We start from the raw sequence: 144,179 nt of genomic DNA on the forward strand, positions 1-144,179 counted from the left end.
TCCTATATCTTACACTGGGGTTGGGAGAGGACAGCAGCAAGGAGAGAAGACCTGAACTGAGGAGCATATGCAGGGACCCAGAAGTGGGAAAGAACTGAGTTTGAATCAAAGCCCTAGGATAGGGAGGCCTCCAAGCTTGGCTTCATCACTGGAGGCTTCTGGTCCTAGCTTGGAACAGGTGGTTGTCACCACAACAAGGGGCTGTTCCCCCTCATTAAACCAGGATGTAGGATAAAGTGGACTAAGCTAAAATAACGGTTTAATCCTAGCATTTAGTATTAAAATTCTACATACATTCTTAAGTATCTCTGTCTTTGTCTCTCTGATCAATATATTCTGTCCTTTAATTAATTCTCCTTTTCTTTTGTTGTTAAGGGAGAAAATTATACATAAATAGAAGCCACTAAAATATTTATGAAATTGATAACCACATGCAGGTAAAAAATTTCAATCTTTGTGAATTATATTATATTATATTAGCAGTATTGAATTATATTATATTAGCAGTATTGAATTATATTATATTATATTAGCAGTATTGAAACAGCTAGGTGAACCATACAAAACATGTGGATGGATTCAAATTTAGCACAATATACAGTCACATATAAATGGCTATTTGATATCATAAAGAGAAATACATTCCAGATATCAATTATTAGAGCTTTGAAAATCTTTCTTACGATATTATTACCTTTTATCCTCTGTGTTCTTATTAGCTTACCATGTACAGTGCAAATAAGATTACAAGCCCCCGTTTTTGAAGCCCATAGAAATAAATAAGTAGTTTTTGTTTACATGCAATCCCTCAAAAATATAACATTTTATATGCAATTCCTCAAAAAATAAAATGTAATCAAAAGTTAAATGATAAAATTTGAGATAGATTTATGACCGTAGCCAAAGGGAATAACTTCAGATGATAATTATTTTAATATGTGTTAACACTTTTCAAAGAAAAGACATTGATGTGCAGTACTCTTCGTACGAAATGTTTAGACTTCATTGTTTTCTCCAGTGACCCTACCACCTACCCACTTTGGAATCTTCGGGGTACCATCTAGCTTAGCAGTTAATATGCTATTGTGTGTTTTGTTTTTTTTACAGAATTAAAGTGTCATCTGGTAACAAACTTTCAATATGAGATTTGTTCATTTTTATATACTTAACCTACCACTCCTTGGATGGTCATGGAAGAAGTGGTCCTTTGCTGACAGACGGCTATGATGAAAACGTAAGACATATTATTTCACTATACCTGCAAATTCTGTTCTTATATTCAAATGAAATCACAGATTTGTTTAGTAATATTTCTTAATTTCAAAATCAAATCTACTATTCCTGCTCATAAGTATCTATTTTAGTTATTAAATGCACCTGACTTATTTATTCATTGAACAAATATTTCTGTAATGCCTCTAGTATCCCAGGGACTATTCTAAGACTTAGGGATAGAGCAGTAAAGAAAATATAGAAAGGTTCGTCTCAAGAAACTTGCATTCAAGTAAGGGGAGAAAGAAAGTAAGCAAATAAACAAGCATATACTAATGCCAAAGATGGTGATAAGTGCTATAGGTAAAAATAAAGCGGGTAAAGAGAGATGGTAGACAAAAGAATGGCACCCAAAGATGTCCACAATCCAATATTTGAAATTTGTGAATATATTACCTTACATAGTAAAAGGGACTTTGCAGATATGTTTAAGTTAAAGATCTTGAAATGAAATGTTTATCCTGTATGATTCTGGCAGGCTCAATATAATTTCACGAACCTTTAAAAGCAGAGAACATTTCTCATCTCAAAAAGCGATGTGAAAATAGAAGGGTATCAGTGAGACGGTGGTATGAGAGGACGGAGGAGCCAAGGAATGTGGTCAGTCTCTGGAAGCTAGAAAACACAGGAGAACAGAGTCTATCCTAGAGAGAAAGGAACACAAAGCTTGTTGACATCTTGATTTTAGTCTAGTGAGACTCGTGTGGGAATGCTAACCTACAGAACTGTAAGATAATAAATTTATGTCATTTAAGTCAAATTTGACGTACTTAGTTCTAGGAGAAATAGAAACCTAATACAGGAGATCGAGAGAGATTGGTAAGTATATGCCTTTTCGCACAACACTGTTAGAAAAGGAGTCTTTGATGATGTGATGCTTGAGCAGAAGTGAATGAAGCGAAACCAGCCATCTGCCTACATGTGGGAAGAACTCACTAGGCAGAGGGAACAGCAAATGCAAATGCCCAGAGGCAGAAACTTGCTCAGTTATTTGAAGAATAGCATAGAGACCATCAGGACTGAAAAGCAGTAAATTGAAAGTAAATAATTCTGTAATGAGATGAGTGCTGGCATCAAGGAGTCAGCCTTGTGGGGCTGGTTACATCCAGGCATTTTATTCTAACTGAGATAGGGAGCTTTTGCAGGTTTGGGGCAGAGGAAAAGCATCATCTGATTTAGATTTTAAAATGGGTCATTTTGATCACACCATGGAGAACAGACTGAAGGAAGGGGAAGAGTAGGACTGGTCAAGCTGAGAGACCAAAAAAGAGACTTCGATGATGTTCAAGTAGAAGATGATGATATCATGGAGGAACAGTTATATTTTGTATATACTATAAAGATAAATATGATAGGACTTGATGATGAATTACATATTAGTGTTAGGAAAAATAAGAGAGGGATGACTCTGGCTGCCAAATAGAATCGCCATCCTGAGATGAGAACTGAGGGAAAAGTAGATTTGGAACCAACCAAAGTATTGGTTTGGTTGTCTGTTTTGTGATTTTTAAACATTTCTTCTCCACACCTCACATATGTTGTAGTTACCTGTCTTTTTCTCTGCCTTCAATATCACACATGACTATTATTGCTCAGTTATTTGCTCAGTTTTCATTAATTTAAAATTTTCAGAATAAATAATACTTTAGAAGAGACCATTAATATTTTCATGCTGGATGCACCACTTCTGTGTTGCTCACCTGAAAATTCATAGCTTCAGCGTTTTTTGCTTACCTATCTTCCTAACCATCCTGAAAATTATACATTTTTCATTTGAGTATTTTCTAGATAAAACCTAATTTGAAAATCGAAATAAAAATGATATTTTGAAGGTATATGCAAATTCATTGAGATGAAATTTCACAATTACAAAGTTCTACTCTTTGATTTTCTTAGCCATTGCCATTGGTTCCCAGGTGCTAGGATGTGGGAATGAGCACTTTTGTTCTATTAGGTGATAGGTTTCAAAAATTAAAAATAACTACTATCATTTTCATGAATTCAAAAATGTCAGCATCATATATTACAAAAACATTGTACTAGGAATGGTAGGCATAGATTTGTATACTTAATATTAAACAGTGAATTAAGAAGAATAAAGTTGAAAGTAATTTGTATTTAATTAAAACATCTACAAGAATTGCCAATTGTTGAAAAGTAGATCTCAATAATAAACTCTCTCCAGACCCATATGAAGTACCTAAACATGTAGATATGAAATTAAAAATTGTACACAAAATAAGATTTACTTCAATGTAACTGAAGTGTGCATATCTCTCACTATATTTTAGCAAAGTAGTATTTTTAAACATTTACTGATCAACATAAACACCCATTAAATCATCAGTTGAGAAAATAATTTTAATGACAGGTAATGAAATTATTTTGATTATATATTTTGTAGATTATCATCAAGTATCTGAAGTATTACCAAGAGTTTAGATATTCTTAAAGAAAATATATATATATATATTCTTCCCTACCTGGGCATGTGAGCCTTCTTCAGGCTTATATGTGTTCCTGTATTCACTGAACTTTGATGATGTCATGTAAGCATACACATGTGGGTAAATTCTTATAAGTATATAGTGTGAAGAGCAACACATAGATGGAAAAAAAGAATATTCTATTAAATAACAAATAGTTTATAATAAATATTAGTACCGGCTGAGTCATGACCTAGGTACTGAATTAATAACATAATAATAAAATATGTTCACTAATTTTTGTCTAAATATAAAAATATAATTTATACCAAAAATAATACCTCTTTCTGTTTCAGGATAAAACATAGATATTCTACAAAATTCAGAATTTTAAAAATAGTAGAATTAAGTTACTATTCTGCTAATTTATTGAAATAATCTAAAAATATACCAACCCAGAATAGCTTTCATTAATCTGATTGTTTTTTAAAAATTAATGTGAGATGTGATCAACAGCCATGCAAGGCAGACCACAATGTCATCCACCTTAAGATAATTGTTAGTCAACAGAATTTTTTTTTCCTTTTCCTGCAAATAAAATTTAGTGATGTCAAAATTAAAATGTCCAGGTTTGCTTTCCAAATGTTTAATTAATGATTGTTCTGTATAGGCCTTTTTTTTTCACCAAATTAAATCACAAAGTTACTAATTTTAATTTATTCCATACATTTGTTATAAGGTCTTTTAATTATAAGTCAAATCACCAGTTTTTATCTTAGTATTTGTCTATCACTTTAACTCAACAAAATTTTTCTGATGTCTTTTGAGAATGGACTAATTGTGCTATTTAAATATTCTCTGATTTCCTGCATGATGACTTTTTCTTTTAACTTTTATTCTTTGACTACATTATATGACCTCTTTTGTAACATATTAATTGTTAACTAACTCACTAATTCATAAAACCGTAGGTCGAATGGCAAACTTGGGAGTGAGCCTCTCCAAAATCATTGTTTGAGAGTTGAGTAAGAGGTGTCAGAAAAATATTAATTCTTGCATGAGACTAAAATGCTGATTTTTAGCAAAGTCAAGACCTGTCAAACGACTGGATACTTAAGCACTTATTTATTCTTGTGCATGCTACCACAGAATTAGAAGCACACTAAATCACATGGCCTTTGGGTCTAAGGCACTTGCCAGCTTGGAGTTGCATGTTTGAAGCAGAGGATTAAATCTTCAAGAGCACGTGTGTGTGACAATAATGCACTCTTATGTAGAGTCCTTTGAGCGATACTCCTCATCAACCCCCTTTGTAGACTTTGCAGTTTTATCTCTATCGTTTTTTTACATAAAAGACTGGTGATCTATTTGCACACTTAACGTTTACCTCATTCCCAAAATCTGAGAAAATAAATATTCATGTTTTCAAGCTCACTTTCCAAGGTTAGGGTACCAAACTATGGCTGATGGATGGAATTAATAGGACAGTAGAAATCAAACCAATGACCTCGGCGTTTGTGTTTTGATTTAATGTGACCTCACCAATTGGAAAACCAGTTTTTATGTACTCTGTAGAATTATTGTGGCTCTGTAGGCTGTAACTTACCTGACAAAGGTTAAGGCACATGGGTCAATGTAGATTAGAAAGAAGCTTTCATCATGATAATTTTTCCCTGAAATAGAGTTTTGAAATATTATTTTTGGTGCAGGGTATGTTTCAATTCCCTAAAGAAGTTTTTATATTTTTATCTACAAAAAGTACAGTATGGCACAGAATAATAAGTCCATAAAGAAACAAAAAAAGTACAGAGTTTTATCTTAAGGTAATATATCTTTTTTTTCCAAAAAAAGCAAACTCACAAACAACAAAAACAAAGTGTTTAAGAGGCCAGTGGCCTCTATTTTTCATGTATAAACTGGAAAGTGGCCAAGGGTGTTTGATTCTAGTTTCTTTACTTGCACTGCTTTCCTAAGAAACCTCATCTAAATCTAGATTCTGAAAGTTTCTAATGTGTTGGAGTGAATGAAGGTAGGAACTATAATTAAGACCTGTGGGAGGGGCTTCCCTGGTGGCGCAGTGGTTGGGAGTCCGCCTGCTGGTGCAGGGGACGCGGGTTCGTGCCCCGGTCCGGGAGGATCCCACCTGCCGCGGAGTGGCTGGGCCCGTGAGCCATGGCCACTGGGCCTGCGCGTCCGGAGCCTGTGCTCCGCAACGGGAGAGGCCACAACAGTGAGGGCCCGCGTGCCGCAAAAAAAAAAAAAAAAAAAAAAAAAAAAAAAAAAAGACCTGTGGGAGATTATTAGTTCAAGCTTGGGAATGTTTGTTTTTGTTTGTTTGTTTGTTTTCCCTATGTTTCAGTTTTTAAAACCCACACAAAGTTAGGAATTAAAGAGAGTTACATGAAATTATTATTCAGTACCATATTCTTATAGCAGACCCATATTCAAGCATAGAGTTATTTCTAGGTGTTTGTGTACTCAATATTATTGTCATAATAAAAGTCCTACTCATTTTCTGAAGGGTTAATACCAATAAAATTTTTAAATATTTGTTCTGAGTAAAGTTTTAACAAAGGCAATTTGGAAAACGCTCCATATGCATGCACTCAGGAAAAATTTCTTCTAAGATAACTCTTCCAAATATTGTTTCATTTATAGAACTTTACATGGAAAAATTCCACTATAAATTGATCACCATCTGACAACATTTTATATTTTTTCTCTTATTTAAATTTTCATTACTGGTCAATTATAAATGTAAAACTGCCAAACAACCACTTACTCACTCAATAACACTTTTAAGGGACTGAAGAGATTATATAAAATAACACAATATGTAGAAAATGTAATGCTATATAAAGCTATGTTTTGCTGCTTTAAAATATACCAGCTTTTATATGTGGGGCTGTATCAACGAAAGAACACAACAACTACTTGAAATTTTTAAAAAAGCAGTCAACTTTTTTTTTTCAAAATGTTAAATAACATTTTTAACAGCTTTTGAAAAAACTCCACAGGATTTTAGTCCTGAGTTACACAAATTTTGATTTAATGTAGACACTGATTGGGTCTGTCTGGTGGACTAAGCATGGTTTCATTTAGAAAGGCCTATTTTGATTGAAGCATTTATATGTGTCTTTGGTGCTTAATTGATAATGTCTGAGCTGAGATATGTTTGTTTGGGAGATACGATATCAATCTCAGTATATCTGGAAAGCTAACTACGTTATGCAGAATCCTGTATGTTATTTTTCCATGTCTCTTTTTTCTGTCATCTTGGGATCAATGATAGCAATACAATGGTGGTGATTAGAGTTTATCTTATCGATGCGAAAACAGGTGAAATGTTTCACCATACTACCTTACATTAGAGGATGTGTGCAGTAGTTCTTAGCTTTAGGGCTCTGTCACTCAGTGGGTGTTTGACATTGTGCAAGTGGCTTAAACTTCCTCTACCTCTGTTTCCTCATCTATAAAATGAAGGGAAAAAAATGTCCCTATCTCAATCTGTATTATTTCTGCAATTTTAATGCTTTAAAAATACAACAGCTGCTATGGAAAATAGTATGGAGGTTCCTCATAAAATTAAAAGAGTACCATATGAGCCAACAATCCCACTTCCGGGTATATATTCAAAAGAATTGAAATCAGGATATCAAAAAGATATCAGCATCCCCACATTCCATCACTATGCGCCATAGCTAAGAAGTAGAAACAACCTAAATGTCCATCAACAGATGAATGGATACCAATAAAAATGGTATAAAGGTACAATGGAATATTATTATGACTTTAAAAAGAAAAAAATTCTGCAAAATGTGCCACCATAGATGAACCTGGAGGACGCTATGCTAAGTGAAATAAGCCTGTCACAGAAAGATAAGTACTTATCTGAGGTATCTAGAATAGCCAAATACATAGAAGTACATGTAGAATGGTGGTTGCCAGAGGCAAGAGGAGGGAGAAATGGGGGGTTTCTATTCAACAGGAATAAAGTTCCAGTTTTGCAAAATGAATAAGCTCTAGAGATCTGCCGTACTACATTGTACCTATAGTCAACAATAGTGTATTACACACTTAAAAATTTGTTGAGTGTAGATCTTATGTTAAGTGTTCTTACCACAGTAAAATACAACTTAAAAAATTACAACAGCCTGACAACATATTTGAATCATTAAAAGTTTTATGGGAATGAGCCCGGCAATCTTCCTCATCAGTGCAAAACAGTGCTGCTTTCAGAATATGCTTGCTAATCTCAATCAGTCTTCCTGAAAATCAACTGCTTCAGTGGAATACAGCAAAACCTTTCTAATATTTTGGCTTACTTTAAAATATCTTCAAGTTCATTTCAAAAATCTCTGAAAATAAAACCTAGTATATTATTCGTACACACATAATTTTATTTCTGATTTCAAAAATGATGACATGAATATTAGCTATCAGTAAATCAAATGTAACTTTAATCAATGAAAATGAGTTACCATTAGTATGTTAAAAGGATTTTAGATTTGCTTCATTTTATGAAGGATAGGTAGACCTATCTGAAATCATTATTTCATTTAAATAAAATTAAAGATTTAATTAAAAGAATATAACCATAACAGTTTGCTTCTTAGAATTCTTGGAGGAAAAACCCTTAAATATCCATGATTAAATTATTTAGATTTAAGAATACTGTATTCATATATATTTCCTTGAAAAATAATTTTATATATTTACTATATATTCAATTTATGTTTACGTATCAATATTGCCAAATTTAATATTTTTAATGGTTAGTAATGCACTTCCTTCCAGGGAGGGAGCGAATTTTGTTGGATGATTATCATTGTAAACTAGTTCAGAGAGGCTTCTAATATGGTGGTTCAACTGGGAACTAGGTCTGAAGAAGCTGAGCATGAGCTAAATTGTATAGAAAAAAAATAGGCAATGGGCTTCCCTGGTGGTGCAGTGGTTGAGAGTCCGCCTGCCGATGCAGGGGACACGGGTTCATGCCCCGGTCTGGTAAGATCCCACATGCCGCGGAGCGGCTAGGCCCGTGAGCCATGGCCGCTGAGCCTGCGCGTCCGGAGCCTGTGCTCCGCAACGGGAGAGGCCACAACAGTGAGAGGCCCGAGTACGGCAAAAAAAAAAAAAAATAGGTAAGAACTCCCATTTAAATCTCTTTGGAGGAAGACTCCCTAGGCAGAGCTGGTATGAAGTGGATGTCTAATGAGATTTTAGATAGGAAATGCTCTCTTGTGTAGTAACACTCCATTCCCAGATACCCAGCAACACATTCACTCAAATCAACATTTTTCAATAATGACATGTACAATGGGTTTCATTTAGGAAAATGCTAAAGATGTACACTCCAGTGTTGGCTTAAAGAAGAAATAGGGGTTTTTCGAGAGAGGATAGCCATACCTGGCTCTCAGTGTGTGTGTGCACATGTGTGTGTATGTGTGCTTTCCTCATGCAGTTCAAAATCAGAGTGTATTTCTAAGATACAAAATAATTTACCAACAATTCTATGCTTTTAAATATATGTATTAAAACTAAACTAAACCTATAGTTCACAGAAATGTTTCTTAAACTACTATTTTCTCTCTCTTCCATGAACTACCCTCATACTCCGTAGCTATTCCTATATGACCTCAATTACCCTCTTAATCCACCCTATCCAAAAATGTCTTTCTTATTCTTCAGTTGAATGTATTGTTAATGCATTTTCTCTTTCTTTTTCCTTCTTCATTATGTAAACTGTATATATATTTTCACTTTAACTAGGGACATACCAGGTTAAAAAAAATTAGCCATGTATCTGTCTATCCTGGTGGTTAGGAGTTTTAGGCACCCATAAACACATAGAAAGGATCAAATAACATTATTTTCTTTTCTATCACTTTAGCAGCCTAAAGTCTCCCAGAGCCTAATGAAAAAGGAAAGCAAGAGATTCTTCAATCCCACACATCATGGCCATTTCAACATTCAGCTTCCTGTCTGTTCATGCTTAGCAACCTGCACTTTTGGAGCTCCTGTCCATGAAAGGACCACTTACTCTTAGGAAGCATAATTAAATGGTTAAAGACATGGATCCAGCAGCCAAAATTCCAGAGTCCAAATATTTGCTTTGTATCAACCAGCTATAAAATGCTAAGAAAGTTATTTATCTTTTCGGCAACTCATTTTTCCCATCCATAAAATGGGAGAATATAATAGTCCCTACTTCATAGCCTTGTTTTAAAAATTATGAGTCAGGGGCTTCCCTGGTGGCGCAGTGGTTGAGAGTCCGCCTGCTGATGCAGGGGACATGGGTTCGTGTCCCGGTCCGGGAGGATCCCACATGCCGCGGAACGGCTGGGCCCATGAGCCATGGCCTCTGAGCCTGTGCGTCCGGAGCCTGTGCTCCGCAACGGGAGAGGCCACAACAGTGAGAGGCCCACGTACCGTAAAAATTAAGAGTTAAATTATACTCAGAATTAGGTAATTAGTGGAAATAAAAAGGAAGTATGTAAATCCATTTTCACCACACACAAAATGTGAAAGAAAATTGCCTGTATATAGAACCAAAGATTAAAACTCAGCTTATGTGTTTTCAAATGCAACATCAGTAATCTATTGTCCAAAGAATAACGACAAAAGAAAAACAGTCCTTTACATTGTTTCGCACTTATACCATAGTATAATGTAGCACTCTTCAAATAAACTAACTGATAAAAATCGTATTTATCGCCATCATCATCACTGTCATCGTTATCTTCCTTAGAAAAATCCACTAAGCTCTTTCTGAGCTTAGAGAAAAGAAAAATGCGAACAAAGAAAAAAGAAGACAAGAAAAATATTCAGTCAATTTTTTATGTTCAGTAACAAAATATATCTTTTTTCTTTAAAATGAAAATAGAGGGAAAGTTTCTATATTTAATGATTTCAAATTAAAATGTGTTCTAACGTTATCAATTTTCCCCTACATGTTTTTTAATAGTTATGAATGCATTGATCGAAACCTAGTATATCTCCCTGAAGTTTTCATTTAGTTATATTCTGAATGCTTGCAAATCTCTGTGTTTGATTAGAATTTCACAGAATTACAGATGCACTAATCCAAAAAATATAATTTCATTATACCATTTCAGTAAGCACAAACATGATTATGAAAAATCTGTTTTATCTTTCCATAATTGTCAAGATATGGCCTACACATTTTTCCAGATTTGTTTTCACCTAAAAAAGATCAATAAGAAGGCTGCAATTAACAGAGAGCTATGGTAAAATATAGGAGGATATTATGACAACATAACTAAATCAATTGAATGTTTGAAACTTCTCATCTAAATCATAAGCTAAATGTAATATGGCATTTGTGCAAATTATTTCACTTTTCAGTTGCTGGGTAAGCCAGAGTCTAGGGATAAAGTGTATCATATATAAGCTTATTTATCATGGCACCATTTCATTTTCTCTGACTTTAATTATTATAGTTAGAGATTTTACAATTTAAACAATTTGCATAATAATTGTTGTTTTGGAAAAAAAAAAGAAGACTGCTTTTCTCTTCCCCACTTCCAGGCAAAATTTTCCTAAGGGAAAATTTCTAAATTTTCTAGTGCTCAAACTGCTTACTAAAAGGCAAACATTTCCATATATATGAGGTAAAGTAAAAAACTGATAAAGGCTGGTATAATTTCAGATCAAATTTAAAGTTTTAGAAATTCTGTTTCTCACCATCCTACTCATTTCACATTGAAATTTTTCAGCCACAGAGATATATCTAGTTTGGTTTCCTGTGCAGGTCTTAAAATAGCTATGCAATCTTTATTGTTGATATCAGGGGTATATCATTTAGGAATATTATTCAAAAAGTGGGAATCTTTGTTTTTCGAAAGTGTTGTAATAAATAGAAGCACACAAATCTTTTTAGCTTTTGGCACTCACAACACACTGAGAATAGAATTATCACTCAATCAGCAAAGATTATTGAAAGAAAAGTATGTTTGCAACATTAATACATGATCCTAGAAAAATAATAACATAGATAGACCAACTTACAATCTGCAGAACACTCTCAAGTATGTTTTTCAGAAGGGGAAACTGAGACCAGAAAAGTTAGAAAATGTGTCAAAGTTACAAAGCCAAGCGTTAAGCCAGAACTGCAACTTATATCTGTTTGAGAATAAATCTTAAACTCTTTTAATTCCTTTATGAACCGTTTAAAAAAATAGCCTTTAACTTTGTACTTATCATGAAGAGGTATGCTCTCAAGTTGAGGTAGCATGAGTAATATATGACTCAAAGAGTGAGAAAGCTAAGCCAGTATGAAAAGTAGTGCTAAATCATGTTTTAAATATCAGGAGTGTTAACAGTTGTTGAATTATTCTTTATTTAGCAGATAGAAATTGAATTAGATCATAAAGGAACAACCAATTTGAATAGTTTAAAACGCATGATTAGGCAAGGACCAACTGTACTTATTTTGAATAGAGGTAATTGAATGGCATATAATAATTTCAGTACTTCCTCCAAGTACAGTTGTATGACATTCCATTTCTACTAAAGAGGTGTGTGTGTATGTATGCATATGTATATATGAATACATATGCAAGTTTATGTGTGTGTATAGTTTGTGTACAAAATTCAACAAAATTAAATGAATTTCCAAATTTAGGGATAAACCACAATTCAAGAGTTATGATTATTTCTATTATTATCATAATCATCTAAATATTTGTTAGCATTTTAAATAAAATGTCAATAGGAGGTTGCTATCAGTAATAACAACACAGCTCAGTATCACCTGCTATCAGACAAGTCTTCTCACAGAGAGAAATTATAACCTCTGGACAAAATATATTAAATGAGTAAACAGATAAAATTTAACTATTTGAAGGAAGGAAATAGAAAATCACTAAAAGGAAAGCACTGGAAGAGAAAGAAAATTAGACAGATATTTGAGTAAATGCAACCCTTTGGGAAAAAAAGGGAAATGTACAAAGTGAAATTCTTAAAATGCTTTAAATTTGAGTGAAATTCTCAGTCCCTGGGACACAAATTGACTAGAAATCAAGCAGAAAGTTGCAGTCTTAGTAATTTAAGATGTTAGAAGATAGAGTTCTCAGCTGCCAGATTGACTGGAAATTGAGAAAGGAAATCCTGTAAAGAAAGAAGCCACCCAAAAAGGAGCAATTCCACAATTTCCATACAAGTCTCTTTAAATCCTTAAATGAATCCTGACTTACACATGTAAAAGACAGACTTCAAGAAGCCCATCAGAAGGTAAGCACTGGGGGACTTCCCTGGTGGTCCAGTGGTTAAGAATCCTCCTTCCAATGCAGGGGACGTGGGTTCGATCCCTGGTCAGGGAACTAAGATCCCACATGCTACAGGGCAACTAAGCCCGCGTGCTCTAGAGCCTGCGTGCCACAACTAGAGAGCCCGTGTGCCACAACTACTGAGCATGCATGCTCTGGAGCCTGTGCACTACAACTAGAGAGCCCATGTACCAAAACTACTGAGCCTGCACGCCGTAACTAGAGAGAAGCCTGCGTTCTGCAATGAAAGATCCCGCATGCCACAACAAAGATCCTGCATGCCTCAACTAAGACCCAATGCAGCCAAATAAATAAATAAAGATTAAGAAAAGAAAAAAAGAAGGTAATCACTGGAAGGCTAAAACTCTAAGCTGTAGGAGAGACAAAATATGGAGTGTGAGCCCCAAAACATTAGAAGGGACATGGTTAGCATTTCAGATTTATTATTTAAGACTCAGAGTTCCCACACCTTTAAAGTAAGACTATACTGCAGGACTAAAGGAGCAGTCCTAAAAAAAAAGCTTAATACTGAACTTCCATAAATTCAAGGTGACAGTCAGTAATATAATTTCATACTAGAAGCAAAACAAAACAAAACGTATGTTCAGAGAAGATAATAGAATTCAGAGTCTCTACACCTTATCATACATACTATCCAGGTTATAGTGAAAAGTAACTATACATGAAATAACAGGAAATGTGATCAAAGATCAATAGAAAAAGCAGTCAATAAAATAGAATTGAGATAACGTGGGTTAGTTATAATGAACAGACAAGAACTTTAAATCATATAGTAGGTAGAATCCTAAAATGGCCCACCAAGATTTTCTGTTCTAATTCCTGAGAGTGTATATATGGTATGACATGATAAGATATCACAGCAATGATTATATCATGTAACATGGCAAAAGAGATTAAACAGATAAAGTTAAGGTTACTACTTGTAATTAATATTATGTGTCAACTTAGAGGGGGTGTTTGGATGAGATTAACATTTCAATCAGTGAATTTTGAGTAAAGCAGATTATCCTCCATAATATGGGTGGGCCTTGTCCAATCAGTTGAAAGCCTGACTAGAATGAAAAGACAGACCTCCAGGACAAAGGAGAATTATCTAGCAGACTGTCTTTGGACTTTATCCATACCACTGACTCTTCTTGGTTCCTAGGCTTCTGGCATTCATACTGATATAGCATCATCGACTCTACTGCAGGCCCACACTGCAGAATTGGACTTGCTAACCCCCGTAATCATGTGAGACAGTTTCTTATAATGAATATCTTCATGTTTGTGTGTTTACATCTATATATCCTATTGCTTGGACCTATTCTAAGCAAATTCACCCTTTAAAAGCAAGCAGTTGTCTCCTTGCTTGATTTGGAGCACAAGAAGGATCTGTCACATTATTGCTGGCTTTTAAGATGGAGAGGCCATATGTAAGGACTAGACCAGCTTCCAGAATGTGAGAAGGGCCTCTAAAAGCTGAAAGTAGCCCTAGGCCAGGAGCTAGAAAAAAATGGGTACTTCTGTCCTACAACCACAAATAAATTTATTCTGCCAAAAATGGGAATGAACTTGGAAGTGAATTATTTCCTAAAGTCCTTGGGTAAGAGCCCAGCTCAGCAGACACCTTGATTTCAACCTTGTAAGACCCTATGCATTTAGTAGAAACTAATAGAGTACACCCAGGTTGATGACCTACAAAACTGTGAGATAATGAATAGGTGTTGGTTGAAGCAGCTAAATTTGTAGTAATTTGTTATGGAGCAATAGAAAAATAATACAAGGTAGGTATTATAAATTCTTAAGTCATAGACTTAAATGAAAATGTAGTAATAATAAACAAACAGACCATTTCATAAAAGAAGTAGAAATTATACCAAAGAATCAAATGAAAATTATAGAAATGAAAACTCTAATAACTAAAAGTTTAAAAAAATGCATGGACTCAACAGTAGATTGGAGATGGCAAAAGTAAGGAATATGAACTTGAATGAAGATCCACTATGAAATAAAAAGAGAAACTCAAAACAAAAAGTAAAAAATAGAAAGGAACAGAACCTCAATGAGTTGTGAGAACTATCAACTGGACTAACATAAATCTAATTGGAGTAATAGCATAAGTAGAGTAAAAGAATGGGAAAGAAAAAAATTATTTGAAAAAATAATTACTGAAAGTCCTGCAAATTTTATGAAAACATTATATTAGAAATCTAAGAAGCTCAGTTAAACTCATATAGGATGAAGAAAGGACCATATAAACAAGCTACAGAAAACAAAAGCTAGAAAAATTTTGAAACTGATTTTTTAGAAAAAGCACATAATATATGAGAAGCAATGATAGGAAAGACAGTAGACTTTTAAAATCAGGAATAAACTAGTACATAATAGAACAAAACAAAAAAGTAACTCAAGATCCAATAAAGACATTCTTCAAAAATGAACACAATATAAAGACAATTTAGGAAAAACAAAGGTTGAGGAAATGCCTGCACTACAAAAAAATGCTAAAGAAAAATTTTCAGAATAAAAGGGAAATTGCACAAGATAGAAACTTGGATTTATAGAATTAAAATGAAGAACACCCAGAAAAGTAAATATATGGGTAAATATAAAAGACACAACTTTTTTTTTTTAGCATCTTTATTGGAGTATAATTGCTTTAAAATGGTGTGTGACTTTCTTCTTTGTAACAAAGTGAATCAGGACTTGAGGACACGGGAAGGGGAAGGGGAAGCTGGGAAGAAGTGAGAGAGTGGCATGGACATATATACACTACCAAATGTAAAAAAGACACTACTTTTGTTTCTTTTAAATTACTTTAAAAAATAAATGACTGTTAATGAAAACATTAAAACATTTTAAAGATTCTCTAATGACACTGCAGTATTGACCTAACATTTGTAAACTTCATCAATGAAGCAGAAGACAGTCTAGAAAGAGCCCACATTTATATAGACGATTGATTTTCAACAAAAGTGCAAGAAGTTCAGTATAAAAGAATGTCTTTTCAACAAATGATGCTTCATCAACTGTTGAAAAAATGATGATCCTAAATCCTTGCCTAATTTCACACAGAGCAATTAGTTTGACATAGGTAGCAAACTGCAATGTAAATGTTAAAACTATAAAACATCTGAAAGAAAATGTAGGAAAGAATTTTCATGACCTTTGGATAGACAAAAATTTCTTAGACTAAAAAGAAAAAGTGTATAAATTTGGTTTTATAAAAATTAAAGTATTCATATTTTGGATTTCAGTTCCAATATGTAAAGAGTTTGAAAGCCATCATATCTGTGTTTATATCAAGAATTAAATTAACAAACTGAAAATAAATAACTTTTCTTGGACCCATCAGAGAACTAAGGTTGTAGTACAAACCATCCACTCTGAAATGTGGAAAAGGAGGCAAATTGAGAGATTCACAGCTGAGATCTGCTTACTTGGAGAACAGTCACTGTAGCCATAATCTTGAAGGCCATTTAAAGGTAATTTTGATGAATTTTTGGAGTTTAAATGTGGACTACCTTGAGAGTGAGAAACACCTGGGGCTATGGTCTCAGGGGGTTTCCACAAGTTTGTGAACACTAGGTTCTCAAAGATTCCCTCATAACTCTGACAGTGGGGAAAGACTAGTCATTGTGAACTATGCCTAGAGCATTCTCCATTACAAAAAAATTCTCCAGGGTAAAAATGTTTTATCAGAGCCTTATTCCATTGAGAGAAGAGCTTGTCTTTCCTCCAAGTCCATCTCGCATAGACTTCCTGTCTCAGATAAGGGAAGAAAAATGCTATACCACCTAAAAAACCACTTGTTAAAGTCATTACCCAGACACAGAAGCCCACTAAAATGCTAAGATTTAATCATAAGATTTTAGAATGCTTCCCTTTCCCCACACTTGACCACCATACAACAGGGCTCCAGAATAATAATAGCGTATTGCTGCTGAAAGAGGGGCAAAAAGCAGACTGCCTATGAGGAGGAATATTGAGGGAAGCCCAATGTTAAGATAGCAACAAAAACACTAGAGGTGTTGGAATCTTCTGGCACCTACAGCTCTAGCAAACATTAAAAACAGTAACTCCTAACCAGAATACACAAATCCTCGTATTCAAGGCCTATTACCTCAGTTCCTAGAACCCATTAAACATGTATGGCTTTCAATGAATATTAGAAAACCTGCCAAAAGGCAAGAAAACATAAAATCTGAAGACACAGAACAAGTATCAGAACCAGACTTGGATATGACACAAATGTTGAAATTATCAGACAGGAAATTTAAAGTAACTATGAATAATATGTTAAAGGCTCTAATGGAAAAAATATAAAATCATGTAATAGATGGGTAATACAAGCAGAGAGATGGAAACTGAGAGAGAATCAGAAGGACATTCTAGAAACTACAAGCACTGTAACAGGTTGAAGAATGCTTTGGAGGTTCTCATTAGTGAACTGACTTAGCTAACGAAAGAATCAGTGAGTTTGAAGACAGTTCAATAGAAACTTTCTAAACTGCAATGAAAGATAAAAAATGACAAAAAAGAAGAAAAAGAACAGAAGAGAACATCAAAGATATGTGGTCTAATCTTACATGGTGGAACATGTAATTGAAATACTAGAAAGAGAAACAAGACATTGGAGCAGAAAAAATATTTGAGTTAATGATGGCCAAGAACTTTCTAAGATTAAAGCAGACACCAAATTACAGTTTTAGGAAACTCAGGAAACATCAAGCAAAGTAAATTCAAACCAAATAATGAACCTAGGTAAGTATATTCAAACTGCAGAAAACTAATGACATAGAGAAAACCTTAAATCCCAGGGGAAAAAAAAACCTTACCTGAAAAGGAACATTACAATGACCTCTTATCAAAAACTAAGCAACTATGCAAGCAAGAATAGAATGAATTAATATATTTAAACTGGGCTTCCCTGGTGGCGCAGTGGTTGAGAATCTGCCTGCTAATGCAGGGGACACGGGTTCGAGCCCTGGTCTGGGAGAATCCCACGTGCCGCAGAGCAACTAGGCCCGTGAGCCACAACTACTGAGCCTGTGCATTTGGAGCCTGTGCTCCGAAACGAGAGAGGCCACGACAGTGAGAGGCCTGCACACCGCGATGAAGAGTGGCTCCCGCTTGCCACAACTAGAGAAAGCCCTCGCACAGAAAGGAAGACCCACACAGCAAAAATAAATTGATTAATTAATAGACTCCTACCACCAACATCTTCTTTAAAATATATATATATATATATATATATATATATTTAAACTGTTGGATGACAAAACAAAAACAATAAACTGCCAACCAAGATTTCTGCCAAAATTTTTTTCTGTTCAAATGTGAAGGAGAGGGCTTCCCTGGTGGCGCAGTGGTTGAGAGTCCACCTGCCGATGCAGGGGACGCGGGTTCGTGCCCCGGTCCAGGAGGATCCCACATGCCGCGGAGCGGCTGGGCCCGTGAGCCATGGCCGCTGGGCCTGCGCTTCTGGAGGCTGTGCTCTGCAATGGGAGAGGCCACAACAGTGAGAGGCCCGTGTACAGCAAAAAAAAAAAAAAAAAAAGTGAAGGAGAAATAGACTTTCTCAGATAAACAAAAACTCAGAGATTTCATGGAGAGCAGACTTGCCATGAAAGAAGTGTTTTAAAAATTTCTTTAAGGGGGAGAGAAAACAAAGTAAGTCAGAAACTCAAATTTTCACAAAGAAAGGTAGAATGTCAGGGAAGGGATAAATGAAGATAAAATCTTTTATTCTTAATCTAAAAGATATTTGTTTAAGAGAATAATATATATTAACAATGTATTGGGTGATTACAGCATATATAAGTGAAATGAATGGCAGTAATGTCATAAGGGATTGGAGGAAGGAATTAAGAATTCCTGTTTTACTCTGTTATAAGGTACTTGTAATTTATATGAAGTGGAATAGTGCCAGTTGAAGGTATACTTATATTAGTTAAAAATGTATATTGGAAACTTTAGTGCAACTACTAAAATTAAATGGAACAATATAAAAAGCTCAATTAAATCCAGATAAGGCAGGAAATAAAGGGAAAAATGAACAAGATTAATGAATAGAAAGCAGTTACAACATGGTAGATATTAGTCCGACTATGTCAATAATTATTTTACATGTGAATTTTCTGAATACACCAAATAAAAGACAAATTATCAAAATGCATAAAAATAATAAGACCCAATGATTTGTTGTTTGTCTGTAACTCATAAATAAGTTAAAGTAATGGGATAAAGATATACCATGTTAACTCTAATAAGAAAGCTGGAATAGAAGAATAGCTATATTAATTTCAGACAAAGCAGACCTCAGAAGAAAATTATCAAAAAAACAATAAAAAAACACAAGACATTATATTATGATAAAAGGATCATTCTCCAATATGGCATAACAGTCTTTTTGCGGTACGCGGGCCTCTCACTGTTGTGGCCTCTCCCGTTGCCGAGCACAGGCTCCGGACGCGCAGGCTCAGCGGCCATGGCTCACGGGCCCAGCCACTCCGCGGCATGTGGGATCTTCCCAGACCGGGGCACAAACCCGTGTTCCCTTCATCGACAGGCAGACTCTCAACTACTGCGCCACCAGGGAAGCCCAGGCATAACAGTCTTAAACATCTGTGCAACTAAAAGTAGGACACCAATAGCATGAGGCAAAAACTGATAGAACTGAGGGAGACATAAAGAAATCTACTATTATAATCGGAGACTTCAACAGTCTTCTGCCAGTAATTGATATATAAAGTAGGCAGAACATCAATAAAGATATTGTTGACTTAACAGCACCATCAATCAACTAGATGTAATTGACACTTATAGAATATTTCATCCACCAACATTAGAATACACATTCTTCTAACAAACTGTACATCCATACAATGGACTGTTATTAACGATAAGTATAAGCTATCAAACCACAAAAAGCTTGCCTATTGGTAAGTAAAAGAAGTCAGTCTGAAAAGACTGCATTGGAGCCTGTATTATTCCAATTCTATGACATTCTGGAAAAGGCAATAATATCGAGATAGTAAAAAGAACAACAGTTTCTAGGAGTTTGGAGTGGACGTGAGGTTGAATTACTGAAGCACAGAGGACTTTTTAGAGAAATGAAACTATTCTGTGTGATACTGTAATGGTGGGTACATGACAGGGTACATTTTTCAAAATCACAGAACTTTACAGCACAAAGAGTAAAATGTTTATATATGCAAATTTTTTATATATGCAAATACAATATTTTTTAGAAGGTCTGAGTATATGAGAATGGAAACCAGGATGTGACCAAACAATCTACTTGTATTACAAATATATGAAACAACCTCACTGAAGGGAGTCAGGGAAGAAAACTACTAAGAAGTAATTCTGGAAATGAGTGAATTCTGTAACACTAAAGGCAAAACCAACTGTGCATTAGCATTTCCCTCTAGCTGATAAAGTTGTTTCACATGGGAGTAATGGTTAATAATTCTGATACCCCCTATACAGTATACTGTAATTGAACAAATAAGTATACTATTGCAGATTGTGGGAGCCAGGTTTCCTACTGATGAAGTGGGAAGTTAGAGTTAAACGAGGGTAGGAGGATACAATAATCTATGAACTCATGTTTAGCTTAATATAGATACAGAAGATTACATATAGCAATAAATATGGATGTGAATCTATACAGGTTAGTATAGACATATAAATGTCCTTGTTTTGTCAGCTGTGATGGCTTAGAAACAGTGACACCAGTAGTAACAAGCATGTCGTACACCCAGAGCTTGGTTTCTAATACCATTCTCCATTAAAAAGAACCAGGGTTCCTTGGAGAAATGGCTGATTCTAGGACATAGACAGAAAATATATAAGATAACCCTGAGACATTCTGTAGTGCCAGAAAGTAAGGCAGTGCTCAAAAAATGCATACATAAACATACAGAAAGATGTTCAGCATCGTATGTCATTTGGGAATTACAAATTAAAGCAACAGTGAAATACTACTACATACTTCTTAGAATAACTAAAATCCAAAACACTTATAAAACCAAATGCTAGAAAGGATATAGAGCAACAGGAACTCTTATTCATTGCTGGTCAGAATGAAAAATGTTACAGCCACTTTAGAAGCAGTTTGCTGTTTCTCATAAAGCTAAATATATAGGCTTAACATATGATACGGGCGTCATTCTTTCAGGTATTTATCCAAATGAATTGAAAATGTATGTCCACACAAAAACCTGCATTAAAAAACTTACAACAGGTTTCTTCATAACTGCCAAAATTTAGAAGCAACCAAGATGTTCTTCAATGAGTGAATGAATAAACAAACAGTTGTACACCCATACAATGGAATGCTATTCAGTGATAAAAAGAAAAGAGCTATCAAGTCAGAAAAGACACGAAGGAATCTTAAATGCATATTGGTAAGTGAGAGAAGAACATCTAGAAAGGCTACATACTGTATGATTCCAACTATATGATACTTTAGAAAGGGAAAAACTGTAGAGACAGGGGAACAGTCTGCCAGGGGTTCAGGTCAGAGAAGGCGACAAATAAATAGTTGGAGCACAGTGGATATTTAGGGTAGTAAAACTATGAAATTGTAATGATGAATACATGACATTATGCATTTGTCAAAACACATGGAATATACAACACAAAAAATGAACTCTATTGTAAACTAGATTAAATTTAGTTAATAATGTATCGATACTCTCATCAGTTATAACAATATACCTCAATAATGTAAAATATTAATAATAGAGGAGACTAGGTAAGGGAGGAAAAGAGAAATACAAGAACTCTTTATGCTTTCTGCACAATTTTTCTGTAACCCTAAAACTGATCTAAAAATAAACTCTATTAATTTTAAATAAATAAATAATAGGCCATAAACACACACACACACACACAAATAACGGAGCATGTCAAAGGGAGACAGAAGTCAACTGAAAGAGTTTCCGATAGCCAATGTCAACATTTTGAGCAACTAAATACATAAAGTATTGTTGTATTACAATCAAAAGTATTAAATATATGCCATGAGTCCATACTAATAAAAACAAATTATTGAATCAATAAATAATAAGGGAGAAGACACAAATCCCCAGTGCCAAAGAATGCCAAATAATTGATGTAGATACTCTACCCTCAGGGTGTTGCATAACTTTTCACCCCTTAAGTTTGGGCCGTGTATAGTGAGAGTGTTCCAAAAAATACAGTAAGGACCGAATAGGGGGAAGTGGTTAACTTGACAGGTGGGAAACCTGACGAATATTACCTCAGCCAGGTCATCAAGGTCACCATCAACAATAACAAGTCAGGTTGATACTATGTATCTTATGATGTGATAAAAATGGCACTTTATCTTCATGGTCTTCCTCTCACATATTCATAACTTCAGTCTATTTATGAGAAAAATACTAGAGAAATCCCACTTGAGGAACATTCTACAAAATCCTTGACCAGTGCGTCTCAAAATAGTCATGGACATCAAAAACACTTGAGAAACTATTACAACCAAGAGGAGCTTAAGGAGACATAGCTGCTACATGTACTGCATGGTATTTTGGAACAGAAAAAAAGATATTAGGAAAAAAAACTAAGGAAATAATAGTGTATTGATATTGTTTCCAATGGAAACAATATTTATCAGCATCGTATGTCATTTGGGAATTACAAATTAAAGCAACAGTGAAATGTTGCTTTATGGACCATACAAATATAAGACCATACAAATATAAGATGTTATTAACAGGGGAAACTGGATGTGGAATGTACGGGAATTCTTGTACTATCTTTGCAGTTTTTCTGTATATCTAAAGTTATTCTCAAATAAAAAGCTTATTTTAAAAAGTATTCACTGCTTTTCAAAACTCCTTTAAGTAAATGAATAAGCACACCAAAAATATATATGCCAGATTTTTATAGTCAGGATATATAAAGACTTCCTATAAACTAATAATAATAATAGAAAACAATAAAGTTGCCCAAAAAACATAAAGGAAATTATATGAAAGGCCAGAAGATTATATGAAAGACCAATAAGCAACTGAAAAAGTACTCAACATCATTAGTCATCAGAGAAATGCATATTAAACTATCTCACACCCAATAAAAAGGGTAAAATTTAAAATACTGTATGCGCCAAATTTTTATGAGGCTTGGAGCAACTAAATCTCACAAACATTGCTGATGAGAATGTAAAATGTTGCAACAACTTTGGAAATGTTCAGCAATATCTTATAAAGTTAAAAGTACACCTACCTCATAATGCAGCAAAAACCCTTCAAGGTATTTAACCAAGTGAAATAAACACCTAGGTCCACCAAAATGACTTATTCATGTGTATTTATAGCAGATTTATTAATAATGGACAAAAACTGACAGCTCAAAATTCCTTCAACATGGTAATGAATGAATAATTGGGGTATATTCATGACACAATGGAATAATCCTCTGCAATGAAAGGAATGGACCTTTGGAACATGTAAAGCGTGGCTGAATCTCAAAACATCATGGTGAACAAAAATTGGGAACAAAATAATACATACTCTACTATTCAACTTATATGAAGTTCAGGAACAAGCAGTTTATTGTATGTAAAATTTATCTTAATATACCATTTGTCATATTGGATGAAGAGCTACTAGACTATGTGTTGTTTATAGATAACTATGGTTAATATTGAGAAACAATTTATTTTTGCCACACTTTATTTGATTATTTTATAAGTTGATAACAGATTCCTTTTTTGTTTGAAGTTTGTAAGACATGGCATGCTCACTTACTTTTATAAACCATGAATTCACAAGGGATGGCGTTTAAAATACCTATATATGTATACATTTTGGGTTTTGAATTATAACCCTCTATTTATGCAATAGCAGTACCTGAAATGTGCCATGTTTTTCCTAAAAAAAATTCTTGCAATTCACACTGAGAAACTGAAGGCACAAGAAAATAATGGGTGAGATGTTCTAAGTTCCCTATTCACAAGAATAGTGCTTGTTGCATTCTGGGGAAAGAAATGTCAAAGTATATACAATAGAAAAAATGTACTATAGAAATAAGGGCAGCAAAAGGACAGAAGGTCTAGAATGACAACCACAATTTGTAGGTTGCAGTACAATCTACACATTAGTAAGAGCTTACCTGGGTGATATGGTTATGTCCCTCAGGCAAAGAGATCCTATGGAGGGCAGATGGCATGCTATTTCCCTGGTGTCAGAATCTAGGAATGTCTGTTTTAATGAGTTTATTTTAAATAAACATTTCTCCTTCTATTGAAGTATTATACTATATACTGCAGAAAGCAGAAGGGATGATGATGCAGCATAAAAATTTAAAACAGCAATAAGAAGCCAGGGCAGCAGGTGCGCTTGGCTGAAGGATGCAAAAGACACAGTGTGGCACAGACAGCAGGATATTAGAAGAAATACACAGGCATTTTATAGGGAGAAAAAGTTGGTAACAAATAGGTTGGAAAAGAGAACACATCAATATGATCTTGGATTGGGGTCTGAGAACAGAAGTAATACAGAAGTAATATTTATGTATTTTATGTAGGGTAGAAAATCAAGTGTAACAAAAGCAAAGCAAAAGATAAAAGAGTTGGAGATAGAATCTCATTATAATTATGCAATTACAGAAATAATTGTAACTACTGGTATACTAATGCAGAGGTGGGCCAACTATGACCCACAGGCCAAATCTGGCTAGTGACCTATTTAGTATGGCTTAGGAAATAGGAATGTTTGTTACATTTTTAAATGACTGTAAAAAAGCAAACAGAGAGACAAACAAGCAAAATCCAAAGAAGAATATACAGCAGAAAACGTGGCTGCAAAACCTAAAATATTTATTTCCTAGCCCTTTACTGAGAAAATTGTTCTCCCTATGGACTAGTCAATTATTCAATATTTAATTAATCCAGTCATTGCTTTGACTTATTTTCTTGGACTCATTAATAAATATTTTTAGTGCCTACCATGGGCCAGACCGATAGTATGTCATATGCTGGGGGAAACATGAGGAAGGAGACAGTCTAGAATACTGTCCTCCTGCAGGTAAAAGGACCAAAAGTTAACAAATATTTAGAATATAAGTAATTACAATAATGACAAATTCTGGATAAATACATTTTTTAGCAGGGAGCATGTGTCACAGGATTTTGCCTAAGCTAGAAAACCATCCATGGCTTCCATGAGAAAGTAATCACTAAATTGCTGGCTGATGGATAAATATCCTTCATCCTAGTAAGGATGAAGAGAATAGAAGAAGGAAGAACATTCCAGATAGAGTAGCATGTGTAAAAGTGTTTTGGAGTGAATGAGCTTTGACGCATTTAGGAAAAAAATAAGGTCACTCTATTTGGAACACAGATCATGAGGAAATAGAAAGAGTTGAGGTGGGATGTGACCAAAGAAAGCAGGAATGAGATTTTGCAGTGTCTTGTGACTATGAGTGGTTGACAGTGCTTGTTTGTTTATTTTTTTGTCTACCCAGCTTGTGGGTGGGGCTAATCTTACCCTGACTTTCTGTCTCCAGCCCAGAGATCAGCAGGAGACCCAGGCTTAGCAGTCCAGGGGTTGGTTCAGGGATGTGCACATAAAAAATATTGAGATCATCTTATTTCTCTTTGGACATTTATCAGCGTGATGTATTGGGAATATAATTTCTCTTTCTCTGAAAACTCAAGCTATAATATCATGAAAGTCTGGAGATGTTACTGGCATCTTGAATCCATATGCAGATGTCTGCCTGAGAATAAAGTCAATGAAAAGAAAAATATCACTGAGAGGGAAAAAAATAATTGACTCAGATCCCTGAGGACATAATAGGAGCATCTATTCAACCATGTCTGAGAAATATATCATTGGGTTTTTGTCATCTTTGTGAAACAATAATTTAGTTGCTTATTAAATCTTTTGAGTTGGATTTTTGTTACTGACAGCTGGAAGAATCCTTAAACATTCTGGATTTTATAAACCCATAGTTGTGGTAATTTTACCCCATGTTTCCTAAAGTGTTCTTTTTTTTTTTTTTTTTTTTTGCGTTACACGGGCCTCTCACTGCTGTGGCCTCTCCCATTGCGGAGCACAGGCTCCGGACGCCCAGACTCAGTGGCCATGGCTCACGGGCCCAGCCGCTCTACGGCATGTGGGATCTTCCCAGACCGGGGCACGAACCCGTGTCCCCTGCATCGGCAGGCGGACTCCCAACCACTGCGCCACCAGGGAAGCCCTAAAGTGTTCTTTTTAATTTTCTCATTTTGAGGCAATTGGGAAGAAATGAAACAAAGTGGAAATCTGTGCAAGAGAATTTTCTTCAGAATGCTGTTCAAACAACAATTTCTCCCTCTTCCTAATGGAAGAGGGAGAAAAGTACTTAGGTGTACTTTTTCACTCAACATACATTTATTAAACAACCATTATGTACCTGACATTTTTCTAGGTGCTAAGGATATAAAAGCAAGTAAATTAAAAAAAAAAAAATCCCCTGCCCTCAGACTCCTTGTTTTAGAGAACTTAAGCTTAGTTATTGATAAGAGCTTAATTTAAAATACAAAATAAATCAGGAATAACACAATATAGTTCTGTATATATTGAATATTAAAACACTATAATTTACTAACTTTGCCACTATAATTCAATTCCAATTTCTATGATTGGGATTTAGAAGGAAATGAGCCAATTCATGTGAACTCTGGCTTCTGATATAACAACCTTTACAAGATACAAACACTGAGGTGATTATTCTGCTCTGATTTTTCCAAACTTGAGCTCCTACAATTTATATAATATTGCAAGACTTGAATGAATTGCTCTAATTCTCTTTGGACAAAAACTAAATGGGGACTTACATGGCTGAATCAGTAGTTGCAGAGGAGCCAGTGCCAATGTATCATTAGTTACCTCCTCCCTCAGGAACAATTCCTCCCCCAGCTGAATAATGGAGATATGGGTAGTTGGTGTCACTTCTTTCTTCATTCAGAGAATTGTTCATAGTGGGTCTATGCTGGCGCACTAGTGCTCTGATTCAGGGCACTTGAACCCCTGCGAAGGTTCTGGAGATGAAAGATATTTTGACACTGATGAAAGTAATTGAAGACGATACCAATAAATGAGATAGTCCATGCTCATGGAATGGAAGAGTTAATATTGTTAAAATGTCCTACTAGCCAAAGCAATCTACAGATTTTCATTGCAATCCCCATCAAAATACCATTGACAGCTTTGACAGAACTGGAACAAATAATCCTAAAATTTATATGGAATCACAAAGACCCCAAATAGCCAAAGCAGTTTTTTTTGTTGTTTGCTTTTTTTTTTTTTTTTTTTTATGGTACGTGGGCCTCCCACTATTGCGGCCTCTCCCGCTGCGGAGCACAGGCTCCGGACGCATGGGCCCTGCGGCCATGGCTCACGGGCCCAGCTGCTCTGCGGCATGTGGGATCTTCCTGGACTGGGGCACGAACCCGTGTCCCCTGCATCGGCAGGCGGACTCTCAGCCACTGCACCACCAGGGAAGCCCGCCAAAGCAGTTTTAAGAAAGAACAAAGTTGGAGGCATCATGTTCCTTGATTTCAAACTATACTACAAAGCTAGAGTAATCAAAACTGTACTGACTCAAAAACAGACACAGACCAATGGAACAGAATAGAAATTCCAGAAATAAACCTATACTTATATGGTCATTTAATTTATGACAAAGGAGTCATCAATAAATAGTGGGGAAAAGACAGCCTCTTTAATGAATGGTGTTGGAAAAACTTGACAGCTACATGCAAAAGAATGAAACTGAACCACTTTCTTACACTATATACAAAAATAAACTCGAAAGAGGCTAAAAACTTAAATGTAAGATCTGAAACCATAAAACTCCTAGAAGAAAACATAGGTAGTATGTGCTTTGACATAGGTCTTGGAAATACTTTTTTTGTATCTATCTCTTCAGGCAAGGGCAACAAAAGCAAAAATAAACAAATGGGACTACATCAAACTAAACACTTTTGCATAGTGAAAATCAACAAAATCAACAAAACAAAAAGGCAACCTACTGAAAGGGAGAAGGTATTTGCATATTATGTATCTGATAAGGTGTTATTATCCAGAATATATAAAGAACTCACATAATTCAATATAAAAGAATCCAATTGAAAAATGGCAGAAGACCTGAACAGACATTTTCCAAAAGAAAATATACAGATGGCACATGAAAAGATGCTCAATATCATTAATCATCAGGAAGATTTAAATCAAAACCATAATTAGATATAACCTCACACCTGTCAGAATGGCTATTATCAAAAAGACAACAAAAACAAGTGTTGGCCAGAATATAGAGAAAAGGGAACTGTTATGCACTGTTGTTGATGGGAATGTAAATTGGTGGAGCCACTATGGAAAACAGCATGGAGTTTCCTCAAAAAATTACAAAATAGAACTACCGTACAATCCAGCAATTTCACTTCTGGGTATTTATCCAAAGAAAATGAAAATACTAATTTAAGAAGATATATGTGCCCCATGTTCATTATAGCATTATTTATAATAGCTAAAATATGGAAGTAACCTAAGTATCCATTGACAGATAAATTGGATAAAGAAGATGTGAGATAGATATATATATAGATATATATATATATCTATATATATATATATATATATACCACATGGTTGCAACAGCATGGTTGGATCTAGAGGGTATTATGTTAAGTGAAATAAGCTAGACAGAGAAAGACAAATACCATATAATTTCCTTATATGTGGAAACTAAACAAACAAATAAACAAAACAAAAGAGAAAAAGTTCATAGATACAAAGAACAAACTAGTGCTGGCCTGAGGGATTGGGGGTGGGAAGTTGTGCAAAATAATTAAAATGGATTAATAGGTACAAACTTCCAGACATAAAATAAAAAAATCATGGGGATGTAACATACAGATAGAAATATAATCAATAATATTTCAATAACTTAGTATGGTGAAAGAGGTTACCAGACTTATTGTGATCAATTCATAATGTACATAAATATTGAATCACTATATTGTACACCTAAAACTAATATAATATTGTATGTCAACTATACTTCAATTTTTTAAAAAGGTGATTTTGAACTAGGTGAATATGAGATCTGAATTGAGTTAGGAACACTGAAATGGCCACACTAGTACAATTTCCTTTGAATTTGTTTGACCCTGCCCCTTTATTCTCTACCCCGCAAACCATTCTCAATAGGTTATAAGCCCCTAGAAGAAAGAGACTGAAATTTGTCCACCAGATGATGCCTAGTGTTTGGAAACAAACTTAACACCTTGTAGGTAACAGATGCATTTTTAAATTAAATGAATGAATGAATCAATGAATGAATGAGACCACCAAATGAGTAAGATTTGAAGGATATATCCAGATATATAGTTGAATGTTTAATAACATCGTAATGTCTAATAAACATTCAACTATATATCTGTATACTTTGTTCTAGAAATAGTGTGTGTATAATTGTACCATTTTAGTTGGCAAATAATTGAAACCAGTAATCTTTTGTGGGAGTAGAATATGAATCCATGAATACAGTATGATCTGGCCTGGGATGGGAGGAGGAGATAGGAGTAGTACAAAGCCTTATATCCAGAAACACCTCCCACTACAAATACCTGAATCAATATCTCTGCCATTAATATAATCATAGTGTGTTAACACAGCAAAGGCAGAGGCCTGATGAGGTTCCCCTTAAAATGCACATCTATCATCTGTAGGAAAAGAGAGTAACAAAGACCAGTGTTTTCCACTAATGTATCAATGGTCCCTGACATACTATCACAAATTCATCTATTATGAAAACTCATCACCAGCTTAAAATGAATGGAGTTTGGGTGGGAAAATATGGAAGGAGACAGAACAACAACAAAAAAATGAGTAAACATAATCCAAGTTCAAGAAGTGTGAGAAAATACAAAAAGTTCAGCAAAACGCCTAGTATGGGACCTAAGTAGCACAAAAGTGTTCACTAAGCATTTGTCACTCAACTGATACTCAAAAGTGCTAAAGTATAGCTAGTGGGAAGCCGCCGCATGGCACAGGGATATTGGCTCGGTGCTTTGTGACCGCCTGGAGGGGTGGGAGAGGGAGGGTGGGAGGGAGGGAGACGCAAGAAGGAAGAGATATGGGAACATATGTATATGTATAACTGATTCATTTTGTTATAAAGCAGAAACTAACACACCATTGTAAAGCAATTATACCCCAATAAAGATGTCAAAAAGAAAAAAAAATACTGTGATAGCGATGCAATTATTCTTGGGGTTTTCCTTTGTTGTTGGGAAAAATAGGCTTTAACTGAAATGATGTAAAGATAATAAACAGTACATTGCATGTGCAAAAAAAAAAAAGTGCTAAAGTTAATAATGTATTTAACCCCCCAATTAAGTATACTTTGAGTATATCTGCTGGGATATTCCTAGATAGCCAATGGAGCTTGTATGTTTCCATGTAGAGCACTAACAATAGCAAGAGTCTCAGTAGAGACTTGTCCCAGATCTTCCTCTGCTGAGCCAGTAAATGATCCAAAGCAGCTATGAAGAATACATGCACTGAAGGAATGCATTGACCAGGAGAGTCAGCTCTGTCATGGAAACCTGTGTGTCATGCTCAGAGGGGGCCAGGCATCGATCAGGAGCTACTGCCAATGGTTTAATGATCTTTTCATGTATTTCACATGAGCTGGAGTGGGGTTTTGCTCAGGGATGGAGTATAAATGGAGAGTGTAGGTCCCAGGAGATGATAATGGTCCTGCTTCAGGGTAAGCTGAGGCATGCATGCCCACTAGTTTAAAAGAATTCTATTTTGTTTCATGGCTTTGCAAAGCATTATAAATAATACACTCAGCAGATGTCGAATATTATATACAAAATTTAAAAGGAGATTTGGGTATATGAGACTCTGTATAAGAACAAGTAACTCTTTGTAAAGAACAAGTAACTCATGCTCTTGGTGTGTCTATCAAAACACCACTTTAAAAAAAAAAAAAAACACCACTTGACTGGCACAACACTGATTGTCAAATGTCTTTTCTTTGGCATTTATACTCTGTCCCCAACCAGGAATCATCCCTGTAACCTATTTACTCTTTTCTCAGCTCTCACTCTGCCACCTTCTGCTCCTTATTCTCTGTCTCTTTTCATTTGTGGATTTGATCAGTTTACAGGGACAAACAGAATCAGTGTTCTCCACAGGTTAACGAACAAGACTAAAAGCTTATGGATTTAAAACAGCAGAGCTATTATGTAAATACTTACATATATGAAAAATATCCCTCTGTGAGAGGGAATAAGTTAAAAGCGTACAGCCTAAGTGTAAGGTGACCCTCGTATACTGCAAATAATATATCAAGGGAAATGCCACTTTTTTACATTCTATTTCACTGCTTGTGAGCACAGGTCAATTAAAGACAGGGACCAGTAAAAATTTTGTGTTGATAATCTAGGCTAAATGCTATGCTTGTGTATAGATTCTTTGTTGTATTAGCTCAACTGAACTTTATGCTTCCCCCTGACACCCCGTTGGTTTCCAGCATATGTGTGTGTATGTGACCTTTTACTATTTACCACTTAAATATCTGTTCCCTTGACTTTTGCCAGCTATATACGAAGTGATGTTCCCAGGTATATTTTTGGTCCTGTCAGCAGGTTAAGTATCAGAAAGAACATAGCTCTGGATTTCTCAAGAAATTCTCCTCTTTTTCCCTTTGAGTTAACCAGCTGACACAAATATAATTGATTACAAGTCTAATGTATGCTCTTACAATTATTTATATTTAAAATTTTTTCTTCAATTTAATTTCAGTATCCAAACCATGTATCTTCAAAGGGGATAGATCCTTGCAAAGAAAAGGGAGACATAAGATGCACATTAAATATTTGAGACAAATTGCTTTAAGACAGTGGCTTGGTAATTTCTTTGTTGTGTTTTCTGCTTATTTCTCACTTTGCCCAAAATAAAATAATCTGAACTAGCTGTAAAATGAGATAAATGGTGACATTAATGGGATTTGGGGGCCCTCATCAGGATGGAAAGGAAAGTCAGAAGTTCTTAAAGCCTTAAGTATGTCTCCTGTAAAACTAATTTCCTTTGGAAGCTATTTTAACTCCTTCTGCCACATGAGTATTATTTATTCTTGAGTTTGTTACTGCTCTCTTTATATATCCCTCCAGTGGTCCTAAATAGTGATAGAAGCCTTGAAATTTGTCTAAGTTGTTAAAGTATAAAAAAGAGTAATTTAGCTACATGAAGTATGTGGCCTTGAAAAAATTACAACAAGCATTTCTCTTCTTTCATGTTTAACTTTTTTTTTTTTCCAAAGACATTTTCCTGTTCCTTGAACAGGATAAATTTCAACTGGCAAAGCCACTAATACTCTCACCCTCTATCTAATGATAACTGTATTCAGATGCAATGGTCTTTGACAAATTGTATTCTGATGTTGAATGTATCCAGAACTTCTTTGTTCTGAATACAGGAAGATGAAATCATATCTAAGAATATTGTATACTGTGGTATTTTTATAGAAAACTATGTTTTTCTCTGTTTATTTTGGGCAGCATATTAACATTACCCATAGAATGACTTTGAAAACAATAATCCTAGAAATTCAGTAAGCTATGATTTGGGCTATTGTTGTAAAGTTCTCTGATATCAAGACCCATAGAGAATGATCATTTTGTTTGGCAAATAACCATTTAATTCCAAAGGGAATTAAAACTTGTCTCTAAAAATCAGATTTGTAATCCAGATAAGAAAAAGACAATGAAAAGAAATCCTTGGAGTATGTTCAAGTATGTTCATCTCACATATTTAAATTTTCCAGCTGAGCTATCATTGATTTCCTGAAATAAATTTTTACGTACAGGGGTAAAAAGGGTTAAGTTTTTTAAACCATGAAAAGATGAAATTATAATTTTAAAAAATTACTTTTTAAATAGAACAAACTGCAAATTTTATTTCTGGAAGGAAAATTACCTCATCTCTAGTTTAACCTATTTCATCTATAGACAATGGTATAATCACTGTTTTTAATTATGCTAGTACTGGGTATATATAAACACATATCTTTGTTTATTTTATATGTATATAATATGTATTTTGAAATAATATAAATAAAGATATTGAATATTTCCACTGCTATATAGTGTATTTAAAGATGTATTCATTAATATTAAAAAAAATAGGTGTTTTCATGAGTGTTGAGTGAATTATACTCTTCTCATTAAATATTATCATATAGTAAACTAGTGACATTATGCAGATAGTTGTTTTATATATTTTCTCAGCAAGAAATTAGCACTAATTGAAGCAAAAATCTTATCTGTTGATTATATTTTTTAAAAAATTGTAGATGAGAAGATCCAAGAATAAACTTAAAGTCATTTATATTTGATGTAGTGCTTTCATATATATTTCTTCCTAAAGTGGATAAGTGATAATTATTTAGAGATTTTTGAGCCCACTGAAATATTTGCACCCAGTTATATCAGGAGAACTCAAATAAAATATATTTTTGCCAAAAACTTGTGCACTCCTCTTTATCCAGGATTAACTAAATTTGAATTTTTCCCCAACTTTTATCATTTAAGCTTAGGCTAATTGAATGAGTTATTAATCTTCCTAGTTGAATAGCAGGTATGTAGTGCTTTAACCCTTTTGTACTACAAATATAATCCAATAGGGTTTTTCACAATACCTGACAGGCACAAATCACTCTGCTTTGTTCTCTGAGCATCCAGTTTCTATAAATATGCTCTTCAAGTTCAGAGTCATGTACTAATCAGATCACAAGTAATCCAATATTTTAGCCATCTTTTATATTTTTTCAAAGATTTGTGGAAATTTAATAAATATTTCAATTTTACCAATAAAGAATTTAAATGTCATTTTACCAAAATCACTAGAATTAAGACAAATATCATTACATCAAAAGACAAAAAAGATTTTGACATTGCAATTAAGTGTTACTATGTTTTGTTACTATGTTACAAATATATTTCTAAACTCTTATAAACAATGAGTGTAACAGCTAAAATGTTTCAGAAGAATTGTGAGACTTATCTTCTCTAGTGTAAAACCATAGAAGACACAGAATCATAATAGTGTAGCACTGTTGAAAATAGTTATGAGGAATCTGTGGAATAAAACAGAGTGATATAATTTAAAAATCATCATACATAAATGAGAGGGACAACTGTTTAAAAGTGGCTCTTGTTACATTGACTCTTTTTGTAATGAGTAATGGAATATTGCCTGCCATATCAGTAAACAAAGGATGTCACAGTCATCAGTGACTGCAGCTACAGCCAATGGTGAGCTTATGAGCGCTGAGGGGACTCAGGAAGGAAAAGGGTACCTGCCATATAGCAGCCATCAGACTACAGCCACTCCCCACAGCGAGCCTGAGGAAACTCAGGATGAGAAAACACAGGATACTGGCCCCAGATAGCTGAGGTACATTTCAAAGGAATGATTTCAGTTAGCCCAGACTCTTGCATCTTCCCATACATAGAGAAGAGCTAAATTCCTTAACTTGAGATATCTGGTTTTCTTTAGTTCACAATAATCTCTTGACTTCAGACTACCTGCCCTTTGTTGCAAAACTTCTATATATTCTGGCTCCCCGCCCCCCGCCGTCACCCCCTCGGAGCAGTTTTCTCAGGGTTACTTGAGATGCTGCCTCCCAGGCTTGAAGTCCTAAAAATTCCCGCTGAATAAAACATAACTCTCAACTTTTAAGTTGTGAATAGTTTTTTAGTCGACAGTAATATAATTTCTGTATTAAGCCTTCCCCAGTGTCTTAGCTCAGGCTGCTATAACAAATATCATGGACTGGATGGCTTGACCAGCAAACATTTATTTCTCACAATTATAGAGGCTGGAGTCCCAAGATCAAGGTGCCAGTCAATGTGGTTTCTAGTAAGAAACCTCTTCCCAGTTTGCAGACAGACACCTTCTTGTTGTATTCTCACATGCTGGAGAGAGAAATCATTTTTCTGCTGTTTTCTTATAAGAACACTAATCCCATCATGAAGGCTCCAACCTCATGAATGAATTACTTCCCAAAGGCCCCACCTCTAAATGGGGATTTAGGATTCAACATATAAATTTTAGGAGGTCACAAATAGTCCAAAGCACCCAACATCAAGTTAATAAATAAAGTTTATAAATGAACACTAAAGAGTTAAATGTAGCCAATGAAATGATAAAATATAATGTTCTGACCTCCATTAAAAATAAGTAAACTCTTCTAAACAGAACTTCAACAAAGTCCCACTTGCCTGCAAAAAAGAGAAGCAAGACCAAGGGATAATTGTTGAATCTGACAATCTACAAAGGAAATACAACAACAGCATTACATATAAAACTAGGAAAAAATTTGCAAGAAAATATGAAAGGCAAAGTGTTAAAATTCATAGCATATGAACATTTTAAATTACCATCACCTAGGGAAAATGTACAGTTAGTCAATTCCAAGAATAAGAATCAAAGATATTCAACAAAACTTTAACTAAAGTAAGACATTAAAAAACTACCCTTTTTATAATTACGGCCTTTGGAAAGAATTTATTTTATATTTTAAAAATAAGATATAGCTTTAAGTTGGTGAAAGGTGAACATGGCAGTATTAAAAATAATGTAGTGGGGCTTCCCTGGTGGCGCAGTGGTTGAGAGTCTGCCTGCCGATGCAGGGGACACGGGTTCGTGCCCCGGTCTGGGAAGATCCCACATGCCGCTGAGCGGCTGGGCCCGTGAGCCATGGCCGCTGAGCCTGCGCGTCCGGAGCCTGTGCTCCGCAATGGGAGAGGCCACTACAGTGAGAGGCCCGTGTACTGCTAGAAAAAAAAAAAAAAAAAAATGTAGTAACCCATATTAATTGAGCATGCATTATGTGTAGGACATTTTTCTAGGACTTTAGTTATAATGTATTACCAATTAATCCTCCCAACATCTTAGAAATAGGCATCATCATTAACATTAAATAGAGGCACAGAGAGCTTCAAAACTTGTTTAGTTTTCATAATCTGTGGAGTGGAAGAACAAATATTCAATTTTAAGCTGTCTGGCTCCAGAGGACAAGTTCTCAACCACAAAGTTGTGCTTGTAAGTTTCAACAATATTTACCAGTTATCAGCACTACATTTTGCAAGACATTATGGTAATCACTTATACACAGCATGTCAAGAAATCTCTAGAGTTTATATTCTTCTTGGACTAGACAAGGAACTGAAGCTCAAATAGCTGACATAAATTTCCAAAGTTGACAGAGGTGCTAAACAACGCAACTGGGTGTGAAATCCGAAACTCTTGCAGTTTCATGCCCTTTCCATTTTGGTATATGGTCTTTCAATTTTTCTCTAAAGAAGAAGTAGACTATAAATAATTTTTAAAAATCAGTAATTTAGACCATGTTACTTCATTTGTAGGAAACTCTACTAGGGCAATAATAAGAAATGGAAATAGCATTTTATATTCATAAATGTATGGCAACCATGATTGCAAAAAGATAGAAGCAATTCAAATATCTAACTGTAGAGAATTACTAAGTCAAAACACTAGCTAATATGTAGCTATTGAAAATCAGGTGTTCAAAGAATATTTAAGGACATATACATGTGTTTTCTCTCTACATGTATGCACCAAGAAACAGTAATGGAGGAAAGTTCATAAAAACTATTAGCAGTGATTTACAAAATATTCTATCATGTAATTTAATTTTTTCTTTGTACTCTTTTTTTTTTAACTTTCCTGCTTCCTGTTATTTATTTTGGTTATGTGACCTAGGAAAGGAGAGGAATGGCAAACATAATAGCAGTATGCCAAAAATAAAAGGAAAATAATTAAAGAAGTTAAAACTAAAAAGAAAAGGTGTATCTCTTCTCATATAATGAACATCTCAAGACAATTGGGCAATCCACTGAGTCTTTAAATTAGAGCAGATCTGGATGATTCTGACAGTGTTCAGACTTTGTTTTCATCCTGTGAGATACTGAGATTCACTAGGGAAACCTAGCATTCCAAATGTGTTAGAAAATACATAATGTGTCAACACATTGTGACATGGGAGTAATACTAGTAAAAGCTGTTTGGGTCTATTAATAACAGAAAGCCAGTTCATTCCAATAGCAGGAAAAATATGAGCACATTCCAGGTTTTAGTCTGTCTTTTTCTCATTTTTTTTTGTGCTTATTTGCATCTGTAGCATTATTTTATAAATTAGAAGGAATGGTATATATTTTTTAAGACATCTATGATTTTTATGGAAATTTCTCCCTCATTTGAAGGGGGTTATTTCCAAATTATAGCCAGAATTATTTTATCTATAGTTTTTTTTTCCCATTTATATTACCTCATTTTCTCTCTCTATTGCATCATCTCTAACACTACCATTCAAACAATAAATGAGAGAAGACTATTTTGCAAAATTCATGAATTGGCCTAATATTGGTTCATGAAATTTATTTGTTGACGGATTCACTATTTCTGACTCTACCTTTTCCCAAGTAATAGACAAAGGAGGAAACAAGAGCAATAGGTGGGTGAATCTGACCTTACCAATATGTGTCCAAAGGAGGCAATATCTACAGATGTAAGTAGATACATCTACATTCAGTAGGTTTCTTTTTGGTTAACAGGTGAAATAATTGACCTGCCTCTTCCAACTTTACCTCCACTACCTATGGGGACAAATTGCACAGAAAATACGCTTAATGTTTATTAGCTGTATTATATTAGTTATTATTAGTCACTTTTATTGCTATTTCTTAAGTTTAAATTTGCTTAGAAGCATCGAGTATATCTCTTTTTCTCACTACTGATTGAATTCTGAAGGTTCTAATCTTGGCCAATACATTGATTTGCTTCCATTTTGTCAGTAAACATTTTGGAGAGATGACAGGGGAACCTGTCTGGATGTACGCTGATTATTGCAGTTTCTACAGAACTGTGTGTAACTAACATGATGTATGACAAGGTGACCCAGTGATAGTGATGGTAGTGATAACAAGTGGACTAGAGATCCCAGCACAGTTGTAACCTCAATTTAGTAAAGCAAAAGAAAGCTCTGCAGAATTTTTTTTCCCTTGGGTATCTTGTTTTTCACTTAGTTTGCTCTTTCATTATTATTATAAATTGAGATTAACTTATTTCCTCAATCTCATCGTTAATATGCTAAGACATGTCAAATATGTCTAATTACAATGAACAATTTGAATGCATTCTATTTTAATCTTATTGATTATATTGATCTGTTCTAATCCTCAAACAACACAGCCAAAAATGCGCCATCCATTTCAGCAAATGAAACTTCTAGGTGAAGGTTAATTACAAGGCTTCTAAATGAAACAACTGAAGAGAGACAATGATCAATTGAAAATAGACCCTAATAGAGTATGAGCATTTTTCCTTACAACATAAGGGTTGGAATTATAAGCCACAGATGCTGGTTCCCAGTTCCCTATGCCAGCTGGGGGTACATTTGATCCCACTCTTTCCCACTGGATCTGAAAACTGCTTAATTATCCTTGTATTCTAATGACTGTGTTTGAAGCAGGGCATCGAGATCTAAATCCTTTCTCTGATGCAAGGAAGGGTTCGGTTTATCTGGCTAAAGAGAAGATTATTTTTTTTTCTTATGCAGATACATATTAGATTTTGATATAGTAAAAAAAAAGCATATTTACATTCTTCCAATTTAAAAAAATGCAGTAAATCTGCTGTGTGTGTGTATGTATGCTTGTGTAGGGGATGTTGGGGAGGGAGAAGCAAACTGGCACTTTTTCAGGGACAGTCTAGCTATTTGCTATTCCGCAGTTGCTTCAGGAGTCTGTGGTGGCAGCTGGTATTGCTTCTCTGATGGCCATGCTTCCAGGAAACAGCAGAGAGCTAAGACTTAACCTAAAACAATAAACTCAATCCTATTAACAAATTACTACTCCTCCCCCTTTTATACTGATCCCTTTCCAGAAAACATCTGTCTTCTTGGTCTCCCTTTTGGATGCATAAAGTCACTTCTAAAGTTCACAGCTTCCTGAATATTTTTCTGTTCTCTATTTAAAACTGTGTTTTTCCCACCATTATCTGACAACCTTTCAGCAGCAGAAGTTAGTGCTGAATAATACTGCCTACTATTTAGTTTTACTGTCTCTGGCAAGAATACTCTGCTCACATACTAAGCAATGAAGAAGATGCATGACTAATGAGGAGCAAACGTTATTGGGGGAAATGCTATGAAATAAGATAAAACCTTCAGAGAAATTTAACTTTACTAATCTCATCCACCTCCTAGAGCCCTTTTTCTAATTTCTTATTTTGTGCTAGGATAGTATTTTATTTTATTTTAGCTCCAGGGTATTACTAGTTTTTCTCTTCTGTATGTTTTTTTTTTTCCCCTCAAGAACCCCACCTTGCACTTATATTGCACATTTATCCATTTACAGTTAACTAAATACATTTCAAGACTCATTGATCTCCACCACTGCTTCCCCTCTCCTTTTATTTTCCCTGTTGAAATCCATGTTCTTAATTCAGATATATTTTGAATATATTTCTTTGAGGATTTTCTTCAGATAGAAAAAAGGTGCATTCTTTTAATTTTTGTTATCGTTCTAGATGCCTTTCTTTTGTCTGACACGTTTGGTATTTTGGTTGGGGACACGATAGTTGGATCACAGTCTGAACTTCTCCATAGGCTGTAGATGTTTTTCCTTTGTCTTCCACCTTCTGTTGCACATGAGAATTCCATTTATTTCTTTAATTTTTGCTCATGTGTAATCAGTTGTTATTGCCTGGAAGACTTTTCTTTTTTTTTTTTCTTTTTTTAGTTTGTAAACGATAGGATTTTTACCAAGCTATTGCCTCTCTTTTCTCTGTTCATTCTCCAGTAACAGCTTGATACATAGCAGGTACATGAGAAACATTCAGAGCACATAAACAAATAATTGCTGAGTGCTTGCTAATGCTAGCTACTCTGCTAGTTAACAAAATAGGTAACCTCACCCCTGGCTCATTGAGTTTGGACTCTGATAAGGAAAAGTGAAGTTAATCATTTAGTTATGGTAGGAAATACCTAGTTGGAGCTGTTTAGGGATTCAGTTAAGTTTTCTCTGTAGAAGTAAATAAATGATTGTTTTAATGGACTGCGTAAAGTCATCTGGGCTTTTCCAAAAAACCTACAGTATTCTTTTCTCTGTTTACTTAAATCGTCATAACCACCAAATAAGAAAGAGGGTGCTATTCTCCTATTTTGCATCCTTGTTTCCTTCATCATTTGGGCATCTAGCTGGTTAGTTATTGCTAATACACACAGAAAGTGATTTTGCTGAACCTAAGCCAGCATTCGTGTCGATCTCCAGTCTAGGAAAGATCTTAGGGTTCATCCAGCTCATGTGAGGAGCTAGAGAGTTATTAGATTTAGGGGTGGGCAGGAGTCAGAAATACCTGTAGACAGAAGAAAGAACATATGTGTAAGACTAGAAACAAAAAAGAGAATGAAAAGCAGGTAAGATATCAGGAAGTACATACAGTCATATTAAAAGTATGAACTTGAATGCAAGGAGGAGGGGCTGGAATGGATTCATGATGTGAACTGACCTGAAAAATCACTCTAGGAGGTTCTGTGGACAAAAGCAATGCTGGACTGATCTGTTGTTACCTGATAAACACACATGGAAAACATACAACCCTTATTTTTATGAAATGCTTTCCACTTAATCCAAAACAATAGCAATAAGGACAGCTGTCTAAAAAATAGTCTAATAGTCATAATGGAGCCACTCACTTTTTGGAATGAAGGGAAATGTTCTCATATATTTTTGTACTTGATTCATATCTTGGCTGTCATAAAACGTATTAGCCTTTGTTTAAGGTTTAGCTGCTTTTTCACATTTGCAAGAATCTCTTTGGAAAACAGTTGGGTGTGGGAGGTTTCCTGAGACTTGCAGGGTATCTGCTGACGTTCTAACTGATATTTCCTTAAAACATAAAATAAACCATGAGAACATTGGCCTGACCAAAATGGACAAATGTTCCTAACAAAATAGAAAAGCAGCTCTTTTTATTGATACACTTTAGCATAGTTGGCTAGGAAGAGGAGTATAATCAAATCTTATTTGAGTATTTGTGAAACTTGAAAAGCTAATATTTTCAGGTTATTTAGAAATTATCACTTAGAGTAGTAATTTAAATGTTCGTATTCAAATCTTTTAAATGTCAATTAATATTAAGATGTGTAATTCTAAAATATACAGCTGTTCCACAGAAAGCTTTTGGGGTTCTCTTTTCTTCATTGAGAAGATCACAGTCAAAATCTAGTGCAACACATCTGATTCTCTTCAAGCAATATACTCGTAAAGGCCAGAAAGTATATTCAACTTGTATATGGTTTGTGAGGATATGTGTGTATGTGTTTGTATGTGTGCAGGCATATGTCCTGCTGGATTACGTTGAAACCTTCTTCAATAAAAAATTCTACAACACAGAAATTTGGTATGCTCTTTTTCTTTTAACATGGATGCTTGAAAATAAAGGACAGCTGCTACTTTAATAATTGATTAGTTGACTGGCATATCTCCTAGTTCTAGTATCATCTAGCATTTTTTTTTTCAGTTTTACTGGAATCCTGTTTCACTATTTTCTTTAATTTTAAAATAATATAGGCACTTTTTTTTTTTTCCAGAAAAAAAGGCAACTATCCTAGAATGGCTTAAAAGTAATTTCAAAGTTCTTTCTCTTCAAATATACAACACTCCCCAGAGGCAAAAACATTCAACAGTTTATTATTAATTCTTATAGATATATTTCAATTACTCTTGAATTATTAATTTTAGGCATTACTGGCTATTTGACTCTTTCATCCAATATGTGATTAAATAGAATATTATTTCTAGTTCTTCTCTCCTCAAAATATGATTCTATTTTTTTTTAAATTTTGTGCTTATCAAGATAATTTCTTTTGACTTGAAATTATGTAAGATGAGGACATTTGTTGCTCAGACTTCTATTCACCTCTCCTTTTCCCCTTAAACCTCCAAACCTGCATCAGCGACATCTTCAGTTTTATTGTTTATTTAAACCTGTTTGCACTTCTAATCAGAGTTACGCATTCTCCCTCCCAGAGAACACTATCCTCAAAATCTGTGGGGAGTGACTCTTACCTGTATTAAATTGTTTTCATCTACATTATTCCATCTCCCCAATTCAATTCTTTTTCTGTCACAGCCACCCATACTAATATAAATAATGCAAGTTTTTCCAAAACTTATCTGAATGTTTCCCCTTTAATGTTCTTCATTTAGTTTTTATATCAGAGTAATGTTGTCCTCCTAAAATTAATTTGGATTTCTTCCTCCTCCATTTTCTCAAAAGATTTGCATAGGACTTGTAGTATTTCTTCTTTAAATGTTTGCTCAAATTCATAAGCAAAGCCATCTGTAGAAAACTACACATTTCTTCCTGTAGGAAGAAAGTGTTTTATTATGTTTAATTTTTTAATAAATACAGGACTATTCAGATTTACTGTTTCATCTGGAGTCAATTTTGATAATTTGTGTGGTCAAGGAATGCAACCATTTATTCTGTTTCTAATTTATTGTCATTAACATTTTCATAATATTCCCATGTTATTTTTTGTATCTCCAGGATTCCTAAAGATGTTTCCTTTTTCACTCCTGCTATTACTAATTTATATTTTTCTCTTTTTTCCCATGATGAATGTATCTACAGATTTATAAATTTTATTAATACAAAAAATAAACTTATTGTTTCATTGATTTTCTCTTGCTTCCTTTTTGTCTTATCTTTATTATTTCCTTTCTCCTACTTATTTGAATTTAATTTGATTTTTTATTTTGTATTTTTTCTTCTGTATGTCAGTAGGGAAAACAATTCTCTGAGCTTTCACTCATCTGAAATATAATTAATTTAAACAAAGTTTTTGTGATACAGAATTCTAGATTGACACTTTTTCCACTTTAAAGATGTTATCCGATTGTCTTCTAACCTGTTTCTGATTAAAATGAAGCTATCATTAAAATTGCTGTTCCCCTATATTTAGTAAGCCTTATTCACTGTTTGCCTTTTCTTTTTTTAAAGTTGACTTCCAACATGTTAATTATTATATACCTATCATTTTTTAAAAAAAAATGATCCTTAGCAATTAGTCAAGCTTTTAGATATGTAGGTTTATGTTTTTTTCCAAAAATGTGTGAATTTTTCAGCTAATATTTAAAAAAAAAATTTTCTGCACAATTTTATTTCTGGGATTCCACTTCTGTTACAAAGCTTAATATTGTCCAGAATGAAACAGTGTTCATTGCTTTCAAAAAATTTTATTTCTTGATTATGCTTCAGATTTGATAATTTCTATCAATCTAAATTTATTTTTTCTTCTGTAGTCTCCAATTTGCTATTATGCTCATTCAGTAAATGTTTCATATTCTACATTGTCATCTTCAATTTTGAAATTTTCAGTTGGTTCACTCATATTGATTCAGTTGCTCTGCTGAGATTGCCTTTCTCTTCAATCATTATGTCAGTCATTTTCTTCATATAACTGAACATGTTCACAACAGTTTTTTAAAGTCCTTGTCTGCTAATTCCAGTATCACACAGTTTGTTTTTTGAATTGATTATAATTTTTCTTACTTCTTCACATGAAAAATTATTTTTTCAACTTTATGCCGGACATTTATTATGACATGTTGGAAGTTATCTGAATAATGTGGTATCTCTATAAAAGGTTTTAAGTTTTGTTCTGGCAATGAGTTGAATAACTGGTAAATTATTTTATTCTTCCACACTTGATTTTATTATTTGTTTGAAAATCCTATTTCTGATTTGACCTTATTGTTAGGATCTGACCTTTATCTAGCACATGGACTTTATTTCTAAGGCATGGATTACTGTGGTGCAAACTAATTTATCCTCAGCCAGGATTCCAACTTCTCCTAGCACTGTATGACCTTTAGTATCTTTATTCAGCTTGCAGCTCCAGTAGCAGTGCCTCTCTGTTAGCCTCATAAGGGTTTGGCACATAAAACCACAGATCAGCCTTAGGCAAAGCTTCATAGATATCTCCATGTAGACAGCTGGTGCTCACCTCTGTGTATCTTTCTCCTCTCTTTCCTCTTCAGCGTTCTGCCCTGAAAGTTTCTACCATTTCAATCTCTGCCTCTTCATGTCAGCAAGAGCACTGTGCTCGGCTTTACCTCTTTCTCCCTGTGCCCAATACTAGAAAGCACTCCCAAGTAGAAAAATGGAGGACAGATGGACTTCAACTTGAATGTTTCTCTTCTCTCAAGGATAGCACTCCTTTTGTCCAATATCTAAAAATAGTGTCCTTTCATTTTTAGCAAGGCTGGTACCAGTTATCCCATCACCACTGGAAGTTGAATTTGAACTCTCATTAGATAATTTGGTTAATACCAAAGTTTTAGCATTTGATTTTTTTCTAATAATGGAAGCTACAATCATAAATATAACTGATCCTTCAGATTAAATCTTTGTTTTCTGTTTTTAAATTTTCACTCTTCAAATCTGACAATGCTATAAGCTATCCAAAGACATTTCCTGGGTCTTTTTTTATTGCTAGATTTCTCTAATTTAAACTATAATAGATGTGTCATATTTTATATAGAGTAGAAATTAATTAAACATATTGTTAAATTACTTGCTGCATTTTAATATTCCTTATATCTATCTACTTCTCTCCATCTGTAGTAACACCATCATACTTCACACCACATTTAGGTATGACTTTTTCTTGATTGCCATTTTATTTTCACTACAGTTGACTTTTTAACCACGCTAGTTCGTCAATAATGTATTCTTCACATTATAGTCATAGTGATTCTTTAAAATGTGTATATAATTATGCCATGTCCCCATTAGAAAACATTCAGTAATTACTGTTTCTAATATAACATTCTATGACCTAGCATAACATTATAAATGATTATGAAATAATACCTCTTTAAAATCTCTCTTTTTTTTTTTTGCGGTATGCGGGCCTCTCACTGTTGTGGCCTCTCCCGTTGCGGAGCACAGGCTCCGGACGTGCAGGCTCAGCGGCCATGGCTCACGGGTCTAGCCACTCCGTGGCATGTGGGATCTTCCCGGACCGGGGCACGAACCTGTGTCCCCTGCATCGGCAGGCAGACTCTCAACCACTGCGCCACCAGGGAAGCCCAAAAATCTCTTTTTTTTAATATATCCAATTTCCTCTCTTATCATTTCTCTATTTCCTATCCAATTCACATTGTATGGAATAGGCATACTTGAATATTGGCAGTGATCCTTAAAGCTCTGTTCTTTCTTATTAAACTTATTTATCCTGTATTACTTTAACATAATATTATTTCACTGTTTTAAATGCCTGTTTACTCACATTTCTTTACTCATTGTATTCTAACCCATTTGAGGACAAGGGAAGAACAATACTTAGTATGGTTATTAGTCAGTAAAATTTTATCAGTGAATAAAATCTATTGCATCATCAAATAATGTTATTTAAAGCTTGTTGAACTCATTCAGAAGGTAAATGGGATGAATTAAAGGTGCATATTTTAAGATACTTATAATTTTCAAATTATTAATAAATAGCACCCAAGCACATTTAAAAAATATAAGTGATAGAATGGGAAGTCATTAACTTTTAAGCACTGAATGAAATTGTTTAGTACAATAATTAAAAATAAAATTAACGTTAACATCTTGGTGAACTGCATTGCAAGAAGTAATTGTCTGCTTTCATAGTGTAATATCTTCTATATTTTTTTACTGAATCTTATTTTTTAGTTATAGAAAGCATGAATACTGATGGTTAATTACACAGAACTAAAAGAAATATTGGTGAATTACTGATCCTTACTTGTGGATAAACACTGCATTTTAATAAGAGAAAATGAGAACAATAAAATTTCAGTCAGTTAGATATAGATAACTACAAGTACTAAAGAATTTTTGTTGAATGAATCAGATAATAAACCAGTGCATAAAGGTACTTATAAGATTTCTTCTCCAACATGAATCCTGACAAATGGATTTGAAGTACAGTTAATTTGGAGTGCTGTTTTCAGAAGGGACCCAGAAAAATATTGTTCAACTTGAGATCCAGGCAGTATAGATTCTGATGAAAGCAATAAAGTGACCTTCAATCAACACTATCTTTGTTTTCCTGTCTGATATTGTCAAAAATGTTGTGAGCAATAAGGGCAGAATGATCACACGAACAGATAAGAAATAGTAAGTTCTTAAAATAAACAACCATATGCTCCAGTTTTTGAGAAAGGAAGTAGAGTTTCCAGACAAAAATGGAGAAAATCTTTAGGGAAGTAGGCCAGGACAGAAAGAGATAAATAAAGAAAGAGGTATGGAATTACGAAAGCAAGTTTTTTAAGAAGTTTGATTAAAATAGTGGCATAATGAAAAAAGAAAAATTATGCATTATTATACAACATAATAGAATTTTTTTATCATCTCATACTCTGTGCAGAACAGTACTGTCTTAGCCAGCTCTGGATGCCGTAACAAAATGCCATACACTGTGTGGCTTAAACAACAGAAATTTATTTCCTCATCGTACTGAAGGCTGGAATTCCAAGATCAAGGTGTCGGTATGATCAGGTTCTGGTGAGATCTCTCTTCTTGGCTTGCAGATGGTAGACTTTTTATTGAGTGTTCCCGTGGCAGAAGAAAGATAGGAAGCAAGCTCTCTGGTATCTCTTGTTATAAAGGCTCTAAAATGCAATGAATTGTTTATCCCTCTGGAGTCCAAACATTACTGAGGTCAGGGTTCTGAGAGAAATAAAAGGAGCAGGTAGTGGTGGAATGGAATTCTTAATTTTGAATTTGTGGAGGATTATCAGTTATTGGTAAGAAAGGTCCAGCTGTGACCATGCATAATGTGGATGGAAGATAGTTATGTGATAATTCATTGGAGTAGAGAATATCAACTCCAGGATATTAGAAAGATCATCCATGGGAATATTAAAATCATCATGGTTCAGGACAGAAATATTGGAAAGAATGTCAGCAAACTAAGGGTCAAAATCTTCAAGAAATAAGAGCAAATGTAGATGACTCCAACATGATCAGGTAGTAAATGGAATAATCTGATAGCATTAGCTTCGAATATTGCTTTCATATTATGCTTAATCAGTGCTATATTCTATGTTGGGCATTATCAAACAGCAAGTGTCCAGAGAAATGTACTGAATAAATAAAGTACCTAGAGCCATATTCTTTCACTTATTTCATATATCCTCAGGGAGAAGAACTAGTTATAATGGATATAAGTTATAAGGTAAATGTCAGCTCTAAAAATTCAACATTTTAAACAATGGTTTAGTTTAAAAAGAATTAGCCACAAGTCACCGAATGTTCAAACAAAGTCTGTAGGACCATCTGTCAAGGATTCTGTAGAGATTACTTATTTTCATGGGAAGTCTTTTTTACCACTTCAGTATTTTACCCTTGTAATAGAAATAGTAGGAAAATACCACACATTCATCAAATAACACACACAGTCTCTCTCCCTCCCTCCCCATCTCCTACCCTCCCTTCTTTCTTTCTTTTCATCAAGTTCCCGGTAGTGTTCTAGCTGCAGTGGATAAAGAGTTAAAAATATGTTGTCATTCTAGGTACTATAATTTGCGTGTAGGACCAGGAAATCACAAAATGGGTATGCATATCTTCAAAGAGAGTTCTGTATATGGTGCGTGAAAGTACAGTCAAGGATGACTTTACAGAAGAGAAAATTCTAGAGCTGGCTCTATAGAATGAGGAAGATTTTGATGGTTTGAGAAAAGGAAAAGCAAATTATAGAAACCAGAAAAAGGATTTGCATAGATGTAGAGGCACGAAAGAGTAGATACTAGGAAAAAGCCATGTTAACTTTGATGGGGGATATTTGGGGTAGAGGAGGAGAGTCATGAGGATGAGTGGAAGGAGATGAGGCAGGGGCTTAGGCAGAAGCTTGATCATGAAGATCCTTACAGTTATATTCTGTAACCAGCAAGTTTATGCTTTGTTGGTTGGTTGATTGCTTATTTTTCTTAAAAATGTAAATGTCTTTAGTGGGACAGTGGGGTCCACCAAGCTCTTGTCCCAGTAATCCTCCTAAATTTCATCTGTACCGACTCTTTCTTATCCTTTTTGTTTGTTTGTTTTGCGGTACGCGGGCCTCTCACCGCTGCGGTCTCTCCTGTTGCGGAGCACAGGCTCCAGAAGCGCAGGCTCAGTGGCCATGGCTCACGGGCCCAGCCGCTCCGTGGCATGTGGGATCTTCCCGGACCGGGGCACGAACCCGTGTCCCCTGCATCGGCAGGCGGACTCTCAACCACTGCGCCACCAGGGAAGACCTCTTATCCTTTTTAATGAAGGTAAAATCCTTGTGCTCCACCCCGCCCCCCCCCCCCCCCCCAATCAGGTTCTTCTAAAACTATATGTTCTCTTTTCCCTCAGAGTCTGGTTAATGCTATTCCCTCTATTTGGGACAATCATTTCACTCAATATTCTCCATGATATACTGCCTTTTTTCTTTTCACCCTCAATTGGAAAATTCATATGCAAGTTTCAAATTACGGTTGATTACAAAGCCTTTGCCTGACTGAAGCATTGCTGGGTCCTCAATTTATGGACCTCTATAGGAACTTTGCTTCCATTTTTATGGCACACATTCATTCCACATGTCATTGTGAGCTAAACTTCAGTCTTCCATCTTTGACTATAAACTCCAGGAGCTCTGTATTCTCTTTATTGTTGGAACTCAGCCTAATGAATGGATGTATGAATGGGTGGGTGGCTGAATGGAAATACAAAACAGTGCTGTGAGCGTATGGATTCTTTTCTGCAGGTGTTTCAAGAACAGTGGATCAAACAGGGAAGTGACTCCATCCAATGCGTGTTTTAGAAAATTGTCTTTAGTGAGCCTGGGAAGGAAATTTGGACGGAGACAGGATTAGAGGGCAACTATCAGCATATGAGTTAAGAAGATATTTTAATAGTTTAGGAAAGGAGATTGTCAAGAAATAGAGAGCATGAAGTGAAATAAATAGATTACAGAGATATTTGATGGTGTACAATAACTAATTGGATGTATAGAATGAGAGAAGAGTGATGGTGGTGGTGATGATGAGGATGACACAATCCTGGCTGATTAACTAAGCAGATGATGGTTTATTTCATCGGAACAAGTATTGAAATAAGAATAGTTGTTCAAGGCAATAGGTCCAGTTTTCAATAGGCTTAAGCTATTCATGTAGACAGAAAATTGACTTTACAATAGATCTCTCTACATAAGTTTAGACAGGAAATCTAAATTATAGAATCAGTATATAAGAGATAATTTTTAAGTACTGAAATGAATAAGGTTTTAGCAGGTAGAAGTATAAAATAAGAAGGGAATTGGGTAGGACATTACTTCGGGGAGCCTCAACCTAAAAGGATTGAAAAAAAAAAAGCTGAGATAACAAATTTATAGGACAACAAGGAGAAAATAAAATCTCCTGGAGCAACTGATCAAAAATATCAAATGTGGCAGGGAAGTCAAATAAAATAGAGACTGAAAAGTGCCCATTAGATTTCATCTCACACAGGTTATTTCTGCCTATTTTCAGAGAGGTTTCAGTCAAATGGTAGGGCCAGCAACCAGACCACAAAGGCTGAGGAGTGATTGTGAGGAAAAAAGTTAATAAGAGGATTGGTTCCTCCATAAAGAAATGTATCTGTGTTAGGAAAGAGAAGGAAAACACCACAAGGCATTCACGCTGGTGAAAGGGTGTTTTTTAAAATGATATTAGCCTCAATTGCAGTGATATTCCAGAGCAAAAACAATTGTCTTGCATAATGGAACAATATCCACCAAATTCTATTACATACACAAAGCAAAGTGCTCATTCTAAAAATATTAATGCTTGCCCCGCTAAAATGTATATAGCATCCATATTTTTGTTTCAGTATGAATGTACCCGTATTTGTTATCTAATATTTTAACCTGAACCTTAAGGTGATAAAATCAGTTTGATAGGCACTAAAAAGTATTTTGTGACATTGAATGGATGTTGAAATCTAAAACATCTCTGATACTCTTTCATCAACAACTAGTTTGGGGTGCTGAATAGATAATGCGTGTCTATGGGAGTTTACTTTTAAATGTCTACATACCATTAGGAGACAGGATTTCTGTCTTGGTTCCTCAGTAGACAATTTATCATTGACAGTCACTTCCGTTAAGACAGCAGTCTAATTTTTAAACACTCCTTTCCTCACCTTCAACTAGTTACAATGTCACTTTGTGTATTGTCATAAATATTTCATGTTGGAAATTTGTCAGGAAGAGAAAAAAAAGCAATATGCACCTGGTTATTCCCCAAGGTCTATTCTCTAATACCTAAAGTCTCTTACAATAAAGAAATTAAGTAAATTATAGTACACTAACTTGGCAACATATTATTGTCTTTAAGATTATCGTGAAAAATTTTGTGACATATAAACATGATATAAAATTCCATTAAAAAGAAGACTATACAATGATTTGGTCATTACTATTTCAGCCATAAAATATGCATATCCCTATTGACAATATTTAAAAGATAATATGCAAATATAAAAATAATTGAGACATTTTTGATTTACAGGGTATTTTATTTTCTTCAGAATTCACTTTGTTTTTCAATAAAAGACTTTGTCTTAAGCTCTGTTGCTGCTATTCTCCCAATTTATCCAACTGCATGTAAGAAAGCTAGGCAAAAATTGTCAGCAATTAATCTATAACACCAGTAATCAAGAGGTTTCTTAGTTTTTTTCTAAATGATATTAAGGTAACACCTTAATATTATTTTCTCCACAGTATATTCATCAAAGAGTCACCTTTCTCTACATGTAAATGGGCCATACAAATCTCTTTTTCCCTAGGATTCCACAAGTGATCTCAATGATTCTTTATCTATGACAGAAAATCCAAAGACATTTTGGTTTTCTTGAAGATTGCATTCTGCTCTTGGGTTAAAGAATTGTTGGGCACAAAGTTTCAACTTCACAGATGGTTATTAGACTTGAGTTGCCCTGAGACAGAATCCTTATGTTGTTCTGTGTTATTCTATATTTGGAACTAATTGTATTTTCATTCAACAAAGGATTCAAACACATGCAATTAAAAACAAAGTGCTATTCTTCCTTTGATCTAAATAGAACAAAAGTCATGAATTTTTTTGTTGTTGCTAGCTTTTAGAAATTTATTATTTAATTAATAGGCCTATAACTGGGCATCAAGCTAACATATATGAAAGTGAATTGAGAGAGAAACATGCAGCCCATGTCCTGGGTGAAGTCATGGAGGCGGGCATGCATCAACGTCAGGTCCAGAGTGCCTTCAGACTGGTCCAGGCTGGTGGCCAGCAGGTGCAGGACTACAGGGCTCATGGTAGAATAGGGTCAGCAGGATGCCACTCACACTTCAGTTGGTTGCCCAGTAAGAGTTTCACCCCTTGTATATAATGGGACTTTTCTCACATGTTCACTTCTTTTAGCCTTTTGATTGCCGTCCTCAATATCCTCCCAAAGGAATTCTGGAATAAACACATTGTGAAAAACTGGGCCTTTTTTTATTCCAGGATTCCCAAAGTCAACCCAGCAGCATATTAGGACTAGATGTGATTTCAAGTAAATCCTTTGAAGGATAGATAACATTGCCTCAGCCTTGCAGGGAAGCTGTGAAGACAGTGGAGGTTGCAGCATAGGAAACAAGAGAGCAGTGGTATTTACAGATACTGGTCAAAAGCCACTATGGGGTCTGTAAATTCCAAGATACTTCTGGGATATGCATATTCTCTGTGCATGTAGATAAACCAGGTTTTGGCAGACTGGGGGCAGCTGGCTGACAGAGATGCAAGTGCTGGCTGCTGGGAGAGCAAAAGGGCTGTGATAGTATCTGTTATGCCACAGTTTATATAACTGTAAGTATATACGCTTTTTTTTCAGTTGTCTTTTCAATAAATATATTTCCTTATTTAAAAAAATGGGCCGTGGTGACTTTGCTTGAAGAGCTATATACCGTGGTGACATTAATATGGCCTTCTTACGCTTACTACCTTTTTTACTACCTTTCTCTGTAGTCCTTCTTGATCTCACATTCATAATATTGAGAAACATATCTCAGGAGGCCTGATGATGGTTTTTTTTTGTTTGTTTTTGGGGTTTTTTTTGCAGTACACGGGCCCCTCACTGTTGTGGCCTCTTTCGTTGCAGAGCACAGGCTCCGGACGTGCAGGCTCAGCGGCCATGGTGCACGGGCCCAGCCGCTCCGCGGCATGTGGGATCTTCCCAGACCGGGGCACGAACCCGTGTCCCCTGCATCGACAGGCAGACTCTCAACCACTGCGCCACCAGGGAAGCCCTGATGATGTTTTTTGATTTACTAGAAGATATCTTCCAATAACCCCGGGCACAAATACTGAACTAACATCTGGATGGATGGATGAGTTAACCTTTTTTTGACTAAAAGATCCAAAAGATAGGGCAGGATCAATGAGATAGGCTGATCATATCTAAAAGAGGCCCAGTGGTTTTATCAACATCATTTCCTTTCTTGGCAAATCTCACTAAGCTCTGATACAAATTATGTAAGGTTTAATACAATATCAAATTTAAGATTCTCCTCTAGAATATTAATTTATATGAAGTCACTGAATCATACAGTTTTGAAGTTAGAAGAAACTATGATGTTACTTAACTCAGTCCTCTCATTTTAAAATTGAAGAAGCCATAGTTGAAGAGATAAAATATCTTCCCAGGAAAGTGTAGATTTAAAAATAAGAAGGATGTTACTTTTGACTCTCTGCTCAATTATTTCCCTGACCCTTCTTCTCTACATGCTATTCAATTTTAATAGTGTTCCCCTCTGTCTTTCTGCAATGTGAATATGTTTTTATATAGTAGACACTTATGGCTATATCAAAAAGAAAGTTCAAATCATGTTTCAAGTAGATGTGCATTATGTTGTAGCTTATACATCTTTCTATAGTATATTTAAAAAATTCCTTCTTATTCCATAATTAGCTCATATGGTAGTATAAGATTGACCGTTTGATTTTCTAAGTGGATATAAAATTTTAAACATATACAGCGGTTCTAAGGAAAAGTACCTTTTTTTTTCCCCTTCAAAATTGTTCTTCATAGTGATATGTGATCAGGAAGGCAAAAAAATCTCAATTTTCTAAACAGCATACATGCACAAGAGGTCACAGTTAAGAACTACCTTGGGAGTTCTAATTCTGAATTTCCTGAATTTTGTGGGTTTAAATCATAATTTTAATGTTCCATTAATGCAATGTGCTTTTTTCTTACACTGAATTGTTCTATGTCTTTTATTCTGCACTAATGGACATTGTGTTGATTTCTGTGAATATCAAAGCGAGTTCAATATTCTGGTAAAACTCTTTTTAGTTCATGTTTAATTTTTTAAATCCTTTTGGTTGAGTTTGACTAAGACAATTTAAAAGCTGTTCTATCAATAACTATTTTTTTATTTTATAGAAAAAGACAGAGCAGTATGGTTTTGTATATTTAAAATTAAAATGTGCCTTCTGAAAACTTTGAAAAATGTATGATTTATTTTATTGCTTTAGTAGGTTTAAAATACCATTAAATCATTAGACCAGTATCTTTGTCATTCAAATTTAAAACCATCAGACTGTCCATCATAAAAAAAAAACAACAAATAACAAAAACTTCAATTGAACATGAATATGAATTACACTTATACTCACAGTGCAGCTCTTTAATTCTGAGATACTCTGTGAATTTCTTATAGAAGTGATCATGCTTTAGTATAGTTTTGTATAATCAATCAGAGTTCTGAGTTAGTTGCTCAATAAATATTTATTGAACTATAGTTCTCAAGTTCCTAAACTTATTATATTTATCTCTATTCCCTATCCAAAAATATGCCTCTTTATTTTAAATCAGAGGTGGTACACACCAATTCCAGTTAGCTCAATGATAGTTCTAGTACTGGGCATTATTCTGCAGCAAATTAAAAGGGAAGAAAGATGTAACTTGGTAATTATCTATAAACTTATTACATGAAGACAGACTCTAAACTTCGTGAAAGCAAGGACTGTGTTTTGTTTACCACTCTGAGCCAGTAGCTAAAATGTAACGCTATTTGAAATTGGCTCCCTAGATCTCAAAATGGTGTGTTTACTACATATGACAAATCTAAGGTATTTCCTATACATATTTTACTTATAATTTTTTCTTAGAATGCAAATACTCGACATATAAAGTATATGGTTTTTGATGCATTAGAATTAATAGCAACAGACAGAATCATCAAAATAATTAATGTTGTATGAAAAATATGGAGAATATCTAAAGAGGTAAGCTACTTTCAAAGGGCTACATACTTCCAATGGGACAAACACAGATGACTCTTAATGTGCCACAGTATTTAATTCTCATGTTCACAAGGTTATTCTTTGTTTTTTCAGATGTGAAACAATATTTTGATAGGTTAAATATCTTGGCAAAGGATAAAGTGGGGAATCCAGGATATGGTAACATAAAAAACTAAATGCACAGCAAAAAAAAATACAGTTTTTGGCATTATCAAAGTTGAACATCTGTATATTCCTTGACTGACAGTTTTATTCCGAAGTGTACATTCAACAGAAATGTGTACTAATATTCACCAAAATTTATGCGCAAAAATGTCCATAGCCTTACTCATGATATCCAAAACTAAACTGCAAAATCTGCATATATGTATGTGTGTGTGTGTGTATATATATATATATATATATATAAACTGGGTAGGTTCATACATGGAATTATTATACAGTAATGCTAATGAACAAACTACACTTACATGCAATAAAAGAGAGAGATCTCAGAAACACAATGATGCACTGAAGAACGCAGATATAATTTTTTGCTATATGATTCCATTTATATAAATTTCAGAAACAAAGAAAATGAGTTTGTGATTTTGAAGTTAGGCAATGACTGGAAGGCAAACTTTTCAGGATAATTTTGACTGGTAATTTTGTTTCTTGCTCTGAGTTTTGGTTATACAATGTGATCAGTTTGTAAAATTCATTGAACTGTACATTTATGATTTGTGAATTTTCTTATAAAAATCTACACTAAAATTTCAGTTAACCAAAAAAATGCTAAAATGAAAGTGAAATATATTCTGGGGTTATGTAGATTTAGGTCCAAATATATCTCTAGTTTTACTTTAAGTTGCTTTCCGATTTCAAGTGGGGAAATGAGGGTGGACCACCTACATTATAAAATTGCTTTAAAGATTAAGACCAATGATTATACTACTCATGGCATAAAATAAATATTTAGGTAATAACTATTAGGTATTTGTTTTTATGCAAAAGTTCAAATGCATAGTGAGCACAGAGCTGGAAATCATATTTACATCTGATTCTAAAGGCCACAGTTTTTCCTTCGGTCATATTATCTCTCCTACTATGACTTTTCTCTTAAGGAAGAATTACATGTTACAGAAATTAAGGAAAATCATTATAGCCTGGTATTTTTAAAAGCATGAATAGAAAAATATTCAACTATTATCAATCACTTTCAGCCTAAACTTTTTTTTTTCCGAGTCTAGGATGAAAAAGAAACATATTTCAAATTTAATTTGTTTGAACTCTCAGTGGCCTCAAAATGACTAGTCATGCCAGTACCAGACATTCTCGACAGTGATTTTGATTTACCAGTTAGTATTTTCTTTCATTAGAGTTCAGGATCTGATGACTTGCAACTTAACTAAAAAAAAAAAGAAAAAGAAAAACAATTAAAGAGAGAAAAATTGAAAACGGTCTACATAGATCCCTTTATAATCTGTCACTGCACTCCCAGGTAACGCTGAGTTCTCTTGCATAGCAGCTTGTATATTTCTCTGTCTTCTGACAAAACAGAAAGATACTGACAATTTTTTTAGGGTACACTTTCTCATCTGTGCAAAATGTCATGATTTCTTGTCTGACTCACCAGGTCTCTTGCAGGTGGTCTTTGAATGACTCCAATTTCTCCTCTACCAACTGATTTGTTGAAATTCAAAATAAGTGAGGTTCATTGAAGCTAGAATACAGAATATCTGCCTGTCATTTTAAGAAAGTGTAAATAAACTTCCTTGGCATATCTTGGATGTAAGTTAAAACATACAAATTTAACTGCATAGCAATGAGGGGAAGACAGGTCAGGAGACAAATATGGAACCTAGTTCTAGAGCTGCCCACTAGTTCCCAGAAGGTTCTGAAAGGATTAATACAGATGTAGACACTGACCAATTAAAATGGTTTTGCGGGGATGAAGATTTCTCACACATAATTCATTGCAATGCCTACCAGAGAAACCAGGGTAGTGATGGTGGGGTGTCAGGATTATAACCACTGTGTGCATTTACTACCCTGGGCCATAAATGGTTGTCCACTGATGAAGGTGAGTATTTGACATTTAGGACATTTATCCATGAGGAAAAGGGACCTATTCTCTTACAGCTGTTCATCCATGAAGGTGAGCATGTGACATTTAGGACATATATCCATTTAAAAAGAGAAACCTAGTTCCTCACATTGATTCCACCTAGAATTCGTCATATAGTAAAGCCTTGGGATTGTGGATAAGACAGAATTAATGAATAAGAATAAAGTCCAACCAGGGTTGAGTGAAAAATTAACAACTGCAGGGAAAATAGATGCCTAGAAGAGGTTTTTGTGACACTGGAACCATGTCTGATAAGCAGCAATGGAACACTGTAGAAATAAAATTTCATCTCTTTGTAGCCTAGTGCTGATAGTAAGACTATTCTAAGCAACAACAAATGAGGCCAGGCTCTTACAATACTTAGCATGCTTGTAAACGTTTTCTTTTCTGGGAATATAGGGAGGGCTGCTTCTCATGAAAGTTCAGATATTTGGAATTCAGGGCAACAGAATCAGGAATATGAAGTTCACTCGACACTTTCCTAAAATATTTTTTAAAACATAATTGTATTCATTTTTGGAATAGATATTTTTCCCCAGAAAAGTCAAGCATATAGAATAAGAGAATAAATTAATGGTTGCCTGGAGTTGAGTGTGGAAATAGGGAATGATTGAAAATGAACACAAGGCAGCTTTTGGAGTGAGGGAATTTTCTAAACCTGGTCTGTGATGATGGTTGCACAACTCTGTAAATTTACTTAAATTATTAAATTGTACAATTAAATGGACTTTAATGGCATGTAGATGGTACCTCAATAAACCTGTTTAAAACAATCTTTTAATTTAGACTTCTTTGGTTAATAAACTTCACTCCTCACTGTCTTTTCTTTATAATACACCATTTTCTTTACTTTTTCATTTTGTGTGATCCCTTATACTTAATAAAGACCCTCAAGAAAAAAAAAATCCCAAACTAGACTTAAGATTCCTTGACATCACTAAAATTATCATTTTTTTCCCTTTTTTCATGGAAAGCGGAATAGAAAGACAGATTAAATCAGTGTCTGTTTGTCTTAAGCAAGACACAAAAGGTTTCTCTGGGCTTTTACCATAATATAAGCCTGTATTCTATAATGAAAGTGAGACTATGCAGTGCCTGCCAATATCCTTTTATAATCCTTTTTTATGTTAAAATCATACTAGCCTGTTTTTTCACAGTTCCATAAGAGAATAGGAAAAAAGCCACCCCTTTTTGCCTTTTGTGTATGAGAGAATTGATATGGAATGACTAACCTTGAAGGAAAATAGAAAAAGTGTCAGAACAACACTCACTCTCACTTGAAAGCCTTCCTTGGAAATAAGTTTCACAATATGCTTTCCCAAAATCCACTGTAGCCCACAGACGTAACTTTAACTTCTGCTCTACTTTTTCAAGTAAGCAAGGCCAATTCTTTGGGTCAAGACTATTTGATGATTAGACAATCCCACTTTCAGGCAGAGGGCTTAAGGCAGAGAAGATGACATTTGCATATACCATGCCCCTGAACTTGACAATATAGGAAAAACCTATGGTAAAACACATGACACATCTTTATCTCTAAGATTTCTGCTTTTTCTTGTTACCAAGAGCAATAGAATTTAAATTATGGCCTGGATTTTGTGTGGGATGAAGTTCTAAATTTGGAAAAATTCAAGGGCAATTTGAAATATTCAAGAAACATTTTTCAAGAAGAGCTACATGAGTGAAACCTTGACAGAACAATTGCATAATTGCAAAAGCTTTTGGAGACACTTTCAAGATGGTGGAGGAGTAAGACGCAGAGATCACCTTCCTCCCCACAAACACATCAGAAATACATCTATATGTGGAACAACTCCTACAGAACACCTACTGAAGGCTGGCAGAAGACCTCAGACTTCCCAAAAGGCAAGAAACTCCTCATGTACCTGGGTAGAGCAAAAGAAAAAAGAAAAAACAGAAACAGAAGAATAGGGATGGGACCTACACCTGTGGGAGGGAGCTGAGAAGGAGGAAAGGTTTCCACACACCAGAAGCCCCTTCGTGGGCGGAGACTGCGGGTGGCAGAGGGGGAAAGCTTCAGAGCCACGGAGGAGAGCACAGCAACAGGGGTGCTGAAGGCACAGTGGAGAGATTCCTGAACAGAGGATCGGTGCTGACCAGCACTCACCAGCCCGAGAGGCTTGTCTGCTCACCCGCCAGGGCGGGCGGGGTCTGGGAGCTGAGGCTTGGGCTTCGGAGGTCAGATCCCAGGGAGAGGACTGGGCTTGGCTACGTGAAAACAGCCTGAAGGGGGCTAGTGCACCATAGCTAGCCGGGAGGGAGTCCAGGAAAAGTCTGGAATTGCCTAAGAGGCAAGAGACCATTGTTTCGGGGTGTACAAGGAGAGGGGATTCAGAGCACCACCTAAATGAGCTCCAGAGATAGGTGCGAGCCGCAGCTATCAGCAAGGACCCCAGAGACAGGCATGAAATGCTAAGGCTGCTGCTGCAGCCACCAAGAAGCCTGTGTGCAAACACAGGTCACTATCCACACCTCCCCTCCTGGGAGCCTCTGTAGCCCACCACTGCCAGGGTCCCATGATCCAGGGACAACTTCCCCAGGAGAACACATAGCGTGCCTCAGTCTGCTGCAATGTCATGGTGGCCTCTGCTGCCACAGGCTCACCGCACATTGAGTACCCCTCCCTCCTCACCGCCTGAGTGAGCCAGAGCCCCCTAATCAGCTGCTCCTTTAACCCCATCCTGTATGGGTGAAGAACAGACATCCTCAGGTGGCCTACACACAAAGGTGGGGCCAAATCCAAAGCTGAACTCCAGGAGCTGTGCAAACAAAGAAGAGAAAGGGAAATCTCTCCCAGCAGCCTCAGGAGCAGTGGATTACATCTCCACAATCAAACTGATGTAGTCTGCATCTGTGGAATACCTGAATAGACAATGAAGCATCCAAAAATTGACAGAGTGGACTTTGGGAGCAACTATAGACTTGGGGTTTGCTTTCTGCATCTAATTTGTCTCTGGTTTTATGCTTATCTTAGTTTAGTATTTAGAGATAATCATCATTGGTAGATTTATTGATTTGGTTGCTCTCTTCCTCCTTTTTCTTTTTATATAGATATATACATTTTTTTCTTTTTACGTCTTTATGAGTGTGTATGCATGTGTACGTTTCTTTCTGTGCTTTTGTCTGTATAGCTTGGCTTTTACCATTTGTCCTAGGGTTCTGTCTGTCCTTTTTTTTTTTTTTTTAAAAAGTATAGATTTTAGCTCTTGTTATCATTGGTGGATTTGTTTTTTGGTTTGGTTGCTCACTTCTTTCTTTCTTTCTTTTTTAGTACTTTTTAACTTTTTTTATTTTTAATAATTTTTTAACTTTTTATTTTAATAACTTTTATTTTATTTTTTCTTTCCTTCTTTCATTTTTTTCTACCTTTTCTTCTGAGCAGTGTGGCTGACAGACTCTTGGGACTTTGGCCGGGTGTCAGCCCTGGGCCTCTGAGGTGAGAAAGCTGAGTTCAGGACATTGGTCCACCAGAGACCTCTGGGCTCCATGTTATATCAAACAGTGAAAGCTCTCCCAGAAATCTCCATCTCAACGCTAAGACCCAGATCCACTCAACAATGAGCAAGCTACAGTGCTGGACACCTTACGCCAAAAAACTAGCAAGGAACACAACCCAATCCATTAGCAAAGAGGCTGCCTAAAATCATAATAAGGTCACAGACACCCCAAAAACACCACCAGGCATGGTCCTGCCCAGAAAGACAAGATCCAGCTTCATCCACCAGAACAGAGGCACTAGTTCCCTCCACAAGGAAGCCTACACAACCCACTGAACCAACCTTAGCCACTGGGGGCAGACACCAGAAACAACAGGAACTACAAACCTGCAGCCTGCGAAAAGGAGACCCCAAACACAGTAAGTTAAGCAAAATGAGAAGACAGAGGACTACACATTAGATGAAGGAGCAAGGTAAAAACCCACCAGACCAAACAAATGAAGAGGAAATAGGCAGTCTACCTGGAAAAGAATTCAGAGAAATGATAGTTAAGATGATCCAAAATCTTGGAAATAAAATGGAGAAAATACAAGAAACATTTAACAAAGACCTAGAAGAACTAAAGAGCAAACAAACAATGATGAACAACACAATAAATGAAATTAAAAATTATCTAGAAGGAATCAATAGCAGAATAACTGAGGCAGAAGAACGGATAAGTGACCTGGAAGATAAAATAGTGGAAGTTGCTACTGCAGAGCAGAATAAAGAAAAAAAGAATGAAAAGAATTGAGGACAGTCTTAGAGACCTCTGGGACAATATTAAATGCACCAACATTCGAATTATAGGGGTTCCAGAAGAAGAAGAGAAAAAGAAAGGGACTGAGAAAATATTTGAAGAGATTGTAGTTGAAAACTTCCCTAATATGGGAAAGGAAATAGTCAATCAAGTCCAGGAAATGCAGAGAATCCCATACAGGATAAACCCAAGGAGAAACACGCCAAGACACATATTAATCAAACTAACAAAAATTAAATACAAAGAAAAAATATTAAAAGCAGCAAGGGAAAAACAACAAATAATATACAAAGGACTCCCCATAAGGTTAACAGCTGATCTTTCAGCAGAAACGCTGCAAGCCAGAAGGGGGTGGCAGGAAATATTTAAAGTGATGAAGGGGAAAAACCTAGAAGCAAGATTACTCTATCCAGCAAGGATCTCATTCAGATTCAATGCAGAAATTCAGATTCGATGGAGAAATTCAGATTCGATGGAGAAATTAAAACGATTACAGACAAGCAAAAGTTAAGAGAATTCAGCACCACTAAACCAGCTTTACAACAAATGCTAAAGGAACTTCTCTAGGCAGGAAATACAAGAGAAGGAAAAGATCTATAAAAACAAACCAAAAACAATTAAGAAAATGGTAATAGGAGCATACATATCGATAATTACCTTAATGTAAATGGATTACATACTCCAACCAAAAGACATAGACTGGCTGAATGGATACAACAAGACCCATATATATGCTGTCTACAAGAGACCCAGTTCAGACCTAGAGACACCTATGGACTGAAAGTGAGGGGATGGAAAAAGATATTCCAGGCAAATGGAAATCAAAAGAAAACTGGAGTAGCAATTCTCATATCAGACAAAACAGACTTTAAAATAAAGACTATTACAGTAGACAAAGAAGGACACTACATAATGATCAAGGGATCAATCCAAGAAGAAGCTGTAACAATTGTAAATATTTATGCACCCAATATTGGAGCACCTCAATACATAAGGCAAATGTTAACAGCCATAAAAGGGGAAATCAACAGCAAAACAATCATAGTAGGGGACTTCAACACCCCACTTTCACCAATGGACAGATCACCAAAATGAAAATAAGTAAGGAAACACAAGCTTTAAATGACATATTAAACAAGATGGACTTAATTGATATTTATAGGACATTCCATCAAAAAACAACAGAATACACTTTCTTCTCAAGTGCTCATGGAACATTCTCCAGGATAGATCATATCTTGGGTCACAAAGCAAGCCTTGGTAAATTTAAGAAAATTGAAATCGTAACAAGTATCTTTTCCGACCACAATGCTATGAGACTAGATATCAATTACAGGAAAAAATCTGTAAAAAATACAAACATATGGAGGCTAAACAATACAGTACTAAATAACCAAGAGATCACTGAAGAATTCAAAGAGGTAATCAAAAAATACCTAGAAACAAATGACAATGAAAACACAAAAACCCAAAACCTATGGGATCAGCAAAAGCACTTCTAAGAGGGAAGTTTACAGCAATAAAATCCTACCTCAAGAAACAAGAAAAATGTCAAATAACCAACCTAACCTTACACCTAAAGCAATTAGACAGGGAAGAACAAACAACCCCCAAAGTTTGCAGAAGGAAAGAAATCATAAAGATCAGATCAAAAATAAATGAAAAAGAAATGAAGGAAACAATAGCAAAGATCAAAAACACTAAAAGCTGGTTCTTGGAGAAGGTAAACAGAGTTGATAAATAATTAGCCAAACTCATCAAAAAACTAAAAAAGGGGAGAAGACTCAAATCAATAGAATCAGAAATGAAAGAGAAGTAACAAGTGACACTGCAGAAATACAAAGGATCATGAGAGATTACTACAAGCAACACTATGCCAATAAAATGGACAACCTGGAAGAAATGGACAAATTCTTAGAAAAGCACAACTTCTGAGACTGAACCAGGAAGAAACAGAAAATATAAACAGACTAATCACAAGCACTAAAATTGAGACTGTGATTAAAAATATTCCAACAAACAAAAGTCCACGACCAGATGGCTTCACAGGAGAATTCTATCAGACATTTAGAGAAGAGCTAACACCTATCCTTCTCAAACTCTTCCAAAATATAGCAGAGGTAGGAACACTCCCAAATTCATTCTACGAGTCCACCATCACCCTGATACCAAAACCAGACAAATATGTCACAAAGAAAGAAAACTACAGGCCTGTACCACTTATGAATATAGATGCTAAAATCATCAACAGAATACTAGCAAACAGAATCCAACAGCACATTAAATGGATCATACACCATGATCAAGTGGGGTTTATCCCAGGAATGCAAGCATTCTTCAATATACAGGAATCAATCAATGTGATAAACCATATTAACAAATTGAAGGAGAAAAACCATATGATCATCTCAATAGATGTAGAAAAAGCTTTGAAAATAATTCAACACCCATTTATGATAAAAATCCTGCTGAAAGTAGGCATACAGGGAACTTTCCTCAACATAATAAAGGCCATATATGACAAACCCACAGCCAACATTGTTCTCAATGGTGAAAAACTGAAACCATTTCCTCTAAGATCAGGAACAAGACAAGGTTATCCACTCTCACTATTATTATTTAAATAGTTTTGGAAGTTTTAGCCACAGCAATCAGAGAAGAAAAAGAAATAAAAGGAATCCAAATCAGAAAAGAAGAAGTAAAGCTGTCACTGTTTGCAAATGACATGATACTATACATAGAGAATCCTAAAGATGCTACCAGAAAACTACTAGAGCTAATCAATGAATTTGGTAAAGTAGCAAGATACAAAATTAATGAAGAGAAATCTCTTGCATTCCTATACACGAATGATGAAAAATCTGAAAGAGAAGTTAAGGAAATACTCCCATTTACCATTGCAACAAAAAGAATAAAATATCTAGGAATAAACCTACCTAAGGAGACAAAAGACCTGTATGCAGAAAGCTATAGACACTGATGAAAGAAATGAAAGATGATACAAACAGATGGAGAGATATACCATGTTCTTAGACTGGAAGAATCAACATTGTGAAGATGACTATACTACCCAAAGCAATCAACAGATTCAATCCCAATCAAACTACCAATGGAATTTTTCACAGAACTAGAACAAAAACTTTTACAATTTGTATGGAAACACAAAAGACCCCAAATAGCCAAAGCAATCTTGAGAAAGAAATACGGAGCTAGAGGAATCAGGCTCCCCGTTTTCAGACTATACTACAAAGCTACAGTATTCAAGACAGAATAGGGGTTTCCCTGGTGGCGCAGTGGTTGAGAGTCCGCCTGTTGATGCAGGGGACACGGGTTTGTGACCTGGTCCGGGAGGATCCCACATGCCATGGAGCGGCTGGGCCTGTGGGCCATGGTCGCTGAGCCTGCTCATCAGGAGCCTGTGCTCTACAATGGGAGAGGCTGCAGCGGTGAGAGGCCCGCGTACCGCAAAAGGAAAAAAAAAGACAAAATGGTACTGGCACAAAAACAGAAATATAGATCAATGGAACAGGATAGAAAGCCCAGAGATAAACCCATGCACGTATGGTCACCTTATTTTTGATAAAGGAGGCAAGAATATATAATGGAGAAAAGACAGCCTCTTCAATAAGTGCTGTTGGGAAAACTGGACAGCCACATGTAAAAGAATGAAATTAGAACACTTCCTAACACCATACCCAAAAATAAACTCAAAATGGATTAAAGACCTAAATGTAAGGCCAGACACTATAAAACTCTTAGAGGAAAACATACGGAGAACTCTCTATGACATAAATCACAGCAAGATCCTTTTTGACCCACCTCCTAGAGAAATGGAAATAAAAACAAAAATAAACAAATGGGACCTAATGAAACTTCAAAGCTTTTGCACAGCAAAGGAAACCATAAATAGGATGAAAAGACAACCCTCAGAATGGGAGAATATATTTGCAAATGAAGCAGCACATGCAGCTCAATATCTGAATAACAAACAACCCAATCCAAAAATGGGCAGAAGACCTAAATAGACATTTCTCCAAAGAAGATATACAAATTGCCAACAAACACATGAAAGGATGCTCAACCTCACTACTCATTAGAGAAATGCAAATCAAAACTACAGTGAGGTACCACCTCACACCAGTCAGAGTGGCCATCATCAAAAACTCTATAAACAATAAATGCTGGAGAGGGTGTGGAGAAATGAAACCCTCTTGCACTGTTTGTGAGAATGTAAATTGATGCAGCCACTATGGAGAACAGTATGGAGGTTCCTTAAAAAACTAAAAGTAGAACTACCATATGACCCAGCAATCCCACTACTGGGCATATACCCTGAGAAAACCATAATTCAAAAAGAGTCATGGGCTTCCCTGGTGGTGCAGTGGTTGGGAGTCCACCTGCCGATGCAGGGGACGCGGGTTCGTGCCCGGGTTCGGGAAGATCCCACATGCCGCGGAACGGCTGGGCCCGTGAGCCGTGGCTGCTGAGCCTGCGTGTCCGGAGCCTGTGCTCCACAGCGGGAGAGGCCATGGCAGTGAGAGGCCCGCATACCGGAAAAAAAAAAAAAAGTCATGTACCACAATGTTCATTGCAGCTCTATTTACAATAGCCAGGACATGGAAGCAACCTAAGTGTCCACTAACAGATGAATGGATAAAGAAGATGTGGCACATATATACAATGGAATATTACTCATCCATAAAAAGAAACAATATTGAGTTATTTGTAGTGAGGTGGATGGACCTAGAGTCTGTCATACAGAGTGAAGTAAGTCAGAAAGAGAAAAACAAATACTGTATGCTAACACATATACATGGAATCTAAAAAAAACAAAAAAAAAACCCTGTTTCTGAAGAACCTAGGGCCAGGACAGGAATAAAGACGCAGGCGTAGAGAATGGACTTGAGGACACAAGGAGGGGGAAGGGTAAGCTGGGACGAACTGAGAGAGTGGCATGGACTTACATATACTACCAAATGCAAAATAGATAGCTAGTGGGAAGCAGCTGCATAGCACAGGGAGATCAGCTGGGGGCTTTGTGACCACCTAGAGGGGTGGGATAGGGAGGGTGGGAAGGAGATGCAAGGCGGAGGAGATATGAGGATATATGTATATGTATAGCTGATTCTCTTTGTTATAAAGCAGAAACTAACACACCATTGTAAAGCAATTATACTCTAATAAAGATGTTTAAAAAAAAGAAAAGAAAAGAAAAAAGCTTTCATTTAACCTTCATATAGGAAAGCAACCTGAACAGGTATACAATTCTTCAAATATCATTTTTTATTCTATATGCCCAGTACATGTGAGAAAGCACAAGTTTGAAACCCCAAATTTTTATTTCTTTTCAGGTTTCCTAAGAGGTTTTTAAAATTCTATTATTGTCGCAATAATTTGTAGTTATTTTAAAGCTATGACCCTCTTTAATTTATTTTCTAGAAATTTTCATGTACTCGGTTTTTCACAGGAAAATATTTCTTCATGAAAACTTTAATTTTAGGATCTGTTTTTCTTTTTCATTTTATTTCTTTTTAAATTAGTATCAATTATCTGAACGCTAGCTCTCTATTCTCTGTCCTCCATCATGTTATCCTTTTATTTAATCTTGTATATCCCTTTGGCCTTCTCATCTGTAATCTGAGAAGGTTTCTCCCTTTTTTCCCAGATCCGATTCCATTTTCTACAAAATAAATCCTGCGTTTACTTCCTGCAGTGTAGGTTTATTTTTAGTTTTGTGGTAAACATTTCTCATATCACTAATTTTCTTTAATCTCATGCTATTGTATATATATAAATATATATATAAATATATTAATCTCTTGGCTCCTCATGGTCTTCTGCCTCTTCAAGGGGACCATGTTTTTTTTTATTGTAGTAAAAAAAAAAAACCTATAAAATTCACCACCTTGGGATTTCCCTGGTGGTGCAGTGGTTAAGAATCTGCCTGTCAATGCAGGCATCACGGATTTGATCCTTGGTCCGGGAAGATCCCACATGCCACGGAGCAGCTAAGCCCGTGCACCACAACTACTGAGCCTGTGCTCTAGAGCCCGTGAGCCACAATTACTGAAGCCCGTGTGCTGCAGCTACTGAAGCCCGTGTGCCTAGAGCCTGTGCTCTGCAACAAGAGAAGCCACTGAAATGAAAAGCCCGTGCACCGCAACGAAGAGTAGCCCCCGCTCACCACAACTAGAGAAAGCCTGCACAGCAACGAAGACCCCACGCAGTCAAAAAAGAAAAAAAATTCACCATCTTTACCATTTCAAATGTACAATTCAGTAATGTTAAATATATTCACACTGTTATGAAACAGATCTCCAGAAATTTTTCATCTTGCAAATCTAAAAGCCTAAACCCATTAAACAACTACTGCTTTCCCCCTCCCCCCAGGCCCTGGTAACTACCATTCTGCCTTTTATTTCTATGAATTTGACTCCTTTATTTACCTCATATAAGTGGAATGAGACAGTATTTGTCTTTTTGTAACTGGCTTATTTCACTTAGCCTAATGTCTTCCAGGTTCCTCCATGGTGTAGGATGTAACAGGACTTCTCCTTTTTTTTCCCCCTCAGCTTTATTGAGGTATAACTGACAAAACTGTAAGATATTTGAAGTGTGCAGTGTGATAATTTGATATATATAAACATTGTGAAATAATTCTTTGCATTGAATAATTAAAGACATCCTATCACCTTTCATTTACTTTTTTTTTTTTTGGTAAGAACATTAAAGTTTTACTCAGGACATTTCAATTATACGATATGCTGTCTGTCATCAACTATAGTCACCATGTTATGCATTCGATCCTCATACCTTATCCATCTTATAACTGGAAGTTTGTATCCTTTTATCAATCTCTCCCTGGCTTTTTTTCACTTAGTATAATGCCCTCCAGGGTCATCCATATTGTTGCAAACGACAGGATTTTTTTTTTTTTTAGGCTGAGTAAAATGGCTATAGTGAATAGTGCTACTATACACATGGGAGGGCAGATATCTCTTAGAGATTCTGATTTCAATTATTTTGGATATACCCAGAAGTGGGATTGCTGGATCATACAGTATTTCTATTTTTAATGTCTTGAGGAACCTCCATGCTGTTTTCTATTACAGTTGCACCATTCTACAATTCCGCCAACAGTGCACAGGGATTCCCTTGTTTTACATCCTTACCAACACTTGTTAATTTTTTTTTGGTAGAAGCCATCCTAATGGGTGTGAGGCAATATCTCATTGTAGTTTTGATTTGTGTTTCCCTGATGATTAGTGATGTTGTGCATCTTTACATATGCTTATTGGCCATCTGTATATCATTTTTGGAGAAATGACTCCTCAAGTCCTTAGCCCATTTTCTTAATTGGGTTATTCGATTTTTTTGTTCTTAACTTGTAGTAGTTCTTTATGTATCCTGGGTATTAACTCTTTGTTATGTCCATGATTTGTAAATATTTTCTCCAATTCCATAGGTTGTCTTTTCACTTTATTAATTTTGTTCTTTGATGCACAAAAGTTTTTAATTTTAATGTAATCTTACCCATTTTGCTTTTGTTTCCTATGCTTTTGGAATCATATCCAAGAGATCATTGCCAAATCCAATGTCATGAAGATTTTTCCCTGTGTTTATTTCTAGGAGTTTTATACTTTTAGGTCTTATATTTAGGTCTTTAATCTATTTTGAGTTAATTTTTGTATATGGTGTACTCAGTGTTATTCTTTTGCATATGGTTATCCAGTTTTCCTAACACCATTTGTTGAAAGAGACTGACCCTTCCCCATTGAGTGGTTTTGGTACCCCTCTTGAAGATATTTTGACCATGTATGCAAATGTTTATTTCTGAGGTCTCTATTACATTTACTGCTACCTGTACCCTTTAATTCACAGGATGAATTTATGATTGAATTGGACACCTGAGAGAGAAGACTGTATTGAGGAAGAAGCAAAAATACTCTGTACCTGGTAGAGATGACCTGCATCAGCAGGGAGTTTCTCTTCTATTACAAGGTCTGTGCTTTGGTCTAATTCTTGGCAATCTTAAAGTCACAGCCAAAGTATATTTTTTCTTAATTCTTTTTCATCAGCCTTATCATTATAAAGTGATACTTTAAATAAAGTGATCATTTAAAATGTACATATTCCTCTAACTGCCTGGCATATTAATTTTGCATACATATTTATGTGAGTTATAACCTAGTTTTGTAGTCCTATAGGCATTTTAACCAAGAAAATGTTAAAGCAGTGATTGTTTAAAACATCTTGTTAGAATACTTTAAAATGACGAATACATGGTTACTTTATAGATTATTTTATAATCTGATGCACAATGAATCAACAACTCATTATCAGGAAACCAATCCTATATTTCTTTAGATGTCTTAAGTTTTTTCCTAGCTAACTATAAATATTAGGCCCTATTCAGTTATATTCCTAAGAAGATTAAAATTTGTATGACTCAGCCCAGTCCAGATCTAGATCTAGATTGGAATACACATCCCATTTTTAGGAAAATGTCATGGTTTGTATCTCCATATGGCAAACATCTTTCCGGCTTCATCATCTTTCTGATCCTGCCTACATTCACTCTGGTATAACTCATTTTCTCTTTAAAATTTTTTGCTACAAGTTGCTCTTCAATGCCTTCACATTCCTCTTATCTAATCATTCCTGAAACAAGTTCATCATGATCCTCCACTCTTCTTATGAAAATGAGTCTCTAGGCCTTGGGGCCTGTTCAACTGCTTGTTGAACTACACTTACATGATTTTCCCCTGTAACATGATTGAATTTCTAATGACCTTGTGCATAGCCCACCTCTTCCTCGGTGTTATCACAACCCTGACCACCCAGAAAGAATTTATCAATGCAATAGGTTTAGTGTTGTCTTCTATGGCTACATACATGGAATCCGGTCTTTTTATTCTCATGCTATATAATCACATTAATATTGATTTTGAAAAAGAATTTCAGGTTGTCTTTTATAAAAATTGTCTGATTTTTAAGGTATGTAAAGACAGAAAGGTTAGATCCCAAAAAAAGTAATTACATTTCTCCAAATTTTCTCAGTTCCTTTATATTCTTCACCTAAAACCACATATTAATAGTTAAGGAACTAACAAAGGAAGAAATATAACTTTTTATTATAATTTTTGCCTGTATTGTTTTTTATGAAGAAATGCTTCTAAACTCAATAAAAGAAAATTTCTTCACAAATATTTTGTTTATTATGCTAAAAAGTTTCACAACCATTTTGATGGTTCTACACAATTTAATGCCATGTATTAGGTGATAGGAATAGAAAACTAATGTACTATGACTTCAGTGGGCTTCTAATTTTGTGAAAACAGAAGATAAGTTCATAAAAATATGAGTAAAATTTATGCCAAAAGATGAGTAGTGAAACAGGCAATAATAAAAGCTAATTATCGGGATTACTTTTGCTTTGAAATAAAACATGGCCATTTATAGCACTGACTATAATTAAACAATTTCAGATAAAAATGTTATTCCTGTATCCATTAATCAACAATATTGCATTATGATTTAAAATTAAGTATTATTGCAGTCTCTATAGATTACTGCAATTCATTAACTTAAAGTGAAGTCTCCTCGTGAAGCATCAAGGTTAAACGAAAGTGTCCAAAAATATGCCTCTATTTTCATAATTTACTGTTGATTATAATTTAAGATTTATCTGAATTGTATTTAGGCCCAAATTAATATTTATAATTCAATGATAGGTCATGGTATGAAGAAATACAGTAAGATTATAAGGTTAGTGAATTTAAATACATATTTTGATTTAGTAGTTTAGGGAATGGCTTTGGAAAATGCATTCTAGTAAGCATCTTAGGGAATTCTGATGTGGGTGGTCAAAATCCTCACTTTTCAAAATTCTGACCTAGCAACTCATGGAAATAAAATTATAACAAAAGGTGTAGACTTTAGACGATTTGCCCGAATATCATTTAGCATTTCCAATAACTGCTAAGCTTCTTTAATCCAGGTGTTTTCATAGCATATAGATACAACATGTCCAAAATGGAGTCATCCATCTCCCAAGCATTCTATTTGTCCCTATTTCTTATGTCATTCGTAACACATTTATACTCACTGTACTCTTTCTTTTTCTCCAGGCTTATAGCCAATGCTCCGTTTCAACTCTCCTGAAACTCATTCCATTTCCCTGGACTACTGGATTAAATTTCCAATGACTTCTTAACCCCCTGTTCTAATTCACATAGCAAAATGGTGTCAGACTAATTTTCCTTAAGCCACCCCAATCATGATACATTTTGAATAAAATCTTTTAAAGAGTCTTCATTATATACCAAATGAAATATACCTTAATTTTTTATGTGAAACCTAGAATTATCTGTCCCCAAGCTGACTTTTCGGTTTTATCTATTCATATTTCTTGTTACATGATCTGTTTTATTTTGCTTCAAACTAGAAACCAATTGAACTGTTCACTATACACTACTTGAGTTACTCCACTTTCCCATTTTATGTTTATGAAAGCCCCAAGGTCAGAACAGTTCCTGATTTACCCAACTGAAAGCAGGTCTTCTAAAACCACATAATAACATTTGTTCTTTTCCCATTAATCTTATATTTAACATTATGTTAAATAATGACTTACATATAAGTCTAGTTTTCTTTTTTAGAGCATTTTTCTAAGAGTGTGGCATCTATTTCAACTTTATACACCCTCAGAACCTATTTAAAGCTCTCTAAAGGATAGCCACTAAAATTTTCAACAAATTTTTCTGGGTTCCCTATTTCAGCTTTTACTTCTTTTGAACCAGTGCCCACAAGCTAATACGTATTATTTCACATCAATAGAGTGTATAGAAATGCAGTCATTGCATTTAATGTTTAATAAACACTTGCATAGAACTTACTTTTGCCTGACATTCTTTGAATTATTAAAGATATTGCATATATTCCATGGGAAATTCTTAATGTTATTTTATACATAAGGTGACTATGTAAATCACAATATATTTTATTCAAAGCAATATTGAATATATCAGTACAATATAGAAAACTGAGCTTTATGTAAATTAGAAATATTCTTCCATCATATCAACTACAAAATAAAGTATGGGAATTTAAATCAACTGTAAAAACTAACATTTACTTTACAATGAAAATAGGTATAATATAGGTAATTTAAAGAGATATTTTCAGGTTATGAACTCTTGAGGTTTCCGTGAGATCTTTATACAGATATATTAGCTTTCTATACCTGGTCATGAAGAATTATATAACAGTCTATGTACTGCTAATTGATTTAAAATTATCATCTAATGTGGCTTTTCCTTTAGAAAGTCCCCTAAGTGTAAAAATAATTATGTGATGGGAATGATTATAATGATTATAATTTCTTGAACATCTATGGAATTTAATTTGCATGTAGATTCTCATTTTGAACTAAAACTAGGCTTTCTTTACCTATGGAGGATCATCAGTGTGAATTAGTCCTGTATTTATACTAGAACATTTTCATTCATACTTTTGATGCATACACAGAATTGGCAAAAAAAAAAAAAAAAAAATTAAAGAAAAGAAAGTTTATAATTGCAAATTTCAAACCAAATATCCCCCAAATCAGGTGGTAGAGAACATAATTAATTAAAATTTGGATGGGGGGTGGGTGGGTGACAAGGGAATGTGAAAAATATTAAAATAACTTTTCCTCTGTAATTATTTTGTTTTATGAAATTGGTTTTAAAATATTTTTTTTCATTTAATGTCACTTTGACTCAGGTTTTAACAGTTTTAATAAGCTATTAGAAAATTTTGTGTAGATGTCATGTAGGTAATTAATTGTATGTGTTAGCTGTTTTTTAATAGGGTTCATCGTCATGTAGATAGTGTATAAAGACATGGGACTGGAAGTTATTCTGAAGGTGAGGACAACAGAGAAGAGCTGAGGCACTTTGTTCATTCTTGGGGCACTCCAACCTTTAGGGGTAAAGCAGTCAATCATTTCCTCCTCCATGACTTTACTTGCCTCAGGCAGATAAGACTTGGTACATTAATCATATTTTTAATGAAAACATTTTATGGATGTCCTTACAGCTATCTTACTTAATGGAGAAAGGTAAAAAAAAGAAAGAAAGAAAGAAAGAAAAGAAGTCAGAGAAATAGGAAATATCAAGTAGAATATGTGGTTAAAAGAATTAAAAAGAGAAGTCCAGCCCTCCATGCCAGCTCTAGGCACATGAGGCTACTACCTCCTAGGTACCTGCAATAATAAACAGAATAATACATGCATTGATTACTATATTCCAGGCACTGTTTTGAACAGTTTATTCACGTTCATATCCTTTAATCTTCACAAAAATGCCTTGAGGTGGGAACTACTATTAGTTTTACATTATAGATGAGGAAATTGCAATGCAGGGAGGTTGAGTAGTTGCTAAACACCACAGAGCTCTGTAAGTAGTGGGAGTCAGAAGTCAACCCAGGTAGTGAGAGACCAACTCAGGAAGGGTAGAAGCAACTCAGATAGTCTAGCTCCAGCATCAGCATCCAGCATTTTTTAATTCTCTTTTAGCTATGGGTTGAATCATGCCCCCTAAAAAGATATGTTGAAATCCTAACTCTCAATACCTCAGAATGTAATCTTTTTTGGAAAAAAGGTCATTGCAGATATAATTAGTAAAGTTAAGATGGGGTCATAATGAGTACAGTGGGCCCTTAATCCAACATGACTGGTGTTCTTTTAAGAAGAGGAAAGAGAGACAAAGGAGAACGCTATGTGAAGACACAAGACACACAGGGAGAAGACATCCATTTGACAACAGTGGATGAAGAAATTGGAGTGATGTGTCTATAAGCCAAGGAAAACCACCAGAAGCTAGGACAGAACCATGGAACAGCCTCTCTCACAAAGTCCTCCAGGAGCAACCAACCTTGTTAGCATCTTGATTTTTGACTTCTACCCTCTATAACTGTGAGAGAACACATTTCTGTTCATTTAAGTCACCCATATTGAGTTAACTTGTTAAGTCAATCTTGTTACTTGTACTTGTTACATCAGCCCTAGAAAAACTAGCACACTTTACAGACATTCTCTTTCTCAGAATTTTATTTTGACATTCAGTCCTTATTTTGCATTTTATTGTAACCCTTGCTTTCATTCAATATAAATAGCTAACTGTCTACTATACGCAAGAAAAACTGTTGGAAAATTGTGAGAAATGGCATAAGGTTGGAAAAGATGGAATATTTATTGGAAATAGTAATAGTTCACAAGGATGTAAGTAAAGAAGACACACATGTTCTGGTTTCTGAAGTAGGCTGCTATTGAGTGATAGAATAGGAAATTTAGACTTTGTTTTGCTTCAGAGTGTCATCGCAAGTGTCTGGCCTGAGGCATAATGGGACAAGAAGTGTGTTTTAAGAAGATCAACATAACAGCAAAAATTAGATCTTATGGAGTAGGAACAACTGGAGGCAGCATGAATAGTTCGGAGACTGCAAGTCCAGGAGGTAGTAGTGTAGGTAAGACACGTGAAGACAACTAGTATTTGAGAATAACCTTTGAAAAGGATTCTGGGGAAGGAGAACACAGAGGATATAAAAATTGCATTATGTAGAAACAGGGAAGACAAAGATAATTTCATGTTTCCATCCTGGGTGAGTGAGACTCTAGCCGTGGCATTACAAAGACAGTTTGTGGCAGAGATGTATTTTGTTTTATTCTGTACTTAACGTTGATCTTTTAAAGTTTGCATTACTGGTGACACAGCTTAAATTATAATATCTTAAAGGTAGCTAGACATGCATAACCTAATGTGGAAGAGAAACAGAAATAATAGCAGCTACCATCATTTGGCTGACTGTGTAGTCTGGGCCAATACTTCTGTGAACTGCAACCAATATTACACGCACTTAACAGATAAGGAAAAATGAGGCAGAGGAAGGTAAAAATAATTTACCAGTTGTGCACTATTAGTAAGTGAAGAGCCAAGACTGGAACTCAGGTTATCATACTTTGGACTTTGGAGTCATCCTCATTTTAAAAATGATAGCTAAATTAGATAATTAGATGAGATTCATGGAAACTTAGAGAGAGTCAGAAGGGTCAGAATCATAGTGTTCAAGATATATGAAGTAACACACTCCAAAGGGAGTATTTTCAAGCTACTTAGAAGAGAGTGAAATCTTCCCTGCCTAGCCTTGGGTGTTTTTCTTTTTAAACCAGAGATTATTTTAGTTGAAATGACCATCAAATGACTCTAGTATCCATTTTACATCCATTAGATTATATATATATATATATCTTGAACTATTATTTATATTTAAAAATTTAAGAATTTTAAATAGAAAAGACATAAAGGTCTTACGCTACAAGGTTAGTCAGAAATGTACACATAAGACTCAAGTCATTTAAAAGTATATTATTCTTTTCCAGGATAGATGAGAAAAAAGTTTCAGTAAAATGTAAATAAAATAATAGTAGCAGTGTGCCAGAAATGGAGATAGTGTTCCACGCATGTTATAGTTCCCTGGAGATTTTGACTGAATGGATTACCTTTTCTACTCCTCCCCTTAACCAGCTTTGACATGAGTGTGGTAGACTGTTAAGTTTCTATATTTAGCCTACAGCTGAGTGAATTTCACTGAAGTGTGAAGTAATTTCAAATATGTTTTGTACAAAAAATTTGCTTAATTTTAAAGCACTTTGACATCACAGTGAATAAAAATTGCTCAAAACAGCAATCAGTGTAGTTAAATACACTGATCATGTGTGCTTTTTAAAATATGGAATTATGCTATTATTTGGGGCCCATATGGGAAGCAACATTTGTTTAATTATAGTCAAAGCTAAATAATTTGTATAAAAAAGAAATATTTGGCATAGTAATACACAGTATTTAAACTAAGTCTCGTCACCATAACCTTAATAGATTCAATAGAAAAACAACGGTATAACGGTTAACTAAATGCTTTTTGAGCTTTCAGCTTTTGTAGAAAGCAGTGGCGGTCTTCAGTTCACTGCGAGTAAATTGACCTGATTTCTCTGCAAGGCTTAGTCTATCACAGGTATTTTTAGCTAAGCCAGTTTCTGTGAGAAATATATCATCATAATCTACTTTAGAATATTATTTGGTAAGGATTATAGCAGAAATAGAAATTATTTATAAAAGAAGGAAAATATTACTGCTGCGATTCTATGGCAATGATGGCTATTTCACTTTCTTTTCAGCTATCTGCAAACCCAAAGGTAATAACCAAGCACTAATGTTAAGACATGTCCATTAGAAAAAGGAAATTATACCTTGAGCAGTAAGTAGTTAATGAACAATGGAAATAATAACCTACTTCATTTGTGACTTGACTCTTCAATAACTAGCAATATACTGGAGAACATTATAGTGGAATCTCACTAAAAATGTTTGTATTGATAACTTTTTCAGCTTTACTGAGGTAAAATTGATACGTAGGAATTGTATATATTCAAGGTGCACAACTTTGTTCATGTATTGCTCTCCTGACCTCAGTGAGCATCTTTATGACAGTTAATATTAATTCTCCAGCTAGTAAATCACATACCTGCATATCATCATGGTCAGTTTCTGAAGATTATCTTATTCTTTTATTTGGAGCATGTTTACTTGTTTCATTATTTTCCCTGACTCTCTCTCTGTGTTGGTTTCTGCACGTTAGATAAAACAGCCACTTCTCTCAGTCTCCACAACCTGCCATTGGAGAGGAGATGACCCCCACCAATCAGATTGGCCAGAGATTCTGGGTGCATCTGAAACATTTGTGCTCATCTAAACCACTGTCTTTGTTCTTACCAGTTCCCAGGAGACTAGAGTATGCCAAGTCTTTTCAGTCCCTGAGACATGTGAGATAGCAGCCCATTCCCCAACAGAAGCCAGAAAACTTGGGGTGCTAGATATATGGTCCAATTCCTTCTCTCCTAAGGGAGAAGCAGTTTATCACCTGCTCGCTCTTCACTGAACTGGGAAGAAGAGCTGTGGCATATGCTTGCACGCCCATTCAGACTACCTGATCTTCCGAACTGTTGCCGTACTCTCTGTCACACTTAGGGGCCTAGTGAATGCTGAGCCCCATCAGCTCTCAGGGACAGGTGTAGTAGAAGCCAATCTTTGGGTAGCAGCCAGAAAAGCTGAGGGTCTCTACGTATAGTCCAAATCCCTGTAGGGAGAAGCTAGAGCCCTGGTTTTATTGCTGGAGTAAACCAGGGAGAGGAGCCCTGGGATGTACCCACATACCTGTTTAACTACCAAAGGACTTGTGATTGTCTGTCCATCATCTCCCAGTGATGGATAAGTTAGAAGCCAGTCCCTTGGGCAGCAGCCAGAGAAACCAGAGCGCTAGATGTGCAGTCTGACTCCTTCTAGGAAGAAGCTGGGAGCTGGGCTTTATTGTGACAGTGAGTGGGGAGAGGGGTCACAGGAAAAACCCACATGGCTGTTCAAAACCACTGCTTTGTTCTCTTTAGACCCCAGGAGACTAGTGAATGTCAGGCCTCATCAGCTCCCAGAGACAGTAGAGTTAGAAGCCAGAAACCTCAGGCAAAAGCTGGAGAAGTCAGAGTGCTGGATGTGTAGTCTAACTCCTTCCAAGGAGAAACTGTAGTCTTAGTTTTATTGCTGGAGTGAGCTGGGGGAAGAAGCCACAGAGAGTACCCACAAGTTCCTTCAAACTAGGGAACTAGTTCCAGGGAACTAGTGACCAATTGCTTCATCAGCTCCAGAAGATAGGTGAGTTAGATGCTGGACTCTTGGACAGCCACTGGAGAGTTGGGATTTTTGATGTGCAGTCTAATTCCTTTCAGGAAGCACTTGGGAACTGGGTTTATTGCCTCCTTGCTCTGCACTGACCAGAGCGAGGAACTGCGGATGCACCCAATAAAAACCACCCTTTTCTCTCTGCAGTCCCAAGGGACTAGTGAATACTGGGCCGCTAGCTTCCAGAGTCAGGAAAGATAGGAGTCAGTCCCTTGGGTAGCAGTCAAAAAAGTTGGGGCAAAAAAGTTTCTCAAGGTTTGAGGGAAAAGGAGGCTACTTGGAATGTAGGCCACTTGAAGAGTTAGAAGAAGGGATACTGGCTACGCTTTCCTCACCCTGGGAATCCCCATGATCCAAAGCAGGCATTGAGGAGGATGGTTCCGGGGCAAGAGGGTGGACCTGTTATTGCAGCAAACTTGTGGATTAACCAGGTAAGTTTTCAAGATAACTGACAGGTTTTTCTACGGTGACTATATAATTTATAATCTAAATTATCCCACTTTTGAGAGCAAAGAGAGCTAAATCTTCACACCAGAACAACAGACGTAAACCAGGATTGACCTGGAAAAATTGGGATGTAATGTCACCCAGTTATGACCTAGCTATTAGAGAGCTCTGTTGTAAACATTTATTTTCTAAAACGTTCTAAGCCATTAAAGGGGAATAAGAAATAATGCACATTTTAAATCCCTGCTTGTGTCATGTCTACTATATCCCTTTGGCCAAAGGAAGTCATATGGCCAAACCCAAAATCAAGAGGCAGGGAAATATACTCTGCTCACAATGAAGCCATGGCAAGAGTGAGGATGCAGGAAGGGATGAAGTGTTGTGGCCAATAGTTCAATCTACTAAATCTTCTGTCACCTGGAATTCTAGATGCTTTAGCCACCAAACTTAAATACAATGGTAGTTAAAGCTGAAAGAGACCTTAGACCTGGTTCCTCATTTTGAAGATTCCAAATCTGAAGCTCAGAGAGTAGAAATGACTTGCCCAAGATCGTATAGAAGCTGTGACTGTGTCCAGACTTAAATCCAGAGTGTGACTCCTAGGCCAGTGTTCTTTCCATTCTAGTTTTTGGCAGGATCTATGTTTATCAGTATGAACAAGAGGGCATAGATCAAGGAAAGTGGAGTAAAGTCTGATTGTTTGTGTATGAATATTCCTGACCCAGTCTTCTTCTGGAGTCACATCCTCAGCTCATTTTTTACTTGAATTCATGTAAAATCCTTAAAAGGATAGAAACTGAATTTTAGCAGTAGGAAAGCTAGAATCTTCTTCAGGCTCATTCTAGCTAATTGTTCCATATTCTAAATTTCTTCTTGAATTTTGAAAACAGATTTAGGAATATATTTAGCATTTTTCTTAGTAAGGGGAATAAGAAATCCGTATTCACTATTATTCAAAGATAGACTAATTCTAGAAAATTGAAGTTATTCGTCTGGTGTAGCTTAGTGCATATGGTACATTTTTAAAAACTTACACCATATCTCTATGCTGTCCTTCTTAAAAACAAAAAACAAAAAGTGTAAGATCATCACTCCTTCATATACTGGAAAAATGAATTATCTTCATACCCCCCAAAAAAGTTAGGGTCCTATACGTGTGGTCCAAAACCTCTTTTCCTTGGGGAAAAGCGGAGAGTTTGGTGTTGCCTCCTGATTGCATGGCATTGTGCCTGGAGAGGAGTTTATGGCAAGATTATGTGCCAACTTTTCCTACCCATTTTGTTGTGGGTAATTTCTCAACTACTCAGCATTCAGGAGTCTCTCACATGGTTTCTGAATTTCTTACAGATGAAATTGATCCATGTGTTTACTCAGTGCGTCCATACTGATAAATTTAATTTTAAAAATCTGGCAGCCATATAATTGTATTTTTATTGCACAGAAATATTTAAATTAGCATTCCTCCTTTCAGTCCAATGTTAAATATATGACTGGAGTATGTACTCAATAAATATGTGTTCACTGAATGAATGGATGAGCATGAAATATTACTTAAGCATGCTTTCCATTTATAGTAACTCTGCTTTGACCTTTATTTTTCTTAAAAATAAAACAAAATTACTGAAAGAGGAAAAGAAAACAAATAATTGTATGATCTCTAAGATTCTCACAACATCTTCTGCTATAGGTCTAAACTCTTAGACTCAATATAACTCTCTTGATATGCATAAATATGTTTGAATTTCACATAGAAATTCTACTCTTGTGCTTCTGTTCTAGTATAATTTTAAAATGTAGATATGTGCTATGACTGATGACATATGAGATACTTCCTTCTAGTGCATAAATCATTTCTAAAAGAGAAGTCATCAAGTTTCTAACGCACTGTGCTCAATATTTCCTTTTCAACTGGAGATCAACAAATTCTCAGTAATGTGTAAATGAAGCAGACAGTTCTTCGGCTTGCCAGTAGAGACTTCAAACTCTGCAATTATATATGAAAGAAAGTCACTGGATAGTCTAACTAAAATATGGTTTAAAATTAGAAATGGAATTTTCTTTTCCAAACTTTTTTTTTTATTAAAAGAGAAAATGGAGGCAAGTAGAGAGCCATGGTTTTTTTGTTTTGTTTTGTTTTGTTTTTTCTTTGCGGTACGCGGGTCTCTCACTGTCGTGGCATTTCCTGTTGCGGAGCACAGGCGCCGGACGCGCAGGCTCAGTGGCCATGGCACTCTGCGGCATGCGGGATCTTCCCAGACCGGGGCACGAACCCGTGTCCCCTGCATCGGCAGGCGGACTCTCAACCACTGCCCCACCAGGGAAGCCTGAGACCTGTGTTTTTATCCTCGAGGTCCCATCTGCAGCCAGAGTAGATTATTAATAGAATTCCATGAACTTAATAATATTTTAAAATGTTCACAGCTACTATTTATCTGTGATCGCTCTAGCTTCATATTACATTTGTGATAAAATAATGTACTTCAGTAAATTGAAATTGATTATTTGCAACATTAATTCTCTTTGCATTTGCTTTGATGAAATATATATTAGCAATGCAAACTCTTGACTGTGCCTGTCTTGTATAAAGCTACTAGTACAAATAATTCTAACCTGGTACAAATAATCCTAATTCTAACCTTTTGGAGACTTACTACTTTGAAAATTATGTGATAGATAATTGTAGAGAAAACAATTGGTTCTAAAAATGGACTAGTATTTCTATAAATACAGTTATTGTTTGTATCTCCATTTCAATAATCAAATAAATTCTAATCGTAATTGCATTGTACATAGACCCTCAGGTTGTATTGTTTTCCTGAACTTTCCTTTTCCCCCAAGGTCTTCATTTTGTTTGCTACAAGTGAAGCATGTTATATATTTTTTAAATCTGCAATCAGAAAACTTGAGTTGGCAGGAATCTTTTGGATCATTTAGTCCAAATAATAAAATTTCATAGGTGAGTGGGAAAAAAACACAAGTAGAAAAAGAGGAAATTTTTCTAAAATTATTTAAGTAGTTAGAATAGAACTCAGGTGTTCTGCTTTCTTAACAAAAACACACCTCTTTTATTTTCATTATGTTGTTTGATGAGCAGATATTAAAAAGTACATCTTCTATTCTACTGTGGTAGGTAGGATATACTTATTGATAATATCAAGCAAGTAATTTTGCAGTGTAGGAATAATAAACCATCTTTAAAATCTCATTTAACTCATTTTCATAAACAAAAATAATTCTAAGAAATTTTAACTGGGCAGAACAACTAAGCAACCAATACAACTATATAATACTTGAAATATAGTACATACCAATGCATGGATTATATTTTTTGAGCTCTACGGATAAGTAAAGATAAAAACATTAAAATGTTATACATGAAAATGGAATTCTCATTTAAAAAGTTCCTTAGAGGGGGCTTCCCTGGTCGCGCAGTGGTTGAGAGTCTGCCTGCCGATGCAGGGGACACGGGTTCGTGCCCCAGTCCGGGAAGATCCCACAAGCCGCGGAGCGTGAACCATGGCTGCTGAGCCTGCGTGTCTGGAGCCTGTGCTCTGCAACGGGAGAGGCCACAGCAGTGAGAGGCCCACGTACAGCAAAAAAAAAAAAAATGTTCCTTAGGGGTGTGTGTGTGTGTGTGTGTGTTTGAGAGAGAGACAGACAGACAGACAGACAGAGACAGAGACAGAGAGGGAGAGAGGTTTATTTTAATAGGAAATGGCTCACACAATCATGGAGGATGAGATAACCCAAGACCTGCAGTTGGCAAGCTGGAAGCCTAGGATGGTCAGTGTGTAGTTCTAATCCAAGTCTGAAGGCCTGAGAACCAGGAGAGCCAATGGTGTAAATTCTAGTCCAAAAGCCTTCAGTCTGGATATCTAAGAACAGATGTTTCATACTGAATCCAAAGGCCAGAAAAGACCATCATCCCAGCTCAAGCAATAAAGCAGGAGTTCCCTCTTAGCCATTTGCTCTATTCAGGTCTACAACTAATTGCATGAGACCCACATACATTAGGGAGAGCAATTTGCTTTACTGAGTCTACTGATTCAAATGTTAATTTCATCCGCTAACACCCTCACAGACACGCCCAGAATAATGTTTGACCAAATGAATGGGCACCCTGTGGTATAGTCAAGTTGACACATAAAATTAAGCATTACACCAGGAAAATAATAAGGGTGGTTTGAACTCGGTTATTGTCATTGCACTGTAATTGGTGAAAGTGGGCAAATGACATTGAAGTCATGCAAGTGGATGGGAACACTTACAGAGAATACAGAGTGAGGGAAAAGTGAACCCTTGATAGAAACCTAAGGACTTTCAATATTAAAGTGTAAGAAAGAGGAGGAGAGGCCACAGGGAAGACTGACCTGGAGAAAGACAAACAGATAAAAGGAAAACAAGGAAGGCACCAATTGTAGAAGCTACTCAAGACAGAATCTTTAAAGGATAAAATGGTTAATGGTGTCAAATGTTTGTTTGGGTTAGGCAAAAAAAGGACTGAAATATATTCCGCAGGTTTAACTGCAAGAGTCATTGGAGACCTTATCAAGAAGAGTTTTTGTAGAGTGGTGGAACCAAAATCCAGATTGGAGTATGTTGAGCTGTAAATGGGATTTGATTAAAAAACAATAGAGAGCAAGAGAAAGGTGTTCATGGACCTTAGCAGTGATGTAAAGTTGAGACAACACATTTCAGTGTGAAAGAGCCATGGGGCAAAGGGGACAGTTAAAAGAGATGCAACTTTTAAGGAAGGAAATGCTGATTTTGACTGTACTCTGAATTTTTCAAAAGTAATCAGTTATCAGTTATCTGCATTTAAAATGAAGGTGCTACAGTTGAAATAAAATAAATATATAAACGTTTCTAGAAGAGTTAGTCTGCATAAATTGCCCCCACAATTTCATCTATTGGGCGCTTTTCATTTCTGGGTTTCAAACCCAGAATGTACAGAAATTGTTCCTTAATTAGGAAAAATGTTGATATAATTGTGCCAAATCTCACCCTGTGTCATAGCATTGCTGGTTTTCTGTAATACAACTACAGGACCTTCATTCACTTTCTATAGCTCAGAAAACTCCTTCAGGTAATTTGCCCAAGATGCTCCCTCTTCCAGAAATAGTTTCCAGAACTCTGCTCCATTTTATCCTATCTTTTTTATCTAATTAATGCCTAGAGGTCTCAGATCAATCACCATTTACTTAGAGATAGTTTTCATGACCTCCCTTACTAAAACAGCTTTCTCTAATAAACACTGTTACCTCAATAAATGCCTCTTCTTTTGGAAATTTCCTGAGTTTTATTTTTATATTTATTTGGTGGGTCTTCAATTAATATATATCCAGCCACTAGAATATAATCTTTATTAAAATAGGGCCAACTGTATTTTTTCCTTAATTGTGTTCACAGTTCCTATGAGTCCCTCATAAGCATGAGATACTCAATAAGTATGCGTAGAATGATTGAATATACAAAACCAAGATAAGTGCATTTGGCTAAAACTTGGAAATATGTGTGAATAAGCAAACTAACATAATCGGTAACAGTCTTGACATGTAGCAACTATCAATATTGCATTTAAAAGATGAAAATAATTTTTCTAAAATGGGACACAAAACTTTTTTATATTTTATTTATTATTATATCAAATATAATATCAAATTTATATTTGATACTTATTTGGGTGATAACAACTTATACAAGTTTTCCTTCCTATGACCTTTTCTAAAGCATTTTAGAGCCATTAAAATTCTTTTGTGAGGAAAGTTGAATGAAAGACTCCCAGCTATAAAATGACATATAACCTGTAATACTTAATAATTCGTTTCAAGTAGTTTGAATCAACCTAATATATGGGGTGTATACTTATCTCTGAATTTATCAAGTTGCATGCATTACATATGTGCAGCTTTTTATTTGTCAACTGTACCTCAATAAAGTGGTTTAAAAATTGTGATAACCATTGGTTATAACCATGGTTTTATATATATGACCATATACATGATAATAAAAAATATGATTTAAGGATACCCTGTTAACATTTTTTGACTTCTAAAACCCTGTTAACAACTAATAATTTATTAAGTGCCTACTAAGTTCAAAGCAGGCAGTGCCCCTTGTGTTTACATGCATGAAATAATTTTATCCTCACAGCAACCCTGTTATTTGATGATGATAATGATGATGATGATGATAATGATAATAATAAACTACCATAGTTTACAGATGAGGAAACCAGAAAAAGACTATATGCCATGCTTATGTAGGCTAGGTTTTACCATAAGGCAGGACATGGTCATTTGGAACTTCTGGAAGTCTGTGAAATGGAGAAAAATTGCTTAAGTGAGTACTACTGTCTCTGCCACAAGTAGGAAGAGTCAGAAATTGAGCCCAGCTCTCTGGTTCTGAGTCTCAGTAGCTGAGCTCTCATACTCATTCCAAAAATAATTTTACCATGTATAGTGTGTGTGTGTGCGTGCAAGAGGGAGAGAAAAAAAGAAAGAGAGAGAGGGAGAGAGAGCACGCTGTAGTTATTGCCAATATTATATTTACTCTTCTTGAGCACACACTGAGGGTCCAGTTCTTTCCAATGAAATGTGAGAGGTGGTATGTGCTGCTTCTGGGCTAAAGCTTACAACAAACGTGTATGCTCCTTCATGCTTTCTTTCCCCTTCAGAGCACAGGATGCATCCCACAATGAAGCAGTAGTACAAGAGAGATCTACAGAACAGAAGCAGCTATGTTCCTGGTTCTTGAGGCATCACACAAAGCACAGGAGACGAGGGACAGCCAAGTTGGACTCTTTTTTGAAAACCTCTTATGAGTACTTATTTATATTTGAAACATTTCAAATTTGGATCTATTAGTCTCATTAATTTGCATACCATAAGTATTTTGCTGAACCATTTAAAATTGTTGATATTTGACTATTTTTAACATACAAAAGTAAAAATTCACAAAGTTTAACCTAATAATATCACTGTCAAACTTTTTAATTAAATAAATCTATTATTTTCTAATTAAAAGGTGGTACAATTTAATTTCTGCATTTTTAAATGCTATCTACTAATATCATAATTATATTGACTATGTAAAATGTTTCTTTCTTTTATTAAATTCAATTCCAGGAGTACATTTTCCCATTCTTCCCAGGCTTTCTGTATGTCTAAATCAATAACTATTTCTTACTTTTTCATTAGATTTTAGTTCAGAACAGCAGTTTCTCTCAGTACTTCCCTTACATATGAATTTAAACCAAGAAAGTACTAAGCCATACCTCCCTCCACACTTATTGTCTAGTCAGTAGAGTATTAATGCTCCATGTTTGTTTCATTTTTCCGCAAAATTCTTTCCATCATCCATATATCTATTCTTACGTTTATGATTTATTTTTCCAAATAGGTGGATACTTTTTTGGTATATGCAAATATATGGTTTCCTTCTTATTAGATATGATTTTTTGAATAAAATTTATTTTAATACTCTGTGAAGTTATTATTTCCACACTATACAATTTTGGTATTATCCATGTGATATTTACATCCTGTGCTAAACTTTCATGTTAATTTTGTTTATTACTCATAATCTGTCACTATTTATATCCAAAAACACATTTTGTTGCAAGACCTGTAATATTTTCCTTGTGGATTATTAAAGAATGTTTTACTTTAATTTTATCAATCATCTTTTGGTTCCAAATTTGTTGTCTTCATTTATATCATTTTAAAATTCTTCTGGGGTATGTTCTTTTTCCCCATCATGTTCATGTTAAAGTTCTCTTGATTAGAATGAAGGTTGCCATGCCAAAAGAGTGAGCTAACTTTATGCCACAGAACTTCTAGTTGTAGGCACAATTTCATAAAAACTGTTATTTGGCATATTAAATACAGCAAGCTGTTCATTTTCCTTACTTCCTTTATTTTTTTTCAAATCAGACCTTTAACTGGAAGGAAAGAAAAAAACTCAACTTAAGACTTCTGGTCCTTCAGTCTCATTTCTATATTAAATAAAATAATTTTCTTTCCAAGGCAAAAATACAATCTCTTAGATAAAATTTTATTTGGTTACTCTTTAAAAAAATACTTAATTTTTTCTCAAAAAAATCTTTGTTCAAGGGAACATTGACTATGGCCTCTTCTTTTAATTTTCTGTAATTATTCCTCATAGAAGTATGGTACAGGCATCAAGCAATACAAAGTATCTTTAATTTAATTTATTATGTGATATTTTTCCTTGCTTATTAAGCTTTCATTAAATAAATAAAATGAAAATTCTCAGAAGCTTGTTTCATAAACCCAGATGGCCAGGGAGAGGATCTTACCAAAGGGAGGCATCTAGACGTTCTTCTACAGATTGCACACGTAATCATGATTACCCTTTAATCAACCATATCAGCGGGAGAACATTCTCAAAATGGCTACACAAGTCTAGCTCCTGAAGTATATTTTCTGAAATGAACTTGCCAAACTAAGCCATTTTCCCCTCAATGAAACCAGTTTTCATGTCCATCCATACCATCTGTTCCTCATGAAAATGGAAAATTAGCTTTGTATTGACTGGCATCAGTTAGTTCCATTGTCATCAACTGGTTCATTAAAAAATACTGGGGTTTCTTTTACCAGAAAAGAACACTTCTATTTTTATTTTTAATTCAAAATAATTATAATCACTATATTTGTGCTTCACCATGTTACTTCTCTTTTCAATATTTTATGAGATCAACTTGTTCAATTTTATGGTCTTATTTAATATTGCTATACTGGTGACATTACAAACCTTAATTCCTGCTTTCTGGTAACTATGGACTCAACTTTCATCAAGCCACATTCAGTGAAAGCCCAACACATTCTTTTTATGTTAGAATTAGTTTACTGCCTAGGTATAGAGCATTACATTGAAAACAATTTAAGTTTGAAAATGGTTTCTAATTTTTTTCATAAAGTTAACTTAGGGAAAGCTACCCCCAAAATATAACAGATTGTAACAAAATGTCTAACATTTGTGAATGAATTAAATTATTTTTTCAGCTGCATCTAATCACTTAGAACTGAGTTTTAATTACCAGTCATGAGGCTCCTGACAAGATGGCAGAGTAGACATGAGCCCACCTCTTCTTATAGATACACCAAAATCACAACTAACTGATGAACAACCATCAACAAAAAACACTAGAACCTACCAAAAAAAAAGATACCCTACATCCAAAGACAAAGAAGAAGCCACAATGAGACAGTAGGAGGGGAACAATCGCGATAAAATCAAATCCCATACCCACTGGGCAGGTGGCCCATAAACTGGAAAATAATTATACCACAAAAGTTCTCCCACAGGAATGAAAGTTCTGAGTCCCACGTCAGGCTCCCCAGCCTGGGGGTGTCTGGCAATGGGAGGAGGCACCCCCAGAGAATCTGGCTTTGAAGGCCAGCAGGGTTTGATTGCAGGAATTCCACAAGACTGGGGGAAACAAAAACTCCACTCTTAGAGGGTGTATGTAGGATCTCTTGTGCACCAGGACCCGGAGAAAAAAGTGGTGACCTCATAAGAGACTGGGCCAGACTTACCTGCTAGTATTGGAGGGTCTCTTGCAGAGGCGGGTGGTGGCTGTGGTTCACTTAGGGGACAAAGACAATGGTGGCAGTAGTTCTATTGAGTACTCATTGGTGTTAAGCCATCTTGGAGACGCCGTTTTCTCACCAAGACCTGGCCCCACCAAACAGCCTGTAGGCTCCAGTGCTGTAATCCCTCAGGCCAAACAACGAAGAGGGTGGAAACTCAGTCCCACCATCAGCAGACAGGCTACTTAAAGTATTCCTGAGCACACAACTGCCTGATAAACACGTTTCCTGACATGGCCCTGCCCACTAGAGGGACAAGACCCGGCTCCACCCACCAGTGGGCAGTTGCCAGTGTCTCCCACCAGGAAGCTTGCACAAGCCTCTTAGACAGCCTCATCCACCAGGGGACAGACAGGAGAAGCAAGAAGAACTACAGCCATGCAGCCTGCAGAAGGGAAACCACAATCACCGAAATTCAGACAAAAGTGAGATGGCAGAGGAATATGTTCCAGATGAAGGAACAAGATAAAACCCCAGAAGAACAACTAAGTGAAGTGGAGATAGGTAAGCTACATGAAAAAGAATTCAGAATAATCATAATAAAGGCAATCCAAGATCTTGGGAAAAGAATGGACGCACAGATCGAGAAGATACAAGAAATGTTTAACCAAGACCTAGAAGAACTAAAGAACAAACAAAGAGATGAACAATACAGTAACTGAAATGAAAAATACTCTAGAACGAAACAATAATAACCAGTCATACTAGAATGGGGAAATTGGTGACTCAAATAAAATATAAAATGCATAATTCTGTGAAAATATAAGTAAAGCATTGAGTATACAAAGGGATTATTAGCAGTTTAGTAGGAATTCCCACTATTTTTAATGACCTTTCAATAATGCATTTAAAATTATTTATTTTAGAAGAAATATATCTACACTATTCTTACTAATTATCAATAAATATTTGTTAAATATTTGGGGAATTTAAAAGAAAATTCTAAATGGCATGAGGACAACAATGAAACATATATAATCTATATTGAAATGGTCAGGTCCTAAAAGGTGAAAGAATTGTCGCTTATGGAAAAAGGGGAATTTATGCCAAGTTTATGCATAATTGCTGAAACTTGGAAGCACCCAAGATGTCCTTCAGTAGGTGAATGGATAAATAAACTGTGATACAGCTAGACAATGGAATTTTGTTCAGCAATAAAAAGAAATGAGCTATCAAGCTATAAAAAGACATGCAGGAAGCTTAAATTTATACTACTAAGTGAAAGAAGCCAATCTGAAATGCTACATACTGTATAATTCCACCTATGTGACATTCTGGAAAAGGCAAGACTATGGATGCAGTAAAACAGATCAGTGGTTGCCAGGGGCTGGGGCTAGGGAGAAGGAAGAGATAAATAGGCAGAGCACAGAGGATTTTTAGGGTAGTGAATGCTCTATATAATAATAATGGATATAAGTCATCGTACATTTGTTCAAACTTGTAGAATGTACGACACCATGAGTGAACCACCATAATGTAAACATGGACTCTGGGTGATCATGATGTGTCAAGCAGGTGCATCAATTTTAACAAATGTACCACTCTGGTGAGTGATGTTGATAATGGGGAAGTTTGTAGATGTATAAAGGTAGGGGGTATATGGGAAATCTCTGTACTTTCTTCTCAATTTTGTTGGAAACCTAAAGGTGCTCTTAAAAATTAATTTTCAAACAAAACAAAACCAAAAAGTAAAGGGAGGGATGGGAGTTCACACTAGATCCATTTCTTAAGATGGAATTCATACTGACAGGTGATGTTTAGTCAGCAAAGTCAAGAACACAGGTGCCTAGGTAAGCAATCTCCATACATGTCCATCAACATTGTCATCAACATCAATAGCTCTGAGAATAAATAGCACATCTCAGAAATGCGCAGAGCTTGACAGCAAGAGACGGAGGCTAGCTCCTAGAATATACAGGCATACAGCCTCTCAAGTGCACGGGAAGACATACACAGTAGGTGTGGGAAGGTCACAGGTGAGGGGCAGGTGGAATACTGCTCAGGAGCCTGTGTTTTCAGAACAAAAGCACCAAGATTGCGATGAGGAGTGGAAAGGAAAATTTATAGCATTTTATTTGCCACTTGGAGAACAGAGCAAGAGATAAGAATGTCATGATTGTAAGTCATTCCACCTGTAATGATTGATTACTAGGTGCATGCCAGTTCTCTTAGGGTGATTTTTCTTTTTTCCTACTTAGCCTATCACAAATGTTTGAAGTCCCCTGATTTTTGTGATTTTATTTTTTAATCACAAAAGTAGTATCTACTCAATTTAGGACATTTAATTTGGACACTTAATTCAGAGAAGTTTAAATGAGCTTCATTATTTTCAAGCAATGACTATTCCAGAAAAAAAAAAAAATCAGAGGAAAAAACACGTCTCTTTAAAGATAATTTTATTTATACCCTTTTTTTTTTGTTCTCTGCAAATGCCTTACCAACAGGGCATTACCACTCTATCCCTAAAGATATTTATATTTTTGTATTTTGTTTATATTTTTATATCTTTCTATTTATCTGGTTTGACATCTATTCAACTAAGCATGTGGCTGGGAGAACACTCCTATATTTTCTCAACTGGGCTTTTTTTTTTTTTTTGCTGTACGCGGGCTGCAGCACCTCTCCCGTTGCGGAGCACAGGCTCCGGACGCGCAAGCTCAGCGGCCATGGCTCACGGGCCCAACCGCTCCGCGGCATGTGGGATCTTCCCAGACCGGGGCACGAACCCGTGTCCCCTGCATCGGCAAGCGGACTCTCAACCACTGCGCCACCAGGGAAGCCCCTGGGCTTTCTTTTTTTGAGATAACCTACTTTATAGACTATTGAAGTACTAGGAAAATATTTTCAAATGTCAATGTATTAAACATGTTTTTCATTGAGCACCTTTTTCATGCTGCAAACTAATTTGATTATCAGAAGAAATGTGTTATTAACAGATATGACTGTATTTCTCTGATGACTTGATGGTTTTGGATAATACTCCAACATCATTAAATACATGAAGAGTAAAATAGTAACTATTCTGACATCGTTAAAAAGTGAAAAGTAAAATTTTGTCATTATGGAAATGAAACCTTGTGCTCAAGAAAAAATTGAAGTTGGTTCATATCTACTAATTTCTCAGCAGAGGTGACAACGTCTTGGCTTCCTTGAATTCTCAAGGTTGCTGGTGCGTCTAAGATTACATTCCAATCCAAGTCAAAAGTTTACTCTCATAGACATCTATCATAATACAGCATGCCAGACTGAAGTTAATCTCTATAATTTGTAATCATGTGTATTAGTTTGCTATTGTTGTTCTAATAAATCACCACAAATTTAGTGGCTTAATACAACACAAATTTCTTCTCTTATAGTTGTGGGAGTCAGAAAAAGCCCTGCTGGCAAGGCTTTGTTTCTTCTGGAAAATTCAAGGGAGATCCCTTTCCTTAGATTTTCCAGCTACCAGAGGCCACCTGCATTTCTTGGCTTGTGGCCCCTTTCTCCATCTTCAAAGTGCATCATTGCAACCTATGCTTCTACCATCACAACTCTTTTTAATCTCTGAACTTGACTGCCTCCATTTTATAAGAACCCTCTGGTTATATTAGACTCATCCAGATAATACAGAATAACTTCCCCACTTCAAGGTCCTTAACTTAATTACATCTAGAAAGATCTTCTTGCCATGTAAAATCACATATTCACAAGTTCCACTGATTAGGATGAGGCATCTTTGAGGGACTTTATTCATTTTACCACAATGTGGAGTATGCAGATTTTACCACCAGATTTTTTTTTTTTTTGCTGCATATAACTACTTGACCAACAGGGAATTCCCTATCACCAAATACTTTTAAAGCACAAATTAAACGTGTAAAGTGGAATAAGGTTGGAACTGAAAAATCCACAACCCACACCTAAAATTACTTAAAAGTCTTTACAATTTTAGCATTTTAGATTACTTTTTGCCTTTAACACTGGTTAAAAATATTTATAGCACTAATCACAATCATTGACACAATCTATATTACAAGGTTATTAAACTGTACTTTTTCCTGAGAAAAAATAATCCTTGTGGAGAAAATAAATCTCTGAAAAATAATAATATGTAATAAATGTATCTACATTAAAATTGTTCACTAAATGCAAAAAAATTGAAAACAATTTGTTTCATTTCAATTTAACATAAATACTAATAATCTTTCAATTATAAACAAAATGAGAAACACAAAAAGCTTAAACTCTGCCCCAAATCATGTAAAAAATATGTCAATGGAATGTCATATATAGACATAAAAAGAGACTCAAAGGATATTTAAATATTAGAATCAATAAAACATATTTACTATAGGAATTAGAAGTAGAGGGAAACACTACTGGGCATATACCCTGAGAAAACCATAATTCAAAAAGAGGCATGTACCACAATATTCATTGCAGCTCTATTTACAATAGCCAGGACATGGAAGCAACCTAAGTGTCCATCAACAGATGAATGGATAAAGAAGATGTGGCACATATAAACCATGGAATATTACTCAGCCATAAAAAGAAATGAAATTGAGTTATTTGTAGTGAGGTGGATGGACCTAGAGTCTGTCATACAGAGTGAAGTAAGTCAGAAAGAGAAAAACAAATACCATATGCTAACACATATATATGGAATCTAAAAAACAAACCAAAAAAATGGTCATGAAGAACCTAGGGGCAAAACGGGAATAAAGATTCAGACTACTAGCAAATGGACTTGAGGATATGGGGAGGGGGAAGGGTAAGTGGGGACAAAGTGAGAAAGTAGCATGGACATATATACACTACCAAATGTAAAATAGATAACTAGTGGGAAGCAGCCGCATAGCACAGGGAGAACAGCTCGGTGTTCTGTGACCACCTAGAGGGGTGGGATAGGGAGGGTGGGAGGGAGACGCAAGAGGGAGGAGATATGGGGATATATGTATATGTATAACTGATTCACTTTGTTATAAAGCAGAAACTAACACACAATTGTAAAGCAATTATACTCCAATAAAGATGTTAAAAAAAAAAAGAAAACATAAGAAGTAGGGGGAAAGAAGAATAAATAAATATTTCTAGCTAGTGCTTTTACCTAGGATGAAGGGTTTAAGGGTTTAAGATAGAAAGCAGTTGGACAGGCAAAAATGTCTGTTTTCTATTTTGATGTTGAATTACCATGGAGTATGAGGCTGATATGGTCAAGGGGTGATCATGAATGATTCCCACTCAGCATTCCAGCTTACCTCCTTGTACCCATCTACCTCTATTCAGAAGGTGCATGAGCTGAACAACTTTTCTAAAATCCTTTGTTTCCACCATTTTGACACAAATTAGTTTCCTCCAATTACATGTAGTTATACAACACTTGGAATGCAGAAAAGAGTTTGATTGGCTTTTCCTTCTATCAGGTACAGTTGTGAGGGCATTGGGTTTTTCTACAGCAATCTATTCCCTAGCTTCCCTGGGTCAACAGGTTGGGGTGCAGGTCTGGGTGATATTATGATACGTGGATCATAGCTACAGTGTGTATTCATTAACTTAACAATTCCTGGTGTTGATTCTAGGGTCCTAGCCTTGAGCTTGCACTTCCAGTTGTTCCAAACACTTTTAAAGCATCTGATCATTGCATTCAATCCTTTTGTGTCTGAAATAGCTAGAATGTATTCTGTTCCTGTAACTGGTCCATAACCGATTACATTTGGTTGGAAGTTAGTCTAGAAATCTTGATGTTAAAGCAAAGGATAGAACTGAGGTACACATTTGGAAATCATTAGAATTTAGGTCTTGATGGACATATATGATAGACATGAAACTGAAGTCATCTGGGAACTGTTACATGCATAGAAACATTGGGGAATATCAACGCCATAAGAAGGTGTTGGAAGAGAAGCCAGTCAGAGAAGTTGGAAGAGAAAGAGAAAGTATATAAGTTCTTAAAGGAGATTTCAAATCTGTGTTAACATTTCCCTTTCCACTGCTTGACTAAATTTCCTCTTCATTGTCCCTGTGTGTTTTCCAAATCCTCATTATCTCTTGATGTTGTCACCCTATTTTTAGCTTCATTTGCCTATGGTGTGGCCAATGGTAAACCAGTTCAAATATGTGTAATCTATGATCATAAAATTATTCTTTTATTCAGTGCTCATAACCATTTCTTGTCAAACTCTAAGCTAAGGCATTTTCAGATATTATATTTCTCTATTCTTGATTTTAGGCAGCTGAGCAATTATGTAGAAATTTACAAAATTAAACTCATCTAGTTCTCTACAAATTCATGTTATATAATATAAAATGTTCCCTCAGCAGTGCTTGATAATCCTTGTGCTAAGATTATAACCTGGGTTATTTCCTGTTCACACACACACACACACACATGCATGCACACACAGACACCTTTATTATTTTGCCTTTACCTCTGAAAATAGTGTGTTCATTCTTTACAAGCTAATCCTTCTGTTATTTATCATGCCTCTTTACATTTTATCCTGGATTCATTTTCTTCATACAAAATTTTTATTTAAAGACCATAAGCCAGGCAATGATTCATGGGCTAGAATATAAAAGCTAAATATAGAGTCCCCAGTACTGGCCCTCCTAGAACTTGCAGTGAATATACAGTGAAAATCAGACTAAGCTGGTTAGAGAGATTTTCAGGATGTTCTTTTCTGTGGGGTTGTCAGGCAAGACCTATTTGATAAGAAAATATTTACCCAGAGACCTGAAGGAAAGCCCTCTGTCTTTCTGTAGCTGGTCTTTTATTTTGGTTTGTATGAGCTTTAAATACATTTAAACTTACATCTATTTCTTATGTCTGATACATATTTGCCTTTTAACTTGGCTTGTGGTATGCTGGATATAAATTAGTTGTCCAACTATATAGCCTAATTATCAAATTTTAGGACTTCTGAACTTTATATGAGGGCTAAAAATAGTTTCTAATCAATAATGGAAAAGATTAATATTTTATTTAGTATTTACATTGTACTTTTTCTATTTGTTTTTATACTTAGAACTTGGATCCACTTGGAATTTATTTTTTTATGAGGTGTCAAATACTGATCTATATATACAAAATGGCTGATAAGATAGATGGATAGATAGATAGATGGATACATAGAGAGCTCTCCAACTGTTTCTACAGCATTCTTTGCATAATCAAGTCTTTCCATACTGACTTGAGATGTCATCTTAATTTTAAACTAAATTTCTCTATATATTTGAGTCCATTTTGGGCTTCCTCGTTTGATCCATTGAACTGCAGGATTATTGTTACTAAGTGTTAAGTTAAATGATATTTAAATACAACACATTACTTCAGTAAAAGATTGCCAATCCAGTGAAAATATAAAGTAATGTAATACATAATTAACTTGGCTATACAAACCTTAGATTAGAGCTAGGAAGATAATTTTATTAAAAAGTTGTATTGATCAATAAGTATCAAAAATCCTTCCTCATGACAGATTATTATTTTTGTATTTTCTTTATCCTAGTAGAGTTCTTATAACCTTTCCAGGTATAATAAGGTCCAGCAAACACAGTCTGAATAATTTGCTGCATGCTTTTTTTTTTGAAGTACCATTTATGCAAAAACTTTTGTACTGTTTCACTAAGGCACTTTAGCATATGCTGGTTAAATTTTGTCTTCTTGTTACAGCCTAAATCTGTTTTCATTCAGGTTGGTTGCTTTATGCCTCCAAGCTAAAAAAAGGATATTTAAAATCTTGAGAGAAATGATTCACACTCTCTTTGGCAGCTAAATACAATCTTTGTCTTTTGCTCAGTCCTTGGAATTTGATGAAGTAAAAGATTAAGACCGTCATACCACATGTATAAACCAAATGCTTTTAGTTCTCATACTGACAATACAATTGCTTGTGACTTCTCAAAGAAAAGTCATTCTTCTCTGTTGTTACTGTTTTCATAGACTAAAGTGTTGGAAACCTGTCTTAAGAATTCTTTGTTTCTTTTTTTTAAAGCAATGCAGGACTTTTAATTTTTTTCTACTAATGGAAGTGAAAAATGTCAATTCTCAGTGGCAAGTGTAAAACCTATAGCATGCACAATTTGCTGCCTGGCTTCTTTGGAGTCTCCCTGCTAGGACCCATAAAACATGATAAAGTTTGGTAATGTCAAGGAAGGTTAATTGTGAGTCGAGGAGACACTGTGACAAAATCTATAGATCTAAAACAAATCTTTCCTAAAAGGAAGTGAAATAAAAGTAGTTTGGATTTTATTATACAGAAATTACTTTTAAAATTTACTGAATTTTTTTCACTCTGTGAAAAAAAATGTGATATGCTCTATGGAAAACATAGAAATTAGAAATAAGAATAAGGCTAAGATTTAGTAGATGGATTCAGTAGCCCATGAATTTTAGATGTGTTATTTTATTTTAATAATTAACCTCGCTGTGATGTAAGTTATAAGTTTGATATAAATTACAATCTCATGTTTTAAGTATGAAAAGGAAATCCCAGAGAATTTGCATCTGCTTCCAAAAGATGCTACATGGAGTAAAAGAACAGTTACAGTATAAAAGAAGGATCTGTAGAATTCTGGACCCTCTGTCAAAACAGTTTTGTAAAATAATACAATCACAGTCTCTAGCTTCAGGGGATAGAATCCTATTAATGTAACTCACAAGCTGATTGAGCTTGGGCAAGATACTTAGCCACTTTGGGCTGATAGAATCTGCTTCATGTGCTTTTGAGGTGGTATATAGAAGAAAGAATAAGACATCTTGGAGTATAAATATTCAATAAGATTTAGTTGTTATTATTATGATATTCATACAGTTAATGTACTTTCAAAGAAGACCCATTCCTGTCCTTAAGGATTTTACAATTTAGGATTCGAACAACTTATCTAATAACCACAACACAAGGTGGCATCTTAGACAATGATAAGACAAAGGTGAATAACAAAGATAGGAAAAGAAAGTATTCTACAGAGACTAAGAAAGAGAAAGACTAAGAAAAAGTTCTAGCCTGATAATAGGTCAGGAAGCTATTTAAGAAAGAAATAGCCTTGAGATGAGCATTCCAAGATTGAAAAAGAAAAGTTCAGCAGGTGATGATGAAGGGCTGATGAAGGAAAACTCTAGGAAGGAGAGACCCACAGTACAGAAATAGCTTTTTAAAAATTATTGGGGAAATGTGTGTTGAACAGAATGCATAAAATTCCACTGGTATTTGTTAAATGATTAGTGAAAAACAAGTTTGGAAATATTAATTGGGACACTACAAGAGAAGCCTCTGTCTGTCTGGGCTGTGGCAGGCTCGCAGTATCATCATCAATATCATGTGCTAGATGAAGTGCAGTTTGGCATTAGGAATTACTTCAGGGTTGATTGCTTTGAGATTTATATTTTATGTTTTTAATGTTTGTTTGTTGCCAACTATATGACAGTAACTATTATTAATTTATATTTTATGTTTTTAATGTTTGTTTGTTGCCAACTATATGACAGTAACTAATATTAACACACTAAAATAGCACCCGTTAATTTAACAATATTGTCCTAGACATATGCCACTTATTATGGGTATATTACACAAATCATTTTCTTTATTAGCTTATGGCTGCTTTTGATAAGCATTTTGTACAAGGCGATTTTTGCCAATTTATTCACATTTGTGGTAAAATTATGTGGCTGAGAAAAACCTGAATTATGGAACACTTTTTCAAAATCACAACTTAATTATCTTCAAGAGTTCAGTGTTCCTTTATTCTAGCCCAAGTCTCCCTCTAACTAGCTACATGACCCTGCATCTGTTATGCAGACTCCAAAGGCCTTTGTTTCAATATCTCTAGACAAATTCTGGACTAACTGACATGCCTGGTCATTTGTGGCCAAATCATTATATGACTGCAGTTACATTAAATACACTTCTGTCAGGAATAAAAGAATCAGAAATTAGATTACACAAATCAGAGAAATTGAAGGAGGGGGGTATAAAATTAATTTCTTAGACATTTTGATTAAAGCAGATATTTTAACTTTATGGAGGGGCTATAGCATCAATTTTCCTGTAAAAAAAGTAACAGCAAATTTTCAATAACTTTCCTCCAGATTAAAAATAATCTATGACCCATAAATGTTTCCACTATTTTCTAGGAAATAATAATTTTCCGCTTTTGCCAATTTTATGCTTCCCTCTTATACTCTGATATAACTTGTTACTTAAGCTCCCCAAATATTAACATACATATAAATCACCTGGGGATCTTGTGAAAATGGGGATTCTGATTTAGTATGTTGGACATAGGACTGAGATTTTGCATTTCTAACAAGCTTTTAGGTGATTCTTATGCTGTTGTCTGAGGACCGCATTCCATACAGTAAGGCTCTGAACGGCTTCAGATCTTATTCTAAGGCCAATTAGCATATACAGCACAGAAAGGATCAAAGTAAATACTAATTAACACAGACCCACATTCAGATAAGGACTAAGAGTATTCTCACATACGTATTCTACAGTTTGAAAATCAAATGTATTAAGTAAAATTAAATAAAATTATTAAATAAACAGAAGAAAAAAAAAGATTCCCTCTTTGAATGCTTTTTTCCTGCTGGCTTTGTTGCCCTCTCAAGTAGCTGTTGCTATTCATGTCCTTTGAAAACCCTGATTGAGACTCATCTGATTCAGTTGTTTGGGCCACAAAGCCAGGATCACCCCTTCTTTTAGATCCAATGTCCACTCTTGTTGAAACTACCTTGATACATTCAGAATATGACCACTTCTACCATCTAGCAGTACTTCTAACCACACTGTATGCTACCATGTTGGTCAAAGCCCTTTCAACTTCTCCCTGGATTATTATAATAGTTTCCTATCTGCCTCCATGCACATATCCTTGCCCTCCACAGTCTATTCTCAATATAGAATCCGGGATGATACTTCTAAAACCCAATTCAGATCATGCTATTCTTTTGCTCAAAAGTATTACAGCATCCATGTCACTTAGAATGAATGAAGGTCATTTACCTTACAATGTCCTACAAGGTCATACATAATCTTGTTTTCCGTTACTTCTGTGAACATATCTTCCGCTATGCCTGACCTTGCTCTAGTCATACTGACCTCTTTGATGTTCCTTGAACTTATTGTGCACGATCCCTTTGCTATTCATACAGCTACTTTCTTTACTTTTTTTCAGTATCACTTTCTCAATAAAGTCGATTATGACCACTCAGTTAAAAAATACGATTAACCTTCCTGATCCCTTTCACCAGTCTTCTCCTTTTTTCACATTTCATTCTTTAAACACACACACACACACACACACACACACACACAAAATCACTCACCAACTCCTCACATACAACATAATGTGTCTATTGAGTATGTCCATTGTTTTTTTTATTTTTTTACTCTATTTAACCCAGTAGAATACAAACTGCCATGTTTCCTTTATTCTTCTCACCACTGATTTAATCTGAGCGATTCAACAGTGCCTGGCTGTTGTTTGTTGTTCATCAAGTGTATGTTGAATGAAGTAAGCAATATACAATTTGGGAACCTAGCCAGGACTTTCCTTGACTTCGCTGAGGCAGATGTTAGATAGCAGTAGATTGTGAAAGAAATGGGAGGTGAAGAAATCAAAATACATTATGATTAGAAAAAGCATGCCTGGAAAAGAAGCAACATGTGGGAATCTGAGTATGATATTTATTTTCCTTTTATTTTAAAAAAGTGAGACATGTGATCATAATTACAGAGTGAGGGAAACAAGCTTCAGATATAAAGATGATAACTGATGAAGCCATGCTTCAGAATACTATTTGAAAAAAAACCCAAAAAACAAAACACAAGAGCTCACGTAAAGAAGTTACCCTCAAACAGGAAGAAAAATTGTTTTCTTTCAAGAGTAAAATGAAATAAAGATATTTTCATAGGTTCAAAGTCAGTACTTGGAAAAAATCCACTCCAGCTTAACCCAATGTTATTAATTAATGGTGGTTTTACAGGGGGTGTGAGAAGAGAAATGAAAGGGAAGGGTAACTGAGCATGTCAAAGAATCGCTGCTTAGCATGGAGAGAAAGACTAAAATATTACGAGCATTAAAGGTATCAGTCCTGTACAGTTACACGATGATCACTCAGCAAAGTGTGGACATCTACATCCCTGGAATGATGCTGAGTTGGGGCTTTATTGAGCAAGTGAAGCAGAAGAATAGAAATGGTTCAGGAGAACAAATACTAGGTCTATACTAAGTGGGGAGCTGCTAAAGTCAAGGTAAAGCTTAACAACTATCTCCGATATTGTAATCAAAAACAGAAAGACTAAGGGATTGCATTCAGATCTGGGTTGTTACAGTTTAAAATAGCTAGAGTGGATTAGATAAGAGGCATAATATTATCAAAGTGATGGCCATACATATGGGTGGCAAAGAGGGTTGGAGGTGAAGAGGATTAAATAATTAAGGGGATTAAGAAAGTGATGTGAGGGGCTTCCCTGGTGGCGCAGTGGTTGAGAGTCCGCCTGCCGATGCAGGGGACACGGGTTCGTGCCCCGGTCTGGGAAGATCCCACATGCCGCAGAGCGGTTGGGCCCGTGAGCCATGGCCGCTGAGCCTGCGCGTCCGGAGCCTGTGCTCCGCAGCGGGAGAGGCCACAGCAGTGAGAGGCCCGTGTACCGCAAAAAAAAGAAAGCGATGTGGGGATGGTGTTGGTTTATCATTTACAAGCAGGTTAACCATGTATCCTGATCTGTCCAGGACAGTTTTGTACTATGACTGTCTTTCCATCTTAAATGTTAGTAAAGCCTCCTGTATACTCAAATCAGTTCCAGTTTGAATGATAAACAGTTTGATAAACCTATATATAGGATGTACCAATTTTTGAGGTGGATGGCAAATTCTTTAACAGTCTTTAAAATAGTATCAGTGACTCAAGAAATCATGGTTAGGAGGACTAGGTTGATAAATCAATAGTGCAAGAGATAGAGATTCACATACTTTAATGTAATTATTTAGATCAGTATTCCTAGTAGTACAGTATTGTATTTAATATGTACTCCTCATAAATATACCCTCAAATTTTACTCAAGGCAAAGCAAAATATTAAAAAGCAAATATTGTGACCACTGTGATACTATTTATTTAAGCTAAGTATGCTCAGTTTCTTCCAGGGTTTTCATTTAAATAATTCTTAACTCTTCACTACATTGATCATTTTTAAAAGGTAGTGATCAAAAATAAATACAATACTTTGCCCTGTCTGATAAATGAAGACTAGAATAGGATTGTCATAGCTTTTTCTGAGTGTTAATATTCCTACTTATAAAGCTCATATATGAATTAATTTGAGGTGCTTTTTGTTTTTGTTTTGTTTTTGGCTGCCATAATACAATTCTAACCCACATTTCCATTGTTTTCATCTAGCTCTCCTAGAGTTAATTTTGTATAACCTTAGAGTTTCAGGCTCATATACATATATGAATGCCTTTTTGATAGCTCAACTTGGATGTTGATAAAGTATATTAGCAGGGCCCAAACTTAATCTTTTATTTTATTTTAAAAAATGAAACCAAAACCCACTTACTTCTCTCTTTCTTCTCTGTTAAAATCCTTTTCCAAGATATTATTGTTTCTTGCCTACATTACAATGAATATCACTAACTGTTATTTACACTCCCAACTTCCATGTTTGTCTACACATTAATATGTATAGTATAAAACAATAATATTTAGAAAATACATAGCATTTGTCAGTGGTTTCTACTTATGAAAAAATACAAATTCTTTGCCATGGCTTTTTAGTCTCTCCATGAAGTTGCCTATCCCTCCCATGTTATCATACCCCACTATTTTCTTCACTCCATCACTTTCCACCATGTTGGCTTTCAGGCAGTTCTAAAAAGTATGCCAAGTTCATGCATACTTTAGAGCCTTCACATTTCAATCTGCCTAAAATGTACTCTCCTGGATATTCACATGGTTGGTCTCAGTAAGAATGTCAATATTTCAGATAGTTATATTCTGAACACTACATCTAAAGAAGTACTTCCAAGTCACTATGTATCACGCCAGGCCGTTTTACTTTCTTCCTCACACTTGCAACAATCACAAATATTTTGTGTGTGTGTGTGTGTGTGTGTGTGTGTGTGTGTGTGTGTTATTAGACTATATTTAGCGTCCCAACCAAACTAAAAGCCCCATAAAATAAGGATATTATCTTTATTGTTAACATTGTATTCACAATATCTAGAACTGTGTCTGGGACAAGGTAGCTGTTTAGTAAATATTTATGAGAATATGCTTTATTTTTACATAGGGAGAATGCTTGAAACGTTCAGTTTCAGATGATTGTGTAAATCTAGCATAAGATAACCATTTTTGTCATGTTTTTTTAAAAGAAAATGAGAAAACAAGTTGGATTTTTCACTGATATTTAGTGGAAGAGGGATTAAGTAACCTAGCATAAATAACAGAAATCTGTTCCTTAGTATTTGAGATGGATTTATAATTCATTTGAATCTTTGTAGGTCTATGAGAAAATCACAAAGATGAGAATTATGAAGAGATTTTCCTATTAAAATCAATAAGGATTAAAGATAGCAGTATTCTAAAGAGCTTAAGTAAGTTATAATTTTGGAATTTCTCCATTTGGAAGACCCCTGACCATTTCTTAATGTATTTTATCTAGGATCAAGAATTAAATAGATCTGATATGCAAAGATTGACCATATGCCTTTTACCATGGTCCAAATTGCTGAAGTCAGTAATTATGTTCATGGAACGTAACATCTTATAGTGAGAAATTTAATATACATATTTATATGTTTTATTTATGTGATTATACTTAAAAGTTTATCTTATCAAACCTATTTAATTACATTCTTTTTTTTTTTTGGCTTCTCTTTTCTTTTTTTTTTTTTTTTTTTTTGCGGTAGGCGGGCCTCTCACTGTTGTGGCCTCTCCCGTTGCGGAACAACAGGCTCCGGACGCGCAGGCTCAGCGGCCATGGCTCACAGGCGCAGCCGCTCGGCGGCATGTGGGATCTTCCCGGACCGGGTTACAAACCCGTGTCCCCTGCATCGGCAGGCGGACTCTCAACCACTGCGCCACCAGGGAAGCCCTTCTCTTTTCTTTTGTATCACACATGTGTGGAATTTTACTAATCACATTTGGTTCATGGTACAAATAATCATCAACCTATAGAAGCATTTTTTTATTTTTGGTTATTGTTGTCTGTGTAGAGTTCTCATGTTTGATAATTACTTTTATCTTTACTACTGTATATCCTGAAACACTTTTTAAATGTGTGTCTGTGTGCGTGTGTGTGAGTGTGTGTGTTAGAAAAAAGTAAAATATCCTCTCACTCTGATGATCATAAAGTTATTCACTATTAATCTGGTACCTTTGTGCCCTAAAATTAATCCAATTATCATAAGAAACTCAATATGTATATTTAAGGGTTCAGAAACTTCAGACACAATTGTGAAAGGATTTCCAACCTTTCCAATGTTTCTGTATCACATTGCATTTCAGTCTGCCAAATCAAGATCAATCTTCCTCACTTTCCCTTCCATCCATCCTTCCTCTTTTCCTTCCTCCCTCTCTTCCTTCCTTCCGTTTTCCTTCTTTATTGTCTATCATCTCTCATCTCTCTGTATCATTACATATAAACTGCCATTAAGCAGGATTCCTTAAATCATAATTTTAAGGAGAAAAATATTTTTTGAGAATTACTGAACTTATACTTTTTAATCAGAATTATTTTGGATGAAACATTACACAAATATAGTGAATTCTGATTAATATCAAGTTTACTAAGGAATCTGCAAAGCCTAAGGAATAAAAAATAAATGTATGATCATCTGCGATGAGTTCAGTTTAGGGATATTATAAATAAAGTTGGTATCATTTTTTAAAAAAATGTCACTTTGTGGATATATATATGCATTTCTCTTCTGTAAATAGCTAGAATTATAATTGGTGGATCAAATGAGAGGAATATGCTTATTTTTATCAGTAACTCAGAACTTTTGTTTATATCCTTTTACACTCTCATCCGCAATGTTTGAGAATTCTGGTTGCTGCACATCCTCACCAATTTTGGTGTCTTCAGTCTTTATTTATTTATTATTTTTTTAAATTAAGCTTTAATTGGCATATAACATTGTGTAAGTTTAAGACGTACAACTTGTTGATTTGATACATTTGTATATTGCAATATGATTACCACCATTGCCTTAGTTAGCACCTCTATCATGTCACATAATTATCATTTCTTCTTTGTGGTGAAAACAATTAAGACCTAGTCTGTTAGCACACTTGAAGTTTATAATACAGTAGTGTTGACTGTAATCACTATGCTGTGCATTAGATCTCCAGGACTTATTTACCTACTAGTTGCAAGTTTGCATCCTTAAACCACATCTCTTCAATTTCCCCACCCTCTAGCCCCTGATAACCACTATTCTACTCTCTGTTCTAACAAGTTTAGCCTTTTTAGATTCCACATTTAAATGACGTCATACTTATTTGTCTTTCTCTGTCTAATTTACCTTACTTAGCATAATGCCCTCAAGGTCTATCAATATTGTTGTAAATAGCAAGATTTCCTTCTTTCTCATGGCTCAATAACATCACATTTTATGTATACCACGTCTTCTTTACCCATTCATCTGCTGATGGGCACTGAGGCTGTTTCCACATTTTGGCTATTGTGAATGAATAATGCTGCATTAAACGTGGATGCAGATAATCTTTTCAATATCTTGTTTTCATTTCCTGTAGATATACACTCAGAAGTGAGATTGCTGGATCATAAGGCAGTTCTCTTTTTAATTTTGAGGAACCTCCAAACTGCTTTCCACAGTTGCTAAACTAATTTATATTATTACCAACAGTGCACCAAGAGTTCCCTTTTCTCCACACATGCTTCTGCAGCAGATTAACAAACAACTATTGGTTAAAGAGGCACAAAAGTTATCTTACTATACGTAGTTTAAAAAGTCTAACAGAGGTCTGATTGGACTAAAGCCAATGAACTAATTTCAGGGTGTCTTCGGGGTTGAATTCGTTTCTGGATCCTCTAAGGGATAATCTGTTTTCTTTCCTTTCTAGTTTCTAGAGGCCACTTCCATTTTTTGGCTATGATCACCTTCCTCAACCTTCAAAGCCAGCAAAAGTGAGTGGAGTCATTGTATCTCCCTGACATCCTATAGTAATGTCCTCCTCTCTGATTTTCTCTTCTCCTTTCCTTTTCCACTTAAATATCCTTGTGATTACAATGAGACAACCAAATAATCCACGAGAACCTCTCCATTTCAAGGTCTGTTCTCTTAATCACATTTGCAAGCTTCCTTTAGCCATGTAAAATACCATATTCATAGGTCCTGGATATTGGGACATGAAGATCTTTAGAGGGTGTCTACCACATCCAATCAGTGAAAATTTTACTTTAGATATTTAATCTGGTTCTGAAATTTCCATTTGTATTTTTATCATGGTTCATTTTTCTTCTGCTGGAATTTCTTACATTTTCACTCATTATGAATATATTTTCCTTTTCATCAATAATCATCGTTATGATAACTGCTTTAAAATTCTTATCTGCTAATTCTAATGCCTGTGGTTAATCTCTGAATATTGCCTTTCCTCTTGAAATCCAGTCAAAATTTCCTTCTTCTCCATATGTTTAATAATTTTAAGATGTATCTTGCACATTTTGAAGGTTATGTTTGGAGACTCTGGATTCTGTTACATTCCTCCAAACGGTATGATTATTTGTGTGTGTTGGTTTGTTTTAGCAGACAATTAACTTGATTTACTTAAACTGCAATCTTTATCTCTTGGACATAGGCTCAGAACTCAGTACAGTGATTTTAGCCTTTGTTGTGTCCCTTAGAGTATGGTCTGTACATGTGGTTAATGGGTCAGGTAGCAATTTGAGTATAGATTATACCCATAATTTATCACTTCTCCCCTCTTGTTCTCTCATTTCTTAGGATCCCTCATCACTTTAAAGCATGGTTTTATTATTTGGGTGCCCCAAATTCTATTCTCTGTTTTTTATAAGGAAGAAACACTGCAGTTTTTCTATAAGAGTTTGATTTGCCTCTTAGTCTTATTTTTTTTATTTTTATTTATTTTTTTTTTTGCGGGACGCGGGCCTCTCACTGTTGTGGCCTCTCCCATTGCGGAGCACAGGCTCCGGACGCGCAGGCTCAGTGGCCATGGCTCACGGGCCCAGCCGCTCCATGGCAGGTGGGATCTTCCCGGACCGGGGCACGAACCCGTGTCCCCTGCATCGGCAGGCAGACTCTCAACCACTGCGCCACCAGGGAAGCCCCTGCCTCTTAGTCTTAAAGACCAAATATATAAATAGCTCATCCAGGTTCATTCCCTTCTTCAGTATGTCATTCCTTCATCCAAATGTTGACTCCCCATCAAAAACAACTTCTTCTTCCTCCTCTCCTCCTTCTCCTTCTCTTTCTTTTTTGTGTATTTTCTTTCTTGTTTGTCTGCAAGAGGGTTGATACTATGGGAGCATACTTTTAAACTAAGAATGTGTAAGGAATGCTGAAACTCTATCTTTCTAAATATTAGGCTCACAGTTTGCCTTTTACTTACTACCAAGTTTCTCATTGAAATTTATCAGTGTTTGGAAAGGAAGCATCTTTTTTTTTTTCTCTCAAAGCCTAATTGAATATAGATTTTAGCTTTATAATACATTAAAACATTTTTAAAGACATCATCAAACAGAAATTGTAAGAGCTCAACTCATGGCCAATAATCTTTTTGTTAGGCACTGTTCCCGGTACAAATAAAACCTACTTTACTCATTTATTCATTCATCCACTTAACTGATATTTATTCGGCTCTCGCTATGAGCAACAGGTTTTTTAAGTGATGAAAATATAAAGGTGACCAAAAATGTCATAGCCTTGCCGCTTAGCAAGAAAGAATAACATTCAACAGAGTGTCACACAAACAAAAAAAAAAATTGAATAGGGCAAAAGATATGAAGGAGAGGGGCATGCTGATAAAGTATACATTAGGTGAAAATCACCTAAGTATGGAGGCTAGTGTAGGCTTTCCTGAGGAAGTGACTGTTGAACTAAGATCTGACAGAAAGTAAGATTCAACTAGATAAGGATTGAATGCCGTGGGTGAGCAGGGGAAGAAAATTTCAGGCAAGCTAAATAGCCTGGAATGTTCAAGATGGAACTGAAAAGAGGTCATAATAGCTGGAGCATAGAGCCTGAGGTGAAAGCATAATGCTAAATGAGACTTGTGAGGCAGATGAAGAACAGATGATCTAGGGTTTATGGGCCAGGCTAAATTTCAGCCTTTGTCCTCAGAGCAATGAATATCATCATAATCTTTGTTGCTAGCTTTCACAACATTTGCAGGCTGACAGCATGAATTTCTTGTGTTTTCAGGTAATTAAGAATGTCTTTCCCTCATGTAATTCATGTCTGTATTCTAACTAACAAGAACTTTAATATTATGCACAATAAAATAGAACAAAATAAACATAGAATTCTGCATGAAAAACATAAAACAAAGGAAAATATTTGGGTATGTCTTTTATTTAATAAACTAAATGTATTTAATGTTAATGAAAGGATGGTTCATGTTACATATATGAAGTCTTATTTCTTTTGGATAATATTTGAAGCATACTGATTAAGCACATATCTGAACATAATTATGACATATCTAAAAGAAACTCTAAGTGGCTGCAATGTTTTTTAAAATCACAGTTTATGAACTCACTGGAGTATGGTCATATCTTTTTTAATCTTGTAAGAAATATGAATTAAGCACACTGTTTTGGTTGGACTTCAGAGGAATAATCACATAGTCACACACAAGCAAGTTTGAACCTGTTGCAAACAGTATTTAGCAATGTATTCCTTATTTCTGAAATACCAGCTTAGATACATAAAAATTAGCAATATTTGTATTCAAAGAAAAGCAATAAAATTTATGATTAATGAAGAGTCTAATGCTTCAAACTCATCCAGATACTTGTTTTAAGTCTGAGAGAAATGTTCCTATTGAGAAGTATCAGATGAAATCCAGCTGTATTTTAATCTCATTTCAATCTATCATCACAGAAAATATTGACTATTTTCTCCCTCAGACATGCAGCTGTCAACTATCCAACTATGGGCCTAGATTTACATTATAGTTTTATTTCCTACCTATTCATTTTCATCTAAAACACTTGTTCCATGAAACAGCTTTTGCTGTCTGAAAAAGGAAAACAGGTATGTGGCCTCATCAAACCTGTCAATGAATGTTCATGGGCACAGCAAATAATATTCGTTAAATTCAAGGGAGTATGTTGCTACCTGAAGAAGTGGTAAAATCACTGTAATAATGTGCATTATTAATATCACATTTATCATTCCATAAAAAGATTTCCATTGTGTGCCAATAGTTATAAGAATCCCTGCCCTTCCATCTCCCAATCCAAGAGCCACATTCAAATACCTGCAAAGTGTGTCTGCTCACCTGGAAAGTAGGCCAAGTTACAAAAGCCCCTGGATAGTTGTGTAGACTTTAAGATCTTTGGAAAACTTAAAGAGGCTTTGTGGTTAGTAACAGAGAGAGGATTTATCAGTGATGATAGGCAAGAATGCAGTGGTAAATCCAAATGCAACGACTCAAAAGAATAAAATAAAAATATTTCTTTCTCATAAAACAATTCTTGGTGATTGGTTAGGCTGATGGGACCATTCTCTTCTATGTGGTTTTGCAAGAATCCTAGTTCCTTCTGTCTCACAGCTCAAGTAACCCATAGGATATCATTTGCAATACATTCAGTCATTGGATTGAGAAAAAGACAGCATGGAAGAGACATATTGGTTTCTTAAAAGCCTTGGTTTAGAAGTAACATATGTCAGTTCCATTCACTTTCTACTGGGAGGGACTAATAATATAATCACCCATGACTGCAAGGGAACTGGAAAATATAGTTCTTGCCTAAGTATTCAGTTTTAATCTACATCTCTATATTATGGATAGGAGAAAAGATTTTGGTAGGTAGCTTCTTTTCTCTGCCACAGAAGTGTTTCTTTTCAATTGTTCTGGACATAAGAGGGTATTTTGCTTGTTTGTTTTATCTTATTGCTTGTTCATTTTTCTGGCCACCTAGGTATATATGAAGTTCACACAGGCTAAGTAACTTATACTAGCAACTATAGCTAGGAATAAATCTACAAGAAAAAAAAGTCAGCACAGAGCTTAGATAAACAGAGGAAGGAATTGTAACTCAATATTCCATATCAACCTAGAAAAAAAATAGAGCGTGAATTTCTGTAAGGTGAATCGGCCTTAGAGTTTGAGATTAAAGTGGCATTCCCAATGATGATATAATAAAATATTTTTTATTATTTTACTGTACATTTATAAAAGCCCATTATATTACTGTGTACTAGGAATATTGTTCTATATTGTGAATATTCTGAGAAATTCTATGAAAAGGAAAATGCCCCAAGAAATCATGCATGAAATGAATTATCTTCAGAAAGTAAATGCAAAATTTGGGTTAACATGGTTGCAATAAAGTATGACTAACTAAGATGATTTTTAAATTAGAAATGTTAATGTCCACCTGCCCTACTCTTCTAATCTTTTTTCTGTCAGCAGAAATACTCATTACGTTCATAGTAGATTATTTTTGAACAATAAACACTTTTATTTCATCAGCTAAGAAGAGATGAAGGAAGGTTTATTTGCATCTCTGGACCAGATTTTCCTCAGATGGGACTCCAGCAATGTGTACAAAGCCATCTGCTCAGCCACACTGGCCAGGCCTCAATACGAAAAACTTTTCCTGCTGATCTTCATCCTTCAGAAAATCGATGATCTTGGTTATTATTTTCTTTTCATTCTATTTTTTATTCTGGATGTTATTTCACTTTAAATAAAATTTTAAAATCTTATCTTTCTCAAAGGTCATCTTGGTCCCTTTCTGAAGGAGTGAAGCCAATGGTAAGAGGGATTCTGACATCTACAGGTACAATGTGCTGTTGATTACCATGATGCAGATCTTTATTAAATACCTTGTAGATTATACCCATGGTTCTAGTTTTGTTCTGCCTTTGGAACCCCAAGATACCCACTCCAGTACCACAGTATTTTAATATATCCCTGCCATGGACTGTGTTTGTGCAGAAAAGACCCTACTTATATTTTCTGGAAGGCATCTCAACACATACCTCAGTTTCTGGTGGTGGAGCTTTCTCTTGCCTCCCTCTTGTTGTACCTAGGACACGTCCATTCTTCAGTTCTGGATGAAAAGAGAAATTTGATTAATAATGAAAGCTGTTTTTACTGTCATATGTCTATAAACTTGCACTTACTTAGAGTAAACCTAAAAGTTCACTAAGACATTTGTATTTTCCTATAAAAATTGATTTCAGGATATCATGGTCTGCAAGCATGTTCCAGGCAAATTGAAGGATAAGTGCTGTTTTTAGGAATAAATGGGAAATGTTTAAATCATAGAGTACTCTATGTGTACTAATTGTCATTTAAATGGCAATATATGGAACATCAATTTACTTATAAATTCAAATTTTTATTTATGATATTTTACCCTTCCATATAAACCAAAATAGTCTGTGGGTGTTATTTTTTCTTCAAGGTCCAGTAGACCTAAGTGGTCATCCCAATAGCTCAAGTTCAAACCCAAGTTCTGCTACTTACTTTCTATAGAGTTTGGGCATATTACTTTTCTCTTTTTTTTTCAGATTCCCTATCTGTAAAGTGCAGGTAACAATAAAAATAGCACATGACCCTTGGATCAAGTGAAATTAAATGTATTCCTACAAGGAACCCAAAAGTTTGCCATAAATATAGTAAACTTTATATATTATTATTCTTTGTTTATTTGCCTAACAGTTGTATTAAAATCAAAAGTACATAAGGAATTGTCACATTTGCTTAAAAAGGAAGAATATAAAACTGAGTATATTTATAAAAACAGACATTACCAATACATAGTAATAAAATGTTCTTTCAAATTATTGGAGATCAACTCAACTTCAGGGTAGCTTTTGAAAGTAAAACATTACTAATGCAGATATAAAAATCCACCACTTTTCATCTTTACAGTGTTCAAAAAATAGTACAATTACGGGTATATGTGGGATCTGAGGCAATTCAACCAAGGATGAGGTGAAGAAAAATGGTCTCTGTAAATAAAATCTAAAATACCCATTTTATACATGGTAACAAGCAAGTAGGTATAATTATAGTAGTAGTATAGTCTATTACCCAGCCTCTAAGATTTCACATTTAACTAAAATTTTCTCATTTCTTCCATATTCTAACATTCAGCACTACCAGCTTTCAGTTATAAGAAATTTTTAGGAAAGAAACTTCCATTTAAAGATGATTTCTCTCGAATTAAGTAGACATTTCTATCAGCTTTGTCTTGTTTCATGGCTGAATGTGTATGAGATTCCCAGGATCACTAGACTTCTGAGAACAGAAGCCACCATAAGACCACAAATAAAATGAACAGAAGCAAAGGAACTCAGATGAAATAGGCAAAGTGCAAAAAAGAGATGGGAATTTATTTTAAAAGTAATAGTCTGAAAGAGAATCAAATCTAAGATGTTATAAAAAGGAAAAATCAGAAAATTAAAGGAGCTCTTAGAAATTAAAAGTAAGATAAATTTAAAAAATCATAACTTCAGTATAAGGTAGGAAAGTAGAAGGATAAAGATAATGAAGTTCCCTTGCAAGTAAAAGACAAGCAAAAAAGAGAATAGCAGGAGAGAAAATATAAGAAAATTGAGAATCAGTATAGGAATTCAAATATGCACCTTATCGAAATTCCATAAAGAAAAGAAAAACTAAAAAAAAGATATCACAGAAATAATGTAACGATTATCCCCAGCATAAATTTGCATATATTTCTATATGTATAAGTGCTCAGCATAATGGATGCAAAAAATTCTCAGTATGGCATATAACTGTTAAATTAAAAGTGGGAGGGAGGGAGAGAGAAAGAGAGAGAGAGAGAAAGAGAGAGAAAGCTTTAATAGTAAGAAAAAAACACAGGAGGGGTGATCACAGAAATTTTTGAACAGAAGAATCCTAAAAGCAACATTGAAAGCTAAAAGAAAATGGAAAAATGTCTCAAATTTTTGAGGGACAATTAATTTTAATCATGCGTTATATACTTAAATAGTTCATCAACTTTGAGAATGGAATAAAGAAATTTTTCGATAAGCAAGTCACCAAAAATTTCACTCCTCTGACCTCTTTTTTAGGATGGTGAAATCCACAAAAAAACAGTACTTAAACCTCGGAAAAGGAAAATTTCAGATTCTGAAAACAGAGCATTTTACAAAGGAAAATGGTAAGGAGATTCATCAGAATGAGATTCAGGGGAACTGGAGCATCCTTGCGTGCATAGTTGGCCCAGATTTGAGCAAGAAAACAAAAGGCTCACAAGGAGGGGGAAAAACGTGCATGTAGTGAACAGAGTATGGGGAGGGTTTTTAGTTTAGAGTACTGTATTGAGAGGCTATTTGAAACTCTTGGACAGTGTGAAGAATTATCAATAGGTACATAGAGAAATGAACATATAACTGAGAGGTAATTGATTCTAGGGAAAATGAAAACATTATAGAACTGAGCAAATGTAAATGTAAATATAGTGAATCACTTGACTCCAAGTAAATGATATTTATTTGGTCATAATATTATAAATGCTAAATATCAATTTAGCCCAAAACTGCAATATATTAGGCAGAAGCAGGACACAATGTTGTATTTGAGCTGATTAAACCATAATAGCAAGTCAAGAGATTATGCTCAGCGATGTTAAATAAAATAACAAGGCAAGCATTACCATTAAAAAGTGGAAGTAAATACCAAAAAAAATAAAATAATAATATAATACAAAAATAATATAATAATCAGGACTTCAGTGTAGGTGGATGGTTCACTTACATCTTATTAGGATCTTTTTACTTTTTAAACTTGGTGCACGTATTAGTTTAAAAATATGTATATATTTAAGATCATGTACATTTCTCCTTTATATCTGGCTTAAATAAAAGCAGACCTCCCATTCCTCATTGGTTCCAAGAAGGGCACTGTCAAACTTGCTTGCTATTCTGAGTCTTAGTTAATTATCCCCTCTATGGAATATGGAATAAGTGAACACTAGCAGATTCTCCAACTGTGGCTAAGAAAGCATGCAGAGAGCCATTGCCTTGACAGGAGGGATAAAGAACGAAGGCAAATCACATCCAAGTTGTCAGGGACCTGAATTAGAACTGGAACAGATTTTTAAAGTGTGAGCCAAGGAGCTTCGTGGATTTTTAGCCTGGGGTTGACAGAGCAGAGTGGCCAGTTCCCACTTATTCCATCAGTGCTTTTTGCTTATGGGCAGAGGAGAAAAACAGATTGAACTTTGGACTATGAGTATTTTCTAAAATATATCTTGAAGTTTATATACTATAGCAAAGGTCAGAAAACTATACCCTGTTAGCCAAATCTCACCTTCTGCCCATTTGTATATGGAAATTTACACTGTCAAATGGTTGAAAAAAAATTCAGAAAAAGAATATTTTGTAATACATGAAAACTATTTGAAATTCAAAGTTTAATGTCCAGAGTTAAAACTGTATTGGAACACAGCCATTTCCAACCGTTCACATATTGTTTCTAGCTGGTTTTGAACGCTAGCACACTTTGAGCCCTCGCCCAAGAGACTGTAAGGCCCACAAGGTCTAAAATATTGACTATCTGACCCTTTACAAAAAAAGTTTGCCAACCCCTGTACTAAAAGAACATATATCTCATTAAGGTGTTTAACTTTTTGATCTCTTCCATACATATTCCATGAGAGAAAGCTGAGCAATTCTGATGAACAATGAAGCTGCTGAATAAGTTATGAAAATTAGTTGCAACAAGGCTTCTTAGTTTAAGCTCTCATGGTCATTTTATAAGTCTAATCAATAATGGGCAGTTAGATCTCACCCAGAACCAAGTATCATAGTTAGATTTTGGAGATAGTTCAAGCGTCACTCTTTCTAGACCAAATTAGCTACCTAGGAACTGCAGATTTGTGTGAACTAGCAGATTTAGAGTACTCTTGTGGACTGTGGTAAGGATCTTTGGTACATGAAGAGGAGAAATTTGAGAACGAAGGTTATAAAAACTACCACTTTGTCAGTGTGGATGTCCTGTGCAATTGGTCATTGTACAATTAACTAGTTTGTATTAGTGTCTTCCAAGTGGAGAAAGTGACTTATTCAATTGATGATTCCAAATAAGCAAACAGTAATTTAATTGGGGAAGAACCCCAGGAAATATAAAAAAAGATGATGTGAGCCATAAATACTCTGAACTTCTCAGTTACTTTTCCCCTGTCCTGTGGGGGTCATTTGAAAGTCATTTGAAAGCCAGGGAGTCAGATAAGCTAAACTGAAGCAACATTGTGACAAAGTCTTCTTGGAGAGGAGTGAGGCTCATGGTTGAAGTTTAAAATGACTATACAAGTTTCTTTTTTATGTTCAATAATTTTGAGTGGGTCTTGATAAGAATCCTTTCAGATCAGCCCAACCTTTCAGTAGTCATATCACATCTTTTCAAAATATTAGACTTATTCGTAACTCTAGCCAGTGCCTCCTTTTACTTCATAGATATGCAAAGAAACTGAGGAGAACCCACCAGGAAATCTTTGCAGTCCTGCAGACAAAGGATGTACACCAAAACAGAAATGAGCATACTAGAGGATGGCTGCTTGACAATTGTTGCTGGAAGCCTGAGTAAACAGTCTGTAATCTGCCTCCTCCCATGAATGTCTGCTAGATGTTTCAAAACTAAGTTGTTCCTCAATAAACCCCAGGTAGTGCCTAGAAGACGACTCAAATGAAATAACTACACAGCTAGCATGGCCTCCAGCAACTGAGCACACAGATCCCAGGCCTTTCTCCCCACCACCTCATTCCGTACTTATAAATCTGGAGACTATGCCACTTAGAAAACAAATCTTCATAAGGAAAATACATGGTGTTTGACAGGAAGACAAACATATATGCACACCCACACACATATTGGTTTGTTATTTCATTCAACAGATGTTTTTTTAATACCACTATGTACAAGGTAACATAATAATTTAGAACTGAAGGCACATCAGTTGGGTACCATTATAATTGGAGAGGTACTCCTGGAACAGATGAGGAAGAAAATCTTTAGGCATTTTTTATAATTGTGGACTCAGCCTTCTCCAAGGCTGTCAGCTCTGGAACCTACATTTCCTGAGTGTAACTATACAAATTATGAAGTAAGAGAAAATGGAATTCAAGGAAAAAAATTTAAATAATAAAACTTTAAAATTCTAAAGATAAGAAGACAAAGATCTTAATAATTATATTTATAGAATTATGAGCAGAAATTAATGGGGGAGAGTTATGAAAATATCCCATAGCAGGCAAAAAGAAGATGTATTTTATATTTGTAGGGTAAATAAAGTTAATATACTCACAAAAATTACAATGATTACATTTTTTTCAGATTTCTGTATACTTGTTATTATGAATCACTTTGATATTTAAAGGACAGAGTTGGTTTATGTACGTTTAACATCATATTATATTCCTATCAGTAACTCTGTGAGTTTCAAACATTTTTACATACATCTATATATCTATGTATTGTTCCACCAATACTCACAACTTCACTGTAGTTTGCTCCTGAAATCATTTTAAAGAAATATCATATGTACTTTTAATTTTAATTGAAATTTATTGGAAATAAGTATTGTAATGCCAGATTTTTAAGGTTTTTATTTGCCTAAATCTGTTGATGTTTTTCTTAATTTTAACTTTATAGAGTCCTTTAGTTTTTGATGTGGGATATGTAGTCAAACTTATTTTTGGTCTCCTAAAGTGAGTCTTTTTCCTCTTAAGAGATAAGTTTATCCTATACAATGTAAAATGTGTTCGTTTGACTTTTTTCTATGTTTCATGTCTCTGAATATTTTCTATGTATTTCCCATGTTACTAAATCTTACTTTCACCTTTTGTAACTTATGAGTTATAAAGTCAGTTTTCTATTAAGAGAACTGACATATATAAATAAGTTATAATTGTTTTTTAACTTTCCATGTCCAGAAATAAACATTAATAATTGGCATTCTTAAGTGAAATAGGAACACATATTTCATATTCTTCCTTCTCCAACTCATCCAAAATCATTCTTTTTTTTGGGGGGGGGGTCATAGTCTTGGGCTTTATTTTCAGTCCAAAAATGTTAATTAATTTTTTATTAAAAATTATTGTGTTGTGAAACCATAAAATTGTAGATTATTTAAAATTGATTTTATTTCTAAATTCATTGACTTCTCTAAATTGCTTCACCGTTTTATGTTTTCATTATTGAGATATATACCTACTTATTGACTGGCTTAACTTTCCCAATTGACTTTTTAGGAATCAAAGGTTTTCCTAAATTTTTATGCCTGTTTTCTTCAGTCACGAATATGACTTGCCTTAATATATAATTAATTAATCTCAATCTTCCCTTCCTCAGAAATCTGCAGGCTCTGCTCCTTTGAGTTCTGCATTTAATACCTCCATTAGACGGTTGAAGAAAGGCATGATTTTATGTTTTGCTTTACAGGTGACCAGGTTCTTCTGAAATGATCTCTGAATTTTTTTTCCCCCGTATGCGGGCCTCTCACTGTTGTGGCCTCTCCCGTTGCGGAGCACAGGCTCCGGACGCGCAGGCTCAGCGGCCATGGCTCACGGCCCCGGCCGCCGCGGCATGTGGGATCTTCCAGGACCGGGGCACGAACCCGTATCCCCTGCATCGGACTCTCAACCACTGCGCCACCACGGAAGCCCAGATCTCTGATTTTTAAAGATTCTTTCTAAAGTTTAAGTTTGGTAACTTTACCAAGTTCATTTTTCTATCATCTATCTATCTACTATTTATCTAACTATATCTATCTACCTATTTATTTCTCTATCATCTATCTACCCTTTTTTCTCTTTGCTTTTTGCTTTTCTCAGAAGAAGTTTAATACTCATGGTTTCATTCAAATTAGAAAAGGTTCCTTAAAATTTTGATTTGCTGTTTTTGTTGTTATTTCTCTTGGTCAGGAACACCAACAATCTCTATGTTTTCCATTGGTTATGCTCCTTAATTATAATTTTGTTTTTATGACTTTAATTAATTTGTATTTTTTAATCAAACCTTTGAAAGATATTTCTGACAGGTTCTCAATGTGATCTGTTTTGGTGGTTCAATTCTGGTCTTTGCTGTTCCTAATCATGTTCACAAATTGTGAAATAACATTCCCATCTTAATTCCTTTCATAAATTCTCTTTTCATTGCATTATATTACTTTATCACTCCTTGTTTGAAAGAGTGGGGTTTTTTTTGAGAATTCCTGAGAGGATGAGTTGTTTTAGCCTGCAATTTCATTTTATTTCTGTTGCAATATATCCAACACATGTTATTCATCTCTATAGTGTCTGACATTTCCCTTTTCCCATTTTTTTCTGCACTTGAAAAAGAATTATGTAAGATTCATTTTTTTGGCTGTGTGTTCTCTTCAGCTTACTTATCTTCGAAGACACGCAATTCTTTCTGGGCCTAATCTTTTATCAAAACTATTCTGAGTAGAATTGCATTTCTTTTTCTCTGTATTTATATGGGCGATTTTTGATAATTCTCATACATATTGTGTGTGGTCTCAGGGCTAATATTTAATATACTGTATTCAGTACTTGGAATGTTTTAGATTTTGGGGAAGAGAGGAAATTAGGGTGAAAAGAAAATGAACACCCTGGAACACTGTATTCTAGAATATGTAAATTTTATGCAATTCATAAATTTTATGAAATTTGCATACTGTAGTTTCCTTAAGGCCAAGGCACACTCTGTTCAATTGTGACAGCACTCTGAATATTACCTAACCTTCATTAGCACTTTTTTAATGGAATTTATTTTCTCACAAGGCCTGTGTCCTTGGTCAGAAGTTCTTACCTTTATGCTCTCCTATAGACTGCAGCTTACAGATGATGTGAACATCAACAGAGTTCTAAGCCCTATTTTTGTTCCTTAGAAACCAGCAAAAAACAATGTGGAATCAATTTCAAGACAATGAGGAAGTTAAATACCAGTCATTTCTAGTTAATTACTCATTATTCCATTTTCAATAAAATATCACACAACTTATAGGCATTATGGAAATGTTATCATTTTGTTTTAGTGATAAGATTTCTTTCTCCCTATCATAGGTAAAATATAACGTGAACCCACAATGTTAAATAGAAGAGAAGATTTCTGTATTTTCTCTAACTAGACATATGCTTCAAAGTAGGGGAATTCCTTTTATAACATTATGACTTGCCCTTTTATGACATTACAGTATGCTTTAGAAATGATTGAACATGGAGATCCAATCATACATCAATCACTTTTCTATTTGAAGTAGTTTTAGCAGTCAGACATCTCTTCATTATATGGTATTAATATAAAGAGCAAACAAACATTTTTAAAAAGAAAGTTATTTTAAGAAATTGGAAATCATGTTATCCTAGCAAATTTTTACAATAAAATGAAATTTTCCTATTTAAAAATTTAAGATCTTCTATCAGTTAATTTGTTTATTTTTATTTCCAAAGAAAGGAAATGAACAATCATTCACAAATATGGAGTATAAAGGGGTTGCTGTTTTTATATGTAACTGGAATAAATAAATTTTGGACCATGGATGGGAAAGGTAATGATTAAATAAGCAAAGTATAATTTTTGATAGAGAAGCATCCTCTGAAGAGTAATAAAATAGAGATTGAGAAGCTAGTGGAGTTTCAGAAAGGAAACCTCTGAGGAGGTCACATTTCATCTGAGTTTGTCAGTAGATATTTAGTAGATTCACATCTTTGGTACAGGAGTGTCTGTGAAATGTAGTCTTTAATATACAGACTTTGTAAATCATTGAATCATCACAGTCGAGCAAATTAAAAATGTACATATCAAACTTAATGTTCTTAAGTTTCATAGCCATTTGCATCACCACTTATGAAGGAAAATAAACTTGAGAGCTCAACTGAACTATACAAGGAGATATTTAAAATCAATCAATCACAATTTTACTGTTTAATTTTGCTAAGGGTAGTTCCCATGATAGTCTTAAAAGGGAGGGAGATACCTTTGGGTATTGGCATGTAACTTTATCTCCTAACCCCTTTACCCCTCCCTTCTTTCTACCTGAAGTTAAAGATGGATCAGCCATTGTGTGGCTAGGAAGAATCAGCATTTGCCAAGGCAGGCTAAGCAAAAAGATTTATAAGTAAATCTGAAAATACAGAGATATTTTGTGGAAATAAAGTAAGATGAAGTTTGTTTTCAGAGGCAAAAACAAGAGAATATTCCTCTGGTATGGTGAGTAGAATAATAACTCCCCAAGATGTCCAAGTTCTGATCCCCAGAACCTGTGAATACTACATTACATGGCTAAAGGACTTTGCAGATTTGATTGTTAGGATCTTTGAGATCATCCTTGATTAGCTGGGTGGGCCTAGTCTAATCACCTGGGACTTTCCTAGCGATAGACAGAAGGAGATCTGACTATGGAAAAGTAGTCAGAGATGCAACATTGCTGGCTGTGAAGATGGAGGAAAAGGGCTATGAGTCAAGGAATCCAAGTGACTTACAGAAGCTAGAAAAGACAAGAAAACTGATTCTCCCCTAGAGCCCTCAGAAAGGAATGCAATCTTGCTGACACCTTTTTTTGACCCCACTAAGACCTGCGACTGACTTGTGCCTTAGAGAAGTGTAAGATAATAAATTTGTGCTGTTAGAAGCCAATAAATAAGTGTGTGGCAATTTTTTACAGCAGCTATAGAAAGCTAATACACCTGGTAAAACTTCCAAATGAAGAGCAGATGCAGTACTTCTGCTCAAACACAAAGAGAACTAAAAAAAGAAAACGTTATCATGTAGTCATTCCAGACATATGCCATTTCCATCTCCTTCTCTGTCCTCCACTACATTTTCCAGGAGGTTTGGGGGTAAGAAATTTGATATTCACACTTGTTGGGAAAAGAAGAAAATGGCAAGGCTAAACTCCATGCAGATGATTTCTGGGGAGAGGGGACATCTAGCTAGATAGGATCAGAGGACATATATTTCATAGGGCTCTTCTTGGAACTGTCACGTATAGGTAATAGGTGGCTTATCTTGGAAGAAGAGACACATCCATGCAGTGAAATTGTTATAAACATTCGGCGCTGTGTTCCATCACCTGCTCTTCTCTTCCATAAGATTTGTTACACAGCTGCAAAGATAGCCTATCTCCAGGCCTCATTCCTCCAAGGTAAGAAGCGAGATATGAGCCACGTTTTTCATGTCCATTTTGGCAGGATGGTGTTTATTATGGCTTGTTCACTACTGCTGATAACAGTAGAGTATCCTGCCTGCCCTCTCTGCAGCTTGGCCTGCTTCTAACCCATACTCCACCAAGCTACAAGATAGACAGATGTAGTGTGCTTTGAATTCTGTGCCACCTCCTAAGACTTTGCACTTTCATTTGTTATAGAAAAATTATGGGTTGATCTGAAATCCTTTTTATTTCATTTTTCTTATATTATATTGCAAATAGAAGATGCTGTTTAATGTTTATAATATAATAAATTTCTGAGTTTCCTTGTAAATAATATTTCCTTCTTTTTGCTTCTTCTTTTGAAGTGAGTTGCAGGTAAAGGGATTTTTAAGACTGATTTTTATAACCACCGTCTTTTCCAGAAATTCAAGCAAGGTTGTCAAATTGTGCCTGTAATAGAAAAAGCAATTCCTTCTGTACTGACAGTCGTGACTTCCCAAATTATCCGAACCTCTCACCAGTTCCATAGGGAAAGGTGAAAATATCTGGACCAATGGATATTCAGAAATCATTAAGGAATATGTAACTGGGTCAACATGATAACCACGGTGAACAAAAATTTAGGTGGGAAAATAAAATGTGAAGAACAATGAAATGACGCAAATGTCACATGTCTTTTTTATGATGTATCTAAAAGGTTGACCAAGATTCAGATGACCTTTTATATGCATAATTACATAATCAAAATTAAATTTTTGTTATTTTCATGCTTCCTAACATTTTACTTTTAGTCACACTAAAAGCATGTAAGTTAATAAATTTTAGATATTTTTTAAATGTAAAAAGTACTCTAAAACATTATGCTGGGAATAAGATTATGCTGCATGTGCCTATAGATAAATATAAAGCATCTCCTGTACTATACCTTGCAAAGCTTCTAAAATGTGTGTTATCATTGCCCCTGACAGAAGCAATTTAATAAAATTCCAATATAGGTTCAAGTGAAATAAACATTGTACCAAAAAAAAAAAAAAAGAACTGTCTAAAACAATAGCTGCTTTTCTAAAAACAGAAGATTATTGTCATCAGGTTTCACTGGTGATTAATGCTGAACAAGTTGTGGGGAGCATGTCTGTTTCAAATCCCCCTGGCATAGAGAATTTGACACCAGATGGTTTCATACTAACAAGGAATTAACAATTTGTGGGTTGTTAATTGTTTCATTATAAAAGTACTCTAGTGAAGTAAATAAGAAATTCATTTCCATGGCATATAGCTAAAGACACAACTGGAGAATAAAAGCTTCAGTAATGGCTGACATGTGAGGGAAAAGGCACGGCAGTGCTCTGTTTTATTTAAATAACTGCTTTTTGCTTTTGTTATTTTCCTCTTTGGATTTTTTTTCAAATTATAATCACTACTACCATAATTTAAATATATATAAAATATTAATAAAATAATGCACTATTTTATTAAACTTACCTTCTTCCCCATTTTAAGCGTCATCAATTTTACTTTTTGACATGTATTGAACAGCTATCCTGTGTCGTGCCTATTTGACGACACCGTAAATATTAGGCATTGCATTTGACCACGATGACAGAGACGAGAATCTGACTTCAAGTATTTTAAAAACATGCTGAAGATTTTTGTTATAATTACTTTTTATAAAATGCATAAATTACAGGAAGTAGAACCCTTAATGAAAGGCTAGGAGAGACATTCTCAAATTTTTTTTGTTTCAGGACACTTCTGTACTCTTAAAATTTGTTGAGGACCACAAAGAATTTTGTATTATGGCTTGTAGCTTAATATTTAGTGCATGAGAAATTAACACAGAGATTTAAAAATATTGATCAATTCATTTTTAAAAAGCAACATTAATACAATATATACTAGCCTAAATAACATAACTTTCAAAGGCCACTGTTTAATAAAATTAATCATTTTTTGCTCCTTCAACAATAATAATTCTTTTCTCCCTCTGATTGTGTGGAGGTGAATGAGACTGGTAGTACAATTTGGTCTTCACTACTTGGTTTGTATGAAAGCACTAGCAGTTTTACCCATTATTGCTTCTGCACTATGAAATAAAATATCAGAAGAGTAAATAAAGCAAATACCAGTGTAGTATCATTGTGGAAATAGTTTTACCTCAAAGATCTCCTGAAAGCATCTTGGGCACACCAAGTGTACTTGGTCCAACTCTTGAGAACTGCTGTGCTACAGGAAATGAGATCTGAGCTCTAGCCTTGGTTCCATGTTCTATTTCTCAAGGTTATTGGGAAAATAAAATGTGAAGTTAATTAATGTTATATTAATTGCAAATGATTATATAAATGCAAGTTAGTAGTGGTGGTAGGAATAATACTGATTAGTTATTATGGATGACTGTATTGACTTGACACATGAAAATTCTCTGTATTATGATTGTAATAAAATCTTAAAACTAATTGGTTTTGGCAAATGTGCCAGATTTCCATTACAGTTTCTATTTTTTCAATAAATTTGGAACACCTTATCGTGGTTGGGAATTATGCAAGCATATGAGCACTTTCTCCTCAAAGGAGACCCCCAAAATGTTCTTCTACTGCTTCCTTTTCATCCTGGTCACAGGCACATGATCTAGGTTTAACCAATCAGATTTACTCAGGTAAAGATTTAGTTCAAACATGAGCTTCTTGGGGAAGGCACCTCCATGTTAATCAACTTCGTCAACAAAGGTAACTGTAGAAGCTTGTGGATCATGAAGAACTCATTGGTTGCATCATGAAGTTCCTGAAGAAGCAGCAGTGGTGTGAATGCTGACAGCATCACAGATTGCAAATCAAGTTAAAATCCTGGTAGCAGTACACCCCGCGGACCTGTGGTGGTACTGGTTGCGGTGGTGATTTCTTCAAGTAGATCTGCCTGTGGCTCTCGACACTGTATCTGAACGTTTACACTTAAACATTTTCTGGCAGTCATTCCAAAGATATTTTGAACTCCCCAATATTCTTTTAAATTATTTTATACTTAATTATCTAAAATCAAATTCCTCTTTCAACAAAGTATCCTGTCTGAAACATAATGCTTTGTGCTGGGTCATTCTTGTATTAGGATAAAATGCATTTCATAGTTGAGGTTTGGCTGGTCTCACAGGAGGAATTCTGCCTAAAATTTAAAGGCTGATGGGAACTCCATTAAAGCTACAGGAACTCCTGTGGTTTGTTTGCTGATTTAGGAGTTTTCAAAAAAATGAAAATATATAAATAATTGATAAATAGTACTACAGTTTGTGCCAGGCATCGGCTTGCTGTACTTAGAAGGTATTTATTGGACAGAGACTGACAAGCACTTCATTAAAGAAAGAGTCGCCTCAGTACTCAGAGATTATTGTTCAAAGGTATGAGCCCGCAGTTTTGATCGGGTTGAGCCTTGTTCTTTTTAAATTCTCTTTGTGCATAACATTTATTAATTCATTTTTTATTGATCTAACAAATTGCATTAGAGCACTTTCTATGTGTCTGAAATCAGAGTCCTTGTTATTTTGGAAACTGTGGGAAAGAGGTTCCCACTCCCACTTATTGAATTGCTAAATCTTCCCTCTCATTTCTTTCCAATTTCCTGTCTTTGGGGAAATTGGAGGGTGCTTTGAAGTATAATTTTGACCCAGTGTCAGTGTCAAGTTTTGTTAAGAGCGTCTTTGTTCTAACCACATGGTTTTTTTTGCGGGGAGGGGTAATAAAATAGTTTGGAATTAAAGTGAATGGGCTTAAATCTCACACACAGTTCATAGATATTCCTTCACTACATTCATAAACTTGTATCAATAAGAGGCAGTATGAAATAAAAAAATAATTGAATAAGGTCTTGAGAGCTGAAGTTATATAAGTATTAATTATTTTTATTACTAGTAAATTCCTTTGAGGGATTGTTATTTAAATAAAATAGCAAAGTTGCAATGATACATTCTAAATCCACCAGTGATGAAGCTTGTCAGAGTATGAGCCTTACTGGAACTCTGGACTGGATTTTGAACCTGATTTTACTAGTATAAGAAAGAAAACTCTGTGACTCCTTAAAAGTACATCCAAAAAAGAGGGATTTTCTCTACTTTCTTCGTGTGTGTGTGTGTGTGTGTGTGTGTGTCTGTCTGTCTGTCTGTCACCTGTATGAAAGATGACAGAAGCAGATAAAGCTACTGGAGTTTCCTAAAAATAAAATGCACTGCAGAAAAGCTCTGTGATCTTACTAGGGTGCCAAAATATCAGTGCATCAGTAGGCAAGGGGATAAAAAGCGTATAAAAATTCCATTTCCTTAAACTCCACACTTTCCTGGAACAATGTACAGAAGAGAGCAGTACTGCCAAATAAGACCTAAACTTGAAATGCCAAAGTCTCTCGAAAGCAGTTTCTCAAAGATGATATTTTAGGGTGAAAGATTGGCAAACCTTCACTTCCTAGTGTTTCTTTATCTTATTTATGTGACTGCTAAAGCTGAAAATAATAATTTGGAAATTGGATTCAAACATAAGAAAATAGGGTATTTTAATCTGAAATATCAGACCCAAGTCACCTTATGTTTTTCTCCCTAAGCCTGCTTTTAGGCATCTATCAGTTTATACATTCTAATTCAAACCTGTTCCTTTATAAAGTCATCATCAGCTCAGCAGAATAACTCCCTCTTTATCACAGGAATTCCAGGAGCATTTATTTGTGGCAATTCTCACATGGCTGCTGTATAGAGCCCTGAATACTAGAATAATGGTTTGGAGTCCAGGCCTCACTTTGTCAGGAAGAATTAGCAGAATGCTGGGCAGCCCTTTACAGAATTTAATCTGAGATAAAGAATGTGACCAATAATTAGAATTTAAATCCTTTCCAACACGTTCTCATTCTTGATATTACATTTAACTCAATAGCTGTACCTTGTGGATCTTCTTCAACCTCACTATTTAGTCTAATTCAGCTATTGTATCCTCCATCTCAGTGCTTCCTAGTCTTTTTCTTTAGGAGTCAGGGAATTATGTGCCTGATCAGGCAGGTTTCCCCTGGAGAAAGATTACTGCCATTGGAGAAAGATATGTCAGTGGTAATTTGCAACAGCTATGACACATTGGTCAAGTAACTCAAATTCTTCATGTCGACGTGGTCTGCAGATCAAAGCTTGGACTAAATCATGAGAGTGTGGTGCATGTGTGTGTGTGTTTCTGTGTATACATACATAATATAAATATAAAAATTTGCATGTAAAAATCCCATAATGTACACATAATATACACATAATTTTATGTATGTATACATAAAATTTTAATTTTATGGGTTCTAGGGCACAATAACCATGTGTGTAAAGTTTAATTAATTTCCAAATAATTAAAAATGGTTTTCATATTTGTGGTATTAATTGTTCACTACCCCCAAATCTCTCGTGTTTGACAGTAGATGAGCCATCCCCTTCTGATACATACCCTAAGAAAAATTCTCATAGTGTTTGACACTGCACTGTAATACTTGGTTCATTGTCTGCCTTCCCACTAGATATAGTTTTGAGGTCAGAGTCTACATCATTTATTTCTATTGCCTTGCAACTAGAATTTAACCTGATATATATACAGATGCCAAAGTTTAATAAAAGTAATGATTTTGCTATACATTTTGTTCAGGTATTAGTTTTCTAATTATATCAATGAGAGAAAGAGAGACAGAGAGAGAGAACAAAGAAATCCCTATAGAGATTTATTTTGAAATAAAATTTTGACTTATTAAGGTTTTCCTGTTATTTGTCTTTTATTTAGGGTATCATCAGAATTTTTTTTTTTTTTACTGAAAGGAGAGAATCGGTGATGTGTGTTTACCCTGCACAACATTTAGTAGAGTCAGCAGGAATCAGGCATATGAGACTTCACACTGAGACTTTATTTCTTTTTCTCACTCAAGGGGGAGTTCAAATAAGACAGGCTACCTTTGTGGACATTTAATCATCAGTCACACTTCCTTTACATTTTCAGAATAAAACCAATTCTGTTAAATAATTTTTATCCCAATTATAAAACTCAACTGACCCTGCTCAACATAAGTTATGAGTATCTCTAACTGTGGAAATCTCCAAAAATAGGTTCACCATTGTCTTCCCCTCTCTACCTCCAGTTATTCTGTTTCCAGTTGCTTTCTGAACATCCCTGTGAATTTTTACATTTGAACAACTGATTGTACATATTTTAAAAGAAAAAACCCTTCCCTCCCAGATTAGCTATGTTTCTTCTCTTTTCTCCATGCCTCTTAATGCCAACCCTGTCCTCTTCACTCCACATATTCCCCTCCCAAGCCCCACATCAAGTGTTCTGGCTTAAGGCCATCTCTAAGTGACCTTTACTTCTCTTTGTCTTGATCACCCCTTTCCAGGCAAACAGTTGCCGGGTACCTCCCTTCTGGATAAAAATCATTATAATTACTTTTCATTACCTCTGCCAGTGTTCTTGCACAAGATCTAATTATATTCTTAAAATATTGAATTAATATATGTTAATTCTGAAGAAATTAGTCATTTTACTTTAAAAATTCAATGCAATGAAAGGCTTGCCTTTTCTTTTTTTTTTTTTTTTGCGGTACACGGGCCTCTCATTGTTGTGGCCTCTCCCGTTGCGGAACACAGGCTCCGGACGCGCAGGCTCAGCGGCCATGGCTCACGGGCCCAGCCGCTACGCGGCATGTGGGATCTTCCCGGAACGGGGCACGAACCCGTGTCCCTTGCATCGGCAGGTGGACTCTCAACCACTGCGCCACCAGGGAAGCCCTTGCCTTTTCTAATATATAGTTATAATTAACATCTAGAATTTTATTGTTATAGCTAAATACTTCTCCATTTTTGAGTTCTCTATGTTTTAAAAATAACAATATTAATAACTTGAGTATCAACATTATTGCCATCATGATTGACTGTAAAATGCCTTTAGACCCATTTTTTTTTCCTTTTCTATTTTATCAGCAGAAATCGTACAAATAAGATCCTGAATGAACCTCAACGTGTATAAGAGATGAAGCCCTGAAAAATGGGGTAGAAGATACAGAGACTGCACTGCTATGATCTCCCTCCCTTGTTCCACAGGAAGGTGCCTACTGAGGGACCACCATAAAACATTAGGGCTCGAGGAATATATTTCAGAAACTGTTGTAAAAAACTGACATTTCACTGAAAGAGTTTTGGGTAAGCTATAAAACTATTTAGAGGTTACGTAGAAACTATTTAGAAAACTAGCTAAAACAGTCAATTGTTATTTGTAGCAGTTAAGTTCTATAAATTACCCACAAACACTGAATTCGCAAATACTGAACCATTGCTCCTAGAGGAAATACAAGCTTGGTTCCTGCGAGCATCTGGTCACAATATTTTCATCAACCAGTCAAACATAACCTTATTTCATGTATGCTTCTGTTCAAAGACAACATTTTAAATACACAGTTGACACTTGAACAACATGGATTTGAATTGTGTGGGTCCATTTATATGCACTTTTTTTTTCAATAGTAAACACTACAGTAATTGGCTTTTGAAATAGTAAATACTACTACTGTAAATACTACTATTTACTATCGTAAATCCTATATGATCTATGGTTGGTTGAGTCCTTGGTTACAGAACCATGGATTTGGAGGGTCAACTGAAAGTTATATGTGGATTTTATACTGCACTGAGGGTGGGTGTTTCTAGCCTCTGCTTTGGTCAAGGGTCAGCCATATATTGTTGACTCATTAACACTGAACTCACAGCCAACAGCACTTTAACTCAGGGCTGAACAAATCTTATTTAACACATGCATTTTCTTTCTAAGGAACATCACAGCATTTTCGAGCTTTAGAACACTAGTTAGCACACCAGCTCTATGCTTGGGGGGACATTTTATACAAAGAAATCACCTAAAAAAAGTACAAAGATGAAAAAAATGTAAATGTCACTCAAAATAGACCATGAAAAGGACCCTTATTTACTATGAGAGCTAACAAAAGAAGGCAGAGGCTCATTTTGATCAACTTCAACAGGGACTCAAATTTTTCATTGATATTGTGCATGTTCTCAAATGATGGAGAAAGAACCATGATTACTGATTTGGGGGTTCCAAATATATTTTGGTGAGTAGGCAAATTTGTAAATACAAATTCATGAATAATAAAGATAGACTGTAGTCAATTTCTTGTAACAGGAATGAAAGACAACATATTCGATGCAGACATATCTTCAATGTGACTCCGCCTTAATGAATATTATCCAGCTCCTTAAGAGGATGCAGAGATAGCCATTTGCAGAGGAAGTAGAAAAAAATTTCTTGCATGCTCTCACTAGCATCACCTTGAAGTTTTTCCTTTAAGTAATATTGTTTAATAACAGAATTAAATGTTTTTTGAAAAAAATGAGAAATACAAAAAATTAATTCATGATAACCTGCAATCCAGAAATTAGAAAAGTCAATGATAGAAACTTTATTCTACTTGCTAATTTAAGGCTATTATAAAATTTGGATAATTTTTTTTTTCACCAAACTTCACGAACTGAACAACTTTCCAAAACATAAGAACTTTAAAACAGAATTTTTGGTAGCTACACTGTATTGCCTAATATGAATAAACATTATATTTAACCAGTCAACTACTTGTGGATATTTAAATGCTTCCTATGTTTTGCTGTTTCAAAGGGCTGTGATGAGCAATCTTGAACGCAGATGTTTAGTGTATTTTGTCTCTAGGATGCAGTCCTACAGGTAGAATTCATGCTATATCAATCAAGGTCCCATCAGTAAAACAAAACTCATGCCAAGTGTTTCTATTACAAATCTACTTTCAATAACCTATTTGAAAGATAAATGGAGGGAGATCAACTAGGTGCTTTGCGATGACCTAGAGGGGTGGGATAGGGAGGATGGGAAGGAGGGAGGCTCAAGAGGCAGAGGAAATGGCGATATATGTATGCATATGGCTGATTCACTTTGTTGTACAACAGAAATTAACAGCATTGTGAAGCAATTATACTCTAATAAAGATGTATATAAAAAAAAATACAAATGGAACAGTGAAGCAACTCAGAAATTAGCAACATCTTGAAGCTGCTACCCACCTGAGTTTAAAGGATAAAATAAGAGACAGTGTGGCTGCCACCCAAAAACTGAGGCTGGCTGCTGGATACCAGCTAGAATCACCACCTGACCAGCACAATGGTGATCTGAAGCCACAGATATTTTCAGCCAGATACACTTGCTGCTCTCTTTGTCTGCCTGCAATCTCCCATCAATGTTTCTCTTTGGTTCAACCTCCCTGAGTGAAGTCAGGGAAGAATGAGGGACTAGATTGACCAGAAAACAGGTGAGTGACTTCACACCACTTCAAAAGTTTTGAAAAACCTGAAGGATTTTTATATTATGCATTTAACCTTATTACAGAATTACTCAAATGAATGGTTAAACCAATTCATAAAATCCCTTAAGTAGTGTAAGAGAGTCCATTGCTCCATATACTTACATTAATTGTAAATATTATTTTGTGATTTAATTTCCAAATTGGTGGACAAAAAGCCAATCTCATTTTTATTTTCATATTTGTTCGTGATTACTATTGTGGTTTAATACTTTCTCTAATTTTTTTAGACTATTATCTCTCCTAGTAAAGTCTTTCTAGCTATCTTCACATGGGCCCTGAAAATTATTGTTAAATTTGTTCATAGATTGCTGGTATGAGCAGGAAATTGCATTTCATTTCTATTTTCTAGAGCGTTATTATTTTTAATTATATTTTTAATTTGAAGAACATCAGACTTCCATAAAATTTGCAAAAATATTTCAAATAGCTTTTATAATTCCTTTACCTAAGTTCATATATTTTTCCTATATTTCACCTCTACTTTGCACATTTACTTTATTATTTTTTTCTGAAAAAATCAGCAAGTAATTTGCAGAGATCAGGCACTGTTTTCTTGAATTCTTGTGCATGCATTTCCTAATAATAAGGACATTCTGATACATAGCTGCAGAACAATGATCAAATTCAGGAAATTTAACATTGTTTAAAACTATCCAGATTAAAATCATGCTCATTTTAAAATACTGTCTTTTATAGCACCCCATTTTTTTCCATTCAGAAACATGCATTTTATTTGGTTGGAATGTCCTTCAAGACAACAATGTTTGTGAAGTGGAGAGGACATTGCTTTGTAATATACCCCTCAATTTCTCTTTATCTCATTTCTCATGATTATAATTTCATTTTATTTTAATTTTGCAGCATGCTCAAACATACAGGAATATTTAATGAACTATTAGAGAATAAATTATCCACATGATACCCTATTACCACCCAATACTTGAGCGTGGAGTTTTCATAACAGAGATATTCTCCTATAGAACCACAATACAGACATCAAAATTAGTAAAGTAATATTAATACATCTCTACCATCTAATCTTCAGAATATATTCATTTTTTGCTAATCGTCATTACAGAAACAGATCCAGTTCAGAGTACTGTGTTGCATTTTATTCTTTGTTTGTTTTATTCTCTATCTGAAATAATTCCTCAATCTTTCTTTGACTTTCAGGACCTTGACATTTTCAAGGGTTAATGGCCAAATATTTCATAGAATGTCCTTCAATTTGGATTTTTCTGATGTTCTTATGATTAAATACAGCACAAGTGGTGATGGTATGTTTTCTTTGTGTTCTATCAGGTGGCACATCAAATATGACCCATATTTGGTAATGGGCACTTTGACTATGTGATTAGGGAGGTGTTAGGTTTCTATACTATGTAAATATCAAATATCACTTTATTCATTAACTTATTTATATTAATGTGGGCTCATGGATTCCCATTTATCAACAGATTATAATTGGTAACTATTATTAGTTATTTTGCTGCCCATTTTCTCCCAGATTTGGCTGACAGTGAGAATACCTTTACGTTAGCTTCTGTGCCTTTTTGATTTGTTCCCATCATTCTCATCTAATCCCTGAAGGCCTTCAGAGCAAAAATTGAAAACACAAGTTAGAAAAAGAAATAGCCTCATTACCTGAAATCCTGAAATACAACACCTGGCAGAACATTTTGAAAGGCCTTTAGAAAAAAAAAAAAAAAGGCACAACCCAAATCCAAAGTAAACTATAACTCTGAAGATCAAACATTAAGGTGGCCCACTTCCTATCCACCTGTTGGCAATGGTACTTGTAGAAACTATAAGGGACACTGTAAAAAAACTTAGTCCCATTTTACAAAAGGAAAATCAAGACACAGGAAAAGCCATTAATTCAGATCAATAAAAGTTCTCCAAGGAAGGAAAAAGCATCCAATATCAAACTTTATCCTTGAACACTCAAGGTGAATTAACTAAATATAGAAAGTCAATCCCATTAATTCCTAGAGGATACAAGCACTACTCTTTCTACATTAATCAACTTCTTCCTAAGAGTACACATACCATACAGGCGGTAGGTATTTCAAATAACCCACAGATTTTTATTTATCTCCAAGACCTTAACTGTAAGTCTTGGCCATTAACTGGAAAAAAAAAAAAAAAAAAGTCCTCCTGTTCTGTTATTCCACCCCTGCAAACTTAATGAGGAAAGACTTTGTAAATGGAGTTGCAGTGTTAAATGCATATTAGGGGGAAATTTTTTTCAAAATTCCAAAGGACACCTCTATACATGATTAAGTTGTGTATGCTCTGATGTATACCTTAGCCTTCTCCATTATATTTGATGCAAACTCCATATAAAGATTTAATACCATACCCGACACTCTATGGGCTAAAAATCCCATTGACTTAGGAAAAATAATTGGAGCAGAAAATTTTAATGTTCAGACTTATTCTACCAAACCATTACACAAAATTTCCCAATATCCCTTAAAGCCAGAAGCAAAAGAAGAACTCAAACCTATAGTTGGAGGGTTTATATCTAAAGACTTTCTAACACTCTACACAGATCCATATAACCTCTTCCATCTCACCAGTAAAGAAATCAAATGGACAAAGATATAGATAAATTTGTTCAAGACCCCTGAGTCATCAACAAAATTGTTATCCCTCTTGTCCCAGTAGAACCTAACCCAAATCCAACCTGTCATCAACTCTTCCTGGGGATTCACTATACTGGACCTTTGACCTTTCTTCAATGTGATTCAAATTAGGACAGTCAACATGTTTTGCCTTCACCTGGGGAGGATAGAAATATACCTGAACAGTCATGCTTCCAGGGGTTCATTGAAGCCCTCTCTTATTTTCCAAGATCCTCAATCAAGATTTAAAAGATTTAAATTATCTTTTTGATTGAGTTCTGATTTTACATATATACACATACATACACATACACACACACACACATACACACACACACACACACACACACACATAAAATCTCCTACTTTATTTAGAAACAAAGCAACCTGAAAAATGAAAATTAATTTACTTGCTCTGAGCCTTGGAAGAAAGTTACATAAATCACAATTTTGATGAAACAGTTTATTATTTAGGAAATTATCTATCTAAAGAAAGAAGACTAATCTCTCCTGTTAATTTAAATACTATCCAAACTTATTAGAGACCCCTCACAAAATGACAGTTGACAGGGTTTCTAAGCTTAACTGAGTATTTCAGACAATGGGTATCAAATTTTTCTGAGATTGGGGCACTTCTTTATGAAATGACTAAGTCCTTAGTAAGAATTTCCTGGGAGCCCAAACATGGTCCAGTTCACTCTCTCAGGGACACATCATATCCCCTCCTATGAATTAATAACTGGAAGACCCATGTGTTTAGGGATTTCACTTCCAATACTAGACTCTGCCCTGTTGAATGCAGACATGGCAAAAAATTGCAAGTGACTTATATACTATTCCCAATTATATCACCAACAGGTTGCCTTCCCACACACTCTTAAGTACTTCATCATGATCTTCAAAGAGGAGATTTTGTCTATTTGAAGAAACATCCAAGAAAATGTGGTGGAACCTCATTAGAAGGTACTTTATCAGGTACCGTTAACAGATAGAGCAATGGATTTCCAAGGAGCCAATCCTTGGGTTCATATTTCACAATTAATGAAGCAATTCAGAATTCCATGCAATAGAAAAGCCAATCTAGCAGGTGACCTCAAACTGAAGATTCTTAGGGATCCTCTAAAAGCAGCCAATCTTTAGAAGTAGATAACTGACCCAAGACTTGGAACAAGCTGTTGATCTTGGATAGTAGACAGACTTTATCAAAGACACAAGACCAAAAATTCTATGTAATTCCTGTTTTTGTTTTTCATCTGCTTTCTTATGATCACTCTTCTTTATATTTTCTATAGCCCTTGATATTTGTCCACTCCTAACACCCTTTTCCTCCTTTCTTCCCTCTTTAATAACTAGGTCAGAAAATGCCCCTTCTAGTAGCATCACTAGACAGTAGTCACTGTCTTCATCTTACTCACTGCTTTATATGCTATCCATAGTTATATCTCCATGATAAAAACCTCTGCACTTCCAGTCGTATCAAACAAGACTATAGGAAACTACAGCCAACTGTGGTCCCACTTGCACCTCCATGGACAAATGATCTCAAACAAATTATCCCTTGACATCTCTAGTATCTCCCTCTTCCAGAAAAAAGAACCAATCATTAGAGTCTATTGATCAGAATCCAAGTAATTCTAAATTTTAATTCAACAACTTTCATTGGATGATGGATAAATTACCTTCTATCTGGAAGAAACTATTTGAGATCCAAATATGTAACCCTGCTAATCTGAAGTCCTGGATCAAACCTTGTGTATTAACTCCTTTTTCCTGGATTCCCATGTGCCCCTGCCAGATATTACTTCCTTTGCAGTCAGGCTGCATAGCCTTGTTTGCCTCAGCATAATACCTAATACACTTTAGGAATAGTATTTTGAGACCCTTCTGTGTATAGAGACACAAATTTTATAAATCACCTATACTGGAAATTCTGACTCACAAGATAGCTCCAAAATGAGTCCACTCTTGATTATTTCAGGTATAAAACTTGGAGGAATTATTGACTCATTATTTATACAAATAATAAGAGAAGTGTTTCCAAGGATAGATTATAAGACACTTGTCACTAACTCCGGCAGAAGTTATTACTGACACCACCTCTTTCTTGGATGACATACAAATCAGTATCATGGGCGCAAGTAGTGACAGACAATGCATTCCTCTAGATATATGTTGGCTAGGCATGATGATATACATGCAATTGCTAATAATTCTTACATCAGTGAAACAAGCATGTTAGAAAAGGGTATACATTGCTTTAAGGAAAAAGTTATTTGACCCTCTTAAGTTTTATACTCAGGGCCTATGTAACATATAGTCTTGGCCTGGACTGGGCAACCGGGCTCCTCTTTCCAAACTATCTTACAGATTCCTACACTGGTGTCTCCCTCTCTTAAATCAGTTTCTGATTCACCTCACTGAGCTGCCTCCCCAATTCTGCTTGAACTTCTAGATCCTATTTCAGGTGCTTGCTTACCTGTGGGCATTCTTCTAATCAACCTTGGGTCTCAAACACCTAGCTCCAGGCTGCTGTGGCCTTTCTCTACACCTGACTTAATCCTATGTAGAGGCTTAAGAACTGAATTTTTCAGAAGGAAAGGGAAGTAAAAAGAAGAAAGTGACTAAAGAAGAGGAGATGGAAGATCCAAGTTATTCATTTATACTAAGAATGTGTAATACTGTGTGATACTGTGACCTTCCCGTTCCCAGCCGCTGATAAATCTTAGGGACATGGGCAGTTCACTTTCTTTTATAGTCCCGTCACCAGCTTTCTGAGCCTAAAGAAATGTCTCTACACCCTATAAACCTGAACCTAGTTTATTCTGCAGGGTGTTTCATCATTCTGTGAGTACCCAGAATGCCTCAGAGTAATTTCTTTATGCTTCCTTGCCCTATCTCCTTCCAGCCTAAGCAAACTAAATGTCTGGAATGCTCAGCTCTCCATTTTTCTCAGGGACTTTTGTAGCTGAAAACCCAAACTGCCCCAGATAGAGGTTTCTCAAGTCTCCTGATGTGCCCCTAGTCTTTGGCCTACTATCCATGTTCTCAATGAAGGACTATAGGAAAGAGTAGGTGGATAAGGGGACATTCACTCCACTGCTGGGACCTCTCAGAAATTTAATCTACCCCATCAGTCTTTATACAGTCACATCACATGTCACCATTACATTTTATGACAGCCATGACTAGTTTCTCTGTACTACCAAATATGGTAGAGTCCTCCTCCTCCTGTAGCTCTACCAAGAAAGAATCTTCTTACTCTCTCTGTGGTCTCCTCTCTCTTATGAAGAGTTTGCCATTGCTAGAATTTAATTTATTTATGTTTCTTTGCATCTTCAGTTCTTTGACATGTGAAAAACAACATATTATTTTCCACCTCATTGGATTTGTATTGGTGATTAGAATTAGAGCAACAACCTCTTATATCTTCTATAGCCTGCATAAGTAGAAAAGGAAGTTCTCATTATGTTTTTATTTATTTTTCTTAACTATAAATGGATTTGTAACTGGTTGCCAAACTCAAGTTTGTTTGGCAGATTCATAGCCCTAGTGCTCAGCATTGACACTGGCATTTCTTTGTACTGTAAATTTCTTGGTTTCTGCCTTGTGAATAAATTCATTCAATTCAGCCTTGCATACTTTGTCCTTTATGGTCACACACCAGTTCTCTTACATACTGTTCTTCAAGCATTTTCTATTCATATTGCATTTTTTTCTGTCCTACAAAAACATTTACACCATTATCTGAAATGTTCTTTATCTTAATCTTACAAGCTTAAATTCTGTATGTCATTCAAGAACCAATTCAAATGGCAACTTCTCCTACCAGCCTACCTCGATCGCATACACACAAACAATAAATTATCTTGCATCTCAATTTTTATTAAACTATTTTTCCAGATCTAATACATATATAATTTGCCTTTTGAAAATCATTACACTTTTATGTTTACCAGCTTTATTTTCCTTATTAGACCTTACATTTTTAGGAGAAAAATATGCCACCTCTACTTTTCTATCTTCAAATGTTCCTTGAATATAATGAGTAAAACAATATTACTGAGTGCATACATGAGAGAAAGAATATTTGAATAAACCAATAATTTATCTCCTTACTAATCTTTTATGAACTGTCCACCATCTGTCACTTATTTAATGTTTGTTTGCTACATAAGTATATATCTATTTATAGTTGTTTTCTGTCCACTTTTTATTATATCCTCATCAAGGATGAATAATGCTTTATTTGTATGTGTTCACAAAGTAGACTACAATAAATGTTCTATAAATAGCAAGAGGTCAAAATAACATTTATAATGTCATAAGTTAAAAAGAAATCTATATTTAAGGATATTCATTATAGTCATCTATCCAAAGCTGTGTGAAGAGTTAAGACTATTATCTAGAACTTAATTATTTTTTAACGCATGCAGTAGCATGAGTACCTACACATGCTGAAAATGTTATTTGTGAAGTAAGAAATGGGAACCACAAATTATTGTAAAGGAAATAATCCTGGCCAGTAAAATATACCTTCTTTATATAATTAAAAAAATCACTATTAATAAAAATGCTAAATAGACACAACATAAGGGCAGATTTGGAAGTAAAGTATTATTAAAATAAATTATCTGTGTTTTCTAAACTATTTTGGGGTTATAATTTGCATGATACTTCTATTTTTTCATTTTTAAATAAATATATCTCTCTATATAGCTAAATTTCAGTAGCATGCATTAACTAATATAAAAGAAAGGAGTTAAATACAACTGTTCATTTGAAAAACCAATTCTATAAAGTTTTGTGACACACATCTAAAAACACAATATTTTATAGACAAACACTGACACAACCCATAAGTTTCTCTACCCAAAGATATTTCCTCAGATGCCAGAACACATGTGAAATATGCATGTTGTGGAGGTAACTACTCTTATAGCTTCAAAACATGACTAAACATTTTACTTCTGCAGGTAAGGTTTGTTTAACATATAGGATTATTAAATCTCACTAACATTTAGATTAGTGAGATTTTATTTGCTTTTATTTACTGTTGGCTATTATATGTAACTTTGTAATGGCTATTTTTTATTCAAATTATTGCCTACATTTTGTATTAGGCAAATACAAAATGTATTTGCTGATTACATCTGAATAACAGATTCCTAGACATAGAATTATATTTTTTAAAGATTCTTGATGTATTTTCCAAAATTTCTCTCTGGAAAAGATGCATTGATTTAAACTTCTGACAAAAGCTTTCAAAGTGTTCAGTTCACTGGCTATAGTCAATCTTAATAATTAGTGTTTACTGATAATTATTGTAAATTTAATGAAAATTTATATGACATATTTGGAAATTTAAAAACGATATAGCTAAATAGTTTTAATGTTTATAGAACATGTGTCTACTTTTATAAATTAAGTGTTTATAATATTTTCCAACTTTTCTAATAGAGTTTCTTAATTTAATTTTCTTATTTAACAATTTTCCAGAAGGTACAGGACATGTTCATTGCAAAAATTAAATTTTTTTTTCTTTAATGGAAGTTCAATATTTTGACTAAAATAAATTCCTGTCACCTCCCCATTCCAGTCTCTTGAAAATTGCATGCTCTGAGAAATAACATAACAAGTCAGCAAAAGCAGGTTTTTATCTGTCTTTGTATTTTGCAAATTACATATCATACAGCTCAATGTCTTTTTCCAGCAATACTTTTCTACTCAGAGAGTTGCTGATGATGTTGATTATGCTGCTACTTCTTGAGAGAAACAGAAAAGAATTCTTAATCTTAAATACTTACACTAAGTTTTCTTACTCTTGCAGAGACCCTAACCAAAGCTCCTTTTCTTTTAGAAATACTTTGACATAACTGATGAATACTTACCATTTTTAGAAGATTCCCTTCAAACTCGCTTCTTTTCAGCATGAATTTGCTCAGTCCTTGGTCATTTATTTGATTTATAATAGTTGCCTTACTCAACCCTCATATTTCCATATACACTAAGGGTTGCCCATTATTTTGACTGATTCCTAATTTTCTCTAATATTTCCTGAAAAAAAAATTATTGACTTATGTAAAAGTTATTATTATTCAAAAAAGTAAATAAAGGTATATCAGTGAGGAAAACTAGGATTAAGCATAATGTAACTCTGGTCTTTCTAGTTAAAATTTATACTATATATACTTGTTTGGTGTGCCAGCACACCATGTCAGTCCTAACAGCCTAAATTTATGCATGTGATAGCATAAAATTATCTTCTTACCTTGTATATATTCTATAATATATCTGTAAGGTAAGAATGTTTTTTACATTTTAAAACTTGTTTATGGAAAAAGAATATATGACAGAGGCTCTATGTGACCTGCAAAGCCTAAATTAGTTAATATCTGGCCTTTTACAGAAAAAGTTTTCCAACTGTGGTAGATAGTATATGTGGGGCTTTTAACCAAGTCATGATGTCATTGTATCTTCATGATTTAATTTCCTTCAACTCTGCACCAAAAATGCACATATAATAAATGAAATATTAACAGAGGATTTAAATAGAATTCTCTAAAGTCCATATATCTATAGAACGATAACAAAACATAAGGTTAAGAAAGGCTGTCTACACAAAGGCAGTTAAATATTTAGCTCCTGCTGGCTAATAGACTACTGTATGTGAGTCAATAGACTGCAACCAAGCTCATGGTTTGAAATCAAGGAATAGCATAATGCAGCCCAGATCATAGAATGCACCTCAAAAATATCCTCTGACTACTGCCTACATTATGGATTTGATAAAGGTTCGTAACTAGGTAGAGGAGAGGAAATAGCAATTCATTGCAAAGAACTGGGCCAAGCTGCCATCTTATTCAGTGTCTGAGGATTAACTATGAAATATCTTGATGATTTTGGGGGATAAGAAGACAGCCCCACCAGTATAAGACTATCTTCTGACTTGGTAATTCTGGATAGAAGAAACCACTGGACAGTCAGATTCAATATAAAGACAGAGAAAAAAATATAAAGAAATTAAACTTCCAGTAAAGATGAAAGAGAATGAAAAACTTTTCAACACAATTCAAAACAATGCATGCTAAAAGGGAGCACTGACAAAATAAAAGATTAATTCTTAATGAAATGAAAAAAATATATAGGAATTTAAATGATTTTCAAATAAGTCTGTTGGAGATCTTCAAACTCATAAAAGATAAACTGTAAATATTGAAAAAATTAAGGATTATGAACCAAAAAGAAGAAATGAGATGAGAACAGATTTATTTTAAATAGAAAGAAAAGAGGAACACAATTAAGTAATCTGAAATAATAAATAAGGGTAGAAAAAATAAACTCAATATATGGGATAAAATCTAACTTGAGAATAGTAGAGAGATAAATTAACTTATTGAAAGATGATTTTTTAAAGAAATTATATCATAATGCTGTCAAAGCAATAGAAAAATATATGAAAAACTATTAACAGGCATGGAGAAAAAAAATGGCACGTTTACACCACAGAGCTTTGAGAAGAATCTATAAATAGATGAATATTTGAGAAACAATATTTTATAAAATAATGGCTGAAAAATATTCCAAAACTGAACACTCGACACATCACAACTGAAAAGGACATCAAGTGCCAAGTAGCATGAATAGATGAATGAATGAATAAATTAGAAATAAGAATTCTATCATGGTTCATTCAAACAAGGAGAACCATGGTTACTGATATAGATTAAGAGATTTATTACAGGTGCTAGAATGTACATCTTGTGGGAGCTGGTTAAGAAATCTGTGCCATCTCTGCTTTTATGTATGGGTTTAATGCTATGGGCCACACAGGGCAAGGGTCAAGAAAAGGATCTGGACCTCAATTGTGAAAGAGTGAGAAAAAAAAGATAAACTATAACCTGTGAGGTTAAACTGGACTCCATATCTGACTTATACCACCTCCAACCATAATTATTTGGGTGACATGCAGGACAACCTAGCATCCTTTTCCATGGAACTGCACATTCATATACATTTGACCCAAGCCAACAGAGAGACCCTATAGAAGGCAGAGCCCTGAGGGCCTGGGTACTGCCCAAGCTGGTAAGGTGAACTGGCAGATCCACAACTGCACAGGGCTTGGTCCCCTACCCTGAATTTCATACAACAAAAATGGCTGTCTCTTTACTGCCTTTCAAATTGCATTGAAATTTATCTTGTAACTAACCCCAACCTAGCACAAAACAGGGAAGTGTGCTCTGGCAAGTGTAGTTTCAGCTTGGCTAGGTTGACAGTGCCACCTCACCACACTGCACCCTTAAAAAATTTAAAGTCAAACTACAGGATATCAGAGACGTAAGAAATCTTAAGATCTGCCAGTCACACATGATAGACAATTTAAAAATGTATGAATAGTATAATGACAGCAGAGATATCATCATAGACATATAATGTCAATAGGTTATGGAATAATATCTTCATGGAGGTAAAAAATTATTTGCCTGAAATCTCAGAAGTCAACCAAGCTATCATGAAATAAACATGTTTCAGGATACTCAAATGATAAGAGAATTTATGACACATATACCCTCTCTGAAATAATGAGTCAAACATGTATTTCAGCTAAGAGAGAAGTGAATACAGAAGAAAAGTTTATGCGGAAAAAATAATGGTGAGCATAAAATGTAGGAAAGAATGTCTTCCTTTTAATGAACTATTGAGTATAAATACAAGAAGCACAGTCAGAATTATAACAAATAACAATGAAATAATAAGTTTTCCAGTTAACCATTCTTAACTGGTTCAGGAGAAAAATAGATATACAGATTAACCTTAGATTTTTAAATGTAATTTAATTAATTTAAAATTAAAAATAGTTACTACAACTTATACCTTTCAATGTCAAAGTAGCAAAGCAAATATATCAATCCAACAGAAAGCAGGCATAGAAAATAAGAAGTAAAGCAAAATTAAATACAGGACTTTCATTTGCAGTACAATTACATAGGTAATCAAAATAAATTAAATGGATAAAATGAATTCATTAAAGACACTGAAATATCAATTCTAATTTTACAAATTCAACTATATATTGCTTACAAAAAAAGCTTAGATAAAGTAATAGTTGAGAGTAAAGGGATGAAAAATATCTTAGTCAAATGTTAGGTCTAAGAAAATTATGTATTGTTATTCATATAAAAGAAAATAGAAGTTCAGTGAAAATAAAATTTGTTGTTTTAAAGATGGTTTCTGAATAGTAAGGTTATAAAAGAAACAATCCAACAAGAGGGCAGTCACCTAACGTTACATTGTGAAAGCATATATAAGAAGAAAAGAAGTGACAGAATTAAACTTTCAGGAAAGTTATTTAGATAGACTGGGCTGTAATTTCTTTTGACTCTTGGTGTGTCTCACATTTTCTAAATTTAAAGAGCATTTTGATGGTGCACCAGCATACTTCAAATTTGAGGACAAAACACCTTAAAGATGGAGGTGCATCAGTGTAGAAGGACCTTGGCTCTCCTTGATGTCTTTGGGGGGCTGCCCTGACTACCTACATTTCGTGGGAAAAATAAACTATATTTGTTTTTGTTACCCTTAACCAGGTTTTCTTTTGCTTATATGCAAAATATTTCTAAAAGTGAGAAAAATTAATTACAGTCACTACAATCAATGGTTGAGGAAAGCCTAATTGTACCTGAAGTGATAAATCACAGGGAAAGGTGTGAAAAACTTTATTATCCACATTTGCAACAAATGTTGTGGTAAAATTAAGGAGAGAGACAAAATAATTACTGGTCAGAGGGTGATGCTGAAGAGTTCTTTTTCTTTTAAGATGAAAGGAACTGTTAAAAAAGTTCAGAGTGGGAAGTTGATGTAGAAAAAAGAAATACAGGTTAAAAATTTATAATTGATATTATGCAGACTTGTAGGAGGCAGGAGGTATACTGACAGAGAATACAGGGAGCATGTCAGTTTTGGGTGTGAAGAATTCCTGCTCTAAAAAGAAAATATGAGACAATTATTAAAGAATGGTCTAAGTAGAAATAAGTTAAAGGAATGATTAGTAATAATCTTGCTGTTAATTAATTTATATATTTATATTTTCCCATTAACATTATTCAAAAAGTTTGGCTAAGTTTCTCCACACTTCTAAGCACAATTTTATGCCTTCAGTAGGCAGATTTCCTATACATAGCGATTTGCATATAAAATTACCTTTAATATTTTGATAAACAATCAGTTAAATATATGAAAAAAGTATTAAAGGAGGACAAGAAGAGAATAATCAATTCTATTCTAGTAAGTGATCTTGTAAAATAATGAAAAAGAGAGACCAGAGAAGGACAGGTATCTTAGAGGGTGTTACATTAAGAAAGAGTCTTGCATGGTGACTATTTTTATTCCTGACAGAGAGCAAAAGAGAGAATGTGGTAGTTTTGCAATGTGTCAACTGGGAATCTATATTTCCCAAGATTCCTTCCCCTGCATGTTTCAGGTTAGCCAAGACCACGATAGAGTTTCTTAAGTGAGATTTGGAGGGTGGAAGTGAAGCAGCAGCCTTTTTGTAGCTAACATGAGTGGTTGCTGATGTGCTCACTCATGTGATTGATGTGATATATCAGCTGTCCTGCAACTTCTCCAACTTCCCTTAAATCTCCCTTCAGCTTCTCCACCTCTCAGCCGGGAGTGGATTTTTCACTTCAAGATAAAGGATCCTGTTTCCAGGGGACACCCACATCACCAAGGTAGAAGCAGGAGTCTATCTTTGTGAGGTTCAAGCTCATGCTTGTGGGGTCCAGCTTCATCTTGCTGTCCCCCACTTTACATCCATCTTCCTCTCCTGACAACCTGCCCTGTGGACTTTGTTAAGGCAAGAATTATACTGAACAAAATTAACAGGCAAGTAAAACTTTATGCAAGTCAATAGCTGAGGAGAGAAGACGATGGTAGGCCATCTTTGTTTGCTAATTGGCTTTACCCAATGGAAAAGTAAACTTTCTCCTATCTTCACGACAGGAGTGAGTTTTAAAACTTGGAACAAGGTGGCTGGCTGAAGCAAGGACCTATCATTCCTTAGAAACTAGGAAATAAGGCCCTATTTTCCCTGACTATTACACTTCAAAGGCATGGTCTCCAGACGCTTGAGAAAGAGATTATTGGGTTATAAATCTGGCAAGGTTTTTAAAACTTTTACATGTTTTAAAAGGTTTTAAGAAGATTTATATGTCAAAGGACAGATAAAGAATTCAGGATTACAAATTTTCTAAAGTAAATGTTATTAAAAAAAAGGAAAGGAAGAAGAAAGGAAAAAGGAAAGAAGGAAGGAAGCAAAGATAAAAAAGAAAAGAAAGAAAGAGAATGAAAAAAAGGAAGAAAAAAGGAAAGAAAGTAAAGAGAGGTCAGGGGCCTAGAGTCTGGAAGAAATTAGCTAATGGTAAGTCAATCTACGGGGAACTTTAAGACCATCTAGGTAATTTCATGGTATAGCCTCAGAGGCAAAGACAACAAACAGCCTGAAAGAGACTGCTTAACCTGCTTAAATAGCTCCTATGTTTTTGAAGGTCAAGTTCAGTAACCAATCCAAATATGTGTGTGTGTATCTCCTAGTAGTTGTACTTCACTGATTGAACCCTAACTGATAGAGTATTCAGGTACAAGGAAAAAACTGCCTGAATAAAATGTACAGAAGTATAAATTGTGTGAAGTGACATAGGTAGATAAGCAAAGGAAAAGCTGTATGAACGGGACTTCCCTGGTGGTGCAGTGGTTAAGAATCCACCTGCCAATGCAGGTACACGGGTTCTCGAGCCCTGGTCCAGGAAGATCCCACATGCCACGGAGCAACTAAGCCCATGCACCACAACAACTGAGCCCGCGCCACAACTACTAAAGCCCACGTGCTACAACTACTAAAGCCCACGCGCCTTGAGCCCATGCTCCACAACAAAAGAAGTCACTGCAATAAGAAGTCCGCGCACCATAATGAAGAGTAGCCCCCGCTCGACACAACTAGAGAAAGCCCACGCACAGCAATGAAGACCCAACACAGCCAAAAATAAAATTAATTAATTAATTTTTTAAAAAGCTGTATGGGGCTTCCCAGGTGGCGCAGTGGTTGGGAGTCCGCCTGCCGATGCAGGGAACGTGGATTCGTGCCACGGTCCGGGAGGATCCCACATGCCGCGGAGCGGCTGGGCCCGTGGGCCATGGCCGCTGACCCTGCACGTCCGGAGCC

This window comes from Stenella coeruleoalba, assembly GCF_951394435.1.
Source record: "Stenella coeruleoalba genome assembly, chromosome: 3".
Lineage (NCBI taxonomy): Eukaryota > Metazoa > Chordata > Mammalia > Artiodactyla > Delphinidae > Stenella > Stenella coeruleoalba.